This window comes from Lygodium microphyllum, chromosome 14, assembly GCF_053477565.2.
Source record: "Lygodium microphyllum isolate KBCC chromosome 14, Lygodium_microphyllum_v1.1.10, whole genome shotgun sequence".
Taxonomy (NCBI): Eukaryota; Viridiplantae; Streptophyta; class Polypodiopsida; order Schizaeales; family Lygodiaceae; genus Lygodium; species Lygodium microphyllum.
Genome location: NC_141148.1, coordinates 89,657,766 through 89,791,069, shown reverse-complemented (window position 1 = coordinate 89,791,069; position 133,304 = coordinate 89,657,766). Strand labels below are relative to the sequence as shown.

At 40.5% G+C, this 133,304-nt stretch overlaps 1 protein-coding gene across 3 annotated transcripts; it reads right to left on the bottom strand.

Moving 5' to 3' along the window:
* Positions 1 to 37,680: 37,680 nt before the first annotated feature.
* FHIT (FRAGILE HISTIDINE TRIAD) lies at positions 37,681 to 113,462 on the bottom strand. Of its 3 annotated transcripts, none has more exons than XM_087693098.1 (6): positions 113,177 to 113,462; positions 101,079 to 101,189; positions 82,612 to 82,758; positions 38,866 to 38,964; positions 38,543 to 38,718; positions 37,681 to 38,247 (listed from the first exon to the last, which is right to left on the bottom strand). In XM_087693098.1, the coding sequence occupies exons 1-5, from the start codon at positions 113,327 to 113,329 to the stop codon at positions 38,584 to 38,586; spliced, it is 645 nt and encodes a 214-aa protein (XP_087549224.1). In that variant the 5' UTR covers positions 113,330 to 113,462; the 3' UTR covers positions 37,681 to 38,247; positions 38,543 to 38,583. The 3 variants fall into 3 exon arrangements, with proteins under 3 accessions (XP_087549224.1, XP_087549223.1, XP_087549222.1); XM_087693097.1 differs by having other exon boundaries at positions 37,681 to 38,233; XM_087693096.1 differs by having other exon boundaries at positions 37,681 to 38,718; positions 82,612 to 82,760; positions 101,081 to 101,189.
* Positions 113,463 to 133,304: the final 19,842 nt, after the last annotated feature.

The following is a 133,304-nucleotide window of genomic DNA, read 5'->3' as shown; positions in this document are numbered from 1 at the left end:
CATCAAGGTTATAGTTACATCCCATGTCTTGGTGCTATGGGCATAAAAAGAAAACCAATTGCTAAAGCTTGAAAAGTTACTAAATAAATACATCATGACCTAGAGATAGCTTTACTACCTCGATAAAGTGCCCATTTTTCCTCCTTTCTGGTTGCTTTCATGTTGGCAATTTTACCTAGCCATGCCAAAAGTTGTGCTAGTGTAAGTTCTATGATTCAAACTTTGATTCTTGTGAAACATTTTGATTGCTTTAATGTTTTAACTTTACCTTGCATGCTTCCAAACTCCAAAGATGCTAGATTCTTTCCTTGATAATTTCCATGGTATTATCCACTTGAATTCTTTACTTTCCAAACTTGGCCTTAAGTTGGTGCTTGTTAACATTTCAAGGTAATCAAACTTCTAGTAGTGTTTCTCACTCACAAATAGTTTATAGTTATCATATTTTCAGAGTTAGGTCGCATTAGTGTCAATGCCAAAATCTTCAAGTTTATATTTATAATTAATTAATTGATTGTTGATAAATGTTATTAAGAAAAAAATATTATTTTTAGGAGGTCATCTTTTTATTTACTACAATGATTGCTTTTGTATTCATAAGTATTGCTTGAACTATATATAGTACAAGAGTAACTAAGTGATTGACCAAAACTCTCTCTTAAACCATGAAGAGTATTCACTTCATGTGAAAAGCAAGTTGTAGAACTTGTAAATGTGTAAAACTTACATACATTTTGCTAATTCTATACTAGTTAGGAGAGATTTGAACATGTGGCCCATCACTCATACTTAAATATAGTAACCAATCATTAAGTTCTAGGAAACTTTAGGCACAAATTCATATACTCTTATGTAAAATTGGAGATTCTAAATATACAATGTCTATAAAATTTCACATTCGATGCAAACTTGATTGTAGACTATAGTAGTGTTACTCATGTGCAAAATAGGCTCTAGATTATAATAATGCATTAGCTCAAACATGTGTAAACACTTGACTAGTTTTTCATATATTTAAAATTGAAGGATATTTTCATAACTATATTAGGAAATGGAATTGTATACTAAATATTTCTATATTTCTTTAATAATAAAGTTTTTAACATTTTTCTTAAATTATGGAGGCCAATAAGTCCTAGATACATCATCATATTAGAATAGTTTATGCCATTATTAGTAGCCTAATTGCTTTAGTGTTATTACCAAAATTTTTTGCATGATGTTTTCCATCTACTGGATGGGCCATTTAATTTAATCTAATGTTTCTTTCTTTTAAGCATACTTAATCCATCTACAAGTGTTGATTTCAATGTACTAATCACCTTTCATCTTCTTAAGGCTAAGACTAGTGGATTTTTCAATCGCTCTCGGTGATTATCTCATTAGCTAGCTTAATGAGGATAATTCATTACTTATATCTCATTTTTTGAAAAGAGAGAATCTGATCCTTGCTTTTGTACTTAACTTGTCAGTCTGTTTATAAATTATTGTAAGAGGTTAGGTTAATCATAATTTTTAATTTCATTATTTTGTTGTATTTGACTTCATATCCATGGACTTGAGGACATTATCATGTGGATAGATTATGTGAAGCATGTTTTTTTTAGCCATGGAAGGTTATACATAATACTAAAATGTATAGATTTGCATGGTTAATAGACCCTACTATCTTTTTCATATATTATCTGATAATATTTCACACTTCTCGAAATTCGTCCCTATTGAGTTTGTGGAATATTGACTTTGCACACGTGAATATTTTCTCAATACCTTAAAATTCTTGTTATATTTCTTTACTAATATTTTCATATGAGACAACTCTAGTTTGGAGGTATTTTATTTAGTTTAATAGCATTTATCGCCTCATTGTGTTTATGTTAGTTTTTCCTTATCTTTTACGTGATTCTACTAAGAATTAGCAAGCTCTACTATTGACATTATATATGTAGACTGCTACAACTCTATCAACAGCAACTAATTACAACATTGCAACTTACAACAATTTAAAATTTTACAAGGAATTATAGATTTTTATTTTTGAATAGAGCCATTCACCCTCAGATACTTAACCTTTACAAGGTGAAGATGAATTTTAAGCTATAGTAAAATTCAAGATATTTTATTTTATGTAAGTGTTAAGTAATGCAATTGTCTCTAATACAAAAGATGTTAGAGTAATACAGTCTCACAATATGCCTTGAGAATAAGTGAATATCCTCATTTACTAGGTAGCGAGAAGTCCTCTTAACATGCATTTAAACTATTAGTTCATATGCGTTGTTAGTTATAAAAGATGATCAAAGGGTTATGTAACCCAAATTTTTTCATTAAGATGAAATTATCAAGGCATGTCTTACTGTTAAATATTTTTAAAGGTATTTGTATTTTTCAACAATTATATTTACTCACTATGCATCATGACATCCATTTGAATATTAAATAAATAGAAAGGGATTGTCAATCAACACCCTAACTAGAGAAGTGTATACAAACTCCTAAAGTCATGTGCATGCCACAATCAAGTTGCATGGATATCACAAAATTGCCTAAAAATCTAAATCACCCATATATGTGTCATTTGATATTCAAATGGAAGTCATAATGCAAAGTTTGAATGGAGTACCCTAAAGAAGAGAAGCATCCCCATCAATTTTGTGCTCAAAAGGAAATCTAGTTCTCACATCCCCTTGAGAACATGCCCTAACATAATAAAGAACCATTTGAGGCATTCACCCCTTTAATGATGCACACAAGGGAAAACCATTTAGACACTCATCCACTAAGCAACTTGTCTAGGTAACTCTTGGCAACATATTCAATGGTGCAATAGCAACAATCCACAATCAATATGCTAGATGTGTAGGCACAAATATAGAGTAAGATCTAAGAGCATGAGATGAAAAATTCAAAGTCTAAATATTAGGGTATTAAAAAGAAAAAAATCCCTTTTTAGTAAATGGTAAGAAGAGAGAAAATTTGAGTCAAAGTTGAAGGACCATGAACAACTTGCTGACTCAAATACAAGATGACCTTACAACAAACCTATCAACCACATACAAAATAGAATGACTCAAAGTACATGTGTAACAAGCATACTTGCCAACTTTACTTTATCATATTCATAACATCTCGATAAGCAAGCTCCACAATCCACGCGATGCTCCTCCTTAGTCGCTCCATGTCCCACATTCACCTTCCAGATGTTATAGAGTGGTAAAGATGGAGAAGAAGGGAAGAAAAAATAGAGCAAAGCAAGCTTCTCAACACATTTCTCACTCCCTCTCTACTCTGCCTCATATGCACTTCCTCAATCTCATTTATCACCATGAAAGGATACATTATGAGAAGATAAATAACAAGAGCTTCTCTCAACTAACTCCCTCACTATTACACTCACTCTTTCCCTCTCCTTCTCTCATAAAATCACAAAAAGATAAGCAAGAACAAGCAGCCCATAAGTTTGCACACGCATGAAACTCTCTAGGTTTTCGGACATCTAGCCCACTGTTGTGACCTTTTGATTGGATTTTACAATGTATGCATTTAAGTATTTTAGTGAGACTCTATCCAAACTAAAATAATTACAATTGATACTATCGGCTCTCAATTGCACCTCAATTTCACACTAAACACAACATCCTTTGAAGAAACAATTAGAAATATTTTTCTAAGATGAAATTGTAGCACTTGCTTTGAAAATTTATATTCCTCAACTTATTTTGGTGCTCCCTTCATTTTCTTACTTGCTCCATTTTCTCCATGATGGGGTCAACAAAGCTAAAGGGAGGCACCTAGTGGAAGATGACCTAATGCATACACGTGTGTGCACATGAACAAAGGGAGGGAGGGACTAGCAGCATTCATGGCAATTCTTTTCTATGCTAATTGAATAATTAAGAATGTCACGAGCAAGGATCATATGGCCTTATTAACTACTAATTAGATGAGGGGGATAGAAGGAGGGAGGAGCAAGGGGCACACGCTCGCGCATACATACATACATACATACATATTATATGGGATTATTGTGTTAGCCATGTGGAATTCTAGTAGAGGTACTATTGTTTTTCCAAAAAAGATCCTCCTTGTTCTTTCTAAGGCAACAATATTCTATCAACAAGGGGACTTTGGCAATATTAGAGAGCATGTGGAATCCTAGAGGTACTATTGTTTTTCCAGAAAAGATCCTCCTTGTTCTTTCTAAGGCAACAATACTCTATCAACAAGGGGGCTTTGGCAATATAGGAGAGGGAAGCTGGGAAATCAAACGAAGAGGATGGAAAGGGTTAAAAAATAATAAAAGAGAGTGAGAGAGATGCACTTGTCCATTTTCAATTCTAATATTGCAAAGTTGCCACAATATTTGTGTAATTATACACATCTTTTCATTTTCTTTTAATCAAGTCACTACCTTATTTTCCTTCTTATGACTTTGAGATGCGACCCTCTTTGCCAATGTTAGAAACCCTTATTCACCTTCCCAATATTTTCTTCTTTTCCACGCTCAAATTATCTATGGACTTTCACTTTGGTTTCCATGAGCATACAAAGTTTTGCTATCTATGGTGCCTTCACAATAAGGATGTATCTAGTCCAAGAAGAGAAGAATGAGGAGGATTAAAATCAATTCCCACATTTATGCTTATATGCACAAGATCATCCTTTATATTTTTCCTTAGAATCCTTTTTTTTGGTTAGGTTTTTAGGAGTTCTCCATGTATACAATTATTCTCACTTTATGACATGCTCTATATATCTTCCTTACAAAACCTTACTTTAGACCATCATCCAATTGAACAAACTTTATGACATGTTGTTTTGTACCAAGGGGGAATCACTATCACCAGATTTGCATGCTTCCTTAGATTCTAGCTGGGCTAGTTATTGTGACACTCCTTGCTTATTGTTAGCATGCCAATGCTTAGTGCCTGGGCTATGCATAAATCTCCTCATCTTTGAGACTACAAACTGAATGTCAGGCCTCACAATGCATACATAAATCAAGCATCCAACAACATTTTGATAGAGGAAGATATAAAAACTATCTTCGGCATCATGAAGGCTCAACTTCAAACCTATCTCCATGGAAGCACCAATAGGCTTATAATTTGGACTATTATGAAATCCACATGTAGTCATGTATGCATGTATCTTCTCATACCAATTTTGGAAACTGCAAGTGCAGAAGAAACAATAAAAATAGATGCAATTGAGGATGTTGTAGGTTTTGCTCTAGTTAGTATTGGAATATCACCACCACCTACTTGTGAGTAGTTTGTTGGGAATGGTAGAGATGTAGGGCTCATACTTTGATTGCAGTGTATATTAAATGCACCATGAACCCACATATTCACTCATGTAAGGCATCTAAGGATATTTAGGATATATTTATATGTTTGTATTAAGTAAGAAATGCAGCCCGTGTTGCTTGCCTACATAGTAGTTAAAGAGTAAACATATGGATGAAGGTGAATTCACAAATAGTTTTTCGACAAAGGTCAAAGATCTTAGGAGCGGTTAAGTATAAATGAGATTTTTCCTGATAGTTCACTTGTGTAGATTGTTCTCAATGTTCTTCTTGATTCTTATAAGAGGTTTGTATCTATTCCTAATGGTTGAAAGGAAATCTAAATGCTTGGTCATTTGATGAGTTGGTTTCTGTTTTGTTGCAAGAAGAATAATCTAGACAAAATAGGTCCATTATTCATATTATAGATCAAGTTGCAGCCAATTAGAAGGACAAAGGAAAAGCTTCCTTTTCTACTAGTGAGCACAAATTTGCAAATGCTATTTAGGCAAAGAAGGTTGACAAGGATAAGAAGAAAAAAGAGAGTCGAATGTTTTACGAGTACTATAAGCAAAAGATCATGTCATTAAGGATTGCCCTAAATTGGTTACAAAAGAGCTAAGAAGAAAGAGGTTGTCTGGCTATTTGCAAATGCATCTCCTTCTAAGTTAGGATCTACAAATATCGTGTAGGATAGAGAGTGGATATTTAGTGCACAATGTAGGTATGACCCTTCTCTACATGATTGTAGTATGTTTGTGAATGGATTATGATGTGTGGTACTTTAATAGTGGTGCCAGGAAGCATATTATTTTTTAAAGCAATATATTCACTTCTCTTGGTCCCTAAGGATATACTGTGACATGTGCCAATAACTCCTCTTATCTTATTAAAGGAGTTGGAAAAATAGTATTGGTAGTTGTAAGTGATAGTACTTTCACACTTATGGATTCTTTGTAAGTATCAAAGATAAAAAAGAATTTGTTGTAAGGTTCTACACTTGCCAAGATTGGCTTGAGCATGAAGTTTGCTTATGATAGATGTACAATTCATTATGTCTTTTCTACTTAGGAGAAAATCATTCATTTTGATGAGGTCTTTGCTTCCACTTGCCACATGACAACTATTCCTCGCATTCGTGCATTAGTCACTTACAATGGTTGGAATGTATAACAATTGGATATCAAAATTGCATTTCTAAATGGTGATCTACATTAGAAATTGTAACTTATAATGGTTGAAATATACATCAATTGGATATTTAAACTATATTTCTAAATAATGATTTACATGAGAAAGTGGATTTTTTCAACCTCGTGGTTTTATGTATAGAAGGGGCAAGAAAAAAAAAATGTAGATTGAAAAAGGTATTATATGGTCTAAAGTGAGCACCTCGGGCAGTAAGACATCTTTCAATTCCAAGTACAATGTTCCAAAGCCCCTTTGGAAACCTATAAATGGAACATCATATAAGCCCACAATGGATACTTGATTCCATCTATCTTGTCCTCAACAACCAATATACAAAATGCATCATTATTGCTAGCCATAGCCATTGACTATACTTGATGCAAACATTGTACATATAAAGAGGAAAATATTCACAAAACCAACATGTGCTATGTAGCATAGTATCAAGGAGACTACAATGACTCTTACCTACAAAATCGACTAATATCAAAAATTTTGTACAATATGATGAAATAGCATGTGCAATATTGGCAGTGGTGCAAATGGAGGCCAAAATGAGCCCCAATTGAAAATCTTACAATGTGAGGGTTGCCTCACAATAGACATCCATCTAAGAATGCTCGTCACATCTCATCCAAATCTAAGGAAATCAAGTGGGGGGTATTGGTGACTCTGGCCAGCATGTCAAAACCCATTCTAATACCAATTTTTGAATTTAGTGTTGCAAGAATGCAAGCACATAGCTAGGAGAAGAGGAAGCTTCAGAAAGCACAAGTCAAAGTATATTGAGAAGTCTAGAAAACCAAGATTTATAAGGCTAAGTAAAGTGAATAGGCATATATACAAGACTGGGGGAAAAAACCTCCTAAAAAGGGAAAAAAGTGCCCTTCCAGTCTTATGTGTGTTCACACACATCATTATGAAAATATTGTAACATTATCCCCCTTGGAGAATTCTACTTCCCCCTAACATCATTATGGTATCAAATTTCATGCCCTTGTAAGTCTGCTTAGCAAGGTGGCATCCATGCTTTAGGCATTACCACTAGCTTTGTTTATTGATCATCTTAGTTCATAGTAAAAGTCAATGGACTTTTAATCCTAAAGTCAATTAGTTGGCAAAATTTTTTACCTTCCTTTGACCCTTTATACATAATTAATTGGTCCCATTAGTGGTAATGAAAATCTTTTGTCATCTTAAGGGATGCGATTACTTCGTGATCCCCATCACTTTATTTGAGATGCAAGAAAAATTCTAAATGTGAGGTGGTGCTACTCAATGGGATTTAGGAATCCTATGCAAGGGGATTGCAACAAAGGAATTGAACCCAAATAGAAATACATGTTATGAAGTGATAGTGATGGGCACCCGCCACCTGGAGTATACAAGTGTGTGGGTATTATCAATGTAATAAATACACATGTGGTTAGGAAGAGGCGCCTTTATCCCCAAGAAATGGTACTATCAACTTGCAACAAATTCGATTGCCACTATGCAAGCATTCTACATTGTGTTTCGTAGGGAGTTCTCTCATGTAAAGGGGAGCCAATATTGGTTGTGTCCTAAATGAGACTTGGTAAGAATTCAATGAGAGTCTAAAAGCATATGCTCAAAAGCTACATGAAGTTTTTTATTTGGATAACACTATCCAATTACCCCCTGCCACTCAGTTGCATTCTTATTTAGAGGTTTGGATTTATGATTCAACTACACTTGAACAACACGACACTAAATGATTTAGATGCAGCTATAATAGAAGTATTAGAGGGGGGTCGAGTCAAGAATTATAGATGCATATCTAGCAAGAGGGCAAGCCCTCTTAGACATTGGGTTGATACCAAATGCAGTGCTAATGGGTTACAATACACTACCTACATTACCTCTAGTAATGTAGTGGTGCAAAATTAAGGAGCCCTAAATCAAGGGTTTCTCCAATTACCTGCTCTTGTAGTGCTCACAACAGAGGCCTATGACATCTATAAGTAGTGGGCAAGCCCTTGTCATAAACTAAGGGTTTGTATAAGTAGCATCCCCTTTACAAATTGTGAAAACCAGTGTGGGGGTGCTCTTGATGTAATGAGCAAGACGCATAAAAAATAGTAATTAGATACTTAGTCACACTAACCTAGTATGAAATGTGTAAGAGACAAAGTTTAGGGCATTCATGCACAATCAAAATATGATTCTTCACCTTCACCCAATCAGTCCCTTGGCTGAGAAAGCTTCAAGTCCTTGATTTCCTAAGCAAAAGGAAATGACATTGTACACACTTTTGGATAGCCATTGAAGCTTATCTCTCAAGCTCTCAAATAATTGAAAACCTCTTCAATCTCAGCCCCTAGGAACTTTATCCATTTTGGGCCACATTGATCCGAATTGAAACCATGGAGCTCAACATGCAAAGGTTTATCATGGGCAACCATGAAATCTCCACTTGAAGCTTTCAACTCTTAAAGAGAAAGCATGGGATCAAGCAAGGGAGCCTACACCATTAGAGCAAGTATTGATTACTTCAAGATTATACTAAATTTGAAGGTATTTTACTTCTCCATGCTGAATTAATGGAGAATTCGATCCCCATTTTTAGACCAAGCTTCCTTTATCTACTCCAAGCAGCAATGAAGAGGTATGCTAATTAAACTCTAGTCTCTTATTTCAATCCATTTGCTAAGCTAAGTCCTCTTGTTGGAGAGATTCATGATCACATATTGCCTTACACTTTGAGTCCTTCATTAAATGTATGTTGTCCAATTAAATTGGTAGCTTGCTTGCCTTTTGCTACTGCATTGCAATTCCAATTAGAAATGGCACCTTTACCCAATTGATTAATGCTAACCCTAATAGTTCCCTTGTCATGTGTATACTGACTTGATCCTAAGAGATTAATAAGCCATTGTAAATGGGTAAGTGGTAGCTAGAAAATCGCTAAACTGCCAAGGTAAGCCTGGTGCACAGATCGGATGCTGTACGCTCGCGTAGTGAATGCCGGAAGGTCCCCAAGAACAATAGAACTCTACTTTTTGCACAAATTACAAGGTAAAAAGTATGAATGACATGAACAAGAGACCAATTGGGTGCAATCTCCCCCCATGCATTGTGTGAGCGCTCCACAAAGCATGTATTTTATGTATTATTCATCTTCAAGCTCAAATAATAGCCCAAATTACAAAATAGCAAGCTTTTAGCTTTTGAGTTTGCTTTAACACAAAATAGGAATAAAGCTAATGGACGGTGCCCAAAGAGTCTGGCACGCCCAATACAATGTCCAAATAGAAATAACATAATCGTGCGCCCATGCGCATACAAAATAATAATAAATATCCAATGCCTCAATAAATAGGCGTGACAAAATATAGGCGTCATGCCTAAGGTATGTGCCCATCAAAATATAATCCATAAATCGAATACTCGCTATCCTCCAATGCTTTCCTCCGCCACTGCTGCTATCTCTACACATCAACTGAAGCATTCACAATCGTTAGTAAAATAATACAATTAAACTGACAAAAGTGAATACCTAGCAGTCTTCAGCTACATAAATAAATCAACTGGTTAGAAATCAATCCTAACCTTAATTTATTACGAGTGCGTACTCTAAACTCATAAACATTTATTAATTTAATATGCATTTTGTGGAATCACCCGCTATGGAATCACCCATGTACACACTAAATTAATGAAACGCCCGAAAAGGACAGGCGTCCCCATCAACTTCTCGCACAAAGAATTCACTTTGTGTATGAGCCCCGGTCATCAAAATTTACGGAATCCACCGTAAAACCTCACGGAATCCACCGTGGCATGGAATCCACCGTGAAATATGCCTCCTGGCATCATACCCCCAAGGTGGGATAGCAATTGACCTCAATTGCTATTAGCTCAATGTGGAGCTAACAGAGTGGGGAAAGCATTTAAGTCTCTAGCGTGCATCCATTGTGCTTCTTCTACAGGGTGGTTCTTAAATTTAACTAGATATCTAGAATATCTTCGGCCAGTTCTAGTAGTCATAAAGTTAGTATCTATGATAGCTTCTGGTTCAAGTATTTCAGTCTCTTCCTCTAACAAAGGTGGGTTTTCATAAACAGGGTGTACATGTAATTGGCCTCTAAATGGTCGTAATAAACTAATATGAAATGTGTTGTGAATTTTTCAGTGAGGTGGTAATTCTAACTTGAATGCATTATCATTAATTTTGTGAATGATCCTAAATGGTCCATAGAATCTAGGGGCTAATTTAACAACTGGGTGTCTATCTACACTTTGTAGTCTACGTTTTTCTATTCTAAACCAAACATAGTCATCAACTTTGAAATTCATTGCTTGTCTTTTCTTATTGGCTTGTTTGGTATATGATTGTTGGGCTTTGGCAATCATGTCTTTAACTTCATCAAAAATAGTATTATGCATACTAGTAATATCATCAGCACTCTGAATTCTATTTGACAAAGATGCAACAGGTGTAGACAATCTATAACCATAAATCACTTCAAACGGTGCTTTCTTTGTAGATGTGTGTGGTGTATTATTATATGCAAACTGTAATAAATGCAAATGTGTATCCCATGTCTGAGGTTTAGAAATAGTATAAGCACGTAAAAGATCTAGAATAGTGCTATTAGTGGCTTCTTTTTGTCCATTAGTTTCAGGATGAAATGCAAATGAGAAATCAATCTTTGTGTCTAGGTTAGCAAACAGAGTAATCCAAAAGTTGTTACAAAATCTAGAATCACGATCAGAAATAATAACTTTTGGTAATCCATGGTTAGTGAAAACAGTTTTCAAAAACAATTATGCTGCCTGTGATGCTGCTAAAGTTTTCTTACATGGAATGAAATATGCATAAGTGATGTTCCCATGGTCCAGATGGAATAGACAAAGGCATAAGTAATCCATACTGTTTACCATGATGTCTCTTAACTCTTTGACAAATCAAACATTCAGAAACAAAGTTAGATACATCAGTGTCCATATGCGACCAATAAAAATCTTCAGTTAATGTACGTAAAGTAGATATGATACCTCTATGACCTTGATATGGGGGACAATGAATCTCATTCAAAACAAAAGATCAGAATGGAACTGTAACACACAATCTCTTTTCATGAAACATAAATCCATCATTATATGACAGTGAATCAATAGGAATCAAGTTATTTTGAACTAATTTATTCCAATCAGCATGAAAAGTAATATCCTGATGATAAGTATCTTTCATAGCAATCAAAGAATCAAAAGATATAACAGAAATATTATGAATGGCAGGTCTTCTACTTAATGCATCAGCCACTACATTTTCTTTACCGGGTTGATATTGAATGATAGGATGAAAACTCTGAATAAAGGATGCCCATTTGATATGTTGGTCAGATATTTGAGGTTGGCTAAGTAAATGTCTAATGCTTTGCTGATCGGTCTTAATCATAAATTCCGAACCCATTAAGTAGTGTTTCCACTGTCTTAAGGCTTGTACAACAGCTAATAGTTCTTTGTCATATGTGGAATATTTCAGTTCAGAGGGTTTCAGCTTACAATTAGAATAGGCTATGGGATGATTGTCTTGCATAAGTACGGCTCCTATTCCTGATCCACTAGCATCAATCACTACTAAAAAGAATGGTCTATTAAAATCAAGCAATTGTAAGACAGGGGCATGGGCTAATGCATGTTTCAATAAGTCAAAGGATTTCTATTGATTATCGGACCAATGATAGACAATACCTTTCTTCAGAAGTTTAGTCAATGGTAAAGCAAGTAATGAAAAATTACGTACGAACTTCCTATAGAAACTAGCAAGACCAAGGAAAGATCGTAACTCATGCACATTTTTAGGTACAGGCCAATTCAATATTGCATCTATTTTCTTAGGGTCAACTTTAATTCCATCAGATGATACAATATGACCTAAATACTCAATTTTTGTTTTAAAGAATTCACTCTTTTCAGGATTTGCATACAGTTGATTATATTTTAATAACTGGAAAACCAATGACAAATGCTCATAATGTTCTTTCTCATTTTGACTAAACACCAAAATATCATCAAAGAAGACAATTACATAATACTGATATTTTAAAAATATATGATTCATCATTCTACTAAATGTAGCAGGTGCATTAGTCAATCCAAATGGCATCACTAAAAATTCATGACCAAACTGTGTCCTAAATGCAGTCTTGAATATGTCAGACTTATCTAGTCTCACCTGATGATAACCAGATTTAAGGTCTATTTTACTAAATATAGCAGATCCTTGTAGTTTGTCCATAAGGTCATCAACTCTGGGAATTGGATACCTATTCTTTACAGTGATCTTATTTAAAGCTCGATAGTCAATGCACATACGATATGTATTATTCTTTTTCTTGACTAACAGAACAGGTGCACCAAATGGAGAACTACTAGGTCTAATCAATCCTCTATTTAGTAATTCCTCAACTTGGCTTTGAATTTCTTTTTGCTCTATCTGGTTATGCCTATATGGTGCTTTGCAAGGTGGTTGTGTGCCAGGAATCAAATCTATTTTATGGTCTTCTAGACGTGAAGGAGGTAATCCAGGTGGTAGATCTTTGGCAAAACAGTCTTTAAAATGTGCAAGAAATTCTTTATGCCTAGGGTGCATATGATTTTCTTTTACTTGCAGTTCATTCACCCAAATGAGATAAGATTTACTACTCTTGTGTAATGCACATTTAGCTTGAGTATGCGAAAGCAGTGAAAAAGCATTAGATGCATGCATACCATATAATGTAATATGTTTTCCTTGAAATTTAATATTAATTGAATACTTGGAATAATCTATATCTGGATTATGCTGATGACGCCAAGGCATACCTAAAATAATGTCACTCGGCTGTAATGGAACAACTAGAAAATTTCTTCTTTCAGTGTATTGACCAATTTGAATCTCTAAGTCATGCACTTCATGTGTACCATTATACCTAGTGCCTAAGAATGCTGCTTTGATGCGATAATGCGTAGGTATAGTCTGTAACTTCAATTCTTTTACTAGCTTTGCTGAAATGAAATCATGAGTGCTACCGTCATCATGCAAAATAATCTTTTCCTTTCCATGCACTAAACATCTCATAGTCAATAAAGAATGTGGAGTTGGCATACCTGGTAAAGTATCCGAAGGAGTAGTAATGTCGTCCTTATCTTCCGTGAAATCAGGCATATCTTCATGTTCTTCATCTTCCATTGCTCCAAGGTAGTTGATATGGGCAAGTGGCTTCTTCGAATGGCAATTTGCTGCTAGATGTCCAGGCTGGTGGCATTTATAGCATACTATAGGTTTGGCTTTGGTTACATTGTTTGCAATGGCGGAAAGTCTAGGGATATTGGGATTTGATTGTGGAATAGGCTTGGAATTTTGATTGACATTGGATGGTAAAGCAGGTGGTTTTGCCCAATTTTTACGGAAAGATGATGAAGTGAAACGACCTTGATTAAATCTTCTAAAGTTTGAGTTGAATTGCTTAGATCCATAGTTACCATTGGATTGGAATTGCTGTGGATGTCTGTCTCTACCTCGCAGCTTGTCTTCAATGTCGTGAGCTAGTGAAATTGCGTATTCAAGAGTAGCAGGCTTGAACATGTTAACTTCAGCGTAGTAATGCCCAAGGAGTCCAGACATATACTTGCGCTTGTGTGTCGCTTCAGGTACATCTTCAAGCATGCGTAACTGGAGTAATGCATTCCAAAAACGCTCTGTATACTGAGGAATAGGCTCACGATCCCGTTGCTGAAGAAGATCCCATTGCTTTATAGCTTTCTCATGAAATTGTGGAGGAAGGAAATTTTGCATGAACTTCTTCTTGAAATTCTCCCAGGTAGTGGGACAATCTATACTTTTGCGTACTACAGTCTACCAAAGAGATGCTCTATCCACTAAATGATTAGTGACACACTTGATTTTATCTTTTTCTCCATAGGTTTCCTCATGAAAGTAGTCATCAAACTGACTAATGAATGCAAGAACAGTTTTTCCCTCTCGAGTGCCATTGAAAGTACGGAATTTGAAATTTCTTTTACTTATCTTTGATTCCTTGCGGATGGTTTGAGCTTCGAGAGTCATGTCGATGGTACGTCAGATAAGATCTTCAGATTGAGGTTCTTCTTTGTCGGTAGACGATCTTTGTAAATTTTCCAGTTGAACTTGCAATGCTTGCCTAGCCCATCGTTCTTCATCCAATTACATCATAATTAAATCCAGCTTTTGCTCCATCGTAGGTTCAGGTAGGTCACCTTCAGCCACCATTAAATCATCCATATGTGATTCCGTCATCCTGCAAAACTCAAAGGACCTTTCACTCTCAAAATCAAGTTAGCGGGATGAGCGTAGCTCAAGTTCGGGAATACAAGGCTTATGTATTTTTGGGTGTGGCTTTCACAATCTTCGAAAAATCTACGTTTTATCCTTCTTCGTATGCTGAAAATGCTTCAACAAACCTGCGTATGCATAGAGTACCTTCCAATGAACAACTTTGCAGTTCGGAGTTTCTGCGCAGGAACAACCCTTCTATGAGTTTTGGACAGAAGTCAGTTTTGACTCCAGTTGACTTGTCTGACTTGCAGAGTACCAGACTAATGTGACTTGCAGAGTTTGTAGACTTGCAGAACTTGCTTGCTTTATGGAACTTGCAGAACTTCGACTTGATAGACTTGCTGAGTTGAGAACTTTTGTATGACTTGTAGCTTATGACTTAGCTTAGGTGATTAAGCTTAAGTAAAGGGCAGCAAATCGTCGTGAATTTGAGGGGGGGGCCGTTTTTTTCTTCACACGGCGCAAAAATCGGAGGTTCTCTGACAGCTCATGATGACGTTTTGAAGCTTTTAAGCTTCTTTTAAGCTTCCTAAGCTTTAGTTTTTAAAGCTTGAAAATATGGAGTTTTTAACTTATCTCTCTGTTCTTGACGACTTGATGAAGAAGATGTAGGAGTGGTCCTCCGCCTCTGCAGACCGGTCCCTCGCAGTTTGATGATGGAAACAGGGGTTCTTGATCGCCAGGAATCTGCCTGTATCGACCGTTCGCGATGAGATTGACCGTAGAGCCCGATCATTCCAAGAGCTCCGCCTTCGCATGAGATGGGTAGCGATTGGAAACTCTTAATCTCAGCTTCGCTCTGATACCACTGGTGCACAGATCGGATGTTGTATGCTCGCATAGTGAATGCCGGAAGGTCCCCAAGAACAATAGAACTTCACTTTTTGCACAAATTACAAGGTAAAAAGCATAAATGACATGAACAAGAGACCAATTGGGTGCAATCTCCCCCCCATGCATTGTGTGAGCGCTCCACAAAGCATGTATTTTATGTATTATTCATCTTCAAGCTCAAATAATAGCCCAAATTACAAAATAGCAAGCTTTTAGCTTTTGAGTTTGCTTTAACACAAAATAGGAATAAAGCTAATGGACGGTGTCCAAAGAGTCTGGCACGCCCAATACAATGTCCAAATAGAAATAACATAATCGTGCGCCCATGCGAATACAAAATAATAATAAATATCCAACGCCTCAATAAATAGGCGTGACAAAATATAGGGGTCATGCCTAAGGTATGCGCCCATCAAAATATAATCCATAAATCGAATACTTGCTATCCTCCAATGCTTTCCTCCGCCACTGCTGCTATCTCTACACATCAACTGAAGCATTCACAATCGTTAGTAAAATAATACAACTAAACTGACAAAAGTGAATACCTAGCAGTCTTCAGCTACATAAATAAATCAACTGGTTAGAAATCAATCCTAACCTTAATTTATTACGAGTGCGCACTCTAAACTCATAAACGTTTATTAATTTAATATGCATTTTGCAGAATCACCTGCTATGGAATCACCCATGTACACACTAAATTAATGAAACGCTCGAAAAGGACAGGCGTCCCCATCAACTTCTCGCACAAAGAATCCACTTTGTGTATGAGCCTCGGTCATAAAAGTTTACGGAATCCACCGTAAAACCTCACGGAATCCACCGTGGCACGGAATCCACCGTGAAATATGCCTCCTGGTATCAAAGCCCTCCACCCAAAGCCTTTGTCAATTTCCTACATTTCATGAAAATGCCAAATATTCAATTTTCTCATGCATCTTATGCTGGTTGAGTGATTGAAAATGTCTACCATGTATACTCTAGTTGAGGAAAAAGATCGATGCTAGGTGAGGTTGTAAGTCAAAAGAGAGGTGACCCTCCCTTTTACCACTTAAGACCTTAAAGGGTAGAACTTTGCCCATGCCTCTTGGTGATCTAGAACTTGACATTTATATGCAAGTGTAGATACATCCATGATCACCCCATTCCTGATGATATACCCCCTAAAACACCATATTAGAGAATTTGGGAATCTTCCAAGTCCCACTTTCAAATAAGGGGTAAAGATTTGGCCACGTGGCTAAATCTTAATCCATGCTTCAAAGTGGGACTTGGAAAGACAACCTATATGGTAATTAGAGTAGAATCCACTTTCAAGTAAGGGGACAATATTTGATCATGTGACAAAATATTTACTATATTGAAAATTTTCAAATTCCATAATATAGTGTTCTAACATGAGGCACATTCATTGATCAAGACATCCATGTATGGCACTTGACATGTATGAAGTCAATGTGGGATATATGGCACTAAGGTCCCCATATGCACTATTAGCAAAGTAAATAGATACTTAAATGTGCTTGGGATCATGCACTCAATATGCTATGTATGCTAGTTACCATGATGCTTAAGCTCCTTAGCCCTTGAGCCACTCATACGTTGTGAGGTTGAGCCAAGACAAGCAATGTTTTAGTTGCAGGAATTTAGGAAAAATCATGGCAAGCTTACTATAGTAAATTTTATATTGAATTACTCTATAGGTCCTCTCAAAGAGGGCATCTTTTCCTTTTTTTTAAATAAAAAATCTCCCTTATTGAAGCTATAATCTAAAAGATATGGCATTTTTGTGTAACTAAGATCACTATGGACAAGGTACATACCACTTCAAGACAACCACAAATATTCAATTGCCAAAATCCCTAATCATTTCTTACCACACAAAGCTTAATAGCTAATCTCATATATGGATTTCCCCCCTTCAATTTGAATCAAAAATCTCCTCAATTGGAGTTCCCTACCAGAAGTTATGCATGTTCTACTAATAGTGGGTCATGCAAACTACACTCAGCTAGCAGGGTAGATAGGTAAAAGCAAGGACCATGATGAGGTTCGAGGGGAGATTAGAGACTCTAGGACGTCAATGGATGAGAAACCTAGCTTTGAATTATAATGGTGACATGCAGGAAAAGGTACCAAATATGGACCTCTATAGTATGCTTAATCACACCCTTCATGAGCATGAGCTCCATCACATGGAAAGGCATAATGACATGGTTACTAATCATCATCAGATGCTATCAAAAATTGATCTTGTGATTGAGCAAATGGCCCTCTCCAACTCTTGGACTCAATAGACCTTAGAGCACCTCACCACTATTGTATCCCAATTAACCACTACCTTGATACAAGGTAAGACAAACAAGTATAAGCATGAATCGTGATGGCCTCAACCATTGGAACTCCTTCATGGCGCATAGGGTATTCTTGGAGCTAAGGGCATTCTGCCTACTACCACATATGAGGTTTTCAAACCCTCTCATGTTAAAAAACTAGCCTCTCTTGATCTCTCCCATCATCCACATAGCCAAATCCCTTGTGAGATCCCCACACACCATTGGCAAAAGCTCCCTCACTCTCCCTAAGCGCCCCAATGGCACTTATATGGCTCATCCCAATAATGGACAACATTGTATTAATAACATGGCAATATGGGCAGAATGGCACCCATGGGGGGCAACATGGTTATCATGGATAGTATGAGATCAATTCACAACATGGCTTGTATAGACAACATGGTATGTATGGGAAGCAAGGCCCCAATGATATCCATGTGACAAGATCATCCTTACCAAGTACAATGGGCAATCACCATCCCCATTAGACTTGGAAGAATAAACCTCTAAATTGGAGTCACACTTTAATATTTACTCCTGCATTGATTGTTAGAAAATTCTCTTCACCTCTCTCTATTTAGAGGGATTTACCCACACTTAGTGGCACTACATAAGCCATGAGAATCATTAGTTTATTGATCAGGAAAACTTTAAGATGCATATGATTCAAGTCTTTATATCCCCGATGAAAAAAGAGGGGTTGGCAAGATGATGGTACTGACTTGACCAACAAAATCTCATAGTCAGGAAGTACACAAATTAGTTTATGAACTTGGCCATCTATGTTGAGAGCATTAGTGATCATGCAGAATTACACATGTACATCTATGGGTTAGAGCCTAGCTTGTTAGATGATGTAATTGCTTAAAAGTCTTCTACCTTATTTGATGCAATTGAATTGGCTGAAATACATGCAAGAAAGTACCATAAAAATGAGGGCTTTCTGCAAGGTTTTGGGTAGCCCCATAGCCTAATGAGGCTAGGCCAATACAATGGCGTTTTTAGAGGCAACCCCATGCCTAGTAGTAACCCCAAAATCCCCACTTATTCCCCTTCCATATGGAAAGAAAATAAAATACTTTTGGGATATCACTTAACTCTAATGGTGAGGATGAATATGCTTAAAACAGGCCTTGAATTGCATCAGCCTTGAGTGATCAAAGTGGCCCGAAATTCATTTCCCCAGATGTTGTGAAATATCAAAAAGAAAAGAACTTATGTTTCAAGTGTGGAGATAAGTATACGACAAATCATGCCTCAAAATGCCCCTACAAGACAACAAAGTTCAAAGATCACAACTAAAAATGAGGATTATGGAGAGGACTTAGACTAGGAGCAGTTTTATGATTCGGAGGATGGGTTTCCCTTTGACCCATGTGGCTTCCCACCTCATGACATTGATTTGATCACTTCTATTGCATCCCCTCAAGCTACCACTTTCCTTTGCTCCATCTCCATGGATGCATGGAATGGCTCCAGAAGCCCCAACACCCTATGCATTCAAGGAAGAATTAATGGAAAGTATGTATTTATCCTAGTGGGGATAGTGGTAGTACACACAGTTTTGTTAATAAATTAGCCATTGATCAGTTGAAATGTATCCTATAAAATTACAACATTCCTTGAAAGTTCAAGTAGTGAACAATGAAGAAGAAATCAACACACATGTATGCTCCAAAGTTTTCTTATGCTTGGCTAAAAACTGTGTGCCATCAATTGATATAATTGCATTAGACATGGGCCCATTGATGTTAGCTTGGGTTGTGACTGGCTAAAACACCTAGGTAAAATTTATTTGGACTTCTCTTAACTCTACATGGATTTAGTTATGCATGGATAGCTCATCTACTTAGAGGGAGTTCATGATAATGCTAATTTTCAGCTCATTATAGCAAAGCAACTCAAAAGCGGGTTTAAGAAATGCTCAGAGATCTTTGTCTTGCACTTGAATAAGAGAAATTTTGTTCTATCTTCAAAACTATCTAAAATTCAGCATTGAAAGACTTACTAGAACAATATGACAATTTATTTCAAATTCCTACCATCCTCCCCCTTAAGAGGCAAGTGGACCACCCGATTGATCTAGAACCCCATTCTAAGCTAGTGAATAAGTCACCTTATAGACTCTCCAAGTGTGAGCATGAGAAAGCTACAAAGCAAGCCAAAGAGTTACTTGAGATAGGGTTTATTGAGCTGAGCTCCTCACCTTATGCATGTCCAATCCTGCTAATCAAGAAGAAAGATGGCTCTTTTCACATGTGTATTGACTACATAGACTTGAATAAGATCATAGTCAAGAACTAGTATCCTATTCCAAGGATTGATGACTTGTTATATGAATTGATAGGGGCACGATATTTCACTAAGATGGATCTATGCTATGGCTATCATCAGATACGTATGCGGGAGGGTGATGAAGTCAAAATAGCTTTCAAGACTAATCATGAGCTTTATCATTTCCTACTAATGCCTTTTGGATTGACAAATGCCCCCACCACATTCTAGAGCCTCGTGAATAAAATCTTACACCCCTTCCTTTTCAAGTTTGTGCCTATATTCTTTGATAACATTCTTATTTACAGCAGATCACAAGAGGAGCACTTGACACATCAGACATGTGTTTGATGTCTTGAGAGAGCATATGCTATCTACTAAGGCAAGTAAGTGCATATTCATGCAAACCTCTCTAGAGTACTTGAGACGTATTGTTACTCAAAATGGCATATAGGCTAACCCCAAAAGGTGCAATGTGTTAAGAACTAGCCCACACCATCCAACACCACTTTATTACATGGTTTCCATGGACTCTCTTCATATTATAAACATTTCATCAATCATTATGCCACCATTGTAGCACCTTTGATAGATCGATTAAAGAAAGAATATTTTTTTAAAATGCCATTGCTAATCGTAGCTTTAACCATTTGAAGGAAATGCTTACTTTAGCCCCCATCCTTGTATGCCCTAACTTCTTGAAAGAGTTTACCATTCAATGTGATGCTAGTGGTAGAGGTATCAATATTATCTTGTTGTAAGAGCATGGTGTGATTGCTTTTGAGATCCATAAGCTTGATGAAAAGGAGAAGCAAATGAATGTTTTATGATGACTAGGAGATATTGGCCATCCTTCATCATCACGATGTTAAGAAATGACAACATTGACTAGCATAATAGTATGAGGCTATTGTTATTATGCTTGTTCTTCCTCCTTAGGTTAAAAAAGTTTCAACTCATAATACTTGGGGTGGTGGATCAACCTAGCAATTGTCATGGGCCATTGCTTTTGCTAGATGTTAACTATTTCATCATCTCTATGCTTAGTTTCTCTAGGTAGGATTAAGTAGCATTGTTGGCTTGCAACACCTTTGGCTCTTTCACTTGCAAAAATGTTTCTCTCAGAGCTTTGGTCATTACCAATGAATCAGTATAGATTCAGCTCATTATTGAGGTCAAAGAGTAGGGGATTCCATGGCTTTCCTTCAATAGATGAGGGTCGAATCTTTAGAGACCAACATGGATTGCCTAGGTGTTGTAGTCATCTTGAGCTCTTTCCCCTATGAGGGTGGCTTATTAGACACTTTTGGTTTCTCTTCTAAGTTGGCAATTTCTTGAGCTACTTGCACTTTGAACATGGGAGATTCCAGAGTCCTTTTTTGATAAGTAAGCTTTATTTTTCCCCTACCTAACTTGGCTAGACCGGATTGACTCCTGACCTACGCTCTCATCTATGCTTAGTATTCTTTTTTCACAAGCATGTGGGAGTGTTAGCATTAGCTGGTGGAGGTGGTCTCAGCAAAACCATACACATTGGTTTCCTACATAGTAATCTTGAGCACATAAGAGGGCTTTAGTGACCCACTGTTGCTTTGTGCTACCTCTCCATCATCATTTGTGATAACATGCTCTCAATCATCTCCCTCACCTTGTTGGTGTGCTTGTTTGTATCTAGTCATGACAGTCATGGAGGCTGTAACCACACTCATAGAAACATTAGTTATCTTATCTATGCTCAAAGGAGTGATGCTAATAAGTAGCTCTTGGTTCTCTTCTTATGCTCTGAGAAACTCCTTGAGGACAACTTTGTTTCCCTTACTAGGTTTTGGATGTCTCAATGGCTAGTCCCTTGTCCTTTCCTTGGAAAGATGAGCAAGATCCCCTAAACCAAAAGATGTGATTATCTTGACACTTGGTAGTGTGAAGTGTATTTTTCATCCCCAGTAATTAATGCCACACTTGGTTGCATATTTAAATGGTTGTTCAAGTAGGACTTTATTCCCTACATTATCACAATTAGGCAGTGCATAAAACATGATTGATAGGCTTTTAGTTTTGATGACCATGAGGGTCTTGCATTTACCCCCAAGCAGGGAATAATGTGGTCCTCCATAAAGATGGATTATAGCATTTGTGGATGCAAGTCTAGCTATCTGATCTCAATCTATGTGTGGTGGGTTAAGACATTCTAGTCTATATATTTGTAAATGAAAGCATCAATCATGCACTCTTGTTTCACAATTAGGTTTACCCTAATATATGTCAATAGTGTGATCTTTTTGTCATCAGGGTTGATGTTGGTGGCTTTGATCTTCCAAATTAAAATGGCATGTCCTTTAATTCTAGCCCAATCATCATTGGTTGCTTGAAGTTGCTGGCAAGTCTTGGTGGATATGTGGAGAGTCATAGTCATGGTGCCTTAAGTTAGCCTTACTATTAGGTGGTTCTTGCTCTACATGTCCAAGCTCACCATGGTCGGATACATTAAAGTGTGGTGTAGTTAGATTTTCTTTCATCTTCTTATATGTCTTTTCTTCTTGAAAGATAGTGTTGTTTTCTTCATGGCATAGAATGTGGTGCTATTTGTACTCAGTTTTCTTAGTGGGTTTGTCATTAGAACATTTGGGTTCAGCAAAAGTGGAATGGGTCCCATGAGGCAAAGATTGAGTGTCTTTTGAATGGTCAATAGTTTTTTTTGTGCTCTACATGTTTGTGGAGTTGGCCAAGGAAGTCTTCCTCATGGGTCATGTAAGGCCCTCTACAAGTTTTTCTACAGTGTGCACTTTTGAGGAATTTTCCTCAAGATCTATGATTCTTGGTAAGCCCTTAAACTCTAGTTCTAAATCTTTGGCACTCTCACATTTGGTGGGCCTTGAATCCAAATGCATGTCACACATGACATTCATAATCTCATCTTTTTGCACTTTTCCTTCTTTATGTTTTGATCCTTTTTTCCATGTGTGGGACACAAAAGAGGTGTTGTGATAGTGCCATCATGAAATCACTTCTTGAATCTCAAGCTCATCGTAGGGGGTATTAAGCCTTCTTGGCTCATGAAGCCTTTGGAGTAAGAGATGAGTTCACCTCTTCCTCTCATGTCACTAGGTTCTAACTTGCATTTGACACTATTTCTAGCTTGAGCTTGTAGGGTCACCAACTTGCTTAGCATTTCTTCCTTCACTACATAGCCATCACCCATTTTGGAAGCTTAAGAGGGGCTCCCAGTTACTTGATGCAGTGTCTCCTCAAATTCCCCCCATTGTTATCTCATCTACTATTATTGTCTTAGCAATGAAGATGTCCTTTTGATAGCAACATGGGTGGATTTTCTAGAGGTTTCAATGTTAATTGTTTTTTAATTTTCATTTGGTAGGAGCCTCGAGGTGTGTCCTAGCTTCTCATTTATGGTGAGGTTGTGTTCCTTGTTTGCTCACTTTGGAGGGTTGGTGGCCATTCTAAGAAGGGGGATTATGGCATGTGTTCCCCTTTGCATCACACCAACTTGGTTTAGTAATTTCTCTTGTCATGAGTCCATGGTAGAGCTATGAGAGAACATGGGCATGCATGTGTCTAGGACTAGCTACCTTATGTTGCTTATTTCTTTGTGTAATCCTTCTTTGCTTTGATGTATCGAGAGGGCTTTATCTATCAATTTGCTTAAGGCATTCTCACTCTTGTCTAGCCACTCTCGATATTGGATTCCTAAATGCATCCAATTGCCAAGTAATAGCATGTTCAAGGTAAGTCACACACAAGTCATTCGATGAGGTAAGCAAGACTTTCTTGATCTCCACACAAGGAGGTGAAACATGAATGTGAATTCAAGTAGTTTGGTCCTTACGCAATGTTATCTAGAAATTGTGCACCTAGATGTTGGTCCTTATCTCACTTTCTTGTTTTTGGCACTCTCTTGGCATCTAGAGCATTTGTGATTATCTATATATATATATATGTATATATATATGTATATATATATATGTATATATATATGTATATATATATACATATATACATATATATATATATATATATATATGTATATATATATACATATATATATATATACATATATATATATATAAAATCCAATGTAAAACAAGTTTTCTCAAACCTAGAGTACTTTCACAAATATTTTTGTATTGCAAATCTCTCTCTCTCTCTCTCTCTCTCTCTCTCTCTCTCTCTCTCAAAATATAAAATAATTTCTACAAGCAATCCGAATCTAGATTTGTATTACATTGACACGTGGCAAGAGTACTACTGTTCCACAAATTGATAGACAATGGTAGTAAAAGATTATCATAAATTTGATCATAGCTAACCAATCGAGATATGTCTATATTTTCTCAATAAAATAAAATGCATTTTCTCTAAGAATTAGTAGAGTCTTTGCTTTGCTAGACACACTATGGCCGATGTTGCGAAAGTTCTTCTCTTTCCAAATATGACATGTAGGTTATTTTTTGTAAGCATGGGTTGGTGTATAAACATGTCTACATTTGCATCCATTCCAAATACTCACTAAATATTTTTCTTTATAAATGTCTCTAGAAACCTCATTAAACATTGGTTAGAAAGTAAAAACTCATTATTAAAGCTTGCATATTTGTGGATTATTTATTGTGTTGGCAAGAAGGAATATAGATTTGTGAAAACAAGTATAAAAACGATGCTTAATCAATATGCTTAATGAGAGAGAGAGAGAGAGAGAGACAGAGAGACAGAGACCATCATCTTGATCTCTCATTGTGCATGTCTTTGCTAACTTGGCATCATGTTGTCATAATATTAATATTCATAGGCTAATATACTTATACTTCTTTGAACTAATCATATGTGTGTGTGTGCACATGTTAGGACTTCCAATATACACAGACAAGTACATATACACATTAATATGTATATACATTAATCAAAGAGAAGGAGAGAAAGAGAGAGATCTTTAGTGACAATAGTTTTTGAATAAGAGAGAGAGAGAGAGAGAGAGAGAGAGAGAGAGAGAGAGAGAGAGAGAGAGAGAGAGAGAGAGAGAGAGAGAGAGAGAGAGAGAGAGAGAGAGAGAGAGAGAGAGAGAGAGACAAGTTCTTAATAAGACACACACATGCATGTAATAAGTGGGTCTCAACTTAATCCATAATGCATGTTGATTAAGGTTGTGTACTTCCTAAGGTCGATGTGACTAGGTGAGGACCTAATGGTGCATGTGGGCAGGGTTTCTAAGGGTTAATGGCCCCAAAGTTAAACTTTGAGATGGGAAGGTTTGTGCCTAAAGAAAGTGTTGGTGGGTTCAATACAAGATTAAGGCCTAAGTGGAAGTGGCTAAGGTGGACCACCTAGTGGATGCAACGAGTTAATCCTTTTGAAATGGTGCCTAAGTGTATAGTGTAATGTGATGTATTTTCCCTCACAAATCTAGCCTTATGTACTTGTGAAAGGGGTGAGGTTCCGTCCTTGTTAGGCACAATAGTTCCAGTTGAGTCCTAAGAGAAACCCTAAGGACAACTCATATGTCTCCATTCTTAAGCAAGACTTGAGATGATGGAAAGAGAGAGTGAGACCTAGAGCACTCGTACAAGTTGGATTTAGGAGAGGCCTAGATCATTTTTTACCACTCATAGCTAGTATTGAGGAGGGTAGAGGCCATTGGACATGGATCTACTACTTCTTTGTAGCTTCATAAAATAAGAAAAAATCCCGAGGTGCCAATCATTATTTGAAGAGGAGGAAATTTTGTTTTTGGTTTCTAAGCACCTGTCCATAAACATCTCTTTTGATATGATTGTAAGAGCCAAATTGATGCACAAGTCATTTGATATGGGAATACCTACAAATCTCACTTGGGTAATATAGTTGTGAGAGCCAAATTGATACGCAAATCATTTGATATGGGAGTACCTACAAATCTCACTTGGGTAATATAGTTGTGAGAGCCAAATTGATGCGCAAATCATTTGATATGGGAGTACCTATAGAGCTCACTTTGGCAGATATCAAATGGTGATTGGTAGACTATGAATACTTGAGGGTCTTTTAGCTTTTTTTAGCTCTACCAATGGATTAGAGCTAGAATATCCTCTTTCACAAATTATATTGGGTGATGTTTTCAACTATATCTTTGGGGAAGGGAATACAAGAGCACAAATTGAATCTATTTGGATGTCGCCTAATCATATGCAGATGCCATGGTTTTGATAGCTAAATCTCCATAAGGGTTATAGAGACATTTGGATACTATATTCGTATGCCTATATAGGATATTGGGATTTTAGTCAACCTTTGTAAAACCAAGGTTTTAGTGTTTAATGGCACAATGGGTTAGCAAATCAAGATTGATGTCGAGTTATGGGTATTAGGAGATGGAATGTGTGGATTCTTATATGTATTTGAGGGTCTCATATACAAGGGTCCACTCTCTTTATGAGGGGGGCCAAAGATACTAAATTGATGTAAGGATATACATCATTGGATGGTTTGGAGAGAACGTACTCACATGTATAGTTACAAGAGCCCCACATTAAATTATGGTTATTTGATACATTGGTCACATTTAAACTCTTATATTGAGTACATATATGGGAATCAGGGCCTTTATCATTATAGTAGACTAGGACTCACACATGATGTTTGGAGATTGGTTGAGAGTCCCTTCAATTTTTCTAGGATCATTAGATGTAAGGATCTAGTCCCACATGAGTTCATGATAGATAAGTTGGGGGTTTCTTTGATTCTGGTAGAGGATCTTATAGATTTGTATCACTCATGCGCAGGTTGTAGGAGCTACCCACACAGGGAGATGATAAAGTGTTCACATGATAGCTTGCTACTACTAAGTGTGATACTTCATCTTGGTATGCCCATATGCCATCTCACCTTGAGTCACATGGCTTTAGCATGGACAAGCTCTCTTGATGCACAATCTCTCACTTTGAGCCACCTAGATATTAGCAAGATCATCAAGCAAAACTTTGTTTAGCTAGAGACTAGGACATGGTTGATAGTATTAAGCAAGTAGGGGACAAAGATGGATTTTCACCAAGAACATCTTCTCCGTACCATAGATGACTTTACTGTTTACCAAAGATACATGAATGCTCACCTCTCTTAAGGGATTATATATGTTATTGGTTGATTGCACACTTCTTCACACTAGCTAGAGATTGAGATAGAAAAAATATATATTCCTATCTCCCAAGGACTGTATATGCTAAGTTTGCTAGGAAGAGAAGAGATATTGAACACTACATCTATCATTTTTTGACCTATAATGAGATTCACTAATGCTTTTATTGTTTTTTGAGGACTCTTTGAGATGCATGGACTACACTAATAGAAGATCCTATCAAATATATCTTGATCTCTTTTGCATGAGAGATATGAGGACTTAAATAGACTATCCTCAAAAGTAGAACACCATTATACCAATGGTCCAGAAACAACTCACAATATTTCCTTATGAGGTTACTCAAGTAGCCTCAAAGAATTATCAGCTTGCATCTAGAAAGAATATGAAGTGAGGAGTCCCAAATGCAAGATGAGCCTACATCTATTCGAGGGATATTTCTTGATTAGGGATTCCATCATGGAAAATCTAGATGTCCTAAATCTCAACTGATCTGTTGAGAAACATGCATAGGAGGATATACAAGATTGTTTCTTCAAGTCCCCAAGGTTCTTCTCATAGCACTTGATTAGTATAGGTCTAATGTGTTGAAACACAGAGTGAGAATTGCATATCGTAATACTATGACCAACACTTGTGGATGCAATACTAAAAATTTTACCAAACAAGCCAAAACAACCTAGACAATGTAACCACTCACATTGTGGCCAATGCATACATGGGGGATGCCTTTGAGGATGAGATATCACAGTAGTAATGGAAGCTATATTTTGTAGTCTTCCCAAAAGCACAAGGTATCAAACCTACGAGTGTAAAGCTTGCAAATGGACAGTCTCCCTTGGATCAAATAGGCTTGGGAAGAAGACCCCAAGCACCATTAATAAATCCATGCACATAGAAATACAAATCGTGATTTGTGTAGAGTTGCAAATCATGAGGCAATAAATGGAGAAAGAAATTTTTGAAAAAAAGTCTAGGATGAATTGCAAGAAGAGATGACAAGAATGCATGAAGAAATAGACATAACTATGTAAAAGAGAATACAAATGCAAGAAAAATTAGAATTGAACATGATGAGAACTAAAATTCAAAAAACTATAGATGCTTGCACGATAGAAATCTTGAAATTAAAAGAAGAGCTAAATTCATATTAGGAACAAGAAATAAAAGTACAACGGGAATTTCTAGCCATGCTTGAGCTAAAAATAGAGATGGTGGATTGAAAAGGGATGTCCATACGTGGGTAGGTACAATAGAATGAGCAAAGAAAAAGATGGAAAATTTGGAAAATGTAATGAAGGAAAATGCTTCATGGATAGATGTGGTGAAGAAGCACAAAAGAGTGCATGGGAATAAAGTGGAAATGATAAATGATACACTTGAGGAAGAGGCAAAAAGAAAGATACATGCACTCCGAGTACAGATCATAGGATGGGTTCAGAAAGGCACCCCACATGAGGAGGCAAAGTCACTAAGTTGTAAAAATGGGGGTAGCAGAGGTGCCCATTATGGACAGGTGGCATGTTGGTAAAGATTGGGATAATCAAGGAAAGATTCTAATCCTGAAATTGACATACAAGAAAGCACTAAAAGGAAAACAAATATCTTGGATGAGGAGCCACTGAGTGGCACATCGGAGAGAACACATGTTGCACATCCTTGAGGTGAGAAAAGCAAGAAAGTATGTTGTGTATTGTGATGCACGAGTGATCATTACAGAGCGCCACTTTTTGCATGATGGTGCACAACCTACGAAACTTTATATATGATGGTTTGGAATCATAATGGAGTTTTAAGACTTGATGCAAGGCACTTGGAAGATACTTTCAAGAACTCACATATTGCTATGCACATAGAGATACACCACTTTGTGGGTAGAAACTTATGTGTCGTACGTGGATACAAATGAAAAAGTACATATTGACCTCAACCTAGGAGGTTTGGAGGGACGAGGGTGTCAGGTGGCATAGCAATCCTATTTAGGAAAGGGCTATGAGATATGATCCACGTGGTGCACACAAACATGAAAGCAAGATACATGTGGGTTATATTGTGCATAAATAGGTGTAAGGATATATATATTGCAGTATGTTTCTTTCCCCTAGCATACTCTAAATTTGCCATTAGAAAGAGATCTCTGTATGCATCACTTTATGAGGATATTATGAGATTCATGAGTATTGGGGATGTCTTGCAACAGGAAATTTCAATGCTTGCATAGGGAATGACTAAGTTGCTTTCTACAACATAAGTAGTGAGATGTTTTGAGAGCTTACATTGGATAAGGTGGGATTACTTAGATCAGCCAAGGTAAAGAGTTAATAGAATATGGAACACACTTACTGGCATAAGGGTGTGCACATAGCCTAGCTATTAACTCTTAATAATAAGAAAGGAGTGACTACTGTGGATCACTTGATTGGTTCATTGAGCTTAATACAAGATATCACAATTTTTGAGATCTTAGGCATACCAATTGGCTTAGTAGTAGACCATGCTATCTTGACTTTCACAATGGTATGCGATCATGCACATGAGGAGGCACAATCATACGTACTTAGATTCCCACAGTATGAATTATGGAGGCAACATGGAGAAGGCTTCATGAGATCTGACCACTAATACATATTACTAGACTTGAGAATTGGCATGGTTATGCTTGTATGGCTTATGATGTTCTAGGTTAGGACCCTATGCCCCTCCATTGATCTCAAGGCTGGCATATTGCAAAATTTTCAAAGAAAAGAAAGTAAAATCAGCCATAGGGAAGTTAAAGAATGGAATAGCTCATAATCTTGATGGCTTAGGGGGCTGAACACTTTACAAATGCTTGTGATATCTTGACACCAATTTTGGCTCATATTTTCAATAGAGCAATTCGTGAAGGATTTCCAACTAGCTAATCAAACCATATGATTATACCACTCTTTGATAATGGAGACCCTATGATACCTAATACTATATAATAATTATGATAGGCGACATGCTAGCTAAGATATATAGATATATCGTGGAGCAAGCCTTGAATGACTAGGCTGAGAGGCATGGCATAAGATCAAGAGATCAAGTTGGCTTCCAACAAGGATATACCACACTTGACCATATCTTCCCTCTAAGGGCTCTTATTGAGTAAGGTCGAGCACACAAGAAAAATGTATATTGTAACTTTGTAGATTTTTGTAAGACATATGATACGATATCACATGCCAGGCTTATGAGGAGATTACAAGAAATTGGTGTCCTTGAGGAGATAAAAAGGATTATCTATGATTTATATGAGATAGTGATAGGTAGAGTACAAGCACTGGGGGTATCTCAGTCTAAGTCAATAGCACTATCAAAGTGAAACAAGGGTGCCCACTCTCACCCACCTTGTTTGGGTATTATAGATGAGGTCTTAGATTATTTTAATAGAGGAGGAGTTTTTGGAGCCAATTTAGCTAGAGTTTTAGTCTCAATATTGCTTTATGCTGATGACATTGTGCTTATATCCAACTCACCCGAGAGACTACAAAGAAATTTGGATACACTATCAGTCTTTTGTAAAGATAGAGACCTTAAGTGAACCTTGAGAAAACCAAGGTTGATATTCAACACCTTACTCACCTTGAGCGATGAGATTTGAGCATCAATTTACTTTTAATGGAGATTCAGTGGAGTTTCTTAGACAATACCTATATTTCAGAGTCACTTTCAAAGGGCCACAATTTTCATTCAGAGAGAAAACAGAGGCTCAACTAGCACGAGCATATGTAGCATTGGGTGTATTGGAGAGAGAATGTGCACGCATACAATTCCATGAACCATATACCAAATTGTGGCTCTTTGATACATTGGTTACACCCATACTACTCTATGGGGTAGCCATTTGGGCCCCAAGCCTCTATCACATAAGAAGATAACCAGTGACAAACCATGATGGAGCAAAAAGGGATTTTATAATGGACAAAAGCATATGGAGCATGGAGCAATCATTGGTCATGATAATATCACGTATGATATGAGCAAAGAGCTCAACTCCACATGAGATTAGCAAAGCAAAGATGGTGATAGCACCTATGGTGGTTGAGGCCCTGAAAATGGTTGAAATAGTGTCTCAATATCCTTAACTGACTTGTTTGTCTATTAACAAAGAAAATGCTATGTAAGACTTTAGAAAATTTAACTTTGTTCATAAACAATGCCAAGTATATTTTCATTATTTTTGTCAAAAGATGTTGTAATTATTGAAGCTCGCAATGTGTGCCTTTACATATGACATTATTACTCATGCCTATTCTAGGTAGTGAATTTCTTATATAGAGTATGGGAGCTACCTTAGAATAGATACCCATGACTAGCACTAGCTTCATTTAGACAATTAGCAGCGGAGGGCAATAGACACTGCTAGTATGCTTAGATGGGTATATGGATGAGTTAGCATGGTTTGTAGATCTAAAATTACCCCCTATGATTATAGTTTGGATTTTTCTGCACTTCAGTCTCAGAGTTGAATCATGTGATCAGAGCAAACATACTAAATTAGATATAGAGAGGACTTGGGTTAGATCCCTTTCCTTACATGACATGAGGATGGCACACTATCGAAGCTCTTTCATTCAACTCTCTAAAGATGGTTTTTTCACCCAATAGATCTATATGGTTACTCAAGTATGTGTCAGATGGGTTATGCATGGCTATTGAGCAAATTCGCACCTCAACACATCACTTAAGGATTAAGATATGTTGTGGCCCAATTATGGGTCTAAAAATTAAATAAGATGTGACTAAAGAGACTTTAGAAACTTAAATATTTTTTAATATTAATCTACTATTTTTTTAACCTCGTGTCTTGGTCTCTTCTTACTATTTCTACTACATGCCTTCATTTGCTATTTTAGAAGTAAGCACTTTTGCAACTTTTAAAAATGATGGTTTTAGTAACACTTGGTCCCTTTAGTAGCTTCTTTAACCTCATGAGACTTGTTTTGGACTTAGTCTCAAGTTCTTTAGGAAATGCCATGTCATTAACTCCTTCAAAATCTAGAGAGCCTGATGGATGCATCAATCACATATCAAAAATCTATTATATGACATATAATTTGATATCTCTCAGGGAATATGATTTAAGTTTCCAAGTTTTGATAAATTTATACTTTATAAAGCATAATTTATGCTAGATATTCTAATTGAGCTTTCAAAATTCCCATTATAATAATTTTTGAGTCACTTTTTCTACATCTTTCACTTCTACCTTGAGAAACAAATGATAAGTATTTGAAGTTTGAAAAGTTTGGAGTTGATTTGTGAAAATTTGTTGGCTCCATGTTTCAAAAATAAATGATGATGTGGAAATTTTTGGAGGGCCCAAGTTTGAGGCCAAAATAAGCCTAATGTTTGGAGTGTAGCAACTTCTATTTTTTACAGTTACACATTTTAGCACTTGTGATTTATAACAATTGTTAGAATCAATTGACAACACTTTATTTGGACATGATGCCATCACACTCAACTATATTACGGTCTTTCTTTTCATAGTGCATTTGATTTTTAGATTCATATATCAAATTGGCCTATTGGAGTAGAGGCAAACAATACCTATCTTGCCCGCCCTTTAGCATGCATGTTATTAGAGCAGTAGAAATACTATAGTCCCACACCTCAACATTTGAGGGTTTCTTTCTCATCAACCACCACTTATGTATGCATCAATCACATACACAAATAGATCACATGCACTATTAATGGAGGCATGCACTTCCCTTCACCAAGGGGTTGTCATACATTTTATAGGCCTTTCTTATGGAAAGAGGACATCTAGCCTAGCCTATGGAAGTATGATGCAGTTTGCTACATCATAAAAGAATGATTTGCAAAAATATGATATCACATATTGATCACATTGCATCTTTTGACATCTCATTAAGAAAAAGTGATAGGGCCTATTTTCAAGATTAGGATATGCCTCTACTACTTATATCTAGGCTAAGACTACATGCGAGCCTAGAGGAGATTCCGAGAGCATCAACATGTGACCCTTGTTACCTCACTAGAAATTTGGCATAGCTATGCTCATTGATTCACCATGTACTTGTAGCTTGTCTTCCCAAACCCAACCCCCAGCCCCCAAAAAAAACACACACTTAGTGGCCAAAGGTCTTTGATGAGATTGTTTTACCTGTGATGAAATTGACTTTGTATCGTGCTTGCCTTGGTTTCTAAAGATGATATAGACCTTGTACAATTGGATATTAAGATAGCATTTCTACATGGGGGTCTTCATGATGAGATCTACATGCAATAGCCAGAGGGTTTCATGGAATATGACAAGAAAAACTTGTCTCTCTAAACTAAAAAGAAGTCTCTATGGATAAAATTATGCCCCACATGAATGGCCCAATAAGTTTGATACCTTTATGCATTCCCATGGCTACAAGAGAAGTAAGTTAGACCACTACTTATACACCAGATAGACTAAAGATGGTAACTTGTTAATCATGTTGATTCTTTATGTGGATGGTATGCTGATAGCTAGGAAAAGTAAGTATGAGATTGATGATCTAAAGAAAAGGTTAACGAAAACCTTTGAAATGAAGGATTTGGGACATGTAAATCATATTCTTGGCATGCATATAATTAGGGATAAGATAAAGAGATTGCTCTATTTATCCCAAAAGGATTATGTTAACAAAGTGTTATAGTGTTTTAATATGGAGGGATGAAAAGAAGTTAATACTCCACTGCCTCCATATACAAAACTTAGTATAGATTATTGTTTCAAATCTGATAAGGAGAGGCCGAAATGGGTAAAGTTCCATATTCATCATATGTTGATAATCTCATGTATGCTATGATTGCCACTTGGACATTCCCTTTGCAATGGGAATAGTGATTAACTATATATCAAATCCTAGTAAGAAGCATTGGAAAGTAGTGAAAGGTATCTTGAGGAACTTGAGTAGTACAAGAGATAGGTGCATATACTTTGGGAGGAGTAGTAATGGTGTAGTTGGATACATAGATGCCAACTATGCAAGGGATATTAACCACATAAAGTCAACCACATGACATGTTTTCACCTTCTATGGTGGTGCAATCTGATGGATGTCTCTTGCAAAAATACATAGCATTATCTACCACTCAATTTGAGTATATTGCAACCACATAGGCATGCAAAGAAGCCATATAACTTACTCCTCTAGTTGGAGACTTGGGCCTGGTGATGATATGCCATTGTTGTATAGTGATAATTAGAGCGCCACCATGTTTTTCATGTGAAAACCAAGCACATAGAAGTCATATATCACTTCATTTGTTAGGTTCTTGAGGATAAGAAAATAGGGCTCATCAAAGATGACAAAGAATCATGTGTTTCATATGAATACCAAGCACATAGAAGTGAGATATCACTTCATTTGTTAAGTTCTTGAGGATAAGAAAATTGGGCTCATCAAAGTTCATACAGATGACAACCTTGCAAACTTTCTCACCAAAATTCTACCTCTCAAATATCTGCACATTGTAGGGAGTTGCTGCGCATTAGATGAGTATAACTCATGTGTGTTATACCTCAGACATTCTCTCATTGGTTTGTCTACCTTCTTAAAGGCACATTGGCCTTTAAGCATGCAATTTTTGGGATAAAGGCCAATGTGACCTACTACCCATCTTACTCACTAATGTATGTATGTGCGCACTCATTATTTATTCTTTGAGTGATAAGACAATAAGATGTTGCTCATAAGAGAGTTATTGGAGGCATCAAAAATATAGTTTCTTCTTTGTGTGTGTGTGTGCAATCTCAATTCTCCTTGGAACTCCAATAAATACTTATGTGATCAAGGAAAACAAGTGAATGATACCTCTTTTAGGTCAATGCATCGGTGTGAAGAAGATTTGATATGCACACATTTAGTACGTGTCATTGAGTTTCCAATAGAATTAATTGATGTAATGATGAAGTGGTACAAGATGGATGACAACATAAATGAAGCAATCTAAGAATAGTATGCCATATGATGTGTGATTCTCATTGTGAGTATCACTTGCACAAATGCAATAATGAAATTATACCTAACATGTAAACAAATAGATGCCATGCATTTCACATGCTACACGATACATGTGCGGTACTAATGCATGATGATGTCAAGCACAAGTGTGTAATTCTAAGGTGCCAATAATACATTTTTATTTCTTTCCCTAACCAAATCATTTCATAAGCATGTAGACTATAAATTCTATGTATGCACACAATAATGCATCGCCTTGAGTGAAATAAGACTCCCATTCTTTATTAATTTGTACATTCTACAAATAAGTATATTCACTTGACATGTTGCTAATAGAAAATTTATTGAACATGAGCTCAAACTCAAGTTTGAAAACATTCGCATGGCACGAAAGTAGCCACTATTGCATGAAACCAATATATGTTTGGGTATGTCTCACAAAAAAAAAGGTGAATTTTGTGTAAAGATTAGTCACATCCACTCTTTTCGTTCATTTTTTAGAATATTTTTCATGACACCTTGCTATTACTCTGGCACTCCCCTTATCAAAAGGATGCATCAATGATTTCAAGCCACAAGTTGATTGCATAAACATTGGCGCGCACCTTTTGTCAAGTATTTTCCAATCTAGTCTAGTTTCTTGTCTTCGATTTTCTTTACAATACCATAAGTTCTAGGAGGATCATATATACGCTTGTATCCACTATTATCAACAAGCATTGTGTTTCTAAATGTGTATTCAAGCAAGTCATTCCAAAACGTTTACAAATCCTTATAAATGTCTAGCTTACTTTCAGATGGTTACTAAATCTCAAACCTATTCTCAAGCTTGCAATCCTCTAGAGAATACAGCTTAGCAAATCTTTTCCACTTGATACAAAATGCAAATTTCAACGTGTGCATTGCCCTATCATGCCTCTCACATGTCCAAGCAAAGATATTGAATTGTTTAAGATACCATTCCAAAACAAAAAAAAACATCCTTGTTGACAACGAGAGTCATGTGATGCTTTAGCAAGACCTCAACCAACTTGAATTAGGAATCTCCTACATGGCAACCTGCTTACTTTTCATCCACTTTCTCAAAATAAAACCATTCGAATCCTAATTGAAAGCAAGTTTACTTTCACATTGAGGATTTTGATGATCCTTCCATGGCCTATGCTACCATACATCTTGGATATGTGCAACAATAGCATTTGGAGGGTCCACAACATCATCTTCTATGAAATCTTTCACCCTACTCATCTCCTTATGGCATGCCTTTGTTGACGTCACCTACTTCCAATGTAGCAAGCTCAACACCCACATTTCGACTCTATTGCAACATCCCAAGAATCAAGCATCCCCAAATTTGAAGCATGGCTATCCTCATCTTACACTTTGCCATGGCTAGTACCACCTTCATTGTCTCTAGCTTGCAATCTTTTCAAATCATGGGATGGTAAAGAATCCATTATACTAGTATTCTACACAACATGTGTCCTCGTTAACATAATCTTGCTCAATTCGCATGCCACTATCACAACTAGCATTGATGTTCAGAGTATCTAAACAATGCAATGACAACAAATTTCTTACACCATCTTGATAATCATGCATGCCTTTCCTACCTTAATCATACCCATCATGTGTGCCATGGCTATCATGCAATGAATTTTCAAAATACATACCTTTACTACTAGTATCTTGCACATCATAGTTTCACAGTTGTCATGTGATGATTGTAAAACATGTGAGTCTTCCTCACCATGATTCCATACAGCATGTGTTCATTGAAGCTCCGATTATGAGCTTTGCTTGCATGAACATGGCCCTAGTGTGAGACAATTTCCTTATGCATGTATGAGACTTAATGGGGTGAGTTAATGAGGATGATTAATGCTAGTAATGATAAAAATGCAAATGTTTTCGAGAAGAGTGGCAATAAGGTAGAGGACAAGTATGCGTGCACAAAAAAAACACACATGTTTTGAGTACTTTCTATTATTATTATTTCCTAGCTAGATGTTTCCTCTTAGATTATGGTTGCTTTATCCTACTTGGGAAACACTATAGTTCCTTGAATTTCAAGTATGTCTCATAAACCAACTTGGCCTTTTGTAGATGTTCAACCCACTCTGTGTGTGTGTGTGATTTAATTGCGATTCAAGCCTCTAAACTAATGGCAATGGAAGCTTAGGTGCGTGAGCCAAGTGAAATGAAACTTTCCTATCTAGTCTACTTTGGGTCTATTGTGAAGGGCAATATAGCTAGTCCCCTTTTCACAGTGAAATGATATTGCATGTCCATCAAGACACTTTTCATGAAGCAAAAAATAAAGAGTATCATTGCAAGCTTGACTAAACAATAGAAGATTGTTCAAGGTTACCATAGATAACAGCTACTCAAAGCTAGAAAGCCCCATACCCAAGCTAGACATCCGAATTATCCCTCCAACATAAGCCCATGTTGAATCTTATAGATGCCAAGAGAGTCAAGAGCTCTTGTATAAATTGATGGCATCATCATCTTTGTTTGTCTATTGGTTTTTGTTTTTAAAGATATATCCATGAGAACGGCATACTAGTGATAGATGTACTCACCATTTTGGGCTCATAGGTCATCTTACAATTGGTGCGGGTCCAATTGATAGTAACACATAAAACATGGGTAGTGATTGGAAGATGCTCACAACATCCAGGCTAGTTTAGTAGGCTGCTTGGTTTGCATAAACGTGGGGTGACTTCCCATCATTATGACCACAGATCACCTTTCCTTCAATAATTTTGCACTTTCAGACATCTTTCAAACAGATCACCTTTCCCATCATTACGACCACAGGTCACCTTTCCTTCAATAATTTTGCTCTTTCAAACATCTTTTGGGTCAACTCTGCAAAAAGCAAACTGTGTGGACTTCAGAAGTTCCTTTCCTTTCACACTTGGATCTCAAGATTTTGCTTAGAGACGTAAGAGTGCTCTTCAATTTAATTTCCAAATACATATCAAGATAGCAATCCCAAGACTGATTGAGAAATATCTCGAATGTCCATGCTTCAGAAGGTTAGCACTATAATCTTAAATTTATAAATAATGCTGTTGTAAGGGACTTTGAGGAGCCAGTTTGCCTTTTCTGCAACACACAGTGAAAAATGAGAGCACCAATGAAGTTATCAAATAAGTTAAAAAGATAAATTATGACCGAAACTCAAGCCCTCCTGGTGGGAAGAGTCAAGCCCCCTCTCAAGAAGATGCATGATCTTCCAAGAACAGTGTTCTTAATTCTGCAGCCTCAGCTGCCATCTCTTCCCTACAACGGTCTTTTCTCTCCTCGTCCAGGTCCAGTTTCTTCTTCAATTCTCTCTCTTTCTTGTCTAGCTGCACGATCGAAAATAGAGCTAGCAGTTTCAATGACAAAGAGGGACTGAGCTAATCCATATAACAAGATGTCAGCTTTTACTACTTCTTCCTAAACTACATCCATTACTTCAAAAGCTTCATATAACAAGATGGCGGCTTTCATACCTCGTCATAAACCTCGTCCATAACTTCAAAATCGCCGGCCTGTCTAGGCAAAATATGGACGTGAACATGGGGTACTGTCTGTCCTGCATAGCGGCCATCCTGTACAACAACATCATCTCGTGAAAACGGTTGCTTTTTTTCCGACGTGATCCTTTCTCTAGATTTCTCAGATCATTGGGCAGCTCCCTTGGGATCGGGACCAACACTGATGGCTACTGTGTAGATTACAGACCATGGGAACAATGCGTGAGATTATTAAGAGAAAATCCCCTGCTGCTAGCTACTGTGTAGATTACAGGCCATGAGAACAATCCATATTACGAGAGAACCCACTGCAAACAGAACCAGATTATCAACTAACTTTGCTGTTGAGTATCACTAATACATGAACATTGCAGCACTGGAACAGGATTCGGTCCAGAATCAAACCATTTCAATGAGGTGTTGCAAATGAATCCACATTTTGGGGACTTGAAAAAGCAGTCATTCGGAGCTGGTTGCTCCATTGGGTTACTAGATATATACAAAAGGCCAGGGGCTCTAAAACAGGAGATGGAAGAATAACCACTGTAAGGACGGTACTCCCAATTTACAAGCAGGAATGCTAAGCAAAGAAGAGTTTTACGGAACTTGCTATCTCAAGTTATGTAGGGTGATTAGACTCGGCTGAGTGCAGTTGGTAACGAAAGTTGGAAAACACACCAAGACGCTGTTGATTGATATTGTATCCAGCTGACCATTAAAAAAGATTGCTGCACAGTTAATAGAGAGCATAAGGACCAAAGTTTGACATGAAGACTATGTAATTGACTAGATTCCAGACCATCCCAAGAGGCCAAATTCTCATAAAAAACTGAGCATATCATAGTAAAGCAGGGAACTATCTACCAAACATCCAAATAACTTTCAAAATTCCTTGGCTTCCAAATCTGGTTCAGATGGACAATTGATCTAAAAAAGAATCACACGCAGATAAAATCCACACTTGTCAGTTACAATCTTAAAGAAGCCTGCAAACAAGCAGGCACACCAATCTTTCATTTGCCAAAAGTTTCACCCACCAAGAAAACACTTGACACAAGTAAGATACTTTTCTACGTAAGGGTAATTTGTTTTCCTTGCACAACCTGTGGACGCAGCCTGCTGTCGTTCCTGCCAGCCTGCTGGTGCAAACCCATTGTCCCTCCTAGACAGCTCTCCGCTACCTCCTTCACCTTCCTCCTCGTCCAACCACCCTCCTCCCTCTTTCCTCTTGCCATACCCTTCATTCCTCAACTCTGCCACCATCTTTCTTTACTTCCAAATAATTTATAGTTGGTGGCTGTTGCTAACAGGTAAGAGGCCACTTCTCTTTTCTTTGTGTGTGTTGTGTGGTGGGCAAACAATTAGAGGCCATTTGGTTTGGCTAGGCTTTGCTTAGAGCTACAACCAGACACATGGTCTCATGAATGATTTCAACTGCAGCCTTTGTGAAGAAGACGTGATCAGAATGGCAAAGTTGGCAGACTGAAAGCACGTTCACGCCCAATCAGAACAAGTCAAATAAAGTGTTGCCAACCAGTTAATCAAGCAATCAGCAGTTGCATAAGATGTTGGCTGAGGGGGTTGATAATGTCTCGACTAATGGTTGCATGCACGTTGATTTTTAGGTGAAGGATCGTTATCCTCTCTTGGCCTCTACAATGGCAGCATTGCCACTTTTGGGTGGGATTGAGATCCAAATTTTATGAGAATTTTGGGATGGATTCCCCACTTGTTGACTAAATAACATTATCTTTCAACATGGCTGAGGCCATAGAATAGGTTAGTGCCAGCCGTTGGGCATTTGGCAACGGGTGCAAAACCTTTTCTATTTAGGAATGCTGTGCCAACTAGGTCTCTTGGGGTTTTGATATGATTCAAGGAAGAGGATTTGTCCTTCCTCTTCATGTCATTAGAGGTCTTGCAGTTTCCTGACTTCTCCCCTCGGGCCCCCTCTGGAGTAGAAGAGGTCCAACCAGTCTGGACTTGGTTATAAGGTTGCAGAGTGGGCATACAGATAATTTGCCAATCTTAGCAAGCAGCATGTTTAAAAACAAAGTAACATGACCATCATTTGACTTTGGTGGGCGAGTAATGGTGTAGACAAGTAATCTTCAATACTCCTGTGTAGACTTTCAAGTCATCCGGGCCTCAATTCTCCTACAATCCTAAGAGTCAACACACAAGCCCCCCTTAAAGAACCTGATGCCACCACAATCACAGCTACAACCTTGCCTTTTCAACCACCAGTTCCCAACCTTTGCATCTGCCTTCACACCTACTCATGCCTTTATGCCTCCCTACTCCCTCACGCCTGAAGTGGTGCAGATAGGGATTCGTACCTCCTCAATCAGTCAACGGATCATCGTTACAAGGAAGCCTAGCCAGTGTCTGAGATGCTATACCTAAGACATCAGGCCCATTAGTACTAGTTCAAGCAGAAGCCCGCTCAGCAGGAGAGTTAAAGCAAAAAGGGAAATGTTTAGTTAAAAAGAGAGAGACCATTATAAAGGCAAATACAAAGTGGTTTGTACAAGTCATTTGAGAGGTGGATTGCACCTGTGGCAAGGGTGAATCTCCTAAACTTGTGTTCAATGATTGGTGCTAATGTGTGTTGTTATGTGTGTAGGTGTGTGTAGGAAGACTCTCCCTTTACTGATGGATACAAAATAAGGATAGAATGGAATAATACTAGACTAGTGTGCATAGAAACAGGGAACGCCCGTTCCGGGCCTTAGGAACAGATTAATGTGTTCCGGCATGTGTCTACCAGCGAAATGGAACATTCCTGTCCATTCCCAGCCCTGTTCCTGCCCGTTCTAGCAGCCGTTCCCTGTTTGGAACGGCCATTCCCTGGAATCAGACTGCACTGTCCCCAAATTTGGGGAATTTCAGATCAGGGGATGCCCCAAATTTGGGGCTTTTTCAGCAAGGATTTGGGGCATTGGTCTTGGTTGCAATATTCCCAATTTTAGGGCATTTCAGATCAAGCATTGCCCTGAATTCGGGGCTTTTAGAGCAAGGATTTGGGGCATGGAATTGGCTGCAATGTCTCCAAAAGGATTGCCCAAAATTTGGGGCTTTTTCAGCAAAGATGTGGGGCATTGGACTTGGCTGCAATGTCCCCAATTTTGGGGTATTTCAGATCAAGCATTGCCCCAAATTTGGGACTTTTTCAGCAAGGATTTGGGGCATGGCATTGGCTGCAATGTCACCAAATTTGGGGCATTTCCAATGTGTTGACTGAATTTTATAGGTATATATATATGCCATTCCCCCCGTTCCCATTCCTCAATCCTAACCGTTCCCCCCGTTCCGGGGGTCCCGTTCCCTGATCCTGGTAACTATGCTAGTGTGTCCATTGTATAAGCCCGAATACATATCATAGGCGTAGGCATGACCATCCTCTTGCAATTACTTGGTTACCACATGAACTACTAAAGGACTTCTCCATAGATCAAAGACACAAAGGGCTTGTCTACTTAAGATAGAGAGAGGCATTCTTAGCTTCACTACTTGTGACTAAGAGGTTTGAGTGGTCCAGAGGACTTGGGCTGTGATGTGAATAATGGTTTTAGCCAAGGCTTACATATTTAGAGTCGCAAGCAATACCACATAACTTTAGGGCTATTGCAAAAGATATACACACTTCAGAGACTATCACCTTCACATAGAAAATGGGAGGATAGTAAGAGCTCCATGATGCTCTTCTTCTTGTCTTGCTTCATTATTCTCTTCATCACTTCCTTTGACTTTCTTTATGATGGACACCTTTTGAGCACTGTTGCTATGAAAAGAATCTTTCTCCTTGTGGCCTGGTTTGTTGCGAAGGTTACAATGCACACACAATCATTTCATTGTGATTGATGCTGTTCTTGAACTTGGACTTGTAAAGGGCTTCATATTGAGGTACCACACTAGAATCTTGCTTAGTCTTCAATCTCTTCTTCCATGAAAGAAGCTTCAACTTCTACCAACTTGGGAGAAGGCATATCAATGTAAATTAGCAGGCATAGAAGCCCTTTAAAATTGCTCAGCAAGCAACAACCAGTTCATGAATAATGATGCTGAGATAAGTTCCATTCTGGAGCAGAGAATTCAATTGTTTTTGAGCAGAAAAACATGTGATGAATGGGGAGCATTAATGTTACTGTAACAGCAGTATACCAACGGATAGAGAATTGTTGCAGAGAGAGGTCCTACTGATGGTATTCAAATGGCAGCAATACCAGATCTAAGTATCCAACCTCTAGCTCATAATGGAGATAGAGAATTTTACCAAGACTTTTTAGCCACAAGACCTCTACTGTTGATAGGCTACAAATGGACTATGATATCTCAAAGAATCAAGATGTGAATGAGGAGCATGGGTCACTCCAAATTTGTGTTTTCAGATCTACCCTTTCGCTATAATGCTCCCCTCGTTTCTGCATAACAGATAGAAATCCATTTGCCATAGCCCTCTTGACCAAATATGCATTGAATGGGATTTAAGATGAGCTATCAATCTTCTTGATTGGATCTCTAGTTTGGAAGATATACCTCCCCATTGACAAGTGGTCATGCAGTTAAAAACATTATCTGTTCTAAAAACGTAACATTACCCGAGGGTAACTTCTTAGCTGATGGCTTGAGGAGATTTGGCCTCCATTTCGTTGTAGGCATCTTCTACTGACAAACAATGTTGCTAGCATACAAGGTGAATAAACATGGCAACTCTCAGTTAGAGGAGTATTATTGTTACATCCTTCGACATCCAGCATGGCCGGCCACATCCTTGGCTCATGAGTGACTTGGTACAAATACACTAAGGGCACTTTAGGGTTAGGGCAACTAAGTCTTATTTATGGGACTCGAAACCCATTTGTACACATTCATTGTGTTATCATAACTCTTGAACTTTAGACCCAATGGCCATCATGTTCATACACTAGAACAGTAACGGTTGTTAGTATAGGACGCTAACTTTTGGAGTGCAACTATGGCCCATTATGCTGCTGGCCCTAGGCTCAGGGATGAATGAACACCCCAAACAACATAGTATGCTTGGCAAGTACAATATTTGAAAATATATGTTTACAATGATAGAGAAAAACAAATACTCAAAGTATTCAAAAAAGTATAGTCACAAAAACATAAAAGAAATGGAGACAAGTTGAGGGTTGAAGATGGGTAACCCCGTCTTGAATGAACATATTTTTGCTCAAACCAAGTTTCTAAGGGATGAGCTCAATTACGATCAGCCTAAGAGTGAGAAGAAATATTTCTCACTCTCAGAAGATCATGTAAAAGATATGCATGTTTACATGCATATATATAGTACACAATAAAACAAGTAAATTCTTTACAAACTTAAGAGTAGGAAGAGAGAGAAGATTAGACCTTCTTCATGGTGGATCAACTTTATATTATTATGGCTTTCTCTTTTATCTTAAAATGGAAGAACAACTTCAAAAGAGAGGTGATATGAGGTACTATAACATATTTACAGGCTTGTTGTCCTATAAAATAGTAGCGTGAGGAGGAGAAAACTGAAAGGTTTGAGGGAGTTAGGGATGATGGTGAAGATGGTGAAGTGGAGCTATTTTTATATAAGGCAAGGAGATTTAGTACAAAGAGGGAAAGTGGAGTAGCACAAGACAAGCTACCAAAACATAAACTTATTAAACATCCCTATTTTTTAGGACTAGCATTTTTAGGCCATTCAAGACTCCTAAAATTTATCCATTTCCTAGAGCTTGGGAATCCTCCCAATATGGATATCATGTGAAAACTCTTTCCAAGTTCATTACAAAAATGATGCTTGGAATCCTCATATCAATTTTCTATGCAAAGATATGTCTATTTTAAGCTTTCAATTTACATATGCACATTGTATACACATTTCATGATCATGCCATCTTCCTAACTATAACTACCTATTCTGATAGATCTGGCGCACACTTCAAGGTGTGAGTCTATAAAGCACTTTTCTAAATATCTTTAAATTACAAAAAGGACAATTTTAATAAATGACGACTATGTAAATATATTAAAGAGGATACAAGTTATTTTTATGATATATTGTGACAACCCTCACGCTTTTGTCAGCTATCCTCAGCTGAACAGCTTCTTCACATGGTCAAAGAATGTCTAGATAATCATTAGGGAAGAGAGAGACTGAAATGAAAGTAGAGAATGGAAGAATAAATCTGCATTGAACTTAAAAGAATGATGAATACAAAGTGGACTGATCAGTCCCTACACACATCACAAAGCATCAATGAGGGTTCCAGAATTTGGATCAAGCTGATGATGGAGATGAGAACTCCATGATGAGACTCGGAAAATGGGTAGCTCTCGAATCCTACATAAAGCTCTCTAAACCACCAAGGAACAACAATGGGCGATGGAGACTCCAGGACCTCCAAAAACTTGTACAACATTTGTCATGGTAAGGGTATCCTTCTCGCTAGGCGAAGATGGATCCCCCTCATTAGAAGAAGAAAGCTCAACACTTGTTGAAGAAATATGAGGGGTTACAAAAGAAGTAAGAAAACTTGAAGGAGGAGTTAGAAATGATGGAGGAGGAGCAAAAGAAAAAGGACAAGGAGGAGACATAGGAGAGGGAGGAGTTGGAGATGAAGGAACGATGCTAAAAGGTAACTTGAAAGAAAGTGAAGGGGTCAATCATCAATGGTGGAAGAGGTGGACTTCCAAAAGAACCAACAAATGTAGAAGCACCATCAACGGGAGTATTCAAGGCCCCAGCTTCATCAAAGATCATGTCACAACTCTCCTAAGCCTTTCTTTTCTTTGGGTCATAGAGCCTATATCCCTTGGTACTCGTATTGTAGCCAACCAAGATAAGTTTCTTCAACTTTGCGTCAAGCTTGCCCATGTGCTTCTTATCCACATGGACATATGCATCACATCCAAAGACCCAAAAGTGTGAGACTCGATGCTTCTTGCCAAAGAAAGCTTGGTAAGGAGTCATGTCTGTCGAGGCTAATGTTAGAAACTTGTTGCAAATATGAACTGCAATATAGACCACCTCACCCCAAAGGATATAATAAGGAAATCCACGATGCTCCAGCATTAAACAAGCCATCTCAAGTATGATCCGATTGGCATGCTCCACTACATCCCTCGGACAATGATTTTAAATGAATATACTTAATCTCATCCCATGCTCTCTGCAATATCTATTAAACATTTCGAAATACAACTCATCACCATGGTAAGCTCGTACACCATAAACTTTGAAGGCACTTTGCTTTTCAGAAAATGTCTTCCAATCATAGAAGTTGGAATATGCATTTTGAGAGAGACTATGTACATAGGTTTGCACAAGTCGATGTGAACTAACTCCAATGGTGTAGATGCCCTCCTCCGATAAGAATGTTGTTGGGTATTTCACTCACATCTCACTTACGCCTACGCTCACATAGAAGTGTCGGTGACCAGTAGGACACTGGGGCACTTTTTACTCTCGGTAGGAGAGGTTTTTTCCCCAAACTTATGGTATTATTTCATATGTGCTTATGACACACACATACGGGCACTTACCATGTTCAGGTGTGAACACCCCCTACAACCCTAAGGCTTAAGGGTTGTACCTTGTACTTTCAGACTACACTCTTTCAATCTATTGCATTGGGTGTCGTGCTTCACTCTCGTACTGTCTATTGTTTTCTGTGCTGAGCTTCGATCTTGCCTTCTTCTCACATTTGGTATCAGAGCAACATTGGCTCTGTTCAGCTGAAGCCCAGGTTCCGTTCAGCTCAGCTCCACTCAGCTGGTGAGAGCTCCCCACTCAGTCCAAATATGCCCCTAAGCACTAGCTCGCCACGCCACTTTGATGTACGGGCCACTGTGGCCACGTCCTAACAACACAACCCGTAAGTCACACAGTCTCCTGCGCTAGCTCGCCAGTATACAGCTCGCTAGTGCTGCCCGCCTCTACAGATCGTCTGTGGCAAACGTCTCCAGAAGCACTGTCTGTCATGTCCTCTATGCCGCCCGTCAGACAAAGCCCCAGTGTCACCTGCCTGCAATCACCACACCCATCAGCAATCGCCAGCGTCGCCTGCCTGCAGTCGTCACGTCCACCTGCAGCGTTGCATGTACCCCCCAGCTCGCCTGGGAGCGCTGCCCGCCTCTGACATCGCATGTGACGTCCAGCCCGACTACCCTCACATCAGCCATGTTAACCACTCCCCTAACACCCGCCTGCTGTCAACGACAGCCCATCATTACTAAGGTTTTTTTTTTTAACTATCCTTTTATTCCAGAATAAATTTCTGGAAGAGGGGGTTCCTACGCAACAAGCACAGAATTCAGGATACGTGTCTGGGACACATTGGATGCAAATTTCTGGGCACATTCATCAAAAATTTTGGGGCTTTTGTGTTTTTTGAGGACATTGGCATATGTACTGTAGTTACAGTCATTGATAGACTGTTTTGAACTAATCTCGGGCAAGAAATTTTGGGGATTTTGCTGATACAGTGTTGCTGAACACTGATTGCACCTTAGACTGTGTGCATTAAAGATAGTTTTGACAGAGTGCACCTCTGTATACTAATTGCATAAAGTTATTTCCTGCAATTTCTGAAAATTTTCAGATTTCAAGTTTAGTCCTGCTTCGACATTGCTCTTTTGCTTCTTTTGGTAATTGATTATCATGGCAAATCAAGGAGGAGATGTCTTCACCTGTATATCCAAGGAGGACAGATTGGATGGAAATAACTATTCACTTTAGTCCTGATGAAGAATGTACTTGTGGCGAAAATCTTTGGGATTATGCCAGTGGAGAAGAAGCTAGACTTCGAGTTGTGGCTCCAGCTACTCCTCCTCCAGGAGGACGTGCACAACGGGCACCTCAACCTGCTCCACTTCAGCCACTTCCACAAAGATCCACAGCTCAAAAAGCATGGGATACACAGGATGCACAGGCTTCGTCGCTGATTGCATTGGCAATTCAGTGGTTAATCATCCCCCACATTCGTTTAGCAGCTTCTTCACGAGAAGCTTAGCTAGCTTTGAAGCAGATGTTTGCAGGCAAGAATGAGACTTGCATCTCTTTCTTAAAGAAAGAGCTAGAGACATTGAAAATGATGAAGGTGATCCCATTCAGGATCACTTGAATAAAATTCATGACTTGCATGAGCAACTCATGAATATTGATGAGTACTATTCCGATGCATAGATGATTGTAAAGAAAATACCCTAACACAAAAGCATAAACAAAAACCGTACGACAAAGCACAGACTGATAAAAAAACACAGTTAGGGTTAGGGTTAGGGTAACTCATAGACAATGAGCACAGTGAATCAATGAAATGATATGACTACTAATAATACGATGCTCATGCAGCAAATACACTATGCAGTGAATGAATATTGAACCTCGAACTCCTGTATCTCAAGGATCAGGGCAAGAGTAATGAGCAGGAGAGTGTGAATCGCAACAAGGCAGCCTCCGGATGTCGAACACCAGCAAACGCAACAATGAATAGGGAACAGTGATGGATAGCAAGGGCTGAGATATCCTCCGCGAACAGGGTGTGGGCAACAAGCTGATAACACCTGAAACCGGCAAAAACGAGATTAGGGGAAGAGTGGAGGGCTAGCTGCCAAATTATAGAAAATGAGGGTTCTAGATCCTCTCCCACTTAACTCTCTCGATCTACTCCCCATTTTAGGGTTTTGGCTAAAATAAGCCTAAAATAAGCATGTTTTGGAGCTGTTTAAGTGGTTAAGAGCAATTCTTAGCACAACAATGATATCTACCACTTTGAACTCATTACCTCCTTCATACTTGGCTTTTCATACGGCCTTAAACCTCACCATGAGGATTGTTGCACAACCAATCACTTTTCTTCAGTTAGTCAGTTTGCTTCTAGAGAAGGAGCAAACAAGAATAAATAGTGGTATGGATACCATAGCCTGTGAGCAAGCTTTTATGGCTGGACAAAAAGGCAAAGGCAGCCAAGTAAAGAATGCTTCACAGAAATCTTCGACTTCTCGCATATCACAGCCAAGTAAAAAACAAGGGGGCACACAAGCCAAAAATGGCAAATGTCATTATTGCAAGAAGCCAGACCACTACATCACTGAGTGCAAAAAGCGCATTGCCAAGGAGAAGAAAAAGAAGTCATGAATGTTTGTTTCTGATGCTCCTTCCACTGCTATTGAGTCCCCGTCCTTTGTTGCAGACAGGGACTAATTATGACACTTCTTGGGCTGATCGAGCATTTAGTTCTACTGAGGATGCAGACACTTCATTTTTTGACAATGGTGCTTCTAGACATATTATATCTCGCAGAGATTTATTTGCTTCTATTGGTGCAGCTCCAGTTGGCAAGTCTGTATAGTGTACCAACTGTAAAGAAATGCCCTAACAAAGAAACATAAATAAAAACCGTATGACAAAGCACAGACTGATAAAAGAACACAGTTAGGGTTAGGGTAACTCAGAGACAATGAACACAGTGAATGAATGAAGTGATATGACTACTGAATACACGATGTGCATGCAACAAACACACTATATAGTGAATGAATACTGTACCTCGAACTCCTGTATCTCAAGAATCAAGGTAGGGGTAATGAGCTGGAGAGTGTGACGTACTCTGAACGGATCCCGAATCGCAATAAGGCAGTCTCCGGATGTCGAACACCAACAAACGCAACAGTAAAAAGCTAGATCTAATACAGACATCAGTAAGAAGAGAAATACTAAAAACGTAGGCAACAAGTGAGAGAGACTAAAAACGCAAGTACGACAACCTGCAAGAGAGAGAAAGTCTAGAAACGTAGACAACAGGTGAGAGAAAGACTAAAAACGTAGGCAAGACAGCTTGCAGAAGAGAGAAAGACTAAAAACGCATACAGCAGGACTGTGATGACGTAGCAGGCTGTACGGCAACAGGTCTGCACAAGAACAGCAGCCACCTGGCTGGAATCAGCTCCAAACTGTGTAAAGAGGGTTGGAAATCAAGCGCCAACTAATGGAGACAGCAATCGACAACTTTGGCTGATATATCCTCCACAAACGGGGGTATGGGCAGCAAGTTGAAACACCTGAAATCTGCAAAAACGAGATTAGAGAAGAGTGAAGAGCCGACTGCCTATTTATAAAAATTTAGAATTCTAGATCCTCTCCCACTTAACTCTCTCGATCCACTGCCCATTTTAGGGTTTTGGCTAAAATATGCCTAAAATAAGCATGTTTTAGGACTGTTTAAGTGGCTAAATGCATTTCTTAGCACAACACCCCCTCTCAGACCCAAAATAGAGCTAGAAAAGTGGACCAACCTAAATTGTAATTTACCCCAAGGCGTAGCCAAGGCATCGGACAAAGGATGCATGTCGGCTGCCCAGTGGCCCACCAAGACTACAAAGACGATGGTTATCTTACCAAGGAAGCCCAAGTGATGACCCCAGAGAGGCCAGGGCATCGGATCAAGGGTGCTCAACGGCTGCCCAAGGGCCTACCAAGTCCTACAAAGACAGATAGAAACAACAATGGACTGGATTTTTTTTTTTTTTTGAAGTGTTTTGAAAATACATAAGTAATATAGGGACAGCGGCTGATTAAGTGGCAGATAGGAAAAGATAAAGAGAGTTTTAAACCCAAGTCATTCACAAAACTAGCAAGCCAATCCCTCACATTGACTAGGATAAGTGCCTAAGGATAATAAATGTATGTGTGTATACCAATCATGTGGTGAATATGGGGAGAGGCAAAAAAGATGATGGTGGGCTTAACAAGACAAGCAAGGCAAGCAAGCGTAGGAAAGCTGCCTTTAGGAGAATTGCCATGTGTTATGCTACGAATATGGTGGATCCTAGTGTCGACCACTCCAAAAGACCGAAGAGGGATAAATGTATACAGATACATGCTTACTTGAACAAAATGCCAATGAATGGGATAATGCAAAGGGAGATGCAAGATTTCATACTCATGCAATATGCTATGCAACGGTGCCACGTGGACAGTGCCCTCGAAAGGAAATTGTTCACTTGTCCAAGTGCCCTTTTACAATCAGGTCATCCTGACAGTGCAGATGAAGTTACAAATGTTCATAATACAATACAAATGAATAAATGAATGTAATGTCTAAAAACTGTAGGCATCATCACTGTCACGATCAAAAGTAAAAGTCGTTTCCCTCTCAAATTGGAAGGCAAAGCAAGAGATATGCACCCTCTCCCCCTCAAGCTGAAAAAGTAGAGGAGGGTGTACCCAAGCTGATCCTGGGAAGCAGGTACTGAAGAACCAGCCGGTTGACCGCTTTGGTCAAAATGTCTGCAAAATTATCTGATGAAGGCACAAACTCTAGGCGAATAGTGTCTAGCTCAACCTGCTCTCAAAAAAAGTGAAAGTGGATTCCCACATGCCGCATCTGTGGTGTGATGATCAGATTTCCCGCAAGGGCAATGGCACTTTGGTTGTCGCAGTAGACAACTATAGAAGAGACACAAGGAAAATGAAGTGCCGCCAGTAAACTCCTCAAATAGATGGCCTCAATGATGCTATCGAAGAGAGCCCGGGACTCAACCTCGGCCGAGGAAGCCGCCACGGTCTCCTACTTACAGTTGGACCAAGACATGGGAGCCATGCTCAAGATAAAGAGATAGCCACCATGGGAACGCCGGGTGTCAGGATCTCCTACCCAATCAGAATCATTGTACCCCTGCAAACATAAACCAGAACCATATGTCACGCCATAAGAATAAATACACCATAAAAACCGCAACACACGAAGACATGCAATCCAATGTGATATCCTAGGTTCTGTGAAATACTAACAGAGTATGCTAATTGAGTAAGCTAAATCTGGCCTAGTGTGAATTAACCAAAGAAGTTTGCCTACAACAAGAGCGATAGATATGTGCATGTGCCAATTTCATGACTGTCTAGTTCCTACGCTCTACGACTCCATTCTGAGAGGGATAGTTGGTAGAGGTGAGCTCGCGGGAGATGCAATGCTTGTATAGATACTCGTAAAACTCGTAGGAGATGAACTCACCATCGCTACCACTCCTCATGCAACCAATACAACGACCAGTCTGGTTATGAACCAACAGCACCCAAGCAAAAAAGTATGTGAAAGCATCAGACTTATGCTTGAGAAAGTACACCCACATGTATCTAGAATGAGCATCCACTATCAAAAAGAAGTACAGTGCGCTATGTGAAAGCATCAGACTTATGCTTGAGGAAGTATACCCACATGTATCTAGAATGAGCATCCACTATCAAAAAGAAGTACAGTACGTCATTCAAGGCAATCGTGGATGTCGGCCCACAAAGATCAACATAAATCAATCTAAGAGGCGTCTCAGCTCTATGTGAGATTTGCGGAGAAAATGGAATACGGTGCTACTTCCCAAGCTAACAAGCTTTACAGACATCTCAAGTTAGCTTCAGGCGTGGAAGGCCCTCGACCAGCTCACGGTATAACAACTCATAAAGCGAGTCATAACCAAGATACCCTAAGCAAAAATGCCAAAGATGCTCATTGATCGTAGGCTCTCGAGATGTGGCTGAGGCCTGGAAGCTATGGAACACGGAGCCCTCGGCTGTCAGCTCAATCAGAAAGTGTGTCATGTGGTATAGGCCATTAGGCTGTGCCTCACCAAGAGCAATCACTAAACCAATCTGAGAGTCAAGCATCTCGACTATGGTCGTTGTAAAAAAAACCACTCACCCCAACCGACAAAGCTACTGAACAGATAACATATTCACCCCAAGCTGAGGGACATGATATACATTGTTCAACGTAGCCAGATCCGGACCCTTGTCAATGGAAAAATTGACACACCCTTGGGCCTGAATCTTGACCAAGGAGTTGTTTCCTACGTGGACCCGCCCGACTGCAGGGGCTCGGGTACAGAAGATGTCCTCTATAGAAGTCATGTGATGTGTAGCTCCATTGTCCACAATCCAAGCAGAAGCTGAAGTGCTCGGCTGTGTCGAGTGGGCCTCTGCGGTAACCTCATCGGGAGACAACTCATAGATACGAACGAGACTCACATCTAATGTCTCTAGGAAGACGATGCGGGCCTCTGCAGACCAGTCAAACAAGCCCTCTAACGTTGAGAGCATTGTCGACTAAGATGGTTGTGCGATGATAGTGTGTGAGTCTAACCTTTAAACTGCCCCTTGCCATCACCCTACCTCCCCTGCTAGGGGTTGCCCGACTGAGAGGCGAGGGTCTGGGACTTAGGTCTCGGTGCCGTGCCTCTTGCCTTTGATCGACACTCGTCGTCAAAATGGCCAGCGTTTTGACAATGTTGACAATACCTATTCTTCTTAGGTACATTCTGTCACCCAGGTTTGAGGGATTGGGATATTCCTTGTGAGTCCTTGGATTGATTTTGCTTTTGAGTTTGATTTTGATTTCGAGTGGAGGTTTTGTTTTGTTTGTCCTTCCCTTGATGCCCTTTCTAAGAATGAGCAACAAGAGCCCCCTCTAAAGAGGAATTCGAATGAAACTGAACAAACCGTGCGTAACGCAACAACTGACACTCAAATTTATAGAATGTAGACATGGTAGGTTTTGAAACTATGCCTTCCACAAAATTAAAGTATTTCTTGGGGAGTTTGTGTAGGAACAATGTGACCTGATCGTCAAAGGACTTAGGAGTCCCCATAGTGGAGAATTCAGCGAGGAGACGCCGATACTCAGCCAACTTGACTTTCAAGTCATCCCGGTTAGTGATTTTGAAAAGTTGAAGCTCATAGTCAAGATTAATACGACGCGTCCTATTCTGAGCCGCATAGCAGTCAGTCAAGTATGCCCATCGCTCTGATACTAAGTCAAAATGCTAAAGCTGAGAATGAAACTCAGGTAATAAGCCCTCCATCAGCTCGACAATAGCGAAGGCATTCCTAGCCTTCCATGAGCAGACAAACTCGTATGGAACAAGTGCGGGATCGGATTGGGCTTCCAACCCCTGCACAAGATCCCATAGGTTTTGGGAATCAATGACATGTCTCATCAAGTTCGACCAAGTAGTAAAGTTTAACCCATTAAAACGAGTCTTTTCATTAAATGCATGCTTGGCAGAAGATGAGCTAGAACAATGAGGTGTCGAGTAGGTAGGGTAACAGAGATGTGGAGGATAAGATTATGGAGGATAAAATGATAGAGGTGGATGTGTCTAATAAGGAGGGGAAAAGATAGGTAGACAGAAGTAGGCTATGAGTGTCCAATGAGTGCCAATTGAGGCGGAGGCATTGAAACATGAATGTTTCCATAAGGTGCCGATGTAGGTTGAGGCATTGGAGCACGGAAGCACAATATGACCAAAAGGTCCACTAGGTAAAGCCATGGAGGCAAACTGTGAAGTCAACTGATCCACACTCAGGAGAGACTGGGGGGGATACCCAAGCTACAATGATCTGGAAAGTGTGTATCAAGTAAGTGGAACACCACCCGGCAGAGGTAAGAATGAGGTCCTAAAGGATATATCTATGTTTTCATAAACCCACGGTCTGATGTGTGGTGCGACATAAGGTGTCTGAAATGGAAAAGTTAAGGGTGTCAATGGAAGTGGAGAAGTAGCAGAAGAATGTAGTGGGATGGGTGAGTTTTGAAAATGTGGTGTGTGAGGTGCACATGCATTTTGTTCATTTTTAACATTTAATGATTGAAAATGAAAGTGTGAAGGTAATGATGCACTATACAATGAAGAAAAAGGAATACCAAATTCATTCTGGTTTTGTGAAATAGACGGAAAAGAAGGAAGAGTAAAAGAAGAGGTACCTAGCTTTTTCTTATAATCCCCACGACGTGTGTTGTTAAGCGACTAAAAAGATGAAGCCAAATTCTAGAGGAATACAGTCCGACACTCAAAGGGCACGAGATCCTTTTTTTCCTCCCAGCCTTGCCTAGTTATTGCTAGCAACTTTCATCGTAATCCGATTGCCAGCCGTCACTTGTTGGTGAGTCCTACTATTCCTGGACTCTCTTTATTTCTAGGCTCCCCCAAACCTCGTTCGGGCGCCCAAGGCCCCCCGGACGGTCATCCCTCATGCCTATTTCCTGTAATTTACCTTATTGATATAACATTTCCTTCCCCTTAAAAATCGGTTTCGTCCTCGAAAACGATACTTGGAAGGTCTAATTGTAAATTAGGAAACCTTTTCCTTAAAGTACTTACTCGCTCCCATGTTGAGCTTTCTTCTGAACAATCTTTCCACTTGACCAAGTATTCTTGATAAATTGTATTCCTTGTTTGTCTATTATTACGAACATTTAATATTTTTTCTGGTTCATGTGGGATAGATTGGTTATCTAATAGCTCCTTAATGTTATCGTTTAAGATTAAATTATCCAAATCACCCAGCTTTTTCCTTAACTTACTCACATAAAAAACTGGATGTATTTTACTACCGACAGGTAGTTGGAGCTTGTAAGCCTTTTCTCCCAATTTTTTAAGTATTGTGAAAGGACCACAATACCTAGGTGAAAGCTTTGGACATTGTCCCGTTTTCATGGTTTTAGTTTGTTCAAGCACTTTAAGATAAACCAATTCTCCTTGTTCAAAGGAGACATCTCTTCGGTGAGGATCTGCATAAGCTCTAGCTCGATTTTGAGCTTTCTTAATATTTTCTTGAGCAAATTTTAACATACTATTCATATCCTCCAAAAAGTCCTTGGCTGCCTGAACCTTTTCCTTATACAGTCCTACTACATGAGGAGCTCTGGGCTAAAACCCATACATTAACATGAATGGACTATATTCAGTGGAAGAGTGCTTGGCACTATTATATGCAAACTCTGCTATCGGTAGATACTCTTCCCAATTAGTTTGCCTTTTACTTACATATGCCCTAAGCATATCTTCAAGGATTTGGTTAACCCTTTCAGTTTGCCCATCAATTTACGGGTGATCCACCGTACTCATGCTAAGTTTAGTATCCAACTTCCTAAATACCACACGCCAAAATTGACTATCAAATTTTCTATCCCGATCAGAAACTATATTTGCCAGAAGGCCATACAATCGGTATATGTTCTCTACGAACAATCTAGCCAATTCTGGTGTTTTAACATCAGTTGAAGTTGGAATGAACCTAGCCATTTTGGTTAACCTATCCACAATCACCCACACAAAGTCGTGCCCCCTCGGTGTTCCCGGTAAAGCAACAATAAAGTCCATGGAGATACTCTCCCATTTTCCTGAAGGAATCTCTAGTGGATGGAGAAGTCCTCCCATTTTCAATCTTTCAGCTTTATTAACCTGGCATTTATTACATTTGACCACATAGTCAAGGACGTCCTTATTCATTCCAGGCCAATAGAACTGCCTTTTAATAAGACTATAAGTCTTATTAACTCCTGGATGTCCCGCGCTAAGGATATCATGACACTCAAAGAGTATCTGGCGACTTATTTCTTTATCTTTCGGGACACATATCCTACCCTTGTAGAGTAAATAACCATTATCAATGGTAAAATTCTTCCACTTGAATCCGGTTTGAGCAACCCCTGATGCTCCATTACCTTGTTGAACATCCTCAGATATTCCTTCCTCAATAGAAGCACTTTCATTTGGATCCCCACTTTTTATTGCTTCCCATATGTTGGAATATGCAGGATCAACCCAGCATTTCCCTTTTAAAGATTCAAGCAAGTCGGAAGTGAACTGAGTAAAACTCAATTCATTTATGATAGGTATTCTGATGAGTGCATCAGCTACTATATTATGCTTTTCTTTTCTATATCTTATCTCATAGTCGAACTCTTGAAGGAGTTCGGCCCATCTGGCTTTATGCCCGTGTAAATCTGGTTGATCATTAAGCCACTTAATGCTTTCATGATCCGATAAAATCAAAAGTTTGGCACCGTACAAATAGTGCCTCCATTTCTTCATTGCATGTACTATTGCATATAGCTCCCTCTCATAAACAGAATAATTCTGTTTTGCACGGTCTAATTTCTTGCTTTCAAAAGCAACTGGTCGACCTTCTTGTAATAAGACCGCGCCTATCGCCTTATCACTAGCATCAGCTTCAACCACAAATGGTTTATTGGAATCCACAATTAATAGTACTGGAGCTGTAGCAATAGCTACCTTAAGTTTTTGAAAACTTTCATTTTGGTCTGTTCCCCAATTAAAACTTTTTTCTTTCCCTTTAAGTTGGTTTGTCATTGGAACAGCTATTTTGGCATAATCTTGTATGAATCTACTATAAAATCCAGATAAACCTAGGAAGATCTGCAGCTCTTCCAGGTTCCTTGGAGATGGCCATTCAATAATTGCCCTTACTTTTTCTGGATCCATCTTGATTCCCTCTTTCGAGATAATATGCCCCAAATATTTGACCTCTTTTGCGAAGAAGTCACATTTAGTTTTCTTCGCATAAAGGGAATGTGTTCTTAACAGTTGGAATACCAATTGTAAGTGTTCCAAATGTTCTTCTTTTGATTTACTAAAGATCAAGATATCATCCAAGAAGACTACTACAAAATGTCCTAGATAGGGCCGTAAGACACTAGTCATCAGCTTCATAAAGGTAGCTAGTGTATTAGTGAGGAAAAAAGGCATCACCAAAAAATCATAATGCCCGTATCTAGTACAAAATGTTGTCTTAGGAACATCTTGTGCTTTAATTCTTACTTGGTGATAGCCTGATCTTAAATCTATCTTTGTGAAGAATTTTGCCCCTTGTAATTGATCAAAAAGATCTTCCATTCTGGGCATAGGAAAATTTATTCTTCACCGTTATTTTATTAAGTGCTCTATAATCAACACAAAGTCGCATAGAACTATCTTTTTTCTTTACTAATAAAATTGGCGAAGCCCAAGGTGAATTACTGGGTTGTATAAACCCTTTATGAAGGTAATCCTTAATTTGTCTTTCAACTTCTTGGTGCTGCGTTTCACTTAACTTATAAGGTGGTTTAGAAATAGGGTGAGTATCCTTATTTGTGTCAATTGGGTGATTTATATCACCCCTATCTGGTGGAAGGCCACTTGGTAAATCAGAAGGAAACACATCTTTAAAGTCATCTAACAAACTACTTAATTCATTATTTACATTCAACTCACAAACATAAGAAAATTGTTGTTTAATATTACAGAAAGTAAAAGTATTTTGTACAGGAAGAGACCATAACATATATACCTCACAAGCTTTCTTCTTTATCAGCTTCTGAACCTCAGTGGAACACAACAAAGGATTATCAGATACTTCATGTTCACCTTGAATTACAAAAGTCTTACCATCCCTTTCAAATTCCAGTGTATTATGATGATAACTACGTTTTAAGGATGGTTCCAATCCCCATAGCCACTCCCTCCCTAGAGCAATATCAGCTCTTTCCATGTTCATAATTTGGAAATCAAGTTTATCTTTATATCCTTGAATCTCAATTTCCAAATTGGATACCATTGTATCCCGTATTTTATTTTCTTGACCTTGCATCATATGAACAACATATTGATGCCCACTCTTTTGTTGGGGAAGTTTCAATTTTTTGACAAGTGCATAATTTATAAAATTATGTGTAGCAGAGTCATCAATCATGACTCTAACCCTCTTTCCAACTATCAATCCATGCAGCCCAAAGGTAGGCTGCCACATAGAGGTTGACATACAACACTTATGTTGTACATCCATGTGCAAGACCTCTAAAGATTTATACCTTTCATGCCCCTTTAATTCTAAGGTCTGCACTACATGGATTTGTTTTTCTTTTCCCTTGCCCTTGTCCTTATCCTTTCCTTTGTCTTCCCCTTTTTTCCTTTGAGGGCTATTCCAAGCAGCATGGTTAGGGGATAGGCAATTGAAACACAGCTTTTCTTTTTTGGCCTTATCAAAGTCATCTGGACTTAACTTTGGCCTTACATATTGTTTCTTTTTAAAAGGTTGTTTTTTACCCTTTAAAAATGGCATTTTCCTTTTAAATTTGCTCACAAATTTTGAGGTTTCCAATTCCTTAGACTTGGGCTCTGTATCGGTGAGATTAGTGAGTGTACCTGGACACGTACTATCTTCATTGATTAATGCAAATTTAATTGCCTCTTCCAGCATCTTAGGTGAACTCCTTTTTACAGGCCTTATCTAGTCCCCTAATGAATCCTCTTGTCTTTTGAAATTCATCTATTCCTTCCAATTTGAGGATTATCTCACGATATTCCTCCAAATATGTCAGCAGGGGTATTCCCTTTTGTCTGACATAATCCCAATCTTCCCAGTTTCTTTCCATTTCATTTTCAGGATGGAATTCTTTCAAAAAGACGGATTCAAATTAAGCCCAAGTTTCAGGTATTTTATTTGCCTCCTTTAAAGTTCGCCACCATTTATACACTTTTGGCCCCAAAGTTAAACTGGCCTCCAGTGCTTGGAGATGTGGTGGAGTATTTTTAAGTTTATGTAAATCTTCCCATTTTTGGAGAAAATTAAAGATAGTATCTTTATTTCTATCTTTTCCTCCCCGTGAAACAGAGGGGGTTTCATATCTTTTAGAACTCGATTATCCCTCAACTTGTGGTGGGATTTCTTAGGATCTCGCATAGTCACATCTAAATCTTTCGATGAAGATGAGATATCCGAGGTTTCTATCTTATTTTTATCCCTTTCTAATAATAAAGTTAATTGAGATTTGATTTCAGTGAGTGTTTAAGTTGAAAATTCCATTTGAACCCCCTGTGCTTGCACACGAGCAGTAAGATCATCAAATTGTTCTCGTGTAGCAAAGAATTCTTCCCACTGTTCTTCTTGCATCTCCGTTTCATGGGGATCTACCATAGGGTGGTCCCCAGAACTAGAACCTTCTATTACTCGCTCTTTCCCTTTTTCTGCCATTAACACACTGAAATTGGAAAGCAAAGATAAGAAATTTGCATACAAAGTAAAGTACTTCCCTGGTTATAATGACAGGGCAACTGTTGCTAGTTTTATTAATAAGCCCGAAGAGTAAGGAACAATTTTTGTCTTCCCGGACTAAACCAGTCATGCTGGAAATGAAGTTCTTTGGCAGAAACGGAACAATCACGTGAACCACCAATATATCTTTTATGTATAAAACGGGTCTGACTGACTTCAGTCAGCTGGTAACGAATTTAACTCCTGGCTTCAGTCCGGTGGAGATGAATTTGCTGTAAAACTGCTCTTCGAAGACAGCCGTGTGACGTGTAGGACTTGAAATACCATCTCACGCTTTACGTTACGACTTACAGCAGTCGCCTCACGCTTTTCATCTCCCTGCTGTGTGTCACACTTTTCGTGACGTCACACGTGTTGGAGCGCGCGGGTAGCGAAAGCGTGAAGATTTGCAGCAGAGGAAGTGAACAGGTGAGTGAGAGTGAGAGTAAGAGTGACGAACAGATTTGGGTGTACCAACAATGTGTTGGTACACAAAGAATAAAATGTATTTATACTTAGGGCCCGTAAGGGTGCATTCACATGTACAACATAACAATATACTTGTAAAATACACGGAGGTGAATAAAGGACCTTTACATCCCAACAACCTCCCACTTAAAGGTCCGGAGTGAACCTTTAACCAACTCCCACTAGTCGTATGCAATGCTCATGCTGAGCCTTGCCTAGACTTTTAGTGAGAACATCTGCAGGGTTGTCCTGTGTTTTGATCTTGGTCAATGTGATTAGACCATCCTCCAGAATCTGTCTGATAAAGTGATATCGCACATCAATATGCTTTGTGCGTGAATGATACATGGCATTTTTAGCCAGATACACAGCACTCTGGCTATCACATCCCAACACTGGAGTACTCATAGACATGCCGAGATCCTCTGCGAGTCTGCTCAACCATATAGCTTCCTTAGAAGCTTCAGTAGCTGATATGTATTCAGCTTCAGTAGTACTCAGTGCGACAATGTTCTGCAACCTAGAGCACCAAGAGACGACCCCTCCAACAACTGTAAAGACATGCCCGCTAGTGGACCTGCGAGTGTCTAAGTCACCTGTCATGTCTGCATCACAATAACCCTGCAAGTTAAGTGCACCCTGCCCATAGCAAATACACTTTCTTTGTGTACCTTTCAGATACCTAAGAATACTCTTGACAACCTCCCAATGTGGTTTGCTAGGATTTGACATAAACCTGCTAACAACTCCCACTGCATGAGCAATGTCTGGACGAGTAGCCACCATAGCATACATAAGAGAGCCACAAGCTGATGCATAAGGGACTCCCTTCATAGCATTGGCTTCCATGTCATCTTTTGGGCTGTTGGCTTTACTAAGCTTAAGGTATGGAGGTAAGGGTACTTCGAGAGGCTTAGCTTCAGCCATGTTAAATCTGTCCAGTACCTTTTCAATGTACTTTTCTTGAGATAAGAACAGCAATTTCTGCGTTCTATCCCTACGAATCCTCATGCCCAATATATGCTCTGCATTCCCCAAATCTTTCATGGAAAAATCTGATTTCAGCTGATCTTTGAGAGCATCCAAGCTAGTCTTTCTCTTTCCAGCTAACAACATATCATCCACATACAAAACAAGTATGATAGGGCTGCCATCTGTATCCTTTTTCATATACAAACAATGATCTGCATGGCTGCATGTAAACCCATGTGAGAGCATAAAAGTGTCAAACTTTTTGTACCACTGCCGTGGTGCTTGTTTCAGCCCATATAAGCTGCGTTTTAGTTTACACACCAACTGCTCTTTTCCAGGAACTACAAAACCCTCGGGTTGTTTCATGTAGATCTCCTCATCAATGTCACCATGCAGAAAAGCTGTTTTCACATCCATTTGGTACAGCTCTAAATTCAATACAGCAGTGAGAGCAAAAAGCACATGTAGTGTGGTCATCTTCACAACAGGTGAGAAGACCTCCTGGAAGTCAATCCCTTCCTTCTGTGCATAACCTTTGGCAACCAATCTTGCCTTGTACTTGGGTTTCCCATCAACTGTCTTTACTTTGTAAACCCATTTGTTTGGAAGAGGCTTTCTTCCTTTGGGCAACGACACAAGATCCCAAGTATCATTAGCATATAGAGATTTAATCTCTTCCTGCATAGCTAGCTCCCAATTATTGCTGAATTTGCATGACTTAGCCTCTTTATATGTCGGAGGCTCACCCTCATCAGTAAGCATCACATAATGCAAAGAGGGGTCATACCTATGTGGCTGCCTTCTTAGGTGTGTAGACCTGCGTACCCAATGATCTACATTCTCAGGAATCGGATCTACATCTGGAGGCATGTTATTTTCAGCATTTATTGGCTACTGTAAGCCATTTTCAGCATGCTGTTCATGCTGTACAGCACCTTCATTTTCATTTCCAGCACCTGCATTTTCATAATCAGCAAGTCTATCTTGCTGTCCATGACCTCCCTGTGCTTCTATTTGTTGTCCATCATCATCTGGCTCAAAGATAACCGGCTGATCATCAGTTTCAGCCTGTGGTACAGCACCATGAGCCTCATCATTTGAAGTAATAGGTGGCTGCGAATTCTGAAATTTGACCTTTTTCATGTCTTCATTAGAGGCTAAAGTACTTTTCAGCAACTTTGCCTCATTAAACACAACATTACGACTGCGAACAATTTTCTTGGACTGAGGTAGCCACACTCTATAGCCAAATTCACCCTCATCACCATAGCCCATGAAAATGCCTTTGGTGGATTTCGGGTCAAGTTTATTCCTCAACTCATTTCTAACATGCACAAAAGCATCACAGCCAAATATTCGTAAATGGTCATATGAGGCCGGTTTGCCAGACCAAACCTCCTCAGGAATGCCATTATTTAGGGACCTGTTTGGAGAGCGGTTGCAAATGTGAACCGCGGTTTTAAGTGCCTCTCCCCAAAATTCATGAGGAAGATTAGCAGTGGACGGCATGCACCGCACTCTCTCACATAGAGTCCTACTGCATCTTTCAGCCACACCATTTGAAGAAGGGCTGTAAGGGGCTGTAAGCTCCCTCTTGATCCCATGCAAGTCACAAAAGGACTTAAATTCATTAGACGTGAACTCACCCCCATTATCAATTCTCAAGCATTTCAACTTTCTACCTGTCTGAGTAGTCACGAATGCATGAAATGTTTTAAAAACAGCAAACACTTCACTTTTCTTTTTCAACAAATAAACCCAAATCTTCCTGGAACAATCATCAATAAAAGAGGCAAAGTATGCAGCACCACCCGATGATTTCAAAGGCATGCTACATACATCAGAATGCACCAAGTCCAATACATTTGACTTACGGGAGACACCAGAGTAAAATGAATTTTTCATTTGCTTTCCAAACTGACAGTCATTACAAAAATCAAGTTTAGAGCCTTTTCCATCAACCCTCTTCAAAGAGGTAAGAACATCAAGACCTTTCTGGCTCATATGGCCTAATCTCTTATACCATAACTCCAAATGACAGCCAATTTCAGCAACTGCAAGAAACTTGCCATTCAAAGCTTTACAGTGCAGACAATACAGAGTGCCCTTCTTGGTTCCTTTAGCAATCAGCATGGAACCCCTTTTTAATTTCCACAAACCACCACCAAACAGTGTGGTGTAACCATGCAAGTCAAGCTGTCCAACAGATAGTAAACTCTTCTTGATGCCAGGCACATATCTGACATCTTTCAACACAAGTTCTTGCCCATTATCCAAAGACAAGTGTATGGTGCCAATCCCATCAATGCTGCAAGCATGATTATTTCCAAGGTAAACCTTGCCATAACAGCCTGCATCAAAAGTAGCAAAACACTCCAAGTATGGAGTCACATGGAAAGAGGCACCTGAGTCTACAATCCAAGTCTGAGTGACACAATCATCAACTGACAAAAGTGCATCAATCACATCAGCCTTGGTAATCTGCATATCCTGCATGTGACAAACAAGGGCATCATAATCCACTGCACATAATACATCAGCCTCTGCATCTGAGAGCTCCTCTATGACAATACTAGAGGCCACTTTGGCCTTTTCCTTGCCTTTACCTGCCTCAGATGCATCTGTCTTTTCCTCTTTCTTCTTTTTGTCTCCTGCATTCTTCTTTCTCTCTTGTTCCTTCTTGTAATACCTGCAATCATGCTTCTTGTGGCCCTTCCGACCACACTGATAGCATGTAACATCACTCTTTTCTTTTCCTTTGCTCTTACTCCTGCTTCTCTGTCCAGCATTTGCATTTTTCTTTTCAGCCCTGCCTCTAACATTATAAGCTGAGTTGCTGCCTTCTCCACTACACTTACGTCTAATTTCTTCATTCAAGATCGAACCCCTCACACCATCATATGTGAGATTGGGGTTATTGCTGAGAGAAACAACCAAAGTCTCCCAAGAGTCAGGCAATGTCATGATCAAAAAGATCGCCCTCAACTTATCATCAAAATCCAAACTTGCATCCTTGAGCTGATTTAAAATGCCAGTAAATGCACTCAAGTGCTCAGCTGCAGGCTTGGACTCATCCAGCCGCATATTCACCAACTTACGCATTAAATGCACCTGATTAACAGGTGTGGTGATCTCATAGGTAGTCTTCAACTTCTCCCATATTGCATGACCAGTGTCTAAACCCTTAATGTCTGTCAAAATGTCATCAGTGACACCCATCCTTATATGAGCCACAGCCCTTTTATTGACTTTGGCCCAATCCGCCTCAGACATTTATGCGGGTTTATCCATTTGCAAAGCATCCTCACAATCCTTTAAGAACAGTATGCCTTGCATACGATCTTTCCAAAGATCAAAGCCCTGACCATCAAATCGCTTGATTTCCATCAAACTTTTAATGTCAGAACTGGAAGAAGTTGCAGCCATTTTTCACAAGTACAAGTGTAAAAGCACTGAACTGCAAGAGCACAAGCTAAATCAGCAAATACACTGCTGTTCTTGCATAACCAGCAATAATCCTCTGCTGTTTTCACATAAACCTGCCACTGCACAGGCAAATAATGCAGAAATTTATCAAATTCTGCTCAAAATCCCAATTTTCCAGGTCCAAATGTGCGCAAATGTCACCCAAACTGACTCAGCTGAGCAAAATTGCATCAATACATGAAAAGCCCCAATTTTCCTTGATCCAATGCCAATAAATTTTACTCGGATGAGCAAAATTCCAAAAAATTTTGAAAAATCCCCAAATTAATTGAGGTCAATGCTCACAATGTCTGCAATTTCTGACACAGATGTCACTGTCAAGCATAAACAGCATCAAATCTGGGAAAAGCCCCAAATTTCCAGGTTCAAATTTGACCAAATCTGAGAACTGTGCTTGCGCGTGCGAACTCCCGTCTGTGGCAAAGGGATGCTTGCAGTAAACCTTAGAAAATTTTAAAATTTTCTGGAGGAAAAAACGTGTCGAACTGCAGCCGTTGACCTGCGCTGCCTGCGGCAGCCTTGCGTGAGCTGTCGCCTGCTCAAAAACGTGACGAAAACAGCATCGCGTGACCTGTACAGCCTGCGCCTGATGCTCGTGACCTGTCCAGCCTGCGCCTGATGCTCGTGACCTGTTCAGCCTGCCGCCTAATCAAAAAACGACCTGTCCTGGCTGCTCATGACCTGTTTGACTGCCGCCTGATCAAAAAACGACCTGTCCTGGCTGCTCGTGACCTGTTTGACTGCCGCCTGATCAAAAAACGACCTGTCCCTGCCTGCCAGGTCAAAAACGACCTGTCGCCTGTCTATCAGGCTGTCGCTTGCACAAAACGTGACCTGCAACATTGTCGCCTGACTGTCCAGCACATACACGTGCCTGGAAACAATGACGACCTGACCTGTATGAGTGATGACTTACTGATTTCTCGCGAGCGAAGAGCTGGTGTTGTCTCACACGGACTTCGAGGAGCGCGAGCACCTTAACCTCAGCTCTGATACCAGTTGTTGGAGCGCGCGGGTAGCGGAAGCGTGAAGATTTGCAGCAAAGGAAGTGAACAGGTGAGTGAGGGTGAGAGTAAGAGTGACGAACAGATTTGGGTGTACCAACAATGTGTTGGTACACAAAGAATAAAATGTATTTATACTTAGGGCCCGTAAGGGTGCATTCAAATGTACAACATAACAATACACGTGTAAAATACACGGAGGTGAATAAAGGACCTTTACATCCCAACAACACGACCACGGCTTGCAACTTCCTGCGGCGACTTTAAACGACTGACGGATGGCGTGTCCATCAAATCGCCTGGCCCTTGCGCTTAATCACCTGACCCTCGAAAACGCCTGGAAAAGACTTCATGAATAACTAGCAAGATCAAGACCCGACGACTCCAGCAAGATGCGATGGCAGCTCTGATACCAATGTTAAGCGACTGAAAAGATGAAGCCAAATTCTAGAGGAATACAGTCCGACACTCAAAGGGCACGAGATCCTTTTTTTCCTCCCAGCCTTGCCTAGTTATTGCTAGCAACTTTCATCGTAATCCGATTGCTAGCCGTCACTTGTTGGTGAGTCCTACTATTCTTGGACTCTCTTTAATTCTAGGCTCCCCTAAACCCCGTTCGCGCGCCCAAGGCCCCCGGACGGTCATCCCTCGTGCCTGTTTCCTGTAATTTACCTTATTAATATAATATGTGTTAACATACAAGAATTGGTCCTCAAGAGAACCTTTTCTATAGTCAACAGACTGGACTCTTTCTTCCACATGATCTCTACCATGATATTGCAAAGCAGAAGAAATAAAAGAAGAAGAAACAAAAGACGAATCTAAAGTACCTTGCACCGGAGTGCACGGAAGAGGATGAAAGAAATAAACATACTCTAGGTCTTGTTCTCCAAGAGGAGGGCCCATCCCTAATGGAGGTCTCGACGGCCTTGCAACATCATCAAATTTACGTACAATATCTAAAGAGAAAAATTCATGCATACCTTTATTTAGAAGCTTTTCTTGAAGGGCAATCCTTCGATCGAGCTCCTCAATCTTCTTTCGTCTATAAGCTATAATCATTTTGTATTCTTCAGAGGTCAGCTTACCTAGCTTTTCTTCAATCTAATCAGAAGTGTCTTTCACCATGTCGGAACTTTATGGAGCAAGCTGATCGGCCCACTCTCGCTCGGTTCTCGACATAGTTGGTTTTAGAGACTAAATCAATGTTGTTGTGTTCGAAGTCATTTGAACCTACTGTAGTTATTGCTTCTTGTATAGAGCTTTCAGATCAAAGGCCTAGGTTTCTCAGAGAGTACCAGACTCTGATACCATGTAAAGAAATGCCCTAACACAGAAACATAAACAAAAACCGTATGACAAAGCATAGACTGATAAAAGAACACGGTTGGAGTTAGAGCAACTCAAAGACAATGAACACAGTGAATGAATGAAGTGATATGACTACTAAATATACAATACTCATTCAACAAACACACTATGCAGTGAATGAATACTGTACCTCGAACTCCTGTATTTCAAGGATCAGTGTAGGGGTAATAAGTTGGAGAGTGTGTCGTACTCTGAACGGATCCCGAATCGCAGCAAGGCAACCTCCAGATGTCGAACACCAACAAACGTAGCAGCGATAAGTTGGATCTGATACAGACAACAATGAGGAGAGAGAAACTAAAAACACAGGGAGTAGGTAAAAGAAAGACTAAAAACGCAGGCAGGACAGTCTCCAAAAGAGAGAAAGACTAAAAATGTAGGCAACAGGTGAGAGAAAGGCTAAAAACGGAGGTAGGAGAGCCTACAGGAGAGAGAAAGACTAAAAACGTAGGCAGGATAGCCTCTAGAAGAGAGAAAGACTAAAAATGCAGATAGCAGGACCGTGATGACGTGGTGAGCTATACGGCAGCAGGTCTGCACAAGAACAGCAGTCGCCTTGCTAGAATCAGCTCCTAATTGCGTGAAGAGGGCTGGAAATCAGGCGCCAACTGATGGAGACAGCAATGGACAGCTTCGGCTGAGATATCCTCCGCAAATGGGGTGTGGGTAGCAAGCTGAAACACCTGAAATCTGCAAAAACGAGATTAGAGAAGAGTAAAGGGCTGGCTGCCTATTTATAAAAATTTAGGATTCTAGATCCTCTCCCACTTAACTCTCTCAATCCGCTCCCCATTTTAGGGTTTTGGCTAAAATAAGCCTAAAATAAACATATTTTGGGACTGTTTAAGTGGCTAAGTGCATTTCTTAGCACAACACTAACAATGCATCATACTCTGTTAGAGGTATTGGGAAGATTGTGCTCACAGCCATTGATGGATCTACTCTCAGCCTATAGGATGCTTTGTTCATACCAAGCATAAAAAAGAATCTACTCTCTATTTCTTCTTTGGCACGTTGTGGATTGCAAGTCACATTTGATGATTACAAATGCATGGTGAGAGACGAAGAACACATGACTTTGGTCTTGACAGGCACTTTATGTCAGGGGTTATACGAGTTGGATACTCTCTCAGTTGATCAAACAGCATACTTGGCATCCACTTTTACTCCTACTATGATACAGGCACAGTTATGGCATGCTAGGATAGGGCATGTAAACTTTGGCAGCTTGATGCTCTTACAGCGTACAAAAATGCTAGATGGATTACCTCTACTAGAGAGACCTCCTAAGCAAGGTACTAAATCTCTTGGATTGCTTTATGTCAAGGGGGGACCACTGTAGTTACATGCTTATAGTGATTCTAATTGAGTTGGTGACTATGATTCACGTCACTCCACTAGTGACAATTGTTTCTTTCTTGGCTCATCTTGCATATCTTGGCTTAGCAAGAAACAATCCACTGTTGCCACATCGTCATGTAAAGCTGAATACAAGGCAGCTTTCACTACCACAATTGAATGCGTATGGATTAGACGCTTGCTAGCTGATCTAGATGTATCTGTTACGGAACCTACTCCTTTGTTCACTGACAGTCAGAGTGCCATTGCAGTGGCACGGAACCCAGTGTTTCATGCATGCACGAAACACACTGAGATACATTATCACTTTGTCAGAGAGAGGCTACATGTAGGTGATATCAGCCTTGTCTATTGTCCTACCACCAGTAATGTGACACACATCTTCACCAAATCTCTTCCTCGTGACAAATTTAAAGCATTTCGCAATGCTTTAAATTTGATCTCCTTTGGTGGTGGATATTCCTTGTACTCTTGATCACTCTTCACTCCAGGGGGGTTTGTTGGATATTTCACTCACGTCTCACTTACGCCTATGCTCACATAGGAGTGTCGATTATCAATAGGACACTGGGGCACTTTTTACTCTCGGTAGGAGAGGTTTTTTCCCCCAGACTTATGGTATTATTTCGTATGTGCTTATGACACACACTTATAGGCACTTACCATGTTCGGGTGTGAACACCCCCTACAACCCTAAGATTTAAGGGTTGTACCTTGTACTTTCAGACTACACTCTTTCAGTCTATTGCATTGGATGTCGTGCTTCACTCTCATACTGTCTACTGATTTCTGTGCTAAGCTTCGATCCTGCCTTCTTTCCACTAATGTTGATGTTGCTTGCTTCGAAGGGCATGCCAAAATAGCCCAACCTTCTGTGAAGACTATGAAGTAAGGGCAATGAGCTTATAAAGCCCACTCTCCTGAGTACTTGTCCAAACCACAACACCCATAGATACATCTTCAACAATAATCGCATTTTGGGCGAAAACTACGTGAGTCCCTAGCTATGTCAAATTATGAATAGATGAGATTAAATCTCAAATTAGGAACGTAAGGACTTTGTCAAAAGAATCCTAACGATCTGCTAGAAGAAGAATGGTCCCTACTCCTCAAACTGATATGGAAGAATTGCCACCAATTGCGACTATATCCCCTTTAAAATGCAAGTCCTAAAGCTAATCTTGACAATTAGTTATGTGGGATGAAGTACCACTATCCATGAGCCATGGCTTCTCCAATGTGGAAGAAGTACATGCACTGTCCCACACCTTGAACAAATGCATGAAGGCCAACTCAGTGGTAGTTGCCTTCAAGTCCTTAGCACCATCCTTGGTACTTGGCTTTAGATTAGGGTACTTTTGTAAACACTTTTTCAAGGCGATGTTGGGTTGGGTGTAAAGCCCCTTCGGGTGTAAACTCCCACATGTATAAACTTACGGGTGTGAACATACCCATTAGTTGTATCCTAGCATACAAACACATTTTTATTATGTATACTGGGCAATACACTGGTACACTCTTATACGATTCTCTAGGCTCTCTGCTCTATCTCTGTTCACTCTAAGCTCTCATTCTGGTCAGCACTCAAGTGCAACAGGCAAGTGTTTTTTCCACAATTTGGTGCTTTAGGTTTAACTCTTCTCATCCTTCTTGTCATCTTGCTCCTTGTTCTTTGCCTTTTTATTGTCATTCTTGTTGCCCCCTCCCAAACCTACAATAAAAGCTTTTATAGATCCAAATCCACTGGCTCCAATCTCTTAATTCACACTTCATGCTTCAAAGTAGGCAGAGCTAGTTCCTCCCACAAAATGGTGTCTTGATCTCTAGAGGTGAGTAAGCCAAAAAAGAAGACACCTTACTTTAGAGATGGGAGATGAGTGATAAGAGTCATCACCATATCTTTAAATGAAGTCCTCCTGTCAAGGGATGAAAGCCCATCCCACAACTCCCCCATCTTGTTAGTGTGGTCCTTCATTAAAAGAGAGTCATCAACTAATAACATATCGAGCTTCTTTTTTGTGGCAATACAGTGGATAAAGGCCTTCAGTTGGTAGATAAAAAAGAGATTTGTTCAAACCTCTGCTGATCTGAAGTCTACGAATGTGACGATAGAATCTTGTAAACTCATAAAAAGAAAAGATTGGGCTTGAGAGTTAAGCCAATCCCAAGTAACAGCTTGATCTATAGTGGACCAATGTGGAAATCCTCCACTAAACAAGATATTAGGGTAGTAACAATGGCTTATAGATTGAAGGTATTACGATGGAAAAGCACGCACCTAAACAGATGGCACCAGAATGGCCACATGTTAGAATCATATAAAGAAGCAAGGAGAAACAAGGCCAATACCTTCTTCTAGATCTCTCAAAGTGACAATCTTTGGATGATCTTTGATCTTCGTATCACACTTCATTACCTTCTAACTGATGGGAACATTGATCTTCCTCATCTCAATTATCCAACCTGTTGAACTAGTTGTCCATATCTCTTCAAAGAATTTGCAAAACACAAACAAATTGCTGTGTTTGGAAACCCATCTACCTAAACGGAGGAGAAATCAACTAAATTATTGCAACACAGGTTATAGATGCTCCCAACACTTCATAGGAGGCCCAAACAATGTAACAAATCAATGTTCTTTGCAACAAATCTGCACAAAACAGCAAGTAGAGTGTGGTCTCCTTTATGCAAAACCTCAATATCAATGTTCTTTGCAACAAATCTGCACAAAACAGCAAGTAGAGCGTGGTTTCCTTTATGTAAAACCTCCAAATCCTCTCTTTTTCCAATGATACCAAATGAGAGTGCACAACGGATGAAAGATACGGACACGGAGAGTGACGGAAAGAGACTCAAATGAATGTAGAGCATGGAAGGAGATATCTGCATTGAACTCAACAGCACGCTGAATACAAAGCAAACTGGTCAATCTTGCACGAAATCCAAAGCATCAGCAAGGGCACCACATTAAGATGGATCCTAATGATGGAGAATGCACTAGATGGTAGAGGCATGCCACCAGTTGACAGAGAGTGCTGAAATCATTAAGACAAGATGTTTGCCCTATGTTGAGGGCTCAAGGCTGCTATAAATAGCTGAAGCAGCCCAAAACCAGCAAACCACTGCAAAAGCATGTCATAAATGTGACCCACCTGATCAATCACTCCATTTAATACAGCCGAATGGGCACAAAAACTGGTCACCAGCCCTAAACAAGGATATGAAATGTGAATGTAGACCCTGGCAGCCTAAAATGGAAACGCATTGAGCTATAACTCTAAAACAGCCTGTGTGAACACACAATAAAACTGACTGAAAACTGAAATGTACAAAAATAAAGGGTTGAAAGGCAATGAGAGCTCCTTCGTCTTTGTCAAACTCCAATGGAGGTCATAACCAGGAGAACAGCATGAAATAAGACACACTGGCACTGTCATGGGTAAATCTTTGAATTTCAGCAAGAATTTATGTCACAAGGCCACTTCTTGTTGTTCACTCCTTGTGAAACAAAGTCTATTCAAGCTCTAAGATAGTTATGTTTTGTCAACTTCTATGGAATCTTCAATAATGGATTCTTGTGGTTTTGGTCTCATTTAAGATTTACCGTTTAAGCAAACATATATAAAAAACATTGTGTATCTTTCAATGAGCACAAAGCTCAAGTCGATAAGAAGCTTTATCTATTTTGTCAATTACTTTTAAGGGGGCAATGTATCTACTAGAACGCTTTGAAAAATATAAATTTAATTGGAACCTTGTTTTAGATTTGCTTTTATCAAATTTCAACAAGACATATTGATCATTTTTACAAACCAAACATCTTCTTTGTTGTCTATTTGCTTCTTTTGTCGCTCTTGGGCAGCTTTGATTGTAGCTGAAGCTTGATCCATTTCTGTTTTTAAATCTAAAGCAAACTCGTCAACATCAAAAAGTATTATATTTAGTGTAAATAATTGAAGGAATCACTTTACCCTATATTATCTTATTTGGAGCTTTCCTTGTGGATGAGTGCATTGTATTGTTGTAAGCAAATCCCAACAATGTAAGATATTTCTCCCATTGTGACTTATATTCACTAACATAAGCCTTCAACATATCCAAGACAATGAGATTCATCACCTCTATTTGGCCATTAGTTTAAGGATGCAAAGATGTGGACAACTTCAAAGTGGTTCTCCTCAAAAACTCTCTCAATCCCTACACCACGGAGTGTGTCACGTGCCCAACGAGGAGGAGATCAATACTCCCCTCGCCACTCTATCTTTGCCAAAGTCTCTAGAACATCCACTAGTGCTGAATCAACAAATGAATCCGGTGATGAAGCAATCTCCCAGGAGGAAAGGCACGAGTTCAAGAGCCTAACTGTTACCCGAATCTCCGAGGATGGGATGGTCAACACTCCCCTCTACAGTAGCTGGAAACTCCACGAACCGAACATCTCAACTCATGTATACCTTCCATGAAACCGAATCATAAATCCTGTATCCCTAGACTTGCAAGCTATAATCCACAAACACCTATCTTTTGGAAGTCCGTCCAAAAGCCAAACTTCTTTCTACTCAATTCAACCTATACTTCCTTCAAGCTTATACTTCAAACTCCAAGAGCCTTGTTTTGAAACTTGTCCCTCTATTTCTTTGGGATGTGAACATAGGCATTGCACCCGAATACCCTGAAATATGAGACATCTGGCTTTTGACCAAAGTATGTCTCAAAAGGTATCATACCAACCACGGTCAATGTATGCTCCATCACAATCTACACCACCTCAATCATGTTGCAATTCTTTCGCTCCAATGTGCCATTCTCTAGAGGTGTGTTTGTGTTGGCAAATTCTTGGTAAATACTATGATCTGCACAAAACCTCACTAGCTCGTTGGAGACAAACTCCTCTCCCTCATCGAAACGCAAGGTCTTGAGTTTCCTACCAAACTTGTTTTTCTCAAAGATCAACCAATCCTTAAGGTGTAAGAAAGCTTCAAACTTCAACTTCAAGAAATACACCCAAGTCATATTGCTAAAATCATTGACAATTAGCATTAAGTATAAACTCCCCTTGAGGGACTCCATCCTCATCAATCCACATAAGTCCATCGAAACAAGCTCCAAAGGTTGCTTAGCTCTACGCAAAGCCTTGCTAAGAATCATATCTCTATACTGCTTGCCACAAATGCAAGACACACAGCAAGTGGCTCATCCCAATCTCTAGCAATCCACGCACAGGCTGACCACAAGCAACCTTCCTAAGATACTTGTAGTTAAGATGGCCAAACGGAGCATGTCGTAGCTCAATCTGAGTCTGTGGAGAGAGAAAAAGTAAAGGCTAATGAAGTCCGCATCTTGTAGATTACATTCTCCCCATGACTTGCACAAAGAACCTATCGAGAATCTCCATCAAGAACTCTAAAGGAGTCCTTATTAAAGTCGACCAAAAGGCAAAGATCACAAATCTTGCTCACCAAAAGAAGATAACCTAAACCCAACACATGAAGAACTTCCGATGTGGAAGCACCATCCTGCCCATCGGGAATCGGCTATATATCAACTTTGTCTTTGATAAAGACTGAAGAACTATCACCAATGAGAATTTACCCATTCATCGAGGGCATACAAGCAATATCATTTATAGAAGGATTCATGTATCAAAAAGCGCCATTGTCCACCATCCGCTCACGAGACTAGGAGAGCCATCATAGCTACATCAGAGTCAGTCAGAGGAGCATCCTCAATCACCTTCAAATGGAGAAAGGTAGCCAATAAAGTAGCAGCCATCGCTCCTGAGTCCTTCGTAATTTTTTCCTTCATATCCTTTTAGTCCTTGTTGGGGTGATCCCTCTTTCAATGACATGTATTGCCACAATTATGACAAGTAGACTCCTTGACTTTATCTTGCTTGTTGTCTTCTTATCCATCTTTGTCTTGTTATTGTTCTTTCCCTTTTATTGAAAAGACTATCCTATCAACGCCTCTGAATTTAGAGGGTTCTAACATTTGAGTTGTTCCTCCTCATCCAAGACCATTTTAATCAACTCCTCCCACTTAAGGAATACCCATCCGCCCTGAAGCAATCAAGGCGGAATAAAATGTACTAAATTAGGGCGATAATTGCAAAAGAAGAGTTGTTGACATGTCCTCTGAGGTAATTGCCTCCCCTAAGTTCAAGACCTGCATTTGCAATTGCCAAAGCTTATTGACATGCTCCTCATGGAAGCGAACTTGGATGGGTTTAAAGTCTACATGTGTATCTCCAAATGGCAAAGACGCTTGCTTCATTAAGTCATCCAATTGTACAACTAGTCCAATTTCAACCATATCTCCCAAGCAATAGTCAAATGCTTGATATGAGCTATCATGGCCAAAGTGCAAGAGAGAAATAGAAAGGAGTGGTGCAGGCATTCAATTTGTCCCATTGTGCATGTACCTTTACCAACTCAACTTTCTCATTAATAGAGAGCTTGGAGGCATTGTTAGGGTAAAAGGCCTCTGGGCCTACCCATATATACTGTGACTGCCCATTATTTATTCATATATAATATGATAGTGCAATAAGGCTATCAGTTCAGTTAGACAGCACCTACATTGTGTGTGCTCTTCTCTCCCGCATCTTCCTCTTCTCCTTCTCGAGTCATTGCATCCCCTTCAACTAGTATCAGAGCGGGTCTTCAAGAGCTCATCCCGGCCTTCCACACGAGGTATGAGATCTTCATTCTCACTCAGTTTTCAACTCAACAAGGTTTTCACAAGTTGTGGGCAGCCATAGCTCACACCTCTTGGAGCTTTCTTCACTTGGATCTTGCTTCCAACCTATCAAGGCTTACTGAGGCTTGGTGTAGGCCTTCTTTAGCCCTCATTTGTGCCCCCTTTGGGCCCCATTGTTGACATGTGGGACAGCAGACCCCCCCAGCCAACTCACGTCTTTTTTGTGCATGTTTCAAAATCTAGCCCAAAAATCACTCTTTTTGTCATATCTCGGGCATTCGAAACCCGATTCAAGCAAGGTAAGAGTCTAAGTTGGGGTTTTGGCACGCTCTGGACACGATGGTGATGTCGGATTTGCCAAATTCTGATAACAAAATATTCTGCAACAGATTTCAAGTCTGAGACAGCATTTGGAGCTGATTTAGCTCAACCATTGACTGTTTTGAACAATCCCAGATCTGTCCAAAACAGGGCAGCCACCTGTTACTTCAATTTTATGCTTACAAGTCTTGGCATTTTATGCTCGATTATGCCCAGTTGGTGCCTATACATACGGGAATGTATGCCTATGGTTTGCCTATGGATTTGAGCTTGGATTGAGCACTGATTTGCTCAGTTTATAGAGGTTATATGCTGTTGGAAACTTCAGGGCTGAAACTATTTATGCTACAGTTGGGTTATGCCTATTCATCATGGGATGCTCCCGGCGACTCGGTATGATGTCATGATGTATTTGGACTACACCACATGTCTTGTTTATGCTCCGGAATGCTTTTGAGCTGAGGTTAGAGCTCGATTTGGATTTGACTTTCACTTCTTTGCAGCTGGCATTTCATCTATGACATGGTTTATGCCTAGGCTGTCATGGTGCATACTGTGACCACCCATTCTTTATTCATGTATAATATGATAGTGCAATAAGGCTGTCAGTTCAGTTAGACAGCACCTACATTGTGTGTGCTCTTCTCTCCCGCATCTTCCTCTTCTTCTCCACTGCCATTGCATCCCCTTCAGGCATCATGGGCTATAGGATAGCCGATGGTCTCAGTTATGAGCTCCACCAAATTATAGAACTCCACAATAGCAAGCATCATTACCCACCAAATGCAGTAATTATTTCCATCGAGCTTCTGATCTGAAGCAAGAGCCAATAACACAGGGAGCCTATGGTCCATGATAGCTTGAAACTCCAAGTCAATCTCGGAAGACATTGTCACCTGAAAAACCTACATAAAAAACAAGGGCATTCCCCTCTAACTTTAAAAACTCAACGTGCTAGGGCTTCCTCTATTTGTTCCGAACTTGTTTCAATCGCCAGAGGCGATAAAGACTTAGAATCTGCTCCAAAGTGTTAAAAATGCAGCCTTTTCTCCTTCACGAACAACAAAAACCTGCAAAATACAGCAATTTGGCTCCTTTCCTGTGCTTCACCTATTCACCTCAGCCTTGTGTCGATGCACAGCCATCCGGTTCACCCTCAAACGCTGAAAACACAAAGTCTTGTCACACTAAAATCTCCCTTTCAGATCTGCCCCATGATCAATCAGCCCTTCAACACTGCTCTAATACCATGTCAAAGTGCAACAGATGTGGAAGCATATGACCGGACTAAAAGAAAATAAATACAAAGAGAAGAGGGAGAGAGGAAAGACACAATATAACTCAAAAATCTGCAATGAATGAACACTGAAATGGAGGTGGTAGATATGTACATGGGTTGCCAAATGTATCTTTAGTAGATGATCTCTCTCACACCTGAAAAGAACAAGTGAAAGAATTGGTGGGGATAAATAGCCCAAGAAATGAAAAATCAAAAGCAAGCCTACCAATAAAAACCAATCGACCAGCCATAAAATTGGCTGACTGTGCAGAACTGCAACAAATCAGCTGTGTGCTGCCACATGACACTGTCTAGGGACTATCTGTACTACTCGCCCTGCCCGGTCTGAACTGTACCACCTAGATCGCTGAAAAAACCATAAAACAGTTGCTGAAAACTGTCTAATCGGCATAGGGAAATGCATAATTGTGCTCAAGAATGCTATCAGTATGATGGTTTTTTCAGCAGTCTAGGTGGTACAGTTCAGTCCGGGCAGGGCAGGCAGTACAAACAGTCCCTAGACAGTGCCACATTGCAGTGCACAAGTGATTTGCTGCAGTTCTGCACAATCGGCCAGTTTTTACTGGCTGGCCGACCTGCTATTTTTTAATTCATTTCTTGAGCTATTTATGCCCAGCCCCTTCCTTGCCCTTTTCACTTTTTCTTTTCAAGTGTGAGAGAGATCATTTGCCCGAGATACTTTTAACAGCCCATGTACATATCTGCCTTCTTCATTTCAACGTTCATTCATTGCAAATTTCTATATTCTACTATCTCTTTCCTCTTTCCCCCTTCTCTTGTGTTCATTTTCTTTAAGTCCAATCATATGCTTCCACGTTTGCTGCACTCTGACACCATGGCAAACAATTGCTTCTTTTTAGCTCTTCTAGCTAGAGTGCTTTATATCCATCCTTCTTTATTGATCTCGACACCATACAAAGATCGACATCATGTTCCTCTTTCTCCTTCAACATCATTATCCATGGTTGAAATGGGGACCCTACCCTTCACTTGGTACCTATAGGTTTCCGCATTATCTTTGACGTTGGCCTCCCTTTCCTATAAACTAACACTTAGCATTGCATGATCATCATCATATTTGTAAAAGGGTACTTGGTCAAGTGAACAATTTCTCACACAAGGGATACCATCCAAGTGGCACCTTGCTACATGTGCATTCTCATCATCTAGCATTCTTCTATGCATCTCATTGTACAAAGCACCCTTGAGCACCCTGCTCACACTCGATCCTGAGTTTTCCACTGACAGTACATACCTCCTCTCCCCTTTACTTCGCCATTGACACCCTTGCAAATGGTTGAACACATATTGTGTACTTTCTGATGTGTGGACCAACCATCCCTTTATCTTCCCCCATGGACATAGTTAATTAAGCACCCCAAAGAAACAAAAAGGTTCAAAAGGCTTTTACATTGCCTTTGTAGGTCCTAGTAAGCCACTAAGCAACCAATATGCACCCTTTGTCCGATCCCTTGGCCTCTCTAGGATGGCCCTTTGTATTCCCAAGGTAAGATAATCATCAGCTCTGTAGTCTTGGTAGGTTCTTGGAAAGATGATGTGTATCCATTTACTAACCATCGATGCCTTGGCTAATTTGGGGTGGGACATCCTAGGGTATACATGGGGTGAGCTATGCTTGCAATTCCTTTCTGGTTCTAGTTTTGGGCCTAGGAGGGGATGTTAAGCTAAAAAAGATCATTTCACATTAAACCTTAATTAGCTCATTTAAACAGCCCCAAAACTCAATTTTAATGCTACAAAGAGTTTCTATGTCCCATTAGCGAACTCCACAATTTGGTTAGCTCCTCATCTATAAGTAGATGTTGTGCTCAATCACTTAGTATCTTGTGCATCCATTCACTCGAGTCTTCATCACATAGCTTCTTTCTACTACTCCTTCAAACTGCTCACCCACACATCCTCGAGCTCTCCAACTCCTAGCATACACTCAGGAAACCTGCCCGTTAGCAGGCAACTTGACAGGCATGGCTGCAAACTGCTGCACTACCACCTCAGCAAGCTGCCTTGCATTCCAGCTCATACACAACCTGTGCAAGCTTGCATTTTGCAATTGTGCAGGCCGTCCAGCATCAAATCAATTTCTCTCAACTATCGCCAGCTCCAAACTGCTGCATGTGATCAGCTGCCACCATTTTCAGACAGCACACTGCTGAGTTTACCATGTCTGGCCCCAAAGACTCCTGTGTTTTGGTTTCCAGCTTGCTGCCTTGTCCTCTACAGCCTCATCTCAGCTCTGAATGCTGGTGACAGCACTCAAGCTCCATCTCCAATGGAATTCCCTCAACCTGATCCCACAAGAGTCATCAACTGTTGGACAGCTCTACCTTTGACCATCTTGTATTCACATTCATTCATTTATAGCATTCATTCATTTACTTCAAAATTATCTTTCTTCTTTGTTTGTGTTTTTGCATTTTTGTCTAAGTTATTGCGTTTTAGTCATGTTCGTTCATTCTGTGTTTTCTTAGTGCAAACACTCGCATATCTTCACAAGCCATTAATCCTAAAATTTTCAGATCTCAAACATAGGAAATCCTTATTGACCAAAAGGATGACCCCAAAAGGCAAGAAAGTATGCTTCGATGATGACCTCACCCCAACCCAAGTGGCAAATATAAAGGAAAACATGCCTGAAGAGCTAGAAGCAAGGAAAGCAGGAAAATGAGCAGTCTACATAAATGGAAAGGTAATTACGATAGACTGCAAAACCTAACAATGTGCGACATATGAGAACCTAAAAGTCTTAGTATGGAACTGCAATGAAAGTTGATGGCTAGATGCAAGCTACACTGAATACACATTCAAAGATAGGGATGTTGGTGTCTACATTGACATACACCAATGCATGCCAGCAAGCTTCCAATGGTTCATGGATATAGAGAGCCATGCAAAGGACCTTGCAGGACAAAGGAGATGTGATTGATTATGGGACGAACCTACTGACCTTAGGCAGTGCATAAAGACTTGTGAATTGTGATTTACAAAGGCTTAACAAGTTAGACAAATTCACTTGCTCTCACATGCTGAAACAACTGAGGAGGTACCAGCACTTTTTATTACCTCATAGGATCACCCATTTTGATCCTGAACACTCAAGAGTTCTCCTATTTCTAATAGACCCATTGATATGGCAACAGCATATTTGATTCTTGACTTGTCTAGTGGTATATCAAGTGGGGAGACAAGCTATGACCTCAAAGACAAATAGAAACCCTAAAATTAGACCTCTAGAATGTACAGTAGGGCACTCTGAGATTGATTATATAGAATATGAATCCTAGTCATTCCTTGGAGAAACACACCAGCATTCTGGTGCATGCTTTTACCTCTATCACATGCATTTAAAGAGCATACTACAAATGCCGCTCTGTTTCTCTCGTTATGGTGGATCTGGTTTTCAAGCTGGTAGTACTTGGCCCATCCACCTCAAAGGTCTTCGCACGCATTTTCATGATTTGCAAGCATAAGAAGGCAGACCCAAACCTCCAAAAAAAATCATGACTTTGTCACGAGATTAAAACCAGCAGTTTAAAGGTTGTTGGGGCTGTTGCCCATGTGAAGCTAGAAGTCTAACATAAAGTGATAGGTTGAGACATGAGAAAGACATGAGTGGCTTCAAATGGGGAAACCCTAATCCTTGATTGTGTTGTAGTCGATATGAAAAACATACAACTTGCATGGATTTAACACTCTCTTTTATCATATTACTACTTTTTTTCTTCTTCTTTGGGTCTACACCGGGTACATTACCACAAATTTTATGGCCATGATCACTGGAACACTATTATGAGAACATGTATTTTTGAAACCTCACTTAACATGTGGATTAATTTTTAATCACATGATTGATTAAGTAAATGTTGCACATGTGAGGTGCAACTGGAATTAAAGTAAATTTACGAGCCCGAAACCCGAAGAAATCACGGGATGTCAACGGCAAAAGTTGCTATAAGTTTTGCCACACAGGTACTTGGTGGTATCTGATGCCAGTTGTTGCCATAGGTCATTCATTTGGCCATAAGTATCAGTTGGTGATACTAGAGAAGTGTCGTTTAATGGTACCCAACGCCAATCTAATGGTCAAAGATGACGCAGAGACACTCGGGAATGGAAGTTGCCTAGCCAATTTAATTATTAGCTAGTCAGATTATTTTTCAGGGCACCGAAACAGTTATTGGATTAATTTTCAATATTTGAAGAGACAAAATTAATATTTAATTATGAAAAATGCTGAAAAAACCATTTGGGAAGGTTGCTACTTGTCAAAAATGTCCATGCAAGACTGAAAAACGTCTTTAGAGGCTGGAGAGATGTATTTTTATAAATTCGGCTTGCAAGAGAGAGAGAGAGAGAGAGGAGATGTTGCTGTCTAATTTGTAGCCATTGGAGGACCTTCTAAGGCTGCCAAGGGCAGGAGAAGACCAATCAGCAGTAGGAGACAGCATCTACATGCTGTTGAGACAGAGCAACAACAGTACATGACTGATTTTCTTCAATTCTTTGCATCTACAAGCTGTTGTGGCAAGGCAGCATGCATTTGACTGATTTTCAGTCATTCTTCGCGACAAAACTCTGAATTTTCTCTCTACAACTTTCTCTCTCATCTCCTAGTAATTTCACAACCTTGCTCCGAAGATCTCAACATTTGGACCCTTAAAGGCTGAGAAATTACAAATTTCGCTACTATAAACCCTAATTTACAGCAAAAATTAGGGTTTAGCAATAGCTTTGGGAAGCGTGCCAAAAATTGAAAGCTCCAAGGCTTAGATTCAACAGGGCTGAAGATGAATTTGAGTTAAATTCAAGTGGAGGACAAGCCAACCATTGAATTTGGGACATTTCTATCATCTATGAAGTGGGTGAAGGCCAAGTAAGTGTCCGAATCAAGGGGCAAAAGAGATTGAAGACTTGCTGGTCACTTTGCACAACAAGGGGAGTTGAAATGCTAAAAGGGATTGGGAGAATCCCATTGTAACTCAACTTTTTCTTCAATAAAGCTAAAGAAATACCGAAAGGGGTGCCAATTTTGGGGCCAATCGGATGTGCATTGTCCAAGATCAGTAGGTAAATTTGTTTTCAGATTTGCACTAATTGTTTACTGCTATAATTAAGTTGTAATCAGGGATTTACCACCCATCCATGGAAGGAAGGCTGGTTACAAACATTGTGTATAACTTTATTCTCTGGAACTTTTTTGCACTTCTTGACCCATAACATCAGCAGCAAGTCACAAGAATTCAATTAAAAAGGGCATCAATACCTAATGCAAAACAAGTCACATCAACATGCCACACTTCACAATCCATGTTGGATGGAAAATCCAAGGGCATGATTTATAATTAATTTTATGTTTCCACTACATTATGGAGGCCACTTGCTTTGATCTTAACCAGACAGAACTGAACAGGTGATTCAAGCATACATCCTCGTGCTACATACTCAGAGGACATGAGGCACATGAATCCAGCCACTGGGGACTTCTATTGACACCATTTTCTCCACCCCACACATTAGCATATGCCACACTACATGGATATACACCTGTCGCATGGTTTGAGATTTATGGTTTGTAAGATATGCACATCATAGGTTTTTTCGTTCGTATCCCATGAAAATAAAACATTGGATCAAATGCAGCAAAGAGATGGAGCACAGATTGCAGTTTTGGGACTTCAAACTTGTGTAGGACTTAAAAGAAAAGACCGTAAAACAGAACACTCAAGTTTTGTCCCCATGCATCTCTCTTATTTGGAGACCAGCCTGAGACGATAAATCAGCAGTAGCACCAAATAACAAGAGATGAGATGATAAAAGTGCTTGAAATACTCAAATGCTGGAATACATGGCCTCACCTGAATTCCGAATGTCAAAGAGCCGGCACCAAAGTGAACCTCAATTTTCGCTCCCACGCGTTTTGCAGTAAGCCACAAATCAGTGGTTTCATCATCTGTTAAATCTGTAAATCTGGGCACAATGCGTTTTGAACTGACAAGTACATGTGCTAAAGGTCAAGGACAGTCACAATCCCAGTGCAGTACAATTAGAATGTTCACAAACCTCAGCATTGAATGTTTACAAAGTGATACACAAAAGGCTACTAAAACCAATATGGACCTGAACAACTTGGTTGGATAAATGTGTTAATCTAAGAAGAAACTTTTGGTTTGGGAAATCAGGTTCACGAAGACATCCTTACTTTCAAGATATCTAAAAATACATCATGTCGTAATAATGGATAAGAGCTAAACAATGGCTGCAAGGGGAAAGCTTTACTACTGCCATTAAATTGTTTGCCCTAGTGACTCCTCTCTCGCTTTATATATTCGTAACGCTTACGTGCTTTTTCCACCCACTTTTTTACAGGACGGAGATGCATTTCTGCTAGGACAGCAGATCACAAAAGACATGCAATACACAATGCAGACTACACAGCCAAGATGCAGGTTGCAGCTGGTCAAAATGATGGTGACAGCTGGGCAATAGTGTAGACAGGCTGGGCAGCAGCTGGTAATGACGTCTAGGGCTTGGCAATGTCCTCTCGGGCGGGGCAGCAGTAACCAGCAGCTAGGCAGCAGACTGGACAGGAGGGCAGCGCCTCCTGGCAGCAAGGTGGCACCAGCTCACACTGAGCAGCAGAGGAGTTGATGGCTGTTGTGTTGTGAAGCTAATGAAGACAGATATCAGGGATAATGAGGGACGCTGACAAAATGCCTACAACATGTCCCTTCTATGGGGGATTTTTGTGCATTTGTCTTATTGAATAAAAATAAAGCCTTTTCAAACAATAAATACTTTTGGGTGCGTTTTAATGGAGATAAATTCAGCATTAATGCATGACAACATTGTGCTAATGCGTGCCTTTAATTTTGGTGGCTCAACATCTGACAAGAGGCAAGCTCATGGGAATGGAGGATTATGTTGTGATTGTGGTAATCAGGGTTCTGAAGAAGAAGAATGCAGCCAAGTGAAGGTCGAGAATAGCCCAGTGGACCGGCCTTATTTTCTCAACAAGGGCAAGGGACCTACATCTTGACCTTCAGCTAGCTCCTTGTTCAGCGAGAGTGTGCACAGAGGTACACCATCCAAAAATGTCCATGAGAGAATGATGCAAGATGCGCTCAAGGAGTTGATGGAGCAGAAAATGTTAGTTGAGGAGGTTATCCATAAACCACATAACCAGCACATCTCCACTACTGATTGCTGTGGGCAGGATGGGGTTGACACTTGAGGTTGGGATGGGTATATGCAGAATTATAATTCTCTCTCAGCTGCCAAGGAGGATCGCTATTTTTGCCTCTTGGTAAGTTTGAGACCCAATTTGTGTTGGGATTTTGGACACCTGATTTTACCTATTGCTGAGCCTCTTGCAATATATGCAATATATGCAATATCTGTTCTCTTTTGAATGTTGTACCACATGTATTTCTTGGTGGTGAATTGGATCTTGTTTTGGAAGAGGATTGCCCTGCTTGGGACTCTTCCATTAGTTCGAGGGGCCATTCCTTGACATCTACTTTGAAGAAGTGGAAACCATGGCCCTCTCTAAGTAGAAGATGGGGAAGAAGCACTTTTCTTGTGTATTTGGTCATTCATGATTCAACTTTACATAGTGCAAAATTTAGTAGGCATCCTTGTTTCCATTCTGATCAAATTACATGTTTGCAAGATGTTTCTCGCAAGTCACTACAAAAAGGACACAAATAGTCATGGCTTACCTAGATATATTATGTTAATAGTTCACATGGAAGAGGTGGGTGTAACATAAGATTTTGTATGCCTTTATAAATAATAGAGTCACCTTGGTTGATATGGCATAGCTACAATACAAGAAAACAATGAACACCAATTACAATGCAAAAAAATGTAAAAGAGAAACATAGTAAAATTAGGCCCCCCTTTTCCTTCAGGTCAAAAAGTTACATGTCACAGATGTTGCTTGGCCATGTAGGATTTGCAAGTCACCATTATCGCTTCAATTCCAAATTCAATTGAGAAGCTCAAAGATCTAGCAATTGATGGCATCTCCGAGCATTTGCAAACGTGTACAATAGAATGTTGTGAGATGGAGATCTAGGACAAGATAGGAAATGGGCATGAAAAGGTCATTTTCTGGTTCTCAAAGATATCACCTGGAATGGATATGTGTCTCTCAGTCTTCTGTTGAGATGTATCCAGAGACTGACATTCAGCATTTTATAGGGAAGTTGGTATGGGCCCTTCATGCTTGTGTTTAGCAGCGTGACAGTGACGTATCAGCATTCTAGAACACATTGCAGTATTTCACACCCTGCAGAACAGAGGACCCAAAATCTACGTCCCCACGATCCTGGACCATGATTGACAGCAGCACTCTGCAAGAATTGTTTGTTCCAACTTGATATATGTGAGGATCAGCAGCAATAGGGCGAAATTTTGATGAGTCAGCAGGGCTTGAATAAAAATATGAACTCCTGTCTTGCCTCACGGCAAACCACTTTGCCTAAGGATGATGGGGAGGAAGAAGACCTAGAAGCCCAAGAAGAGCAGCAATGAGAGACTAAACATGCTCAGGTGCCGAATTTCCATCTAGAAAATGCAAAGTTAATTGCTTGATTTTGAAACCAAAACATGAGAACAATAAGAGGGACCAATGAAAACAATGTACCAAGTATAAGTGCATGTATCAAAGGGATGATACTGCTAGATAGATGTGTATCTTTACACTTTAAACTTCAACATCACAATTATAGGTGTTGCACTATCATAATTCGGATGATGACATCAGCACCTCAAAAACTATGCTGAAGGTCACCCCATATCTGTGGCCCAAAAGCACTGTCCAAAACATTGACCTCATTACACTAGATGAGGTTCGTATTTTGCTTGATAGCCCCCAAGGAACCATGGGGTTCTGTTAGGGGCTTCCAAAACAGCTTGAGTGAGAGCAGATGCTGTTTTCAAAGGCCACAGGATTTTCAATTACCACTGTGCATGAGCATCCAAACATTACCAATTGTTGTTAGGATAATTTGAGTCTCACTTAGAATTAACATGTAAATGAACCCCACATTGTCTTTACTGGCCTTGTTGGATATGACTTTTGGTTCACTATTACCAATATGGGGTTCTGTTAGGGGCTTCCAAAACAGCTTGAGTGAGAGCAGATGCCATTTTCAAAGGCCACAGGATTTTCAATTACCACTGTGCATGAGCACCCAAATATTACCAATTGTTGTTAGGATAATGTGGGTCTCATTTAGAATTAACATGTAAATGAAACCCACATTGTCTATAGTGGCCTTGTTGGATATGACTTTTGGTTCACTATTTTCAGTATGTCATAAAATGTTTTTCTGAAATTCTGACATAGCTACATCTTCTGTGTACAGAAGCTATTTCATAATAGGAAACTTTTTTTGTGGTCTGTTTTCGAGACAACAGGTTAGGATGATTTTCAGTCTTCTTAGGTGCACCATCAACTTCAGTTCCTCCTGTGCATCCTAAATTTGATATGAAAACCTTAACATTTTTCTAGACTTTTTCTGGATACCATTTCTAAATAAATATTCAAAAATAAACTTGGGAAAACAATCCAAAAAATCCCCACTCCAGATTACTCACAGACGCAGTGGACCCAGGGACCTTGTCACAGTTAGGAGCTGATTGCTAGTATCATGGCCCGGTACATCTGGATGGCGAGATGCAGCCATGTTATTGATCTTCAGAATGTATCCACAGCAGACTCTACCGAGGATTTGGACAAAGATCATCCACACTCTCTGGGGGAGACAGGAGAGGATGCAGGGCAGCTCTGAGAGCATGAGAAGGAAAAGAGAGGCCTTCCTGCGGACATGGGACTTGGGCACTTTCTTCCATATTGCCCCTCAGATGGTTTGGCATTATAGCCCATCTGATTGGTTGTTCACACAACCATTGCATTTCTAATGTGCTTTGTTACTCTTTACATAGTTCTTTGTAATTTGTATTTTGCCTTTGATTTTTCTCCAACATGTTATTAATAGAATTCTCTTTTCTTGGGGAGCCAAAAAAAGAAAAAAGTCAAAAAATGTAAAGTGGAAAATCAGAAAATCATCTATACACCAAATTGTTTGCAGCCCTTGCATTATCAACAGAACCTGCCTTTAAATAAACGTCACAATGAAGAAACCCTTGGACTGTAAAATCATTTGCTCTAGAAACATGGAAGCCACCTGAAACAATTTCCTCACAAAGAGTTCACAAACACTCAAAAACAGGCAAGCCACCTGAGAAAATCGTCTCACAAGGAGTTCACGAACACTTAAACCAACAGGACACTCAAACTGACTTAAGCAACATCTGCTTTACAAATAGCAAACTTTGGACTTAAAAGGCTACTCTCAAGCTGCTTCAAACCAATCTAGAAGTTTACAAACACATGGTTTATATACTAACTGACCTGTGTAACCTAGAAACAATCACTTCAGGCGGCTTTTGGTCATGACTAAAAATATTGAATATAATGTGAATACAAATGTGAAGGAGATCCACCAGACATTCATTGGATGATGCACTCATTTATGCAAATGACTAGCAAGCAAGTACTAAAATTCAACAAAACCTTCACAGCACAGTCTTTTAAGCTGAAAGGATATGACCTGCAAAACAAAGACAACCAAGGGTTCAAGTAGGTATGAGCATAGCACAAGATAGAAAACTGAGTTAACAGAAATTTTCATGCAAGATATCTCAAATGTGAAACTCTTAATTATACAAGAACATGTTGCTATTCAAGGCTACTGTTCAACTTATGCCCTCCTGGTTTGTACAAAAATCTAATGTTGTCTGTAAAAAAAACTAAGAACTAAAGTCCTGACTACCAATATCCTTCTATTGATAAAGCTGATGAAAATTGAGTGCACTGTGTAAGGAATACAAGCAACACACCAAGAATCTAAAGAATCCAAGTATAAATATCCCTCACTAGCCACTCTTTGGGGAGTCTCTCTGATGCGTCAAAAGGAAGGGGGAAAGCCATTGCATGTCACATAACACAAACATGAAACGGACATGGTGGTCTTTGAGCTACTGCTGTATCTGATGATTATTGTAGCCTTTCATCCCTGAGCACGTACACAAGATCAGGCCAATCTATATGACTATAGGTGTGGACTACTGGTCAATGACAGTGCTGTACTGAGCAATCCATGTATGTCAAGCAATGACACTACACCCGGCCAACAGACCTATGAGAAAGCACAAATCAACCCGAGTGGTAAGAAGCCAAATCAAGGACCCAATCAACTACTTGTAGCGGGTAGCATCCACTGCCAAAGAAGCTGCATGGGCTGTAGCCTTCCAATTCGGATCCATAGGAGTACAAAGGGCCTTACATCCCTCCATCTCAAACGTGGCCAAAAGCTCCTGCACATACCACTGCTAGGAGATGAAAATCCCCCTCGGAGTTTGGTAAATCTCATGGCCTAAAAAGAAATGAAGAAGGCCCATATCCATCATCTTGAACACCGCATGTAGTGCCGCCTTAGTCTCCTTGACCTTCTAGGCATGGCCACCTATCAAAATAAGATCATCCACATAAAGCATGAACAACGCATGCCCTCTAGCTGAATTGTGGACATACAACTGGGGATCGGAAGAGGAACATCAATACCCCAACTTCCCTTGGAGAAACGAGTCTATCTTCTCATTCCAAGCACGTGGAGCCTTTTTGAGCTTGTAAAGGGCCTTCTTCAACTTGTACACCTATCCATCAGATGAGGAAAAGCCAAGAGGTTGCTCAACATAGATCTCCTCCTTCAAATCACCACTTAGCAAAATGCAAGCTGATAAACCGGCCATCTCCTATGGCTAGCTAAGGCAAGAACAGCTCTAATGGTGACCATCCAAGTTGTAGGTGCAAAGGTGTCGTGGAAATCCACCCCTGGCCACTACACGAAGCCCTTTGCAACAACGAGCCACGCCTTGTGCTTATCTAGAATACCATCCCTGTGATATTTGGTCTTGAAGACCCAGTTTACACCAATCACCTTCCCATGAATGGACTGAGGCACAAGATCCCAAGTGCCATTCTGCTCAATAGCATCCAACTCCTGCTCCATGGCCGCCTTTCAATGTTGGGACTGCAAAGCCTCCTTCACAGAGGTGGGCTCCCTATCCTGTTGTATGGAATGTGTCATCAAACAATAGTTAGCACAAACAAGCTCAATAGTATGTGCACGCTTCCTCCGAGACCACCACCGTCCATCCTATAGTTGCCACTCCTCAAGGACTCCCTCAATTCCTAAATCATAATGTGCCTCGTGCCGCCCAACAAGAAGGAGGCCAGATTTCTCTTCTACGTGTACCATCCGCTAAAGTCTCTAGAACATCCACCGGTGGTGGCACAGTCCAGAAAGCCGATGGAAAAGTAGTATCCTCATCCAAAGAGGAAGCATCTCCATGAGGTGTAAACTCCAAAAGGACAGTCCTCGTTGGCGCCCATGAGATTGGAACCTCCACGAACCGAAAATCTCAACTCGTGTAGACATCCTGCTTGACAAGATCATACAATCAGTAACCTTGGGACTGCGAGCTATAGCCCACAAACACCTATCTTCAAGAAGCTGCTTGAAATTTATCACACAAGATGTGGACATAAGCGTCACACCCAGAGACCCTAATATGAGAAACATCAAGCTTAGACCCAAAATATGCCTCATAGGGTGTCATACCAACAATGGCCAAAGTTGGGGATTAATTAAGGATGTGGACTGTAATAGCTATAGCCTCGGCCAAATGCATTGAGATGTTTGTCTATGCTCCATTATGGTGTAGGCCATCTCAATCACACTTCGGTTCTTCCGCTCCAATATGCCATTCTCTTGAGGGGTGTTTGTGTTTGCAAACTCTTGGTGGATGCCAGGATCTATACAAAACCTAGCAAGCTCATTAGAAACCAATTCTCCACCCTTATCCGACCATAATGTCTTTAGTTTTTGGCCTCATCGGTTCTCCTCAAAGGCAATCAATCCTTGAAGGGAGAATGCCTCGAACTTCAACTACAAAAAATAAGCCCATGTCATCCTGTTAAAATCATCCACAATTAGCATGAAATACAAGCTCCCCTTAAGGGACTCCATCCTCATAGGTCCACACAAATCTATAGATACAAGCTCCAAGGGCACTGAAGATCACCTCGAAGCCTTGTTGGGAATGGCATCACAATGTTGTTTCCCATGAATGCAAGATATACACGGCTGTTGGCTCACCACAATGTCTGGCATACCTCAAACAAGTTATCCCCTAGAAGCCTTCTGAAGGTAATCATAATTTAGGTGGTCAAACTGAGCATGCCAAAGCTCAGCACTATGTCTAAGAGATAAGAAGAAGAGAAGTCAAGGCAAAAGGAGACCTTAGCTTGTAGACTCCATTCATCTTATAATCGGAAGTAAACACTTGTCTCGATCCATGATCAAGGATCCATGATTCTTCTCAAACGCAACCAAGAGGCCAAGGGTACAAATCTTGTGTATCGAAACCAAATGGTAACCCAAGCTTGATGGCACATAAAGCACCTCTGAACTATAAGCACCACCTTGCCCATCTAGAATAAGCTGCATATTACCCATCCCTTGAATAGGGACAGAAGAGATATCTCCGATGAGAATCTGTCCATGCAAAGGTTGCAAATGTGCAACACTTACAGCAAAAGGAGTCGTGTGCCAAGAGGCACCACTATCAACAATCCACTCACAAGGGTGTGGAATCATCCATGCAGCATCAAAAGCCCTAGGGATCGATGCCTCAATCACCTCCAAGTGAAGAAACGCAACTGATGACGAAGCAGTCACCGCTCTTGAATCCTTTGAAGACTTCTTCTTCTCCTTGTCCTTCATTTCCTTGTTGGGGCAATCCTCCTTCCAATGACCTGTCTTGCTACACATGTGACGAGTGGAATCCTTCTCTTTGTCCTTCGATTTGTCCTCCTCCTCCTTTTGGTCCTTCCCCTTCTTCTAAGAGAACTGACCTGTCAATGCCTCCAATTTGGAAGGATTTTGTCCTTTCAATTGCTCCTCCTGATCCAAAACCATAGAAACCAAAGTCTTTGTCCGCCCTAAAGCAATCAAGGCGGAGTAAAATGCACTAAATCGGGCCAATAGCTAAGAAAGAAGAGTTATTGCCATGTCCTTTGAGGTAATCGCCTTCCCTGCATTTTAGAGCTGCATCTGCAATTACCAAAGCTTATTAACGTGCTCCCACATAGAAGAAGACTTGTTAGCACTCAATGTTCTCATTTGAGTCTATACGAACACCCGCTTCATTACGGTCATCCGATTGTACATCTAATCAAGCTCTAGCCATATGTCTCGAGCCACAATCAAGTGCTCCATACGAACAATGACGGTTGGAGTGCGAGAGAGAGAGAGAGAGAGAGAGAGAGAGAAGAACGGATGCAAGCATTCAATTTGTCCTAATGCGCCTATATCTTCATCAACTCAGCTTTCTCATCTCAAGAAATCTTGGTTGGATAGGTATATGTATTTCAGCTTTGTACATACCTAGACTTAGCTGATTCTTTTCTCCTCTTAAGGCACATTGCCTTTAGGTGGGAGGTTGTTGGGAATAAAGGGCCATCGTGCCTTTTGTATGTGCGCGTGTGTGAACGCACCCTTAGCATATTTGTATTTTCATATATATCTATCTAAAAACCTATAAAGGTACACTAGTCTTTATACTGAACAAGAAAGATGTCGTGCTCACTCTCCTTTTTACTTACTGCTCTCTCTACTCTCTCTGTGTGTGTTGTCCGTCACGTTCACTCTCAGCTCCGTGTCAGGCTCCATCAAAAAGAGAATGTCATCTCGTTTAGGGGTGACCTCCAAGATATCACTACAGCAAGTGTAAGATGATAGAGATTTAGAGGGAGATTTGTGAGACAGTATGAAATATAGATTCTAAAACTAAAAAAATGCATGAATCTTTTTTTTTTTAGAACAATACCATGAAGAAGAGGCCTCCCCATCCAAGATGATCGATGATTGTATCTCCTCCATCGCATCCGCCATAAGACACTGTACCATCTCTCGCATGGACCAACAGTGGCAATGGCTTTCACCATCCACTTTCATTGGTCCACTTTGAGAATATGGAAAGAGAGATTGCACTCAATTATGGTGTGTGCAATCTCTATTTCCGCTTGCCTTTGCCTCTCCTTGAGAAAGCAAAGAGGACCGGAAACTTGCCCCGTTGCTTGGGCAAGAGTGGCTTGTCTCTTAAGCATAGGTGCACCACTCGAATGGCTTTTTCTAGATGGGATAGAAGACGCGTCTCCATCAGAAGAAACTAAGACAATTAGAGAGGGATCGTCTTCCGCATCCGAGACCTCATGATCGAGAGAGATCACCTCTTCAATTGCCCTTGAAAGGCCTTTGCGTCGCTTCAATGGCAAGTATTTCCGACGACAATCTTCATAGACATCGTCGGGAATACCGGGGCATGGTGTGGCTTTCCCTCCTAATTTGCAAAGGTGGATGAGAAGGTGGGTGACAAATGCGATTTGGAGCTTTGGACAATACTTACATTGCCACTTGCAAGTGTTGGATTTCTCCTCTAGATTGTATCTAGTCTAGATATCATTTTGTACCTACTCAATTTAGTTCAACATAGCATAAATGTTAGCTTCGCTGGGACTTTTGAAATCTCCCAGACATTTTGTATGCAACATTTTGGTCTCATAGGCCAACTTGGCCTGTTGTAGACGTTAATATAACTTTCTTCTTCTTTTTCCTTCACTCATTCGAAGTAGACACAATGCAAGCGAAAGGCCTCATGGAGAGGAGGTGCCATTGATGATGTATAGAGAGCGCCTAGAGAGTCACAGGTGGAGGGTGAGATGATTGAAGAAAGGAGTGGAAAGAGTAGAGAGCTTGAAGGAGTAGAGAGCTTGAGGGAGTAGAGAGAGGCTATAGCCTGATGAAGGAGGAGGTTGGAAGGGTTGAGAGGTTAAGGGAGGACTCGAGGAGAGAACTTGAGATAGTAGTAAGGATGGAGAGCTTGAAAGGAGTAGGAGGGCTAGAGAACTTGAAAGGATGAATGAGATGGTGGGGGAGGGGAGATTTTATAGAAAGAGAGAGTACTTCGGGGTTTAGGGTTGGCCCTTGGGGAAGGGGGGGGGAAGAGAGAGAGAGAGATTTCAAATTTTGAAATTTGAACGGTGGCCCATCATCCATGGGAGAGGATAGTTGCGTTGTGCCATAATCCATTGTGTGTATATAAGAGAGAGAGCGAGAGAGAGAGAGAGAGAGAGATGGATGAAATTTGAATCATGAGAGAGGGAGAGTAAAGGAGAGAGAGTTTTTAAACTTGTTAGTTTAAAACTTTAATCTTTAATCTTTTCTCTTAAGTCTTTGTGAGAAAGAAAAAAAAGATAGAGAGAAAGAAAAAAAGAATAGAGAAGATTCAAGAAAGAAAAGAAAAAAAAGAAAGGTAAGAAAGAAAAGGAAAACGGGCCTAAAAACGGTCAAAAAAGAGACCGTTTATAACTTTATTGGGCACAAGGCCCAAGCGTACGGGAGTCAGAACCCGCGTGCGACGTAACAGTTACGGAGCGGCGGGCGCAGTCAAACGAGTCACAAGGAACGAACCGGACGGGTCCAAACAGGACCGGCAGACGTAGTGGATAGGACAGGACGGGTCGGACAGGTTGACCCATCCGTCGAACATGGACAACCTTGCGTTGAAAAATGTATACTATGTCCCTCAACTTGGAGTGAACATGTTATTTGTTCAACAACTCTACCAGTCGGGGTGAGCAGTTTTCTTTACAGTGACCACAGTTGAGGTCCTTGACTCTCAAACTGGTTTAGTGATTGCTCGCGGTGAGGCACAGCCTAATTTCCTATACCACGTGATCCATTTTCTTACCGAGCCGATAGCTGAGGACTCCGTGTTCCATAGCTTCCAAGCATTAGCCACATCTCAAGAGCCTACGAACAATGAACGTCTTTGGTATTTCCGCCTAGGGCATCTTGGCTATGACAGCTCAAGAAATAGCACTGTATCCCATTTCCTCAACAGTCTACACACAAAGCTAAGGCACCTCTTAGATTAATTCACGTTGATGTTGTGGACCCACATCCATTGCTGCTTTGAATGGCACATTGTACTTCTTTTCGATAGTGGATGATCATTCGAGATACATGTGGGTGTACTTCCTCAAGCATAAGTCTGATAATTTCACATATTTCTCTGCTTGGGTATTGCTAGTTCATAACCAGAAGGGTCACCATGTTGGCTGCATGAGGAGCAATAGCGGTGGTAAGTTCATCTCCCACAAGTTTTGTGAGTTTCTACAACAGCATGGCATCTCTCGTTAGCTCACCTCTACTAACTCCCCCTCTCAAAATGGAGCTGTAGAGCATCGGAACTGGACAGTCATGGAAATGGCGCGCTCTATGTTGTTCGCAACAAAGCTCCCTGAGCGCCTTTGGGTTGAGGTTGCTAGCACTGTGGTGTACATCCTCAACCGATGCCCGACTACAACTCTTCCTCACAGGACCTCATAAGAGGTATTCTTTGGCTCTCGGTCTATCATATCCCACTTCAAAGTCTTCAGGTGTTGTGCATACACACACACGCTTGATGATAAAATAGGGAAACTTCTTTGGTTAATTCATACTAGGCCAGACTTAGCTTACTCAATCAACATTCTCAGCTAGTATTTCACAGTACCTAAAATGCCACATTGAATTGCATGTCTTCGTCTATTGCGTTATTTTATGGTGTGCTTATTCTTATGGCCTCACTTATGGTTTGGGTTTATGTTTGCAAGGGTATACTGATTTTGATCGGGTAGGAGATCCTGACACTTGGCATTCCCATGGTAGCTATCTCTTCACCTTGGACACAACTCCCATTTCTTGGCCTAGGCATAAGCAAGAGACAGTGGCGACTTCCATGGCTGAGGCTAAGTATAGGGCTCTCTTCGATGGCACCATCAAGCCACACCACGAACACGACATGTGAAAGTCCACTTCCACTTTTTCAGAGAGCAAGTTGAGCTAGGCACTATCCGCCTAGAGTTTGTGCCTTCATCAGACAATTTTTCAAACATTTTGACCAAAGTCGTCAACCAGCCAGTTCTTCCGTACCTTTTACCCAAGATCGACTTGGGTACATCCTCCTCTACTTCTTCCAATTGATGGAGAGAGGGTACTTTCCCGTTGCTTTCCCTTCTAGTTTGAGAGGGGACGCCTACTTCTCTTAATAGTAACAATGATGATACTTATAGTTTTTTCATTCATTTATTCTTTCCTATTGTACTTATGGACATTTGTAACTTGAACTGCACTGTTAGGATGATACGATTGTAAAAGGACACTTGGGCAAGTGAACAATTCCCCTGTGAGGGCATTGTCCAAGTGGCGCCATTGCATTGCATTTTACGTAAGCATGACATCTTGCATTTCCCTTCGTATTACCCCATGCATTGGCATTCTGTTCATGTAAACATGTATTTGTGCGCATTTATCCATTTTTAGTCTTTTGGAGTGGCCGATTTTGGATCCACCATATTCGTGGCATTGCACATAGCAGTTCTCCCTAGCTTGCTTGCTTGCTTTGTTTGTCTTACTTCATATCTTTGTTGTATTTGTGTCACCCACACCTTAGCCATTTTCCTTTTTCACTGACACCCTGTAATGGTAGGGATAGTATGCTTGTTTTGTGAAGGTCTTGGGTCTGACCATCCCTTATCACTCTCTTGTTTGGGACACGAATACTCAATAGGACAAAAATTGATTTGAAACCCTCACTTAATGTTAAATCTATCAAAACTACAAAGCCCCTTTTTTTTAAAAAAAATTTAAAGTCCATAGTTGATTCCATCTGCCTTTGCAAGACTTGGTAGGCCATTGGGCAGTCGACGTACAACCTTTGTCCAATGCCCTCGCCTCTTTGGGGTGATCATTGGGCTCCCTTGGTAAGATAACCATCGCCTCTATAGTCTTACAAGGCCACTCGGTAGCTGACACACACCCTTTGTCCGATATTCTAGCTGCTTTGGGGTGAGATGCCTTGGGGTAAAAGATAAAGGGAAAAAAAAAGGGCTTGGCTAGCCTACTTCTCATGGCACCGTTGTTGGGCCTAAGAGGGGTTGTTGAGCTAAAAATGCATTAGCTTCACTTAAATATCCCCAAAACATGCTTAATTAAGGAAAAAACCTTGTTTATTTAAAAAGAAATACGCTCCTAGAGAGTATCTGTATCCCATAAGTACAAACCCACTTGGGAGGGCCCAAACTTTTTATAAATAGGTATGCTGCCCTCCATTCAGCCTTAATCTCGTTTTTGCAAATTTCAGGTATTTCAGCTTGCTGCCCACACCCCAAATGCGGAGGACATCGCGGTCCAAGCTGGCCATTGCTGTCTACAACATTCTAGCACATGTTTCCAGCTTACCACACACTATTCGGAGCTGATTTCAGCAAGCTGACTGCTGCTGCTGGTTTTTCCTGCACTTCTAGTCTCTCTCTCCTGTATCCTACGTTTGTTGTTTTCTCTATCCTACAACCTGCATTTTTAGTCTTTCTCTCTCCTACACTGCCGTCTACATCAGATCCAACCTTCCTTGACTACATTTGCTGGTGTTCGACATCCGGAGGCTGACTTGCTACAATTCGGGATCCGTTTAGAGTACGACACACTCCCTAACTTATTACCCCTACCTTGACCCTTGAGATACAAGAGTTTGAGGTACAATATTCATTCACTACATCGTGTGTTTGCTACATAAGCATTGTATATTCAATGGTCATGTCACTTCATTCATTCTTTGTGTTCATTGTCTCTCAGTTACCCTAACCCTAACTACATTCTTCTATCAGTCTACGCTTTGTCATACGGTGTTATTTGTGTTTCTGTGTTAGGATATTTCTTCACAAAGACAACATCACAATTGACCAAGATACGCTTGCTTTGTGAATGGTATAACCTTTGCTTTTATTACTATACCCAACAAAAATGCACTTTATAGCCTTATTATCAAACTTCTTGTGTTGTTGTTGAAAACTAGATTCCCTTTTATCAAGTATGCCTCAACATGCTTGGCTTTTTCTGATCCCTCCCTCTCACAACAGCCTCCACTTCAAGGCTTGACAAATCCCTCTATCATGCCTCCTTGGAAGTGACCTTTCTAATCATATATGAAAGTAAAGGCTAAATAGCATCTTCCACAAAGACAACATCATGATTGACCAAAATATGCTTTCTTTGTGAATGATATAACCTTTGCTTTTATTATTGTACCCAACAAAAATGCATTTTTATAGCCGAGTCATCCAAGTTCTTGCATTGTTGCAGAAAACTAGATTCCCTTTTCTCAAGTATGCCTCTATGAAAATATGTGAGGCTGCAAAGAGATAGTAGGGTTTGCAGGGAGAAACACATTGTATGTACAACAAACACTGAAAGAGAAGAAAAACTCAAAATCACAAGAACACGGTGATAATGCACTAAATCATACTATGAAAAGAAAAGCTGATGCAGTGGAGCCAAAGCTTAGAAGACGACTACATTTTCCTATCTGACTCAAGCGGCAGCACCTGTGGGGAATCTGCACAATAAAGGGAGCAAAACGCAATCCTCCAAGCAGTGGGCTGTCGAAGTAATCACTAGAAGGTATAGGACTGCTGTCGAGGGAGTGAACCACAATCCTTTGATGCTGTCAGAGATGAGAAAAATGATCATCAGTTGTCGAGGGAGCGAACCGTAGTCCTTAGATGCCAAGGAGTGACTTGGGCAGCAAAACGCAAATCCTTAATGTGAGTGAGCTCCCAAACGCAGATAATGACAACCTAGAAGCTTATGCTCGGAGAAATAGAATGACACCAAATGATGGAGAAGTCACTAGGCTGCAAAACGCAAATGCCTAGGGAGATGAGCTACAAATGCAAAGTAAAAACAGCCCAAATGCTGATGACTGCTACCAAAGATGGTCACCAGATATAAGGATGTTGACATTAGACCAAAGGAGGTGACGCCAAGCAAGGAAAAGGCCTCCAAACAGGCAAGCACAAATCTAGAGTGACGCCTAATGAAGAAGCAGCTAACGCCAATGCAAGAAGATGACGCCAAGCAGGGAGAGCTCCAAACGCAACACTTGAGAGATGGAATAGGGTGCCTAAAGGAGAAGGGAAAGGGTGACCACGAACTGGGATGTCCTCCAGTAGGGGTATGGACAACAATGGAGAGAAGAGAGAAGAGTGTCGGAGTGAAGGAAGAAGAGGGGTGAAGAATGACTGAAGTGGTATATGAATGAATGAAATGACTATCTTTTTATCGGTATAAGCTGTCTAGGCTAGCACACCACTATGTGGGCACCTACTAAAAAAGTGACCAAAATGTGGACCCCAACCCTTTTTAGGACTGTCAGTGCGAAACCCTAAATGAAGTGTGTAAACTAAAGAAGTGGTTTCTCAACAGCCTCAATACGCTTGGCTTTTTCTCCTCCCTCCCTTCTATACTTACCTCCACTTCAAGGCTTGAGGGATCCCTATACCATGCCTCTTTGGAAGCAACCTTACTGATCAGCAATTTAGAAGGCAGTAAACAAACATGTGGGGAACATCTACTCATCTAGTTGGTGGAATCGTCAAGGGATCCCCCTTCTCAAGACGACATGCCACCTTTGTACAATAAGTCCCATGAATTGGACCAAATGGTAAACTCTTTGGTAAGTTCCCATAAGTTTCCAATCCTGAAACTCTTCCAATGACTAAGAAAGGAGTATTAACCACTTCTTCCAGCTATTGGCCAAGCCTAGGGAAAAATGGTGTGGCAACAAGGATCCCCACTTTTCATTGGACCATTCTAAAGATGGATCTGAAAGTCTTACTATAGGAGATGATGTTCCCTACATAAGGGGTGGCGTCATTGCCTAGCAAGTAGGTACCTTAGGTCTTCAGGTTAACATGTATGCACCTATCCTCTATTTAAGGACAATTGAGGAGAGAATCGATTCATGCACCACAAAAATTTTCACTCCCTCAATGTGAGGCCATGACCAAACCAGTAAGAATTGAAAGGCTACTCTAAATGCGGCGGTCATAGAAACAAGGAACGCCTGTTCCGGGCCTTAGGAACGGATTAACACGTTCCGGCATGTGTCTACCAGCAAAACACCCATGGAACATTTTTGTCTGTACCCACCCCCGTTCCAACCCCGTTCTAGGCCGTTCTAGCAACCGTTCCCTGGAATCAGACTGCACTGTCCCCAAATTTGGGGGATTTTAGATCAGGGATTGCCCCAAATTTGGGGTTTTTTCAGCAAGGATTTGGGGCATTGGCTTGGTTGCAATATTCCCAATTTTAGGGCATTTCCGATCAAGCATTGCCCCAGATTTGGGGCTTTTTCAGCAAGGATTTGGAGCATGGAATTGGCTGCAATGTCTCCAAAAGGATTGCCCAAAATTTGGGGATTTTTCAGCAAAGATGTGGGGCATTGGACTTGGCTGCAATGTCCCCAATTTTGGGGTATTTCAGATCAAGCATTGCCCAAAATTTGGGGCTTTTCCAGCAAGGATTTGGGGCATTTCCAATGTGTTGACTAAATTTTATATATATATATGGTTATAGTTTTCCCTGTGACGGGCCGGGTAGATATATATGGTTATAGTTTTCCCTGTGACGGGCCGGGTAGGGGAGGTACCTATATATATATCTATAGATATATCTATAGATATATCTATATATATATATATATATATATATATATATATATATATATATATATATATATATATATATATATAATATGGTTATAGTTTTCCCTGTGACGGGCCGGGTAGATATATATGGTTATAGTTTTCCCTGTGACGGGCCGGGTAGATATATATGGTTATAGTTTTCCCTGTGACGGGCCGGGTAGGGGAGGTACCTATATATATATCTATAGATATATATATATATATATATATATATATATATATATATATATATATATATATATATATGCCGTTCCCGTTCCCCGTTCCTGGTAACTATGGCAGCAGTGTCATTTTTGCTGGCTTCTTCAAGGCAACTGCCCTTGGAAAGTAAAATCAAAATTCATCAGCTAATCTATGCAACATGCTAGTTTGAAAAATGTTTGCTGCTCAATGCAGCATGTGTCTTTTAAAAAAGAAAGTGCCCATTCCATGAGAGGCTACTCTAAATGCAACAATGTCATTTTTGTTGGCTTCTTCAAGGCAACTGCTCCTTGGAAAAGTAAAATCAAACTTCATCAGCTAATCTATGCAGCATGCTAGTTTGGTGAAAAATGTTTGCCGCTCAATGCAGCACGAGTCTTTTAAAAAAGAAAGTGCCCATTCCATTAGATAATGCTTCATCAGTGCTTTTGAGGTCAACTTTGCTTGACTAGAGACATTGTCATAGTACTTGCAGTGGTTTGATGACATGCACTTGTTCATTCTCAACAAACACACAAGTCTGTGTGCCATTGGCTTAAGGCAAGTACAGGGAAAAACTAAATTAGAAAAACCTTTGCAGAGAATCAGGAGAAAGAAAATGCTTCTTTAACAAAATGTAAGAAATTCCTCCACAAGAAAAAAATTGATTCATGTACAGCTTCCTGAAAAGACTTTAGAATTTTGACTTACGGTAACAAGTCACAATTCTGAATCACTCTTCAATTGTGTAGACTTTGAAAGGTTTTGCTAGGCTCATTGGAAGCACAGATATAACTGTATCTGCACGAGCTACTCTAGTAGAAAAGTTTCTTGAAAATCACACCAGAGAAACTTGCCCGAATTTGGCTGGGAAATACAATTCTGCATGCTAATTTAAAGGATGATGGTTACAGCTGCAATGAAGATAGACTGATCACATACTGGAAACAGCTGGAGTGGTACTAAGTAGCAACTTCACATATCAATTGATAGATATTTAAGGGTATTATTGATATGGATATTTCAAAGTTGCAGCAAAGCCTTTTTCTTTAGAGGCCATTTGCCAGTTTTCCATCTCACATATCATGTCCCAGCAATTGACTTGATGCATAAGTGTTCTTATAGAGCTTTATCTCAGTATTGGGTGCACATCATAACTGCCAATTTCAATTAAGACTTTGTTTGATCAAGAGTTAACAATATAGAAACATTTCTGGAACAGCATATTAATTCAAATCATGCATATATCCTTTATGAGACATCACCAAATTGGAAGATTTTGAAGCCACATTAAAACATCATATTCTTGAGACAGAATCCTTTGCCAATTCAAAGTAAAAACAATTAACAAAAGCGATTGCCGTGCTGAATGACACAATCATGAGATGAAATTGACTGTGACTGCTTCAGATTGAACTTACCAGGAACAACAGGCCTCAGATTTACAAAAGCATAGGAGAGTTCTGTGGTCAAAAAGACCTCGCCTACACTAATTTTGTATGGTCCAAACATGTAGTAATCTTTCCCTTCCTGAAAAAGCAAACCCAGTCTCTTTTAGTCAAAACCTTTGAAAGATTGAAGCATAACACAAGACAGTTATCAAATTTGCAAATACAACTTGCAATTCTATAGCTTGGGCTAGACTATGAATCACACCATGTGAACACACCTTAGGTGCATTAAATAAAGATAGCTGGTTCATGCCTCTTTGCTATATAAACAAAGCCATGTACCTTGCATTCTGAATTCTCTTTTTTTTCATATAGCAAAAATACTATCTTGCTCTTGAGTTTTCTCCTCTCTTTCAGTCACACCCTAACATTGTTTCATCAATCCCATAGCAGCATCAGATCTAAATAGCATAATCTTCTTTGGAGCACGAGTCTACAAGAGTTCTGTGCATCTCTACTAACAGCCTAAATGTTTGCTTCTCCTTTATCGAGTCTCCAATCAAGGTGAGTAAAAAGTCTGTTTGAAAATTGTATGGCATTCTGAATCCATTCATTGCGGCACTCTTATGTATTTGCTTGCTTTAACTTTCCCTCCACTAGTTGATACACTGCATTGAGAATCGTGTTTTTCTTGAATGCTTGCATATTTCCTTTTCTAGACATTTAGATGGATGGACTGTGTGTCTCATCACTCACCATTTGGCTCTTCAACTGTAAAAATCCAGAGGTGACAGCAACATGAAGACAAGAAGGAAAAAAACAAAATGAAAAGGCATCGCTACTCTGGTTGTCAAGCAATATAAGGTGCTTTCATATTTTTCACTCTCCTTTGCACCTATTGTACCACTATGAGATTTGGGGATGTCCATTCACTTGGGAATGTATCTCAAATCAGGGTTTCTATGGCTTGTCAAGAAGTTGTACAGGCATGCATGCCATATCAAGCACCATCCACACTGTTTTGAGAATAATCTGGATTGACATCTTCACTGATTGATCTTTTATTCCATATGTTGTCTTGTTTGCTCTCTCACACTAGTGGTCAACATAGACAATTACCACAAATTGTCCATTATGATATCCCACAGCTTGATCCACAATTGTGTGGCAAGATTACACCCATCTCCTCTTGAAAGCATTGGTAAACACTCCACCTAATATTCAGAGGGATAGGGATTGGGATCTCTATCTAGGGGTGGTACTATTGGATGTTAATCCTCCATGTGGACAGCGCATGTGTATATGAAAGTGCAGGTGGGTGTGAACATCCCTCCCACTTCTATGTATTTAATAAGGTTCACAGATTTGGTTCTATGCTCTGACCACTATCATAAGGCCCAAACTACCTAATGAGCCTCATTAAGATATATTTATGACATCTTTTAGGCAGTATGTGAGAAAAAGCCAAGGATAGACAGTGCGGCACCATTGGGGATGGCCATCTTGTAACATAAAGAGCAATTCGTGGTGGCCCTAGGTGTGACGAAACCACTACTGAAGCTCTTGATGGTGATGGAACTGATAGACAACCAAAGATCCACCAGTTTATTATACATTGTAGGGTTCACACTGCTGAAAACCAGCTCACAGCATACCTTTTGGAAATGCCATCCCATAAGAACCCCAATAAACTCCCAAACCTTTGGTGTCCATGTTGTACACTCATGCCTCAAGGCCTACCATAGCATAAGATCGAACCTTGATTATTGAAGATAATGCCACATACCTCTTTCATAGAGTGAATGAAGGACTAGGCTAACTAATTGAAGGGAGCGAGCCCTGAAGTGAATGAAGCATGGAGCGGAAGTAAGAGCTATGACAGAAGGAGCAAGAACAAGAGCAAAAGAGAGAGAGACACAAGATATGGAAGCTCCAACAATCACAATGTGTGACCAACCTTCCCTTTATTCAAATGTCACTGAAAGAATAAAGAATAAAGTGAGTGATGGACACCCACCACCTACAATGTACAGGTGTGCGGGTAACTAATGCACGGTGTGAGTACTATCAGTGTTGTCAAAAGACGACACACCAACGAGACAGTAGGGTTTGCGGGAAGGAACACGGAGTGAACTCAACAAACACTGAGAAGAGAATAGAAGAGAGAAGAAACTCTGATGAATGGAATGAATGTGATACAAGGGAACAAGGGTGCCATAGCACAAGGAAGATGATGAAGACAGCCACGAACCACGAACTGCAATGTCCTCCAAAAGGGGTGTGAGGGTAGTTGAGAGGCTGGAGAGAAGAGGTGGTGGACTGAATGAATCAGCCGTAAAGAATGAGTGACGAAGGCAACCTATAAATAGGCAAGAGATTGACTAGGGTGGCACTCGGAGGGAGGACGCTGGTTGTCTAGGGTGGTGCCCCATGTTGAGCTAAAATATGCATTACTTGTTGATTAGCCTCTTAAACAACCCCAAAACACACTAAAAATGCTCTTTTAGAGTAAAACCCTAAAACGGGGAGCAGTTCGAGAGAGTTTAGTGGAAACCCTAATTTTTGGGGCGCCCTTCCACATCTATAAATAGACAGGCTGCCCCCATTCAGTGATCATCCTTGTTTGTAGGTTACACCAGCCCACACACCCTCTGCTGTTGTTGGCGCCCAGTTTCCAGCCTGCAGCCCGCCTCCATCTGCTGTCCAGCCATCATCGACTGCAGCCACATCATCTTCAGCATGTCCATTGCTGTAGGCGACAACTCTCAGCTGCTGGCAACTGCTCCAGACTGTCCCAGACTGCTTTTCAGCCTGCTGTCCATCATCTCCAGGGTCAGCCAGCCTACGTTTTCAGCATTGCAGGCCCTAACACTCTCAGACATTGTTTCAGCCTACTATTTACGGCAGACTGTGCATAGTTTCCAACCTTCGATCGGTGGTACACTGCTGCGTTTACCAGTTTCCAGCCTCCAGACGTCACACTCCGGCATTGCCCTGCCCTTGAGCACACTATACACTCTTACATTCATTTACAACATTCATTCACTTCAGAGTTGTATTCTCTCTCTCCCTTCTTCTGTTTGTGTCTGAGTTTTTGTGTTTGAGTTTTGAGTTTTGCATTTAGGGTTTGAATTTTGAGTTTTGTGTTTAGGGTTTGAGTTTTGCCCTCTATGTCTATGTCTCTCTCTTTGTGTTTCTGTCGTGATCGTACACTCTGTGTGTCCTCAGTGCAAACCCTAGCAGTTTCCTTCACACCCCATTGTGGGCGCCCAACCCCTTTTTGGGGCTATCTACTATGAAACCCTAAACGCAAAAAGCAGAATGCAAAACTATGGGTGAAGGGTTTCTCAACACCCCCTCTTAGGCCCAAAAAGGAGAACAAGAGAAGAGTGAGGTAGAGATGAAATGCTACATGCTAAAGAATGCTCATGCAACAAGTGCCACTTGGACAGTGTCCCTCGTGGAAAAATTGTTCACTTGCACCCTAGTACAAAGATGATAAAAACATGCAATGCATAGGAGGAATATCGAACTTTGTGTAGTGCTGAGAGTCATAAGGATATGCATGTACTCGATCTCAAGAGTTGGCTCCATGCTAACCAAGTGACCAAGGCAAGAAGAAGAGGAGAAAGAAGATATAGGGGATCCCTAAGATCCAAGATTTCCACTTGAAAGGGAACCTGCAGTAAAGAACAGTAGACGAAGTGAACTGGAGAACCCTGAGCTTTCTCAGCATATTGCTTATCTCATTCTGGCACTCCAGTATCTCTTGCCTCTGTGCCTGCTGGGCCTTCAACACCTTGAAGCGATCCCATGGAGAACTAGCTGGACCGCTATCAGTACAATTCTCGGCTGTATCGTTATTATCGTTAATCTTCGTGTCTAATCTCTCCTTCTTCATATTGGGATCACTGATGCCATGATGCCCAATATTGTCTGATGAGGAAGGACTCGGCAAATCATCTTTTCTTAGTCCGGCCAGATTAAGGGCATCCAAGCTTCTGATCGCGGCGGCCTGTTTCTTCTTTGAAGACTTGCCCAGCTTATGGCTGCTGCTAATTGTTGCAGACACAGTTTTGGCAGGCAAGCTACGCTCTGATCTACTTCTGCTTGTGATGCTTTCATTACTATTATGATCGGCTGCCATTAAACCTCAGGAGAGAAGCCACTAGCTTCGTGCATCCATGCGGAAAGGAATACGAAGGCCTCGTCACCTAGTCGTGGCTGAACCTCCAAGGCCCCGATCTAGGTAGATCTTCGAGATCCTGGGAATCAATAGGTGAGATGACCACTGGAAGGAAGCCACCCCATCCAAGGGTAGAAGAAGAACGTAAAAGGCGTCTGCCAAGGTGTACAAAGGATTGAGCGGTGGATGGGGACCCCCTGTGAAACTGGAGGAATAGGAGCTCCCTTTGACATCACAATAGATATAGATGCTCCCTCCGAGGGCAAAGAAAGATCAGTCCCCCTCTAAATCCCCCTCTGAGTAGATAGGGAATCCAAAAACTCATGGATCACGAACTCTGAAATGTCTAAGGACAAAGGAAGTGTCGTCAATCGTGCCAAAGAAGGTATCTAGGGTGGTGAAGAACTCCCAAAGGTGGCCTCTCAAACCTGAGTAGGCGAGGGTGGAGGAGGGTGGAGCTCAAATTGAGCAATGAATGGGGCAACAGTCGTTGCTTCTCAATGGAGCGGACCGGGAAGCCGAAGAAGAGGAAGGAGTCGAGCAGCCACACTGTCTCTCGAAGGAACAAACTAACGAGGAGACGATGCCGAAGAAGAGGAAGGAGTCGAGCAGCCACACTGTCTCTCGAAGGAACAAACTAACGAGGAGACGATATTAAACAATCATCGTCTCTCGATGAAGCGGACTATAGAACTGCGGGCCGTGGTAGCCACTATACCCAAAAATAGGTGGGAGAAGACTATTGTTGGCATTGTGACAATCTCCAAGAGGTCGTAGCACCAATCAATCCTCCATGTGCTTGAAAGGACTTAGTGCGCATCGGATGCATCTTATTGCCTTAAGCATAGTACTCTAATAGCCAATGCAGAACGATCTCTGTGGCCCGGAAAGGAGAGGTGGCAAAGGTAGTGCCGGTGGGAGATGCATATACTCTGGGGATGGGGAGCAAAGGTTGAAGTCGGCAAGCATCTGTGGTGTATCCGGTGATTCCACAATAGGAGCACCCAGTAGACTGGTCATCTGTTGGTAAAGAAGCCATGGGTACTAGTGTGCCTTGCTAAAGAAAAAAGAGATCAACCACGAACCATGAACTGCAATGTCCGCCTCAAGGGCTGGGAGGGCAGTGGAAGGGTTGGAAGTGAGCTGCTAGCTACAAGGAGGAGCTACCAACTGCCAAGGAGGAGCCACCAGCTGCAAGCGCAGCTTGCAACAGTGAGGGAGGAGCCGCCAGCTGCAAAATATCACCGCCAACAGTTTGGCTAAGCCACCAACAATAGAAAGGAGCCGCCAGTAGCAAAGAACAGCCACCACCAGCAGGGAGGAGCCACCAACAGAGCAGAGAATAGCCACCAACAGTTTGGTTGAGCCACTAGCAGCAAAGAACAGCCACCAACAGTAGAGAGGAGCTGCCAGTCGTCTAGCTGCGTCACCGACAACATGGAGGAGCCGCCAACAGTCTAGCTGAGCCGCCAGCAACAAGAAGCAACAGCCAGCTGCAGGAAGGAGCTGCCAGCAGTCAGCAAATAACAACAAGCAAAAAATAGCAGGTGCAGAGGAGAGCAACCGCCAAGTAAGGTGTTAATGCAACGGAAAAAGAAAAAAAGTGGATGCCAAACCCACCACCGATCTTTGCCTTCACTAGAGTGGAGGATCTTTGCCGTTGTTTAAGTAGATCTAGCTTTGATACCATGTCAAAAGACGAAGTACCACCGAGACAGTAGGATTTGCAAGGAGTAAAATGGAGTGAGCTCACCAAACACTGAGAAGAGAAGCGAAGAGAGAAGAAACTCTGATGAATGGAATGAATGTGATACAAGGGAACAAGGATGCCGTAGCACAAGGAAAATGATGAAGACAGCCACAAACCACGAACCGCAATGTCCTCCTGAAGGGATGTGAGGATAGTAGAGAGATTGGAGAGGAGGTGACTGATTGAATGAATCAGCCGTAAAGAATGAGTGATAGAGGCAACCTTTAAATAGGCAAGAGACTGTCTAGGGTGGCGCCCGAAGAGAGGGCGTTGGTTGTATAGGGTGGTGCCCCATTGTGGGCGACCAACCCCTTTTTGGGGCTATCCACTGTGAAACCCTAAACGCAAAACGCAGAACACAAAACCGTGGGTGAAGGGTTTCTTAACAAGTGTAACTAATACACGGGTGGCTAGGCACATGCGCCTTTAGTCCCCAACAACCTTCCACTTGAAGGCAAATGTGCCCCTAGTGAGGAGAGTGTATCAATACGTTCAGGCTTGACACCCTCATGTTTCAAAGACTTAACCTACATTTTCTATACTAAAACTTGCCAAATTTGAGCCTTCCAATAGCTGTAGTTGGTGCCATCCAACTTGTCAATATTAAATATAGTACTATCATTGAAACCATCAGCCATACTGAGACCAAGTGAATGCACAAAAGGGTAAAACAGGTTGTTGTAATAAACTGCAAATCAGCCCCAAAACCACTGCCAGATCAAGCTAAAAACAAGGGGTATTGACCAAGTAATGAACTATGCACAAACTCAATGCAAAGAACTATCAAATAAAGGTGATTACTCGCATAAACACTGCAATAAATTGCAATTACAGCATGCTAAGAATAAAATACAACAATAAGAAATCAATGCCAAAGAGGGGCAATCACAAATATAAGACAAATTGCTACTAGGGAGTACCTCCAACTAGTAGTGAGTGAATATGCGAATGGCACTGAGAACTATCAAAGAATCAGTGTGTCAGACTGAGATACATCCCGTAGGCATAGTCATCATGCATAGAGTCGGTCTCATGAGTAACAAAAGAGATCAACCAAAGACACAACGGATTGAGCAATGTAACCGAAGCTCGATACGTAACCAACCAAGATGCATACATCACTGACAACATCATGACAGAGATAGGTGCTAGCCCAAGAGTAATGTCAAATCAGTCCACTAAATATCAACTGCGTACGTAACACATGACAAGAGCATATACATGTCACCAAGTCCCACGTTCTCACTGGAAAACCTCAAGCTCAATTGTGTAACCAAATGCTCAATGTAATATCCAAGTGTCAAGTAGCGGCTCCCACTAGAAGACCCTCAAGCTCAACTGCCTAACCAAATGCTCCATGTATATCCAAGTGTCAAGTAGCAACTCTCACTGGAATAAAAGTCGAATGCCAGACAAGAAAACAAAGCTCAAAACATCATGTGGAAAGCATCCATACATCAAAGATCCAAGTAGCATATATTCAAGAGCATCCGACCCAAGTAACTTGCAAAGCTCTTACTGGAGCATCAAATAGCCATACATAACAGTGAATGACAGCCAATGTCATGAATCAAAGCTCCAATCTCAGCTCAAAAGCAAGACGGAAGCAATGACAAAGCATGTAACATGAACCATAAGCATCAGTATATCAACCCAAGTAGGTGGTAAGCACCCAAGAAGCAATAGGCATATATTCCACTAACCAAATGAGCTTCAGCCTTGCTTATTACAGCAATGAAAAACCTTTGTAAAACCGAGCAAAAGAGTACTCAAATCAGTCCCATAGCATTCCAATACCTTGGCATAACATCCCCAAATGTTTCGGCATCAAATAGACATCCGGAGAAGTATAAGTGACCTCCAAACAATGAGTGAAGGGGCTGTCCAAAACTGTAATACAGCAAACTGTCATAAATTGTGAGCTAATGGCTAAACCCAAGAACTCCAACCAATGCCCAAACTCATGTCAAATGTGTCAGGTACAACGCCAAGTGATTGCCCAAGGCCGGGAGCAATGCTAGGAGCTGGAGATGAGGTAGGATGAAGCAAACTTGAGCAAGAAAGCGAGCAGCCCAGTCAACACAAATTGCACCTGCTGTCCTGGGCTCGAAGCTAGCTGGGCTGAGATCAATAGAGCTCAGGGGGAGCTCAATGAAGCTCCAAAACATGCCTTGATGAGCTGGGAAGTAAATGAGCAGCAATACATATCACTTCAAGCTAACCCATGGCTGCCATTAAAACTATGAATTGAAGCTTTTCTCCAGAAGCTGAAGCAATATCGGGTTGAGCTCCTCAATGCCGATGCAATGGCTCTGATGCCAGTTGAAGGGAGTGAGCCCTAAAGTGGAAGCATAGAGCAAAAGCAAGAGCTATGATGGAAGAAGCCAAAGCAAGACCGAGCGAGAGAGACGCACAAGATGTGGGAGCTCCAACAATCATTATGTACGAACAGCCTTCCCTTTATTCAAATGTCACTAAAAGAATAAAGAATAAAGTGACAGTAATGGACACCCGCCAACTGTAGTGTACAGGTGTGCGGGTAACTAATACACGATGCAGGTACGGTCAATGTAACTAATACACAAGTGGCTAGGCAAAGGCGTCTTTATCCCCCAACACTAATTACAAATGAAGCACCCTAGATAATACACCCCATATTCATGCTAAGTTCCCACAGTTGTTTGCCATTGTGACCAGTTTTCTAGTGCTTACATATCTACGCACATCTACAGACACCTAGCCCATCTTCACTCAAAGTCATGTGATGCTTGTTGCAATGGGTTAAAGCTGTCTCGATGGCTTGATAAGGGACAATGGAAGAAGATCAAGGATGAGAAAGGAAAACTTTGACAAGTGGAAGCAACAAAAGGTGGCACACACTCGCATTGCAAGTTTATCATCACATCTTGGGAGCAATGCCTAAGCCTCTTTCAAGACCGACTTTGTAAGTTTTATGCTTCACATTATTTGGAACACGATTAGTGGAACAAACCCCCTTGCAGTGAATGATGTGAAGCATACAGAAGAAATGGAAGATCAATCCCACATAGACGTAAGCCTAAAGCCTTGCAAAAGGTTCCAAACTTTTCCATAGAAATGTCAAATTATCGCATAGGGATACAAACCAAGTCAATCTTCCCTACATGAAGCCTCTATCTAACATCATGATAATGCACCTCAATGTGGTTAGTGCAAGCATGAAACCCTAAGTTTAGTGCAACTGCCATGGAATGGTAATTATCCATATAGTTAGAAGTGTGCAATTGCTATCCCATTATCCATATTGTGATTAACCAAAAGGCGTTTGAGTCATACACATCCCATTGTAGCTGTAAATGTTGCTTGTATTCAGCCTCACAGCTAGATATGGCCACCATAGACTGCTTCTTGGTTAGCCAAGAGATACATGAATCACCAATTATAAAATGATTACCACTAGTGGACACTCTGGTGTCAAAATAACCAGTCCCATCACTATTTGTGAGTACATGCAAGGAAAGAGAACTACCTCAAAGATAGAAGCAAGCCAATGACTAAGTGGCTTTGACTACTTGCCGGTGCTTTGTGTCAACACTATGATTGAAGCATCCCAACTAAGAAACCCCAAACCGAATATCTAGTCATGTATTACACAAGAACAATAAGCATCCAGCAAATTGCTGATAGAGATGGATATCAAACAAATCTCTTGCATCATAAAATGTAAACCTATGGCCTATCTCGGCTGGCATAGAGATAGCCTTGCAAACTTGCATCTAAAAATGCTCAAGGAGCTATCCAATGATGCCAACATTTCTCTACATTGGTTTTTGCATTCCACTAGCCATTTTCACATACATTTGGCCTTGCATACCCTATATACGTGTTACTTTGTACACCAACCATCATGCAACATTTCTCTACATTGGATTTTGCATTCCACTAGCCATTTTTAAATACATTTCGCCTTGCATACACTATATAGGCAACTACATACCATGTACATTCAATCCATTTGACTTTGCATACCATGTACATTTAGCCTTGCATACCTTACATAGGTAGTTGCATACCATGTACATTCGGTCCATGCATGGGAGGTTGAAGTATTTCAAGCCATTGCTTGGAAAATTGATCCACCTTCAACATAGCCTAGGTGACCCGCGTTAGCATGCATACCTTTTTGTCCATAATCAAATGGATTGGTACTACCAAGTTAGTCTTGCATTTATATTGATTGCCCTATCAATACCAATTGCTTTTGCTCATTGACTATATTGGGAGCATCATGAGGTTATTTAGGCTCTTCCTTTGGTAAATCTTGCTATCCCAAAGCTCTAGTGGATTACTTCCTCTTCTAGCCTTTGCTGACCTTCCTTGAAGAGTTTAAAAATCAAGTTGACTAAGGATCATTTGCCAGCTAGGCAAAGATATCAGCTGTTGCCCTCAATCCAATTTCGAACTAATCATCAAATTCTTCACTTTCTTACTAGTCAGCAGCAGCAAGAGGACTTGAAGGACCCGTATTTCAGTCTACATCAACATTTTCAGCCTATTGCCCATGCTATGTGCCTTGTGCAAGATCAAGAATTGCATTTCCCCTTCATTAAGTAGACTTTCAAACTAAGAGACATCATCACTACTTGATTCCATCTCATTGTGAGAGAAATTATTAATGTAATGCTTGACTAAATACAATTTCAACACCAAAGCAATGCTTCTAACTTTCAATAAGGTGCCATGCACCCACCAATTCAAGGGAGTTGATGGTATCCTGGCAACGGAACCATGTAACCAGCCCATCCTTTTTGGGAATGGGTGATAAGGACCTAATTAACAACTAATTACAGCAAACACAAAATTCACATAAATTGAAATACAAATGTTACCAATGAATCTTAAACATTGGATATCCGATTGGTACCAAAATTGGCACACCTTGCAGTATTTCTTTAGCTTCTATTAGAATTGGATGAAGTATACTAAGATTTAACTCAAATCTCATTCACTATCCACTTATTACCCATGATCTAGGAGAGGGTGTTGGGGATGTATATATCATGGTTATATGACCAATCTATTTGAGTGCACTGCATTTTTGAGTAGGTGGCGCATTCTTTCTAGCCAGCTTGCATCAATGGCCTCATTAAATGCTGGCCGAGTTGATTATTCATTTTCTTTTATTTCAGTCTATTTAAAGGCTACCTCTCCTCCATCTTGTTATCGTTTGATACATGCACATTGTATCTTGCCATAGAGATGAAGACTTGGAGCAGTGCGTTGGTTGCCTACAACCCGTGGCTTTGTAAGCACTCTTGTGCTTTGGTATATAGATTCGATTTTCTGAGTTCATTTGTTCTAAGTTCATGTGCTCTTGTTCTTTTGTTCAATTCTTTGTGCCTACAGCAGCCTTGACTTTTTGCTTCTGTTACTCCACATTCATCTGATACCTCTCCATATTCAATAGCTTTTTCATCAATAAATTGTAGGGCCATCTCCATTGGTATGAGCAGTCCGTTCAGAGAATCAATGCCTTCTAGAGATTGGCCAAGACTCATTGTTCCGATCACATGCAGGGCTATGTAAACATATGCCCTCTTACCATGGCTATCTCGCCAAAGTTTATGCTCAGCACTTTGGCATCTACTATACCCAGACATTTGCACTCATTGGCCCTTCGTTACTGCTGTGAAAGGGAGCTGCAAGCTCGCAGCTCACAACATCCGTCATTGCACCAGCTATTATGGGCCATAGTGCCTACATGATCGTTTGAACTTGAAAAATGCATCACATTACAAAAGAATTGCGTGCGCTATGGTAGGTACAGAAGAGTTGTACATGTCATAACTCTCTTTCCTTCCTGATCGAGAACATGAGGATTTTTTTGGCGAATTTACCGCAAGCGAAAGCAATGGTTCGAAGGAAAGGATTCCAAGAGCCTGAGCATAGCGATCATCCTTTTGTCCTAGTTAACATGCTTGTATTTAGGCCTAGAGATCGGATTCAATGCTAAAAGATGGATTGAACCGAACTCTCAAGGGCAAGATGTGTTGCCTTTCCTCTCTTCCTTGAGTCGAGTGGCTGAAGCCCCTCTTTCTTTCAGCCGAGTGATGGAACTATAGTACTTAGCCAGACGCATAATAAATCAATACTTGTTCCCAGCTTGCTCACAGAGAGAGAGAGAGAGAGGGATGGAGAGAGAAGCATTTACCTGTGAGGTCTCATTTTGCACAGACATGGCCGCTACGCGCAGGAAGGCAGGAGAGGTACGAGGTATAGCGCTGAGAAGAGAAGAAGAAGAAGAAGGAGCCGAGCACGCACAAGAAAGGCCGTAAAGACGCTGTGCTAGGAGGAATGAGTGCATGCCTAGATAGGCTTAGTGGAAGCGTCAACCTCGAAAAGACCAAAAACAATGGTGACGGTCAGAGCCCCTTCTGTTATGCCTTCGAAGGAATTTTGAGCTATCGATAATCGGAGGGATTGTTCCCAATGTTGACGAACAACCTTTCAACCAAACCTTTGGAAGGATCTTTCAATCAGTTTACCCTAATTTTCCATTTTTATGGCTTAGCATTTGGTAGAGTTCAAGGTTTTAATTCTTTTTTAAATTTATAAGGGTTTTTTTTACCATTCTGTAATTCATTTCACATTAAACCTCGGCTTTTTGTGAACACTAGATTGTTCGTAGAAAACCTTTCCTTAGTGTGTTCTTCTCGGCTACATTTCCAAAAAGACAATTGACATTCAAGATTGTGTCTATGAAAATCAGCTAATAATACTTTTCAAACATTTTAGTTATAAAAACGATCAATTTATATTTGTTTACCAAATTCCAACAAGTACATTTTAGTCTCTTCCTTTTTGGACACCAATAGATTTGTGCCCCCGATGAAGCGAAACATAGGGATCAAACTCACACACCCATTGAACTCAACCCACACACGATCCACTATACCACAACCTTGTTAGCTAGTTTCTTCCTTTTTTCCATTGGTTGGGAAAGCAATATTTTGTGAAGACTCGAATGAATCACCTAAAGGCATCATTCACTAGAAACATTTTTCTAGCCCATATAAAAACCTTCAAACTTTACAATTTGTAGAATGCTACAAGGTTTCTCGTTAGTTAAATGATCTTGAAATCTAGAATTAAAAATCTCTCTCTACAAATTTCAAGGTCTCTTTTTCATTTCATAATTTTCCTTGACATTAAACCTCTATTTTTTGTTAAAGCTACCTAAAGAATGAGTGCACATTTTAGGCGTGTGATATTTCACCATCTCATACAAATGACTATTTAGATTCTCTTCACATTGGCTTTGCTAACATCAAATACTTATTAGGACTAATTGTGTGAATTTTGCACTTAGAACTCATGTTGGTACACATGGTATCATGGTAACTTAAAAACTTGGGTACATGCTTCTATGTTATTATCATTCCATGTAACCCCTTCCACCCTAGCAATATGCTATTTTATTAATTTTATGCATGCTTCAATGAGCCAATTTGCCATAAGATCGAGGCTTTGAAGTGATTCAAAAGATGGTGCAGTCTTGAAATGAAGTCATCCATGAGTTTGAGTGGATTGGAAATGTTGATGGACAAGGTGATTCTAGTTTACAACAAATAACTTGGTTCATAGATTTTGCTTAGCAACATTGCTTTTTACCTATCAAAACTAACACAAAACTCTCTAAGAGGATACAAGTTTGAGAAAATCATGTGATGCTTGGGAGCCAAATGAGATGAGATGGTTAATAATTATTAGGGCCTCATGGCTCCTAAATGAAGGATGCATGTGAGAAGTAAGTTTTTTGAGCAAGCTTTTCTGGGCAACCTCCATTTATTTTTCCACATAGCCTACTTATTCCTCCTCTTCTACTAGGCATATCTCAAGCACCACTACTGCTCCTTCAATACCACCACCATCTCCACCTCCACCGTCGCCTCCATCGTCGCTACCACTACCACCTCCATCATCACCACCTCCACCACTTCCACCACCATCATCACCACCCATGTTTCTCCCCCCATGTTAAGTACGTCAAGTACATCTCTCTCTCTCTATCTATCTATCTCTCTCTCTCTCTCTCTCTCTCTCTCTCTCTCTCTCTCTCTCTCTCTCTCTCTCTCTCTCTCTCTCTCTCTCTCTCTCTCTCTCTCATTTGCTTAGCCTCCAACACAAATCATGTTATGCATCCATTTTTCACAATCCTCTTAATTTTGCATGGGTCAAGAGTTTGTACATATACATTCACATGTGTGCATGCATCTACACTCCACCCTTCCCTAGATAATTTACATGTACTTCATTTACATATCTTATAGTACTGCAATTGAGCAAAGGTCTATACACAATCTCCTTTACTTACACGTTCCTCTCTCTTTTTCCTATTCTCTCTTATCCTTATTTCACTGCACTTGAAAATCAACACAATCAAATAATTATGAAAGTACATATTCATTATGCACATCAAATATCCATTTTTTAGTACAAACCTTTCTCATTGGAGGAGTATTCACCTTCAATGTAGTCAAGGAAGATAGGGCAAAACTCTGATATACCTCCTCATCCCACTCTTGCTCTATCTAGTAATCCTTATACATGCATTGATCATCCTACAAGTCCACCGAGTTGCCATTCTCTCGGCAAAGTTTGTATAACCCCCTCTCCATCTACCTGTTTGTTAAGCATAGTGCAAAGAAAGCATAGAAAATTAAAAAGACACAGAGGATAGAGTGGAAAAACGTGGCCCAATGGAAAAAATGGGAGGAAAAGAGCCAAAAGAGCAAGAAGCAAACTCAAAAGTCCAAGCCAAGTGCAAAAGGGAAAAGGGGCATTTTAAATATAAAAGCGCACCCTAAATCATTGTAAAAGAGTGCCAAGCTCCCTCCTATACAACTTGTGAATGTAGACGAGCATGGGTAAAGGAACCATGTAAATAGAAAGGGAATAGAAAAAGAGGATCTGGGTTAAAATGGTCGGTCATATAAAAAAGGAATGGGCGCCCAAAGAGGAGTATGGCATGTATAAAAGACCAAAAAGTAAATGAAGAAGCTCATTCTTATGTGTAACCTAAACTAGCCCTCTTCTTCTTCTTCTTCTTCTTCTTCTTGCCATCTTGTGCTTATACTTGAGAGAGGGAGTGTGAGGGAGTGAGTATGTGAGGGTAAGGGACTGTGGTGGAGAAGCTCTTCATCTTCTCCTCTCTTCTTCTTCTTCACTTTTCTTCTCTTCTCTTGTCTTGCGCATGGCAATGGAACTTGGAGCTTGGAGCTTGAAGATCGAGCTTGCTTGAGCTTGCACCTTGGATCGTGAAGCTATCGGAGAGCTTGAGGGAGGAGGCAACTCAATTGGGCATGAAGATAAGCTCACTACACTCGTAGGTGTGAGAGCATGCACTGCTATATGAGAGATAGCTGTTGCACTTGTCTTGAAATACTTGAAAAAATAAGCAGTCTGTGAGTCTTGGTGGTTGAGCGAGAAGCTCCCACATTTTGGTTCCGTTGTTGGGACCAACAGATTCAAGCTTTGAGTACTTGCATGCTTTGAATAAAGAATTGGAGTAGAGTTTGTCCTGAACCGGCGCTTGTGATAGGTAGGAAGTGACTTGGAAGGCATTTGATCTCTTTCACAAGTAAGTTTTTTGGTTTTTAACATTTAGGCGATTAGGTTGGACTTGTACATGTGTTATGGATTGGATGCATTTAGGTAAGGGAAAAATCAGAAAAATTAGAGAAACAAAGAGTAGGGTTACTACTACAAACATGGAAGAACATGGAGAAAAATGGACTGTTGGGGGTAAAGGTGCCTCCACCTAGCCGCTCGTGTTATACTACACTGACAGTACTTGCCACTGCACACTGCAGGTGGCGGGCGTCCGTCACAGTCACTTATTCTTTATTCTTTTAGTGATAGTTTGAATAAAGGAATGCCCGACCACACATTGTGGTTGTTGGAGTTCCCATTTCTTGTCTCTCTCTATTTCTTACTCTTACTCTCCCACCATAGCTCTCCCGTGCAAGCTTCGATCCTTCTCACCTTTCAACTAGTATCAGAGCACAACTTCCCAACTTTTGAGCTTGGCTCGTGGCATTCTCAGCTTCCCATCGACTCCCTACTCGCATTGGGTCTCCATCCCGGCAACCATAGCCGACTCCCTTGAGCTCCCATCACTCCCTGGCTTCTCGAGCTTTCTCCGGGCCTATTGAGGCACCCTCAGGGCATTTACACAAAGGTATTGCTTCGTTTTTTACAAGGTTTTATTAAGTCCACAGGGTGCAGGCAACAGGGCCGTATCCAAGGTTCATGGAGCTCATATCTTGCTCCCCCTTCATGGTGGCTTGTTGAGGCCTCTTCCTAGGCTTCATTGGTGCCTACCCTACCCCCCCACACTTGCCATTTAGGCCACGTGGCATTGCAATAACCCCAGATCAGGTTGCACCAATTTTTCAACCTATTTCTAGCAGCTATAGTTTGGTCTTCCTCATCTCCAGCTTCCCAGGCATTGGGCACTTGCAAAGGCTCCATTTCGGGCATATGAACATGCTTTGATGCTTGGCATGGAAGGTTTGAGCACTGATATTGATTCAGGACTAATTTGGCACTGTTTTGGGATTGTCATAACAGTCCACAAGCAGTTTATAATAGTGCTACAGTGACATTTGATATTTATGCTTGCGTGACATTGCTATTTGATGCTTGGTTGGTCCCAGTTGGTGATGCCTATTGATTCGAGGATGCATGCATATTGATTTTCCACCATTTTGGAGCTGATTTTGATGCTGAAATATTTAATTTTTCACAACGAATCACTGTTGTAATACAGTGGGCTGAAGCTATTTAACTCATGCTTGGTTATGCCTATGCTATTTGGGCTGTGTTTCAGGCATACATAGTGATGTATTGACATTTGGGGACCGACTTTGAGCTTGGCTTACACTCCGGATCATTGATTGAGCTTGAGCTCGGCTTTGGAAAGCATTTGGATGCTCCGCCTTTGATGCACTTATGGCATGCTTTGGTCTATGCTTGACCTCCTCCACTGCCATTACAAGTTATGTCACTTATGCATGCTAGTTACATTGTTTGGAGCCGCTTGCTACTGGAGCTTTGTCTTGGCTTAACTTTGGACTCTCGGAGCTTACTTGGGCTATTTTACTAGTTGAAATTGATTAAAGGGAGTGTGATCTATATTGATTTTGATTGAACTTACACACTTCGTCACATAAACACTTGAAGTGTACAAGGAAATATAGAAAGCTTGATTTGACACAAGCCCACTCCACAACTCATGTGTTCAGTTCATGTAATTTTGCAAACAGATGTGTATAACAAGGAACACACTAACGAGGTCTAAGTAAGGGACGAACCCACTAATAAGAGCAAACCTCGAGAAGCCAGATATGACCTAAGAACTAGGACCTGAAGCAAATGATTGCAAATTGTCAAGCGATAGAGAAGGAAGAGAGAATCAACATGATTAGAGATGCAGCTCTATCTAATTTCATCAATCTGATCAACACACTAGTTGCATAGGAAATTGTCAACATGTCAAGAACCAGCACCAACCCTATAGATAATGGGCTCGACTTGGGAGAATTCCCAGTCAACATTCAACAAGTGGTAAACCAATACAACAAACAAACCAAAATGGTGCATCATGGTAGACTAGCCGAGAACAACATAGCTGATCTCAAGGAAGAGAGAAGGTTGGCAAGGAAAGCGTCGCAAAGCATAGCCACCTTACAACCAAGAGCAACAAGCTCAAAAGTTGAGATAAGACATAGAAATGTGCGAGGTCTAGCATGTCTTAGCTCTCGCTAATAGAACTAGGGCAGGACCAAATGATGAGAGGGAGAGAGTGTTAGAGGTTGATCTCATGTTGAGTGAGCTTCTCACGAAGCCAAACTCTAGAAGCTAGACCAAAATACTTGTAGTTGCTAAGCGATCCGCCAAGTATCAGCTCATCAAGGATAAGGAGGATATCCGAGATTATGTCACCCATGTGCGTAGTCTCTTTAAGAGAATCCCAATGGCGGGGCAACCTAATGAATGGGTGATCTCTATTGTATTTATAAACAGAATCCAACGCGAAGAGCTCTACAAGGCCTTGGTGAGCAATTTGAACTTGCAAAGGGATGTACTAGCTAGGGTCTTTGAAGAAGCCATATGCATGGATGACCTGCTCAAAGAGAGAAGCTCTAGAACCACAACCCGAGATGGCACTGCCACTAGATCCTCAGAGAGAGCTATGACCATTAGTGAGAGAACTAGCCAAAATACACAAGACAAGGAAAAAGGCATCAACTAGAGCCTAGAGTTGGCGGATATGAAGTTAGTGTTGCCTAAGCTTCAAGGGATGATGAGAAGGCCTACACAACCTCATGTGCAATGCGTGCATTGTGCGGAGGAAATCACCTCCCCATCGAATGCTTGGATCATATCAAAACCATGCACTAATTGTGGTAGATTTGGACACGATGCAATACATTGCACATTGCCAAGATAATTTTTGTACTCGCAACCATACAATCAACCATAATACCTAGGGAATAGGCCACTGAACTTCAAGAGGGGAGCTCCATTAGCTCCCCTAGCCATTTCCGCATGTAGTTCTTTGTATAACTCTCCCAACTCCACAGCATTTTGTTGCCTTTGTTTTTCTTTGGCCAACCTTGCCTCCCACCATCTGTCTTCTCCTTCCTTTGTTCTGATCACTTCTCTCAGCTCGTATATTTCCTTTTGCCACATGGCCACCTGTCTGGTCTTTTCCAGTTGGAAGACAGCCACCGACTCCTTCTCAGCTTTTAATTCAGCCACTGCTATTCTCCTCTCCTCCTTAGCTTTTTCTATTTGCGAGAGCAGCTCTATGACATACTCATTGTAGTCAGCAATTGGTATCATTGTTGTAGAGATGGGAGTCGTGGAGGTTTCCATTATCTGTCGTTTCGGGTCCTATCTTGACTCGGTGTCTACTACCGCCAGTCTCTTTTGCCCAATAGTTGTGGTTTCCACACTCTTCACCTTTGTGTGAGTTCCTTATTGACGAAGCACTGCATCTAGGCCATGAGATTGCTGGCATCTACTGTGGACGGGGTGCCTTGGCTAGGCATTGTTGCTACGGTGGTGGGTATCAAGAGGAGTGGGATGGGATTGATAGGGGCATTGCCCTTGCCTTTAGTCACTACATGTGGTGTCATTTCTAGCACATGAGCACTCGAGCTTGGGATTTCATCTCTTCGCAAGCTCAAGGCACCCAGCTTGTCTTGCCTACCTTGCTGTTCAAGCGCGATGTCCTCCTCTTCCTTCCTCTTCAATTCCTCCTCCTTTTCAACAGCCTTTCTTTTTCTCTCCTCTTTGGCTTTTCTTGATTCTTCTTCCAATCTCTTAGACTCTTCTTTCTCTTTCTTCTTCCTTTGCTCTTCCTCTTTCTTCGACTCCTTCTTCACTTTTTGCAAGTCTACCTTCTCCTACATCGTCTTTTTCTTGGGATTTTTTGGTTTCCTTTTGCTGGAATGGGCTTCTGGTTCTCCCTCCTCCTCACTAACTGTTCTCTCGCTTGATTGTTCTCATTCATGATGGGGAGGTGACCTTCCAGGTGTTTCATCGGCTCCTTTCTCTCCATTTTGTGCCTCCTTTATTGCTTCTTGGGTGAGAGCGGTCAAAATTTCCCCATACCCGATGAATGAGGTTTTGGATGATGGTTTCTTCCTCTCACCTTCCTTTGATTAGGATTCCCCACTAGCTGGCTTACTTCCTAGGGCTAGTGCCTTAGTGGATTAATCGATGGTTTTTCGCACGTAGCCAATAAGTATATGACTTCTATGCAAAATTAAAAAGTCTAATTTTGAATTTTACCTTTATGTGACTGTCCAGATTGTGATAGCAATGCATTTGACCTGTAATTGCTCGCCCCTTGTTTGTCACATTTGACTATTGGTATGCATCATACACCTATACCCACTGAAGTACAATATAAGTATCCTTCAAATACCATATATCCACCTATAAGGATTAGTAAACCTGTAACAATGTGCAATTTCTTTGTGTTTACTACCATGTCTCACCCTATTTTAGTGCCATGTTTTCCAATTATCTTCAATCTCTATCCACTCAGTCATGAAACCATGGTTCACCATTAGCATTCTCAAGACACTTTCTTGCTAGAAGACAAGCAGGAGTTGATCATGCTTTTATGGAAAGAAGAGCAGCACAAAAAGTGAAATTTTCTTTGAGCAGTTCTATTTGTTTCCAAAATTTTTATGACACTTTTCCTCAATCACAAGTTGATTTTCATCTATTTTGGATATTGATTGAGACTTTAAATTTTTCCTTGCGTGTTTTATTCCCCTTATATGTTTGATTTCACTTGTTGGTTTTACCTTACTTCACCTTATTACCCACTCCCCCATTGGGAATGAGAAGAATCCTTCCTAGGATTAGATGTTGAGAGGTCAAGGGCATTCAATGTGTGCTCTTGGTGCTTTACTTCCGCATGAGCCAAGCATAGAAGTTCGGATTGTATTCTAGATCAACATAGTGGTCCATGTCGAAAGGACGGATACCTACTTGAGTGATGTAGGTGAGAACATCCGTGAGGAAGTCACCGGAGTTTACTCGATTAGCATTGTGTAACTCCTCAATTAGAATTTGATCTAAGTGTGGGTGGGTCAGGAGGCGCTCTTCTAGGGGTCGATTATGAATGGTGGCTAACACCCTATAGAAGGTTGGAGCTACATAAGTGGGGTCATACTTTGAGGATTTAATGGCACGTCGTTGCTCAGCATTAGTTATGATTTGGTAGCCCTCTAACTCCCATTGAAGTCGGAGAGCATACTAGTTTCTCAAGAAAGAGGAGTACGTGTTAATGAGCTATTTTAACTCCTCAATTTCTCAATTTGTGGCAAGGACAGTGCTCTTGTGATAGGACGTAATGAGGCGTCGCTTTTATGCGTGTTCTCTGAAAATCTTGGTGGAAATTAGCTTCTCGTTTGCTTTGGAAGTCTTAACGAATACAAATTCCGATTCTTCCCAAGAACAAGGGAGTATACGCACTTCCATTGCCATGGGCTCGTCCAAAAGACCTAAATCCAGCTTGTTGTAGCTTTTAGCAAGTGTCATAAAGGTAGCATCCAAGTGTCTAAGGCAAGCAACCAAGTCATCCCCCATATTCTCAGCTAAGTTTGCCGCCAAGGTTGGAATTGATCTCCACTCATAATAGCATCTAAGGCCGATTGGTGGTTGAGGTTTGATTGAACTAGATAGTTCAGCAGGTGATTGTTGTAGCTTGGGTTGCTCCTAAGGTTATGACTTGGCCTCTTGTTCGTGCCTCTTGTTCGATGGGCTTGGTTGGAGCTGTGGGTGTCGCGCTACTAGGTGATTTTGAGGCCTTAATGGCACAAGTGGGATTAGGTTGAGGCAACTTGTGAGTAGCGGGCTGTAGTTTTTGCTAATAGCTCTGTTTAGGCTCAACTGGCCTAGACTTTTGAGGTTTTATGGGCCTCACAGCCTAAGTCTCTTGTGGCATGTGTGCCTGATTTGCCTTGATGCTTTGGGTGGTCAAGCTTGAGGGTGATGTTTGAATAGTGCCCTTGCCTACATTGGCTTTAGGTACCCATATCCATGTATTACCATCATAATAGCCTTGAGCTTGAAATAAGGTTTTCAAGACCCACCACGGCTTGACCGTTTGTCGATGTCGGTAGTTTCATCTTGGCCTTCTAGGTTTCAAGTGCACGTTCTTAGCCTTGCAAGGTCATGGGAATCTACTCCTAGGTGGTGGGCCTTGATGTTTAGGTATCCATTGAAGCTTTGTTTCGTAGGCCTCAACTTTGGCTCTAGTGATTTTCCTATCTTGAGGTTTGGAGGGTTGTGACGGGTCATGACCTATCTCCTTAGACTTGATGGTGGGTTTCTCTATTGGTGGCTTTGTAGACTTTGGAGGAGTCGCATAGCCCTTGTTGTTGAAAGTGGTGACTATACGCACGTTGCCTATGGTGATATGTTGGGACTCGTAGTCGACATTGCAATGAGTTTACTTTTTAAACGTGCATCCTAACAACGATTTTTTACTTGCATCTTTAGTGTTTGGAAACACATAAAAGATCATTGGTATGCTCTCAAACTCGATCGAGATTGCTACTTTGCACTTTTCCAAGAGTGCATATGATCGGCCCCAAAATGGGGTACGCTTGGCATTAGTGAGCTGTAACTGCGGTTTGCCAAATTGGGTCCAATGCTCGTGAGTTATGACATTAAAGTCAGCTCCCTCATTCATTAGTGCATTGAGGGTGATCGTGTGCTTGGCAATGGCTAGTATACAAAAGTAAGCTAGTTCTATTATTTCCTCATCCTCATCTTCAATCTCCATAATTGTGGCCACTCGTATGTTGACGAGGGACTCCAGCATTGGAGGTTCATGCAATGGGTGCGTGGGGGGGTAGTACTTCTTGATGCGAGTGCCATTGAAGAAGCCTATGCCCTCTTCCTCTAGGATTTTGAGTTCCACATTACTAGTTCTATTTGATGGCGTGGACTCTAAAAGGCCCTAGCCCTCTAAATTCCATCTTTTGTTTATGACCCTTGGACTGAGTACAAGAGTATTGAGTCTCCATGTTCGAAATCTTGCTACTTGACATGCTTGTCAAACGAGCTTTTGCATCTTGCCTTCTCATTAACAGGGCATGGGTGGCTAGAAGTCGAGTTTCTGATAGGCATTTGAGCTTAATTAGGCATTCTATCCATGCCTCCCTTTCATCCCATCTCTCTTGAAGAGCGATTCTCAGGCTAGAAACGAAAAACTCTATAGGTAGAATTGCTTCAGTCCCATAGGTCAGTCCTATAACCGTTTTATAGGCTATGCAGTAGGCCCACAAAGCTGCCATCAATTTGTTATCCCATCTGTTGTGCGAATCACTACTTTGGTCGGGATGTTCACTAAGATTTTATTAGTAGACTCAATGTGGTCATTTGCTTGAGGATAGTAAGGCAAAGACTTTCGATGGATGATTAGAAAGGAAAACATGAGGTGAGTGATCACTTCATTAGTGAAGTGCATGCCTTGGTCACTAATGTGCATGTGCGTGTCATTAATGAGGTGAGCAGTTGGGTTGCCTGCTAGCTGGTTTGTCAAATGCTCTAGGATCTTAAGGAGTTCTCGTTTGTTGCTAGGGATATGGAATTTGACAGGGTTTGGTAAATCACTTGAGCTCTTAGCCATCATGCAGGATTCACACTGAAGATTCTCATCTCTAGGCTTACCAACTGCCCTAGCAGCCTACTTGTACTCCTCACCGTCCAAGAATGGCAAATCGATAGTGGCTACTAGCACGTGCATCCAATCTCACTCATCTTTTGAACAAGGGATATACTTGGTCAACGACTTGTAAGATTTTCTTAATTGGGCGTCACCCTTCAGTGTGGCTGAGATGGCATCTAGGTCGACTGGTGTTATCTTCCAAGTGTCCATATCGACCCTCACTACTTTTGTTCTATTGCCTAAGAAGATTAGACCATTACCCCAGTCCTTTATGACCCGTGCATTGCGCATCCAAGGTTGGCCAAGCAGGATGTCATAGTCCACCCCCTTCATGACTATAAAGTCAATGGAGAATCAGACTCTTGTGATCTTCAAGGGCCAATTCTTTAGCACTCCGAATGGCCTTATCTTCATTCCATTAGCTAGCGTGACATTAAACCTAGTATTCTTAACAGGCAGGTTACCCCAAGCATGGAGTACTGCATGGCCAAGCACACTAACTCCTACCCCCGTGTCTACAATTCTCTATTTTGTGGTATCTCTGAGAGCTAAGACCGTTAAGACAACATGCATTTCCGTGCCTTTGCTTGCAGAAAGCATTGGCATACAAGGATTTGGGCATTGAGTGTAGCATCATAATCGATATTTGCATCTTTGTATTGTGTTCATGCAAGTCAGTGGTGGCAACGTGCTCCATTGAACCTTCAACCCACTGTTTTAGCTCTTGCCACATTGTCGAATGATGCTACCTAAGCAGATCTCATAGGCTTAGCGTCACAGAGTGGTCACTAGTGTGGTTAGGAGGTTTCTAGCTGCTTGCTTTTCTCCAAATCTTGTATTTCTGATAGGCTAATGCCCTTGAGTGATTCACCGACCCATAGCATTTGAGCTCTATCTAAGCGGCACTACTTGTGGTGCAATCACGTCTCTTGATTTTGGTCATGGTGGTGAGATTGGCGTGCTTATGCTTAAGAGATCATCGATCTCATCTTCCAATATGGACTCAATGTCTTTTAGGTGTTCTTGGGCCTCTTTCACCCACTCCTTCACTTTCTTGATGGCTTCAAGTTGGCACTTTGGGTTGGTGTATTCCCCTACCTTCACACTTTCCTTCTTAGCCATCTTAGGAGCTAACATTTCTGCCTCTGTGTCTGACACCTTTTTTCTAGTAGGCAGCATTATGGCACTCTCCATTTTTAGTGCGATCTTTGCGTTGGGTTTATTTTTCCTTCGCCTATGACTCCTTCTTTCAATTGAGGATGCGTCTAAGTTGCTAGGCCGCCCTAGCAATGATATGTCGGCCTGCTTCGTTGCGCGCAGGTCATGACATGCAACGAGATGGGCATGACCTCCCCGTCAAGTGTCTCGACACCAAACAACCCCAATGGAATTGATGGCACGATTGCCAAACTAGAGGATGATTTTCATATAGGGAAATCGGCAAAGAGATGAGTGATTCTACACTCCGTGCATCTAAGATCCGCCTTGTTGCGGTTGGCCTACTCCCTCTCGGGGCATCGCAAGGAGATATGTCCTAGGTGACCGCAAGTCCAACATGAGATCGCGGCTCTTAGGTCTACCATCCTACGCCTCTACCTCTACCTCTACCTAACGCCATCACTGGTGTTGGTCTATAATCCAAAAGGATCGGATTATCCTCTTCATCATACGAGACATAAGGGTTCACGTAAGGTTCTTCATCGTTTGGCTCCTCCACATAGTGGACTAGAGCATCGCTCGGTGGATGGGTTACGTGGGGTCTAGGTGGTCTGGGTATTCCTGTGGGGTTTATCTCCATCCAAGGAATGGTTGATTTAGCATCATTGGGTACCGGTAGACCCAATGGGGCTTCCTTTTCGAACAAGGTTGGTGGCATATTCACTAGGTAAGGTTGATTGTATGGTTGTGAATATGGAAGTCTCCTTGGTAGTCTACAATGCATGGCATCGTGGCCAAACCTACCGCAATTTGCACAAGGTCGGGACCTAGGGTCATGGCACTTAGCTGGCAAGTGGTTTTTGCCACAATATACACATTGGACGTGAGGGCATGTTGGTCATCTCATCATCTCTTGTAGTTTGCCCAGCTCCATCTTCATCTCCACTAGCTCATGACTTGGGGGTCAATAACCTTTCCTTTGTCCTGAGCACTTGGGCATGATCTTTTGCTTAACATTGAAGTTCTCTCGGAGTTTCTAAGGTTAGTCTCCTCTTGGCATGAGCTCCTAGAGCTTCTCTCCTTGATCTGGTCGTCTACTCTAATGGCCTCTTCAAATACCCTAGTTAGTGCATCTGCCTGCCAAGGCCTTGTGGAGTTCTTTACCCTATATCCCATTGATGAAGACTGTAGACACCTCTCTCTTTGTGGGTCATTTGTTCATCAGGATTCAATTAAAAAGACTCCTCACATGGGTCACATTCTTCGTGATGTCTTCCTTATCTCTCTGTTTCACGTTTATGAGTCATACGATCAGATTGTATGAGTACCCAACCTTCGAGAATCTCTTAATGAAGAGATTCTTGAGGTTATTGAAGTCATTGCACTCTGTGGCATCTAGGCTTGTGTACCAAGTCCTTCCCTTATCGCCCAAGTATAGGCCGAAATCTTGTGATTCCTAAGCAAGATCAGTGAGGTCGTTGGCTTCACAGACCTGCTCGAATTTCTCTAAGAAGTTGTAGGGATCGTTGTCTGGCTAGTATTTTTCTAGCTGCTTCACAACTACATGGATTTTAGATTGGCTCTTGGAGCCCTGCGTAACTCCTAATCCTGTTAGCAACGAGGTTGCCATTATAGCAACGCTTCACTCCGCGGAAGTGTTGTCTAGCAATTGCTTCATGAGAAGCTCACTCAGTGTAAGATCTCCTTCCAGTGCTCTTTCCCTCTCAGCATTAGGGACTGTTCTATTTCTATTTGCTAAGGCTAGCACTCGCTGAATCTCGTGCACATCCATGCTCTGTTGCAAGCTCCTGGCTTGCTGTTCTTGATTGTAGGCCACTAGGCCTTGCAAAGCTTCTCGCACTAGTCTTCTCTCCTCTTCTAGGTCTGTTATGATATCCTCGAATGTCCTATCGTGGTGGTCTGTCTGGGTCTGTAGATCGTAATTGGCGATTAGTTGTTGGATCTCTGTTTGGGAGACCGCCTAGGTTGAGCTCTTCATCCCGGCCATGGTTACTGCTTGTCTCTGCCATGCCAACGGTCTCTCTCTCCACTAGGTTGTCAATGAGATTGATTAGATTGGTTCTTCAATGGTGTCTATCCCTGCTACGTCTGGCTTCTTTGTTGTGTCTTCCACCTTATCCTACACTTGGGGTTTCCATCACACGCCGACTATGTCTCATGGTCCTCTTCTAGTAGTGGGTTCATTCCATGGTTACGTTTAAGTGCATTCCTTGTTAATTATAAACAATCCTCAATTTACAGTCACTGTGTGTGTGTGTGTGTGCTCTCTTTTGTGCACTATGTGCAATCAAGCTTTCAGATTTTCTTAAGTGTACTTCAAGTGCCAGAAAATAGTAGAGGTACGAAGGTAAAGTGACTAAGCAGCTCTCGCACTCTTGTTTAAGAATTTGGCTTGATAGGCTGTAAGCTCGATTTTTGGCCATTCTCACTAGTCCTAGGGTTTGTGCTGCATCGTTCAGCTTAACAGAGATCTATTTGGGGATCTATGACTCATTCTGATGCTACTGGCGGCTTGGATTGCTCACTAGTCAATCAGAGTCGCTTCTAAGTTCGTGTTTTGTTGATTTTTATGTTTTTCGCATCAGAAAGGCATTTTAAGTGTCTGTATGGGCTTTGGGGTTCGTAGGTAGTGTCCTGGGTCAACAATCAAGGTCTACAGGTTAAAAATTTGAAAAAATCCAAATTCAGCCTAGCAGGTCCGAATTGCAGGGGTTAAATGTCCGATTCATCCCGTTCGAATGGACGAGGGCCGAATGCAACCGATCAAGATGTCAAATTCGAACCGTCCAAATGTAGTTGTCAATAATCCCTTCCCCCCCCCCCCACACACACACACACACACACACACACACACAGCTTTGAATCATGACTACCCTCTATCATCTCTCTAAGGGGCCACGAATTCTTTGGTCACCATACAGGGGTTGCTAGCAACCTCTTCTCCGCAAAAGAAATTCACAAGGTGTCTCCTTCATCTCTCTAAGGGGACTTATGAAAATTTTATTGGTTAGGAGAGGGTTGCTTATAGCCCCCTATTCAATGAAAACCTTTTTTAGAGAGGACTTGTGAAAAAAATTTACGCAAAGAAGGGGTTGCTAGCAACCCCCTTGTTTGGTGTAAAAAAATTTACACGTCCCCTCAAAGAAATGCTAAAGGAGATGTTTTTTTTTTTGGGTCTCAAAAAGGGGTTGTTGGCAACCCTCTTTTCGATGAGTTGCTAGAAACCCCCTTCTTGACCAAACAAAAATCCAAAGCAAGTCACGTAATCTCTCTCTCTCTCTCTCCCCCCTCTCTTTATATTTCTATTTAGTAATTAAATAAAAAATAATTAGCAATTAAGTTGTTAACTAAGCAATAGATTAAGTATTGCATGTGTGTATGTATCTCTCTCTCTATGTGTATGTGTGTGTGTTTATACTTATCTCTTATCTCCATTTCTCACTATGTGTATCTCTAGCAACTCTCTCTCTCTCTTTCTCTCTCTCTCTCTCGCTCTCTCTCTCTCTCTCTCTCTCTCGTCATTAGGACTTAATAGAGTTGAGAGATAAAGAGAGAAGAGAGAGAGTTAATAGAGTCGAGAGATAAAGAGAGAAGAGAGAGATATATATATAAATCATTTTTTATGATAGGGAAGAGGAGAGGGAAGCTTTAAAAATAATGTTTGATGAGAGAGAAGATATAAAAAATAATTACTACTTAAGAATATCATATTATGTGTGTATTTATGATATGTTTAAATGTGAGATATAGTATATTGAGACTTTGTGAGTGAACTATATTGAAATGTTTGGACCTTCTGAACAAAAAGCAGTTCTCTCTTTTGATAATTTTTTCTCATAACATAGAAAACTAATAATTGATAGAACGTATAATGACCTTATTAAAGATTTAAAAAAAAATTATAGTATTGAAATTATAATCAAAATGTGACTTTTTAGTCTGATTGTACTTAGGCAAAAAAAGTTTTAAATAGAGAAATTTGATCTCAAGTTGGAGAGAGAGAGAGAGAGAGAGAGAGAGAGAGAGAGAGAGAGAGTGTGTGTGTGTGTGTGTGTGTTTTTTTTTTTTAAAAATAAAGGCCCTAAGTTATTCATGTAAGAGAAGCCCAAAGATAGCATTGTAGTATTATAGGAGAGAGCTGCTAGAATTATTTTAAGCCATAGAGAGAGAGAGAGAGAGAGAGAGAGAGAGAGAGAGAGAGAGAGAGAGAGAGAGAGAGAGAGAGAGTGTGTGTGTGTGTGTGTTTTGATAAAAATTCAAAGTTATTAATGTGTAAGAAACACCCAAAGATAATATTTGTGTGTGAGAGAGAATAAAGATCCAAGGCTATTAATGTAGGAGAGGGTCTAAGGTAGTACTATATGAGAGAGTGCTAGAATTTTTAAAGCCAAAAAAGGGGGAGCTAGTCTTTGGCTTCAAAAAATTTCTATCACTCTCTCCTATTATACTACAATACTACTTTTGGACCTCTCCCATATTGATTTGCAAAAGGTAATAGGGCAACTATTCCTAGCACCCTAGAGTCCAAAAAACTACACCATCTAAACCACACCGAAGTTAAGACATGTCTTCCTTGAGAGATTGAGTTGCAACTTCCATTCCTTTTCTTGACCTCATCAAAGCCTTAATAAACAAGGAAAAACCCCACACAATGTTAAAATCAAGATCTATCACCAAAAGCATAGGGCTTGACCCCATTGATTATGCACGATAAACATCCAATTGCTATTTATGAGGTATGATCAACATGTGAGGGTATAGCACATAGAGAGGCTAGTGGAGGACATACTAGTGGATGTGACGATGGAAAGAAGATTGGGTAGAAATCTCTTGCACCAAATAGCCAGGTTCATGCATAGGTAAATATTTGAGAAACTTAGAAGGGAGATGGAAATAGAACAAATGCTACAAATCCTAGATCTAATAGGAGGACCCATATTTGAGAAGGACAATGGGTTCATGAACATTGAATGTAAATCTTCCAACCTTCGAACTCCAGATTAAGTACCTATTAAAAATGGTACCAAAGCAAAGCAAAACAATTATACACTTTTTGTTTCAATGTTAACTAGATTAGGAGTAACACCTAGCTCAAGATGCCACTCACAATTGTCACAAAATAATTCAATAAGTATAGAGCAAGAAATATCTCATACACTTTTTTGGAACAATTTGAGTAAGTCTACGATGGGAACAACCTCCAAGATGTTGATAAGGGAGCACAAGCCTTCAGGCTATGTTTGGGAGGAAAATGTAGAGCTTGGTTTACAAGTCTTGATGATGCCAAAAAGAACAACTTAAATATCCACCCAAAGGGTTGTAACAACAGTTGTCATTCATGGGATAAAGAATGAGGAACTATATAAAGCACTTGCAGGTAACTCAAGCTTAAAATGTGACATATTGGCAAATGTATGTGAAGAGGCCATAAGACTAGATGACATGCTAAAGGAAAGAAACAACAAAGCCATTCAACTAGCAAGAAAATGCATGTGAAGAGACCATAAGAGTTGATGAACTATTAAAGGAAATAAACAACAAAGCCATTCAACCAATAGGCATCATCACAATCCACATTGAAAGAACAACCATCCACAGAGAGAACGAATGGTCTTTGAAGAGTAGCTAAGCTCCAAGATGCCAGCAGGCCAATGTTCAGTACACATATTGTGGAGGTAATCACCTTTTGATGAAATGGCCCACACCTTGATCGAGATCATGCATTAATTGTGGGAGATTTGGGCATGATGCATCCCACTTGCTAAGGAGACCACCATATCCTCAACCCTACCATCAAAACCCCTATCCAATGAATAGACAATTTCACTATGATAAAGAAGCTCCATTAGTCTAACTTCACCTAACAATCAAAGACAAGTTGTACTAGCATAGACATCAATCCAATAGGAATACCATGATACCCCATACCAATCATAACACTACCACAAAGTGATGCTCCAATCCACTATGTGGAGAAACAACTAGACAAAGCTATATGTGAGCCCCTACGTCTCAGACAAAAGAGGGCAATGCAGTCCCTTTGAACTTTCAATCAATTCTAATGATGACATTGGCTAGAGGAAGGGGGCATGCATTCAAAGACATGAAACCTCAAGACTCAATTACCTATTGGAATTGTGGCTACCCTGGGCATTATGGCCTCTCAAGACCATAAAAGAAACATAGGAAACACCAACCTACCTGAAATATCTCAATTACTGTAGACAACTTCTTGAATAAATCACAACCATATTAAACATTTAATATTTAAGACCAAGGCATAGACATAAAATATACATTATAATCATTTACAAAGCACTGCTCTCCTAAAAAATATCAACCATTCCTGAACGAATAACTTGACATAGAAAACATTAGTTTTCAAGAGACCAATACACATAACGGAAGAACCAGACATATGTGATCCAATATATGGGCACTATCCTGAAAATTTTTGCATTTCAAATGATCCAAGATATGAAAAGATACAATCGTAATATATAGAATAGACACCACCTTTCAAGTGAAGTCACATGATATTTCCAAGTCACTTTACATATCCTAATTTTACTGATGCCTACATGCATATAAGTACTAAGGTAGACAATGCAATTCAAGCTCTAACACCTCGCACAGCCTATGGATGGCTGCATGGTAGCCATGACTTGAACCCACATATCCCTTCATGGCTTTCAATTCTATTTTCAAGTCCCTAATACTTTTGATCTTTAGGTTTCTACTATGATAGTTATTTTTATCATGCATTTTAAAATGTTGCAACACTTCCCATTGTTGTTGCAAGAACTTAAGTTGTTGTTTTAGGAATTCAGGTTGCATGAATTTAGGTTTCTGCAATCCATCTTGTAATTTTGACACTACAAGCAAACAAGAAATTATTGCTACATTTTGCTTTCACTTTTGTATTATCAGTTTGATATCCTTCTTGGAGTTAGTTCTATGCTCACATGCCACTAGATCAAACCCTCTCATATCTGTAATCCTAAGCAAATATATCTTGAAATTCCTTACATAACTTGATGAGATATTGCTTGAAGTTCTCCTCAACATATATATTTAGTTTGATGGATTTAGCCTCTCCTTCCTCATTCAAGTTGACCTCTCATACTTCATCCTCCACTTGTCTTGTAGACCTTCTCATAGTATGTTCATAACTTTCCTCAATCTAAATAATAGCCTTTTGTCCTTCCTCATCTTGCATATCTAAAATGTCCATACATTGGTTCTCCACAGTTTCCTGGTTTTTAGGTTTCTCTTGCTACCCAAATTCAGGAGAAATGATTCCATGGTCCCAAATCACTTTATACTACTCACTTCTTGAGCTATCATGAAATTCAAATTTCTCCTAACCTGCAAAAGGATCCTCAGGATGCTATTATGGCCAATTTCGATCCATAGGTTGAATAGTTTGTTGTCTAGAAACTCCTTTTCTTACACTTTTGGGCTGATCCTAATACCCTTGATTGACTCTATCAACATATATTTTAAATACTGGAACCACATAAGAATTTTATTGAATAAATAACTCCTTCTCATCACCCTCTACTGATCTACCTTATAGACATGACTCAAATCTTTGAATAGATTTGAATCCTCTACTACACACGATCTTCAAATATGATGGTCATGTGCTTTCACATGTTGCTCTTGGAAATTTCTTCCTTCCAGTCCTGATGCCTAAATCATGAGAATTATGCCCATAAAACTAGCAAGATTGCCAAAGTGTTATGGCCTCTCAAGACCACAACAGAAGCATAGAAAACACCAACTTACCTGAAATATCCATATTACCGTAGACAACTTCTCCAATCAATTTACAACCATATTAAACATTTAATATTCAGTACCAAGATGCATACATAGAATAGACATTATAATC

What these genes read in the sequence shown, in the direction of transcription:
- FHIT (XM_087693098.1), bottom strand. Translation starts at nt 113,329, where the DNA reads ATGCACTCATTCCTCCTAGCACAGCGTCTTTACGGCCTTTCTTGTGCG. An exon ending in CTTTGACATTCGGAATTCAG is followed by an intron (nt 38,965 to 82,611) that starts GTGAGGCCATGT and finishes GTTGTTGTACAG; the next exon opens with GATGGCCGCTATGCAGGACA. An exon ending in TGGACGAGGTTTATGACGAG is followed by an intron (nt 38,719 to 38,865) that starts GTATGAAAGCCG and finishes TCGATCGTGCAG; the next exon opens with CTAGACAAGAAAGAGAGAGA.